At 36.0% G+C, this 142,771-nt stretch overlaps 11 protein-coding genes and 1 pseudogene across 16 annotated transcripts; 6 read left to right on the top strand and 6 right to left on the bottom strand.

Annotated features, from left to right (window-relative positions):
* Positions 1-2,899: 2,899 nt before the first annotated feature.
* On the top strand, positions 2,900-4,896 carry LOC147532311 (G-type lectin S-receptor-like serine/threonine-protein kinase At1g34300 pseudogene; annotated as a pseudogene).
* A 2,291-nt stretch (positions 4,897-7,187) lies between these two features.
* Positions 7,188-11,208, top strand: LOC147532310 (G-type lectin S-receptor-like serine/threonine-protein kinase At1g34300). 2 transcript variants are annotated; one of them, XM_086650679.1, is made up of 2 exons: positions 7,188-9,805; positions 10,619-11,208. In XM_086650679.1, exon 1 carries the CDS (start codon positions 7,330-7,332, stop codon positions 9,769-9,771), a length of 2,442 nt encoding a protein of 813 aa, XP_086506805.1. In that variant the 5' UTR covers positions 7,188-7,329; the 3' UTR covers positions 9,772-9,805; positions 10,619-11,208. The 2 variants fall into 2 exon arrangements, with proteins under 2 accessions (XP_086506805.1, XP_086506807.1); XM_086650681.1 differs by having other exon boundaries at positions 9,974-11,208.
* Positions 11,209-11,318: 110 nt separating this feature from the next.
* Positions 11,319-14,116, bottom strand: LOC147532309 (glyoxylase I 4-like). The gene is made up of 3 exons (XM_086650682.1): positions 13,754-14,116; positions 12,167-12,519; positions 11,319-11,672 (listed from the first exon to the last, which is right to left on the bottom strand). The coding sequence occupies exons 1-3, from the start codon at positions 13,957-13,959 to the stop codon at positions 11,587-11,589; spliced, it is 645 nt and encodes a 214-aa protein (XP_086506808.1). The 5' UTR covers positions 13,960-14,116; the 3' UTR covers positions 11,319-11,586.
* A 19,275-nt stretch (positions 14,117-33,391) lies between these two features.
* Positions 33,392-40,272, bottom strand: LOC147532308 (putative magnesium transporter NIPA6). 2 transcript variants are annotated; one of them, XR_015227558.1, is made up of 9 exons: positions 39,742-40,253; positions 39,588-39,644; positions 39,396-39,486; positions 39,123-39,283; positions 38,896-39,023; positions 38,437-38,574; positions 36,535-36,627; positions 35,299-35,582; positions 33,392-35,248 (listed from the first exon to the last, which is right to left on the bottom strand). XR_015227558.1 is itself a non-coding variant. In XM_086647496.1 (9 exons), the coding sequence occupies exons 1-9, from the start codon at positions 39,917-39,919 to the stop codon at positions 33,881-33,883; spliced, it is 1,095 nt and encodes a 364-aa protein (XP_086503622.1). In that variant the 5' UTR covers positions 39,920-40,272; the 3' UTR covers positions 33,392-33,880. The 2 variants fall into 2 exon arrangements, 1 of the variants encoding a protein (XP_086503622.1); XM_086647496.1 differs by having other exon boundaries at positions 33,392-34,011; positions 35,465-35,582; positions 39,742-40,272.
* A 5,344-nt stretch (positions 40,273-45,616) lies between these two features.
* On the bottom strand, positions 45,617-49,067 carry LOC147532307 (Ubiquitin carboxyl-terminal hydrolase family protein). Of its 2 annotated transcripts, none has more exons than XM_086650551.1 (3): positions 47,245-49,067; positions 46,754-47,069; positions 45,617-46,498 (listed from the first exon to the last, which is right to left on the bottom strand). In XM_086650551.1, the coding sequence occupies exon 1, from the start codon at positions 48,939-48,941 to the stop codon at positions 47,328-47,330; it is 1,614 nt and encodes a 537-aa protein (XP_086506677.1). In that variant the 5' UTR covers positions 48,942-49,067; the 3' UTR covers positions 45,617-46,498; positions 46,754-47,069; positions 47,245-47,327. The 2 variants fall into 2 exon arrangements, with proteins under 2 accessions (XP_086506677.1, XP_086506676.1); XM_086650550.1 differs by having other exon boundaries at positions 46,985-47,069.
* A 6,377-nt stretch (positions 49,068-55,444) lies between these two features.
* On the top strand, positions 55,445-63,835 carry LOC147532306 (alpha/beta-Hydrolases superfamily protein). Its single transcript, XM_086646549.1, has 14 exons — positions 55,445-55,893; positions 56,257-56,346; positions 57,173-57,234; positions 58,005-58,102; positions 59,270-59,359; positions 59,573-59,695; positions 60,295-60,372; positions 61,026-61,111; positions 61,303-61,351; positions 61,764-61,820; positions 61,913-62,043; positions 62,120-62,203; positions 62,379-62,448; positions 63,169-63,835. Exons 1-14 carry the CDS (start codon positions 55,655-55,657, stop codon positions 63,628-63,630), a joined length of 1,719 nt encoding a protein of 572 aa, XP_086502675.1. The 5' UTR covers positions 55,445-55,654; the 3' UTR covers positions 63,631-63,835.
* Positions 63,836-64,999: 1,164 nt separating this feature from the next.
* Positions 65,000-70,223, bottom strand: LOC147532305 (RNA-binding KH domain-containing protein). 2 transcript variants are annotated; one of them, XM_086650677.1, is made up of 10 exons: positions 69,900-70,223; positions 68,954-69,276; positions 68,492-68,611; positions 68,360-68,405; positions 68,191-68,273; positions 67,499-67,576; positions 67,313-67,366; positions 67,021-67,155; positions 65,459-66,809; positions 65,000-65,351 (listed from the first exon to the last, which is right to left on the bottom strand). In XM_086650677.1, the coding sequence occupies exons 2-10, from the start codon at positions 69,257-69,259 to the stop codon at positions 65,344-65,346; spliced, it is 2,181 nt and encodes a 726-aa protein (XP_086506803.1). In that variant the 5' UTR covers positions 69,260-69,276; positions 69,900-70,223; the 3' UTR covers positions 65,000-65,343. The 2 variants fall into 2 exon arrangements, with proteins under 2 accessions (XP_086506803.1, XP_086506804.1); XM_086650678.1 differs by having other exon boundaries at positions 68,360-68,399; positions 69,900-70,041.
* A 2,618-nt stretch (positions 70,224-72,841) lies between these two features.
* Positions 72,842-75,502, top strand: LOC147532304 (Tmem18). Its single transcript, XM_086650672.1, has 4 exons — positions 72,842-73,153; positions 74,069-74,174; positions 74,942-75,090; positions 75,191-75,502. Exons 1-4 carry the CDS (start codon positions 73,013-73,015, stop codon positions 75,284-75,286), a joined length of 492 nt encoding a protein of 163 aa, XP_086506798.1. The 5' UTR covers positions 72,842-73,012; the 3' UTR covers positions 75,287-75,502.
* A 463-nt stretch (positions 75,503-75,965) lies between these two features.
* On the bottom strand, positions 75,966-79,474 carry KOM (Rhomboid-related intramembrane serine protease family protein). Its single transcript, XM_086648113.1, has 7 exons — positions 79,437-79,474; positions 78,406-78,981; positions 77,378-77,538; positions 77,103-77,266; positions 76,737-77,002; positions 76,505-76,634; positions 75,966-76,306 (listed from the first exon to the last, which is right to left on the bottom strand). The coding sequence occupies exons 2-7, from the start codon at positions 78,729-78,731 to the stop codon at positions 76,181-76,183; spliced, it is 1,173 nt and encodes a 390-aa protein (XP_086504239.1). The 5' UTR covers positions 78,732-78,981; positions 79,437-79,474; the 3' UTR covers positions 75,966-76,180.
* A 3,219-nt stretch (positions 79,475-82,693) lies between these two features.
* Positions 82,694-83,705, top strand: LOC147532302 (uncharacterized). Its single transcript, XM_086648114.1, has one exon. The coding sequence runs from the start codon at positions 82,841-82,843 to the stop codon at positions 83,531-83,533; it is 693 nt and encodes a 230-aa protein (XP_086504240.1). The 5' UTR covers positions 82,694-82,840; the 3' UTR covers positions 83,534-83,705.
* Positions 83,706-92,070: 8,365 nt separating this feature from the next.
* On the top strand, positions 92,071-98,085 carry LOC147532301 (uncharacterized). 2 transcript variants are annotated; one of them, XM_086645725.1, is made up of 6 exons: positions 92,071-92,292; positions 92,381-92,453; positions 93,312-95,287; positions 96,173-96,293; positions 96,652-96,711; positions 96,823-98,085. In XM_086645725.1, the coding sequence occupies exons 3-6, from the start codon at positions 93,417-93,419 to the stop codon at positions 97,942-97,944; spliced, it is 3,174 nt and encodes a 1,057-aa protein (XP_086501851.1). In that variant the 5' UTR covers positions 92,071-92,292; positions 92,381-92,453; positions 93,312-93,416; the 3' UTR covers positions 97,945-98,085. The 2 variants fall into 2 exon arrangements, with proteins under 2 accessions (XP_086501851.1, XP_086501852.1); XM_086645726.1 differs by lacking the exon at positions 92,381-92,453 and having other exon boundaries at positions 92,073-92,292.
* An 8,536-nt stretch (positions 98,086-106,621) lies between these two features.
* On the bottom strand, positions 106,622-115,075 carry FAB1D (FORMS APLOID AND BINUCLEATE CELLS 1A). Its single transcript, XM_086646453.1, has 13 exons — positions 114,659-115,075; positions 113,621-113,894; positions 113,461-113,494; positions 112,751-113,374; positions 112,365-112,509; positions 111,937-112,284; positions 110,880-111,848; positions 110,426-110,730; positions 110,204-110,330; positions 109,961-110,122; positions 107,934-109,508; positions 107,273-107,539; positions 106,622-107,180 (listed from the first exon to the last, which is right to left on the bottom strand). The coding sequence occupies exons 2-13, from the start codon at positions 113,862-113,864 to the stop codon at positions 106,890-106,892; spliced, it is 5,091 nt and encodes a 1,696-aa protein (XP_086502579.1). The 5' UTR covers positions 113,865-113,894; positions 114,659-115,075; the 3' UTR covers positions 106,622-106,889.
* Positions 115,076-142,771: the final 27,696 nt, after the last annotated feature.

Raw genomic sequence — 142,771 nt, 5'->3', positions numbered from 1 at the left:
GCCGTTAAAGACCTGTAATACCAAACCTAATAACTCTTTTACTTACAATAGTTATAATTAAGTACATCAGAACCCATTCAAACTAGTCTGCTCCCATTCATCTTACGCCACATCGAACCTTAACCCAGACATATCTAACGACGGATATCACTCAATTATTTCTATTAGTAAGTCCAACTCAACATATACCCCACGTGTCATTAAGTAACAGTTGAAGCAATTTAAGTTCAATTTTTCTATTTAGAGCAAGTCCAGCCCCTGCCCGGTTGAGGCCATAATTTTGAAATTATGGCCTCCGCCACCCGCTCCAAGCCCAGCCACTTGGAGCGGAGGCTGGGGCTCCTCCTTCAGTCGCCCCTAATGTTAGGGGCGACTGAAGGCTCCCCAACATGACCGTTGGGGAGTTCCAACGGTCATGTTGGGGTGATCCTAGCCGTTGGATGAAACCCAACGGCTAGGATCTTCTCCAATTTTTTTTTTAATGTAAATAATAATTTTGTAATTTTAATTAGTTTTAATTCTTTTAAAAATTCTAGAAAAACTTAAATATTAATAATTAAAATATATCCCACCAAATAACGGTCCCCCAATAATTTTTCAACCTTGGAAAAAAAAAATTTATTTCGAAAATAGTTCAAACACGTGTTTTATATATACATAAAATCACACACTTTCTTCGCACACCAACTAAAAGTTCACACACGCGTTTCCCACATGAACAAATTTTTCGGCCTCAAGAGAGACTGGGGCTGGAGCTGAATTTTAGAGGCTGAGCTGAGGCCAATAATTTTAGGTGAAAAAATGGTTTTTTCGGCCTAAGACAGGCTGGGATTGGACTTGCTCTTACATCAAAGCATGACTTTTGCCTTCGTCCAAGTCGTCTCTGTTTTTTATTCTTCATCTCAACTCTCCTCTGCTCTGTTCTGTTCTCATTCCATTAGAAATGGAAGATTGAGTTTTAGAGAGAGAAAGAAGAAGAACACTTACTTTCAGAGAGAGAAATTCTAGAGAGAGAGAGAGAGTTGTAGATGTTGATCCCTTCGATATCATCACTCTCAATCTCCATTTTGTTGTATTTTCTTCTCATAGAAGTTACTTATGGAGATATCCAGTTAGGTTCAACTCTTAACCCTAATTCAAACAACAACTGGAACTCACCAAAAAACTCTTTCTCTTTAGGTTTTATTCCCATTGGATCATCTTTACTGCCGCCATTACCTTCTCCGGCATCCCAATCTAAAAAGCCGGTGGTGATTCCGGCCTAGTCGACCCAAATTCCCGCTTCGAATTCCTTCGTGATGGTAATCTTCGACTCACCAACGGTTCAAACGCGGTCGTATGGGAATCAAATACCGCGAATCGTGGCGTTACAATAGCAACCCTCGATGACTCAGGTAATTTTGTCCTAAAAACTGATTCAGCTACCCTTTGGTCTACTTTTGATAACCCTACTGATACAATCGTAACAACCCAAAGTTTCACTACTAATAAAGGTGGCCAATACGCGGACAACCATTTTTCTTATACGGACAACTATTTTCGGGCCCGATGCGAGTCAACTATGCTTGACTTAGTTGACTTTGATTTAATAAGGGGACAACTCCATAAAGTTTTAAATACTAATAATTAGTAACTTGTGGACTACTAACAAAAATAATAGTTAAAGATTGAAAACCTAAACTGTCTTCTTCTTCTTCATCTTCTTCATCTTCTTCCTTCTTCTTAGTCTTATTCTTCTTTCTTCACTTCTACTGAAAGTAAACTGTAGTTTCTACCATTTTTTTTTATCAAACCCTAGATGAATGAAGAAGACAAAATCTCTTCTTAGTCTTATTCTTCTTTCTTCACTTCTACTAAAAGTAAACTGTAGTTTCTACCATTTTTTTATCAAATCCTAGAAGGATGAAGAAGACAAAATCTCTTCTTAGTCTTATTCTTCTTTCTTCACTACTAAAAGTAAACTGTAGTTTCTACCATTTTTTTTTATCAAATCCTAGATGGATGAAGAAGACAAAATCCCTCAATCTGCACCTGAAGAAGTTTTTCCGAGCATTTCTATAATAGGCATTAATGACATTGATGAGGTAAAACAGAATATAACTTGCGACGAAAATCTGGCAAAATCGGACAATTTTCCAGATTTTCGTAGCAACTTAGCTTCTGTTATGCTGTATTTTCGGAGAAAACCGACGAAAATATTGCATAACAGAAGCTAAGTTGTGACGAAAATCTGGTAAGTTTTCTGATTATGCCAGATTTTCGTTGCAAGTGATGTTCTGTTATGCCATATTTTTGCACAACCCGAATTACCAGATTCATCTTCCTCTTCACCAGGGCCGTGCCTGAGAATCAGGGGGCCCTGTGCGAAATTTGAACATGGGCCCTTCGTGTAATAAAAAATTACAAAAAAGATAAACAAATACAAGATAATTCATTAGTCGTAGATGAAATCATAAATGAAAACAATAGCATTTTGAAGAGAGTAGTCGTAAGAGAAAAAAATTATTTTAAAGTTTCTTTTTCTATTAGAAATCTAGTCTAAGAATTCACAATCACCGATCAGTAGACAGATTTATTTATTCTATCTTGATTACGTATCAATGCACCTAATTATTATAGAGTCCCTTTCCCTTATAGTTGTTTAAGGCGCCCAATTATAGAGAGAATTTTCAATTTTGTACCCAAATCGGTGTCAAACACAATAGCAAGGGCCTATAGATCCTAACCACTAACCAAGAAAACAAATAAAAATGGGAGCTTGATTAGCCCAATTACAAAGAGAATGCCGAACACAGTTTAAGGCGCCCAATTACAGAGAGAATTTTCAATTTTTTACTCAAATTGGTGCCAAACACAATGGCAAGGGGCCTATAGATCCTAACCAAGAAAACAAATAAAAATGGGAGGTGTGGTCTGTGGGAGTCGAACCCGCGTCTACCACATGAAACGCCCCTCCACTAACCAATTATGCTAGCTGTTTGTTTTGTTTAGACTAGATATCTGTCGTTTCTTATACTAGTAGCATCTATAAGAAATAAAAAGTGGGCCCTTTGTGTTTGGGGGCCCAGTGCGGGCCCCCTGCCCGCACGGCCCTGCTCTTCACCATCGTTTTCAGAGTCGGAACCAACAGATACATCTTCGTCTTCCACATCTTCTCTAATTTTCTCTGCCATCAGTACCATCTTCTTCTTAATGGTTGGTTTTAGAGTTTTAGGGTTCTAACCTTTGTCTTTGGGGAGATTCTACAACAACTCCCTTGCCTTTGTTTGATGCCATAACCACCAATGCTTCTCCAAGGAGTTTCTCTCTCTAGAAATTTGGGTGATGATGAAGAACAAGTAATAGAAGAGATGAAGACTAAACTAACCTAGGGTTTATGGAGAAAGAGAGAGGTCATCAAATAATACATCTGATTCTAAGAGGACTTGAGTGAAAATAATAGAGAGTCGTCCCTTAGAAACTGATGTCCATATAAAAATTTAATTTTTTTGCGTTGTCCACATAAGATAGTTGTCCATATAAGAAAAACGGTTGTCCGCGTATTGGCCACCCTAATAAAACCCTAAAATCTGGACCTTACTCTTTCAATCTACTTGGGTCTGGTAATTTAACTCTTAAATGGAACAATACCATAGTTTATTGGAATCAAGGACTCAATTCATCGATAAAGTCTGACCTAAATTCCCCAAGTTTAGGTCTTACTCAAACTGGAATCTTACAACTTAATGATCTTAATCTTTCTTCACCTGCTATTATAGCTTATAGTAATGATTTTGGAGATGTTAATGGTATTAGATTTGTAAGACTTGATTCTGATGGCAATTTAAGAATATATAGTTCTGTTAAAGATAGTGGAAATTCTACAGAAAGATGGGCAGCTGTTCAAGATCAATGTTTAGTTTATGGGTATTGTGGAAACATGGGTATTTGTAGTTATAATGATAAAAACCCTATTTGTGATTGCCCGTCTCAGAATTTCGAATTCATCGATCCAAATGACAGAAGAAAAGGGTGTAAGACAAAAGTAGATATTGGAACTTGTCCTGGTAATTTAACAATGTTGCAATTAGACAGTACTAGACTCCTCGCATACCCACCTGAAACTTCAACTCAGATCTTTTATGTTGGATCCCAAGGTTGTTTATCGAATTGCTTTGGCGATCCTAGTTGCAATGCTTCCACCTCTCTCTCCGACGGGTCAGGATTATGTTCATATAAAACATCGAATTATGTTAGCGGCTATCATTCGCCTGCCTTGGCTAGTAGTGCTACTTATATTAAGGTTTGTGGACCTATTATTCCTAATCCATCATCATTCGATCCAAATATGGTACCAAGTCGTAAAAGGTTTAATTTACGCAGATTGGTGATAGCTTATGTTGTTTTTATTGTTTTCCTATGTTTTGTTTTAACGAGTGGTGTTATCTGGTTATGGTACTATAAAAAAGCCGCAACTATGTTGGATTATCAAGGCAATACGCGTTAGTGGAGTATGCTTCTGTGGCTCCAATTCAATTTACGTATAAAAAACTCGAAGTTGGACTAAGGGATTCACAGAGAAGATTGAGTCAGGAGGTTTTGGTTCGGTCTACCGAGGGGTTCTTGCTAATAGGACAGTAGTTGCAGTGAAGCAACTTGAAGAGATTGAACAAGGAGAAAAAATGTTCAGAATGGAAGTATTACGGGTGAAAGGGAACGGAGAGACCTGACCCAGCCACAACGGCCATCCGGTCGTTGGGCCCCATAGAGTGATCACAAGATTTTTCTCCATGAGGTAGTAGTCACAAGATTTTTCTCCATGAGGTAGTAGTCACAAGATTGTATGTTAATTTCTTACTGTTCGTATAGACACGTGGTAAACCATATTTAATCAATATAAAAGACACCATTTTATTATCGCGTCTTGCGTGAAGCAAGGGTGGAGTCCCTTAGCTGATCCTGGCCGACCTTCCAGTTTTGGACGTAGGTGGCGTAGCGTTGCGGGTTCAATAGTCTTGTTGCCTTAAGCCGGGTTGACCTGTTGGACTTCAAGTCTACTCTTGACCTATTGACGTTAGTCAACGACTCAACATTTTATACATCATCAGTTACCAAAGGATTAATGTCGAAAACGCTTGATCAGAAGATCAAATCTGTGCTGTCAGAAAATCAGACGAAGAGACTGAAACTTACTCTCCAAGATAAAGAGGTTAATATATATCACGCGTGAATCGCCACACGGTCAAACTCTACAAAATCAATCAACAAAGGCCATTTCTGACGATAAACGGCCTAGCATAACACTGCCCTGCGAACAAGCCTTGACAAACATAACACTGCCCTGCGAACAAGCCTTGACAAATAACGGTCCGAAAATTTAAATACTCAAAAGACTCTCGGGCTTCACTCGCAGCCCTGGTGAAGGTAAATTCAAACCTTCAAGATTTATTTGATTATTGCATTACATGTAGACTACTCGCATACGATTATGAAGAATAGACTTCTACGTACTACTATTCTTTAGTTTCACTTCTTATAACTAAAGAGTGGTGAGACTTGTGATAATTCAAATGTTTTTTGTGCATTCGATAGCAACCCATCTAAAGACCAAAAATGGGAAAAGTAATACAACTGTTAGAAGGGATTCCTCTGCATCATCTTCATCTGCAAGCTTGAAGAGGTCTGTCATCATTTCCTTCTTAAACTAGATGTGAACTATGATTGCAGGTAAGAGTTAAGAACTAGCTAGGTATGGTTTTATAATTCTAATACAATTTGAACTAGAAATGGGGGTTTAGTACCAATAATTAGATAATATAGTTTGTAAATTGAGTTTAATGATGTGTTATAGTATTTAATGAAAACCTTTGAATTGTTCTAAATTCTCATCTTGTCTCCTTTCTAATTGGTCAACCAATGACTGAATAATTAAAAATTAGTTTTAAGATAACACAAAATATTTTCTTATCTTAATCATTGATAAAAATGTTTGGGTTATTTCCCTAATGGCCCCCAACTTTGTGACCAGCTTCCCGCTTGACCCCCTACTTTACGAGAAATACCCATACGGCCCCCTTCCGTTATAACACCGTCACTCTCTCTCCTCCATCATGTTTTCTCTCTCTGCCAACTCACGCCACATCATCTGTTACGCCACCTCATCACCTTCTCCAGCAGAGGTCGCCGGCCGGCCAAATTTCCGGCCGGCGACCTTCAAACTAATTTTTTTTTCTCTCTCTCTTTAAAAAATAAAAAAAAAAATTCATTTCTCTCTCTCTCTAGAACAGATCTGGAGAGAGAGAAGATTCATCACAAACAGATCTGTTCGTGATGAACAGATGTCCGTGATGAATCTTCTCTCTCTAGATCTGTTCTAGAGAAAGAGAAATGAAAATTTTCTTTTTTTTTTTTTGAAAGAGAGAGAGAAATTTTTTTTTTATAATTTGAAGGTCGCCGGCCGGAAATTTGACCGGCCAGCGACCTCTACCGGAGAAGTTGATGAGGTGGCGTAACAGATGATGTGGCGTGAGTTGGCAGAGAGAGAAAACATGATGGAGGAGAGAGACCGACGGTGTTATAACGGAAGGGGGCCGTATGGGTATTTCTCGTAAAATAGGGGGCCAGGCGGGAAGCTGGTCACAAAGTTGGGGGCATTAGGGAAGTAACCCAAAATGTTTAAACTTTTTAATTAATGATCAATTTACTTCATTTTACAACTATTTCAACGGACTTCTTTCGGTGAAACACTTATACACTACTAATAAGTTGAGAGTGTGAACGGTTAGCCCCCAATCTTGATTGGTTACCCCTCAGGTTGATCGACCCATCCCAGCTAGCTAATGAGCAATCCAGAATAAGTTTTAAAATAATCACAAAAAAGTCAAGAAAGAAAGGTGGAATTTAGAATTAGAAGAATAAAAGATCTTCCTCATTTATGCCGTGAAAGACCTGTAATACCAAACCTAATTACTTACAATAGTTATAATTCAGTACATCAGAACTCACTGAAACTATTCTGCTCCCAATCATCTTATCCCACATCGAACTTAAATCCACGCCTATCTAACGGTGGATATCGCTCAACGTACGATCCAATTATTTCTAAGTTAGAACATATACCCCACGTGTCATTAATTAACAGTTGAAGCAATTTAAGTTCAATTATCCCTTTCTACATTAAAGCATGACTTTTGCCTTCTTCCAAGTCTTCTCTGTTTTTTTTCTTCTTCTCATTTCTCCTCTGTTCTGTTATCATTCCATTAAAAATGGAAGAGTGAGTTTTAGAGAGAGAAAGAAGAAGAACACTTACTGACAAAGAGAGAGAGATTCTAGAGAGAGAAAGAGTTGTAGATGTTGATCCCTTCGATATCATCACTCTCAATCTCCATTTTGTTGTATTTTCTTCTCATAGAAGTTGCTTACGGAGATATCCAGTTAGGTTCAACTCTTAACCCTAATTCAAACAACAACTGGAACTCACCAAACAACTCTTTTTCTCTAGGTTTTATTCCCGTTGGATCATCTTTCACTGCCGCCATTACCTTTTCGGGCATCCCAATCTGGAAAGCCGGTGGTGATTCCGGTCTAGTCGACTCAAATTCCCGCTTCGAATTCCTTCGTGATGGTAATCTTCGACTGACCAACGGTTCAAACGCCGTCGTATGGCAATCAAACACCACCAATCGCGGCGTTACAATAGCAACCCTCGATGACTCAGGTAATTTAGCCCTAAAAAATGATTCAGCTACCCTTTGGTCTACTTTTGATAACCCTACTGATACAATCGTAGCAAACCAAAGTTTCACTACTAATAAAACCCTAAATTCTGGACTGTACTCTTTCAATCTACTTGGGTCTGGTAATTTAACTCTTAAATGGAACAATATCATAGTTTATTGGAATCAAGGACTCAATTCATCTATAACTTCTGACCTAAATTCCCCAAGTTTAAGTCTTACTCAAACTGGAATCTTACAACTTAATGATCTTAATCTTTCTTCACCTGCTATTTTAGCTTATAGTAGTGATTTTGGAGACACTGGTTTTAGATTTTTAAGACTTGATTCTGATGGGAATTTAAGAATATATAGTTCTGTTAGCGGTAGTGGAAATTCTACAGAAAGATGGGGAGCTGTTTCAGATCAATGTTTAGTTTATGGGTATTGTGGAAACATGGGTATTTGTAGTTATAATAATACAAACCCTATTTGTGATTGCCCGTCTCAGAATTTCGAATTCATCGATCCAAATGACAGAAGAAAAGGGTGTAAGAGAAAAGTAAATATTGGATCTTGTCCTGGTAGTTTAACAATGTTGCAATTAGACAGCACTAGATTCCTCACATACCCACCTGAAACTTCAACTCAGATCTTTTATGTTGGAACCCAAGGTTGCAGAACAAATTGCCTCGGTGATCCTAGTTGCAATGCTTCCACCTCTCTCTCTGATGGGTCAGGATTATGTTCATATAAAACGTCGAATTATGCTAGCGCATATAACTCGCCTGCTATCCTTAGTACGTCTTATGTGAAAGTTTGTGGGCCTATATTACCTAATTCACCCCCACCTGCGCCTGGTAATAAACCGTTTAAACTGCGTGGTTGGGTAATTGTCGTTGTCGTTTTAGTAACTCTTGTTTGTGTCGGGTTGGCGGAGGCTGGGCTTTGGATATGGTGTTGTAAGAATAGGCCTGAGTTTAATGGACTAACAGCGCAATATGCCTTACTGGAATACGCTTCGGGTGCTCCTGTTCAGTTTTCATATAAGGAACTTCAGAGTTCAACTGATGGGTTCAAGGAGAAGCTCGGCTCTGGGGGGTTTGGGACTGTTTATAAAGGAATTCTTGCTAATAAAACAGTAGCAGCAGTGAAACAACTTGAAGGGATTGAACAAGGAGAGAAACAGTTTAGAATGGAAGTTGCAACTATAAGTAGTACCCACCATTTAAATTTGGTTAGGTTAATCGGGTTTTGTTCCGAAGGTCGTCACAGGCTTCTAGTTTACGAGTTCATGAAGAACGGTTCTTTAGATAGTTTCCTTTTTGCCGACGAAGGAAATTCCAATAAAATGTTGAATTGGGAGACACGATTCAACATTGCCCTAGGAACTGCAAAGGGCATAACATACTTGCACGAAGAATGTCGAGACTGTATCGTCCATTGTGATATTAAGCCAGAAAACATACTTTTGGACGAAAATCACAAAGCCAAAGTCTCAGATTTCGGCCTCTCAAAGCTAATTAATCCAAAAGATCACCGACACCGAACCCTAACTAGTGTTAGAGGAACAAGAGGATACCTAGCTCCAGAATGGGTAGCTAATCTTCCAGTCACTTCGAAATCCGATGTTTATAGTTACGGCATGGTCTTATTGGAGATAGTAAGTGGGAGACGAAACTTCGATGTTTCAGAAGAAACAGGTTGGAAGAAATTCTGGGTATGGGCTTATGAAGAGTTCGAGAAAGGCGATGTTTTTAACATTGTTGACAAAAAACTTGATGAGCAAGATATTGAAATGGAACAAGTCTTGAGAGCAGTTGCGGTTAGCTTCTGGTGCATCCAAGAACAGCCATCTCAGAGACCGAAGATGGGGAAAGTTGTTCAGATGCTTGAAGGAATTACCGAAATTCAGAAGCCGCCCTTCCCAAAGGCCACGATTGAAAGTTCTGTTAGTGGCTCAAGTGTGACTGTTAGTGATAGTGTATTTCCTTTCACATCTAGTGCTGCTTCAGTTCCTGCTCCTACCTCATCTTCATCGTCTTTTCGAGCATCAAGGGGAATATCGTCTCTGTAAGACTCGAATCAAGAATCAATGATCAATAATCGAGGTACGGTTATGTTTATAGTATGTATTGTTTGTCCGATATAGTTACCGATCAAATAAAAACATATATGTTGTATGTAAGTTTGTGTACTAGTTAGAGTTGAGCATTTCTCACCCTGGACCCCCTCATTTATCTATGAATTGACTACATTAATTAAGCCACCAAATGGAGGCCAGACCAGTCCAATTACACCAAAAAGCATCTAGGACAATTATAAGAGGACTTCTACTTTGATTTGGCTTGGTCAACTCAATTCGACCAAGTCTTTACTAAATCCAACAACCAATAACGGAAAAAAAGGTACAAAGAAAGAGAAGAACAAGAAGATGAAGATGAACATGAGAAAGATACAAATACATAGAGAAAAATCAAAACTCATAGGTGTGATGCGCTCGCATGAGGGTTGTTCGTATAACTTCACAAGCATTTTAGAGACTAAATCTGTAATCCGTGCATCATACATTTGTCTAGTCTCGTTTTAATTGCCCAAAGCTATATGGGAGTCTCATTAAGATTTTATTTAAGAAGAGCTGTTAAATCAATTCAATAAACTAGTTAGACAAGTCGCTACTGAAGAAAGTTTCACTAAGATTTAGACCGTTCGTATTGGATTGATCATTGATGTTCTAAATAAACATTTCAGATATAAATTTACCTAACTAGTGGGTTGAATTGTTGGGTTGCCCAGCATTTCCCGTTATTAGAACAATGTTTTCCATATTTTTCAAGTTCTCTTCCTAACAAAGTAGGATGGTCAATTCATGGACAAGAAATTCATTTTCTCTACCAAATACTCCAACTATTGTACTCCAATAGAGGTCAGCTTGGGCAGTGACCAAGATAGAAGAGTATGGCAGCAAGAGGAAAAGGAGAAGCTGTCAGTGAAGCATTGCTATGCGCTATTGGATACAGGCGACCAAATCATGCATCCAACACCAGTTAAAGTTCTCAGGAGACAGTCTATCCCTCGGAGAGTTGGATTTATGCTTTGGGCCACCTTTATCGATAGGATTCCCACGGTGGATTCTATGAGACGCAGGGGGTTCCTGATCATCAACCGATGTATTCTTTGTAAGGAGGATGAGGAGTCAAGCAGTCATATTTTTCTTCATTGTAAGGTTGCGCAGGCATCTGGGCATACTTCCTCTATTCTCTAAAGATCGCTTGGTGCATGCCATCCTCGGTTGCTCAACTGTTCGAACAGTGGGTGAGTATCCCAAAGCCAAGAGCTAGAAAGGAGATTTGGGACTTAATCCCTCCGGCGATAGTTTGGAGCATTTGGAAGGACCGGAACAATAAGATTTTCAAAGATGCAAATGCAAAGACTGGGCTAGATGTGGATGATGTAAAAGCTGTTATTTTTGGTTTGGCTAAATGTTTGCCTAAGTTTAGTCACACTTCTTTCTTAGATATTGTGAGAAATTGGGAAGCATGGATATAGTGAAATATCCATTGCTTCTACCCTCTTTGTATAGTTTCTTTCCTTTTTAATACTAATTCAAATTTTCAAAAAAAAAAAAAAAAAAATAGACCATCTTTATTCTCCCATTAAACACCAAAATAACAAAGAGTAATAATATCACAAAGGCAGCACTAATTAACTACAAATCTCACACAATATATATATATATATATATATCATAAAAAAAAAAAAAACTAGGGAAGCTAGAAAATAAAGACCATATTCTCTTTCTACTTGCTCCACATTTTTTTACATCTCACACATAAATGTAAAGGAAAAGGCATGACATAATAGAGTAGTACAATTCCATTGGTAGTTGAATTTAGAAGGAAATGTCAATCATGTCTGAGAAAAGGGCCTCCATCATTCTATCTTCTACTTCAATGGCACAACCCTTCATTCTCTTACCTGCACACAAAATGTTTTTTCTAATGTCATTTTTCATAAGAAAGATAAATATTTAGTTTTTTTTTTTTATGAAGGGAGATAAATATTTAGTTAGAACCTGAAAATTGAGTAATTCTATTTCCCTCTTTAGAAAGCTAACTCATTCGACATAAAAGCACGTGTTAACAGTTTCTATAACGTCAAATCAATATTTATATTTAACTTTTACACCAAACTTTTGAATAGCTCATAGCCTCATATAACGGGTCTCTATTCATGTGGCGCAGATGGCACTCTAGAAGTTTATTGAAATCAAACCAACAAATCACATCTTAGATAAGAAATCCAACGGATGATATGTAGCCACGACTAAGTGACGTAATCGTATATGGGTTGAATAAGATCAAAGAGTGACATATATACTCTCCCCAAATATTTCAGAAATTACGGAACTACTTATTTAATGTTAATTAATATTCAAAAAAAGGAGCAGAAAAAATGTAAAAGATAATCACCGGAGGGGACAGAGATGTCATCAAGGTTGTTGTTTTTGGAGTCAGGGGGGAATTTCGTCTTGATGGGACATGAAGAAAGAGGAAGAACTGGGAGATTATCGCAGTTACAAATTTCGATCATATAACCATCTGGGTCATGGAAAAAGAGTTGATCAACTTTAATACCACCTTCTTCAACCACTGCTGTCACATATTCAATGCCCAATTCTTCCAATTTTCTCATTACTAACTTCATGTCTGAGCATTGGAAAGATATGTGATTGTCCTTAGGGTTTATCACAGCTTTCTTTCCAGGGATGTCTTCCAATGACTTGCACTGTAACAAATGGATTCCAATTCCATAGTTGAACAACCTTCAACAAAAAATAAAATACATGTTTAATACTAATTTTAATAGTATTAACACAATAAATGACAAGTTAAACAACATATTTCACAAAAGATTAAGAAACAACACACACTGGAATTCTAACTTTACATAAGAAGGAAAAATATTGGTTTAGTTCAACAAAAAAAAAAAAGGAAAAATATTGGTTTTTTACTACTACAATATTAAAAATATGACTATTATTTTATAGAAGATTATTTTTGAGCTTATCAACTCACTAAAAGTAGCTACCAAGTCTAACATTACTTTCTTTCAGCCTTTAATGACAACTTTTTGTAAGGATAAGAATGATTCTTGATGTGATTAGGTCATCTTAGAATGAAATTATCCAAAAAAAAAGGCAAACTAGTGTAAACTAAAATAATAATTTCTTTCTTCTAGTAATTTAATGACATCTCTTGGTAATTTTGTAATCAAATTGTATTTATTTGGACAATTAATTTAGATTCTCAAATTAATTGTGGTAATCAAACTATAATTGTGATACTGTCCGCTTTGATGCGTAAATATAATTATTTTGTATACTCTTATTTCAAGATCTTGTAACAAGTATTTGTAGTCAATGTATATATTTTCAGCTTATACAATAAATTTGAATTTTATTCAAAAAAGTTGTTTTAAACACACATAAATACTCAAATTATACATATAAATTACACATATACTGATTTATTACATAATTAAACTTGGAAAAAGCCCTGTGGTTTTTTGGTTATTCTTAGGAAGATCTTTTTTTTTTTTAGATTAGATTCGAAGAGTCGTTACATTTCAATGACATTGATAAATATGAATGCATATGTTATACATCATGAATTTGGATAAACACTATAACTGTCAATTAAGTCATCTTGGACCCTAAAGGTCATATAAATACTATTAGGGCCATCCTACGGGGTCTGAAAATCCATCTACTTCTACCTTCACTTTATTTATTTCTTAAATTACATGTGATGATTCTTGATGGCAAACTGTTTCTACCGAAACTCGATCCCACGATCTCATGGGCTTAAGAGGGAGCGTACAACCACTGCACCAAAGAGTGGCGGACATTCTTGGGGAAGATTTTAATAAGATCTTAATAATTGGTTGATTGGCATTAAAATAAACAAGAAAAGAGTGTAATTAGCAACATACTTGTATTAAAATGGTGAGGGAAAAAATAGAATAAAATAAAGTAAAGAAGAAGGTTAATTAGTTACCAAGCTCCTTGGAAATTGAAGGAAGAAGGTCTTTTAATAAGTACAAATCCTAAAATTTCCACATAGAATCTAACTGATTCACTCACTGATTTACATAAAAATGAAACATGATTCAATGAAAGAAGAGGAAGTGTTGATGATTTTATTATATTGTTCATAATTTTCTCCTCATCTTCTCTCACTATCTCTGATACTGATCTACCCATTCTCTCCCTCTATAAACTCTCCCTCTATCTCTCTCTAGAAAACTCTCTCTCTCTCTCTCTCTCTCTATCTAAGTAGTGACTTAGTATGCAATTATACACCAATAGGCCTAACATATGACCATATTATATAAGAAAAGAATATAGAAGGAAACAAAGTGATGGTGGTGATAACCAGGATGAAGTATCAAGACTTCAAGAATCCAACATCAATAGGCCCACCTCTACTGGACCCGTACACAACATTACCATGTGATCCATCTGTATTTCGGTCCACACCTTTTAATTCCTCCTACTAATCCATCAATGAATTTCAAACACAATAAATTCCATTGATGCAACCTTTTCTTTTTAATATCAAACATATATGATCACTTGTACCACCGACCATTCTAGTTAAACGATCAATAATACATATTCTTTTGGGTGGTGCTATTTGGGTTAGTCTAAGGCCAACACATTTCGGTTTTAATTTCGTCAATCTAACCGGTCAATTGGATTGGTTGATCAGTCGTTCGCTATTTTAGATGTTTTGCAAAACGGGTAACCTAGTGTTCCAAATAATGAATTTGGAAATTTTTTGAACTTGAAAAGTTAGACTAAATTTATTTTACTATTTGTTTGATTATTTTAATCTATTATTATACTCATATATTTTTGATATAATATCACGATTCAACATAATATTGCTTCAATCAATTTGCGAGAGTTTGTTGTTTGACATTAGGGTCCAACAAATTAAATTAAAAAAAAAATACTGAAATTTGAAAAATGAAAAGGCAAGATATTTTTTTAATTTTTAATTGTTAATTGTTAATGAATTTTTTCTAATTTTTAGTTTTTACTTTTTTATTTTAAGCTTTGACTTCTATTCTACAATTTTTACTTTTAGAAGAAATATAGTAACTAATTTTTTTAGTTGAAAGAATATAGTAACTAATTACCGCTCTAGAAAACAAAATTTTGAAAAATTACACGAGTGAGTCCTTACCAAAGCAAAATTTCTAGAACTATCCTACAAAGAGACGATAAAAAATTGGGTGCAACAAAATAAAAATAAAAATAAAAATAGTTGAACGGAGGTTCCTCTCTATATGCTCCATGTTTATCTCTTTCGTTTTCAATATATCAGCCACGTAACAAAGCACCATTTCTAGAACCATCTTACTAAAAGATAATAAAAAATTATAGTGTTGCTTTCAATGCATTACAAACCAGAATATTGTAGGGTCATGAGGCCCATGGACATATTATTTGTTTTTAAGATAAAATATAGCATCTATTGATAGGAATAATGAGCATGGATGTTATGACGAGATAGAGAGCAATTAGGAATACAATTGGTTATACATAGATCATTTCCTAGTGCTACTTGCGTCTGAGTTCGCAATACAGGTAGCCTTTCTATTTACATAAGCAAAAGTACGTTTATCAAAAGATGAGGAGAGATTTTTAATGTTTTTCATAACATGTTTTGCCGTCCAATGTATGGTATTTGGCAATCCATTCAAAAAGTTTGTAACGTTTACTGAATCTCCTTCCAAGATGAGTTGCTTTACTCCATGCTTAACAGCCCATAGAACTCCTTGCAGAGCTGCCTTTCCTTCCCCTTCATATACTGACATGGCTGTGGTGAGGATGGACTCCTTGGTTTATGAGGTTCTTGTATAATCCGAAACAACAAATGTCGGGGATGATGTAAGAGTTTTAGAGATGAAAGAAACATCATAATTGATCTTAATGAAGCCTTCAGGGGGGCAGTCTAATGTTGTATATTTGAGTTGCGATGGAGGGGGTACATTCTAATCAGAGATGAATAAGATTGGTTGTGCCTCTGAATTTTGTGGATCATGGCTGTAATGTTGAGTTGAATGTCTTTGAAAACTATTTCATATCTGTGCTTCCAAATGTGCCACATAATGGTGGCCAAGAAATCCAAAGGATTTAAAGCATTTATATTATCTCCATCTGAGTCGAGATTCCACAGTAATCTAAACCAATCAGCAAAGGTTGTAATGGGGTTAGCATTGATGTTCACATTGGTCAAGACTCTAATTACTTCTTGAACTACTGGACAGGTCTGAAGAAAGTGCTTTTGAGTTTCTTCCTCTTTGGAACATAAGGGGCAGATTGAGGGGAGATGAGGTATAGTTCTAGATAGAAGAGAGTCAAAAGGAAGGATATCATGAGCTAGTTTCCAACAGAAGAGTAGAATCCTGGGGTGAATTTTAAGGTTCCAAAGACTTTTCCATTCACTGAAAGTGGTGGGAATGATGGTTTCATGTATAAGGTGTTTGTAAAGGGAAGTAACAGAATAGTCTGCAAAGGTTAACAATACCCATTTTAACTGATCATGTTGAGACTCTAGAGGTATTGATTGAATTTTGTTTTGGATATCAGGTGAGAATGGGAGGGATAACGAAGTATGATTCCATGTATGGTCAGGGTTAGTGAGTTGTGATACTTTGGAAAAGCCCTGTTGAGAGGTAGGTTGTCCTAGTTTTTCAATACCTGGGATCCAATAATCTTCCCAGATGTTTATATTTGATCCATCTCCAATGTCCCAGAGATGTTTTGATCCACTGATGGTTGATTCTTTTGGATAGATTTCCAGAGCCATGAAGAAGTAGAAGGGTTTTGTCTAGAAGATGGGGGGTATTTGGCTTTCATTTGATAGACCCAGGTGGTGGATGGTTTAACTCTGATAATCCAGTTGAGTTTGCTTCTAAGGGCTAGGTTATCTTTCTTTATGTTTCTAAATCCCAGTCCACCTTGAGTCTTGGGTTTACATATAGAGTTCCAATTTTTGAAGTAAATTTTATTTTTGTTGTTTAATTTTCCCCACCAATATTCCCTCTGCAGGGAAGTAATGGACTTTTTGGTCTTGCAAGGTAGATCAAAGATGGCCATTTGGTATCTAGGACAACAGCCAAAGAGAATTTGATTAGTTCTCATCTTCGTGCCTAAGATAGTAGATTTCTCTTCCATAAGATGTGTTTATGTTGTATCTTATTCAATGTAGGTAGAAAAGACTTGATTTGGACATATTATTTAACATTCATTTCTCTAAAAATATGACATTATTTTTAAAGTTTAGCTTCTAAGTGGTTTAATCCAGGCGACCTGTCAGTATTCGTCCATTTCTATCTTAATCCTCATTTTGATTTTTGCATTTAGAGTGCAGGAAATGAAAAACCAAGGTGTGTTAATTATATCGTAATCTTAGTTTATTAAGATAATTCATGAATACGAAACCTACTTAATGAGATTACTGGCAATCTCAATCACATCATATTTTGTTTACAAATGTTAGTGTCTCTCTTCGATCGAAGAATGTGTTCAAAATATTACATATTAGATTTGAAGGGAGCATTTGTGAAAATTAAAAGAAATATTGTTTCTAATTTGATCGAAGAGACAATTCAAAGAAATAAGAAATGCGCTACTAAATAACGACACAAAAATGAATCTATCGGTGTTAAGTTAATCCAAACAGTCTCAAATATAACCGAACGAAATTAAGAGTTACGTTAATTTGTGACCAGAAACACGAAAGATATTGAAAGCAGACCCTTCTGCATTACCTTTTCTTTTTGTTGAATTACCCTTCTGCATTACCTAGAATACATAAACCGAAACAACCTAACATGGACTACACAAACTTGGACATCAAAAGAAAAATTAAAATGTCAAACTAAGTATCAAGACTACAATATATGGATATATGGAAGATTTTGTGTATAAAAAAGGTTATTTTCCAAATAGCCCCCAACTTTATGACCAGTTTTCTGCTTAGCCCCTACTTTATCAAAAATACCCAGATGACCCCCTTTTTTCGGTTACCGTTATAAGTCCGTTAACTAGTCGACCTCTCTCTCCTCCATCTCATCACCTCTCTCTGCCACCTCATCATCTCGCCACCTCATCATCTCGCCACCTCATCGTCTTCACCGATGAAGGTCGGCGACCGGGCAATTTTCCGGCCGTCGACCTTCAAACATAAATCTCTCTCTCCTCTTCTTCTTCCTCTCTCCTGTTCTCTCTCTCTCTAACTAATCTCTCTATCCAATCTCTCACTAACTAATCTCTCTTCAAGAAATTCAATCTCAGATCTACAAGTTTTTGCATCTTTAATCCCGAAATCATCCACAAAAACAGTCCTAAGATCAATGCCACAAGGAAGACGCCCATTCCTAAATTCATCAAGAAACCCAAAAAGTCGAACCCTTATCGTTTCATCTCGAGGTTCAATGAAGAACTTGGATTTCCTAGATTGATTTTGCAAAAGCTCAAATTGTTCTCAAGTATCATGATTCAGACCCAATTCCCTTAATATTAAAACATAAACAAGAGTTGAAACTTCCTGATTTAGGTCATGAAAAATACGAAAGAGAAGAATTTTGCGAAAGTAACCAGACTCTACTAGATTGAGAACATACCATCAAGAAGGATTTTAGATCTACAAATTAAGATATAAAACTCTCTAAAACAAAGAATTGCGGTAGAAGAAAGCCATAACTCCATTTTTCCTAAGAAATTCAAAGAGAACAAGAAAGATTTCAATCTCTCTCTCTCTAACTAATCTCTCTCTCTCTCCATTAGAATTCCAATTGCCTTTAGGATTTTGAAATTGCTATTCTTAAAGTTTGATTTTTATTCAGATATGGATTCCAATTGAACCTAATAATAATAACTCCAATCCAGTTTCTTCGGTGAAAGCTAGGTTGAATCAAGCACTCAAACTAAAAAAAAGATTCTATTAGAAATGGAGATGTTCTTACTCAGATATGGATTCTTGTTAAGAGAGGAGGCAAGCAATTTCTTATTACTACTGACCAATCATTCACGAGCAGTAAGAGGCTTGAGTGTTACAGAAATGCCTTTATGAGAAGGAACATGAGAGAGGAAGAAGAAGAGGAGGGAGAAGTTTTTATTTTACTTTTTTAATGTTTGAAGGTCGCCAACCGGAAAATTGGTCGGTCGGCGACCTTCGCCGGTGAAGACGATGAGGTGGCGAGATGATGAGGTGGCAGAGAAAGGTGATGAGATGGAGGAGAGAGAGGTGATGACTAGTTAACGGATTTATAACGATAACTGAAAAAGGGAGTCATCTGAGTATTTTTTATAAAGTAAGGGGTTAGGCAGGAAGCTGGTCATAAAGTTGGGGGTTATGTGGGAAATGACCCTATAAAAAACTAGTGTCATTGGGAAAAATGTCCAAAAAATAGGGGTAATAAGGGAAAAGTCGTTCACCACCTTTTGATGCAGTGGTTGGGCATTCCCTCTTAAGCCCATAAGGTCGTGGAATCGAGTCTCGGCGGAAGCAGATTGCTATCAAGATTTATCTCATGTAATTTAGACAATAAATAAAGTAAAGGTAGAAGTAGATGGGCTTTTCGGGCCCTTAGGATGGCCCTAAGGGTCTTTATATGGGTTTTAGGGTCCAAGATGTCTTAATTGGCGGTTATAGTGCTTATCCAATTTCAAGATGTATTACATATTATGTTCATGATGTATCAAGACAGGAAATTTGATTTGTCTTTTTAACAAAACAAAACAGGAAATTGGGCCTCCGGCCCAATTTCCTGATGTATCAATGCATTGAAATGTAATGACTCTTGGAGTTCGATCTCACAAAAAACAAAGGAAAGTCCTAGTAAAAAAAAATAATGGGTAGGTCCAAAAATTCAATTTTGACTGACCAAAAAATGGGACGTCGTCGATTTTCTGCGCCACAAAAAGTTGTTTGTGGTGGTGCATAAAAAAGTTGTACAATATATTTCCCCTTGTACACCACATAGTAACAGTATAACGTCATATTTCTCCAATGCTCATTACGATTTCAAATGTCTTTTTCTCCGTATGGTATTATGCACAATGCATAAATCTGTGCATTGTACATTTCTAAAGGCCTCCCCTTCATCTTGTATTTTGGGCAGTACATAAATATGTGGACTCAAAACTAAGTCGAACCAGTTAGTTGAACGGGTCTGACATCAAAAGTCAGACAAAACACAAATCTTATAGAATCTGACTTGGAACAATTCAGATATGAAGAAGACAAACACCACACAAATTCTACAAATTGGACCCACTCAGCTAGCAGGAGATCACATGTTTAATGTTTTAAATATTGTAAGGTTGTTTCACTTAGATTATCTAGTTTTGAGATATTGGAATCAATTTGTTTGGTGGTTGGTTGATGGAATGAATGTTAGGTGGTAAGTGGTTTACACTTCAATTGGATGTCCCCTTCCTCAATGGGACAAAAAGTACAAGTACTTATCCTCCCTCTCTCCCACTTTTTCTCTCACATTTTCTCGCATGTGCGAAATTATCAGTTTATGGCCAGACATTATGTGAAAATTTTGGAACTTTTTTTTCTTATTTTTTGGTTGAAAAACAGATTTGCTAATTAGGAAGTTAAAAAAACGAATTGGGCGAATTGGTTATATATGGGGTCGAATGAGAACTAATCCTTATGGTTAATTTGGTTTTTATGGTGGTTATGATGATCATAATACCCCTGTTACCCCTTATCTCTTTAGGAGATAGTAATTAACAAATAAATAATTATCTAATTACATAATAAAAAAATATTAAAATAGGAAAGTGACGTTCCTTCAAGATTCAGTTAAATTTTGGATGGATGACAGATTAGTTAAGTTACGGTTTTGTTAGCCCCTAGAGTAAAAACGGTTGCGAGGACATGTTATTTGACATATTTGAATGGGTACCTATTACTAATAGTCTGGGTTTTATATGTAAAATAAACGAACAAACCCCATACAAAAAAAATGGTTTGGTTTTATATGTATTTCGATCTGGTTTTTCGATTTAAGCCTAATTTAAACACGATTTAATCAAATATCGACAATCAAAAGATTACTTTGAGCCTAATATTGAGCGCAATAGATCAAATGAATATGACCCAACGATAATAGCAATATATGCTAATAGTTTCTTCACTTAATGTATTGAAAGAAGAATAAGAATAAGAGCAATTCCATTATTAAAAATAATACTCATTTATCTATTAATATTTTACCGTTAATTGAATGGATAATATGTATGGCATTTAATCTGGTATGATTCGGGACTCATGGACCTGTTAGAAAAATGACCGAACCGGACCTAAAGACCAATTCGATAAAAAATGACTGACCATTTTAAACTGGCATTTTCGTCCGATTTAATTTGGTTTTCATCGATCTTTTGGTCTTCGAGATCTTCAGTTTCGCCCCTATTAACACCTAAAACTTACATTCTTACCCATTCAAAAACAAATTAGATTTTGGTTGGATACACCTTTAAGAACAATTTATTACATTATATATCTTATTTAAAAATCGACTACCTTAATCATCTCACATTCTCACTTGCCGAAAACAAAAGAGCCACTGGTTTATCTTGGAAAGTATAACCCATGATATCTACTCCTGAATGGACAAACAATGTGGACGATGTGCACAATTTAAAGAAATAAATATCTGTAATTCTGCTATAATCTCATGTGGACCGTCTTGAAAGGATGGTAGATAATTGACATGACAATTAAAAGTGGGTAATTACAATTTATAAGTCATTGTCTTCCCACGAAAACAAACAGAAGATTGTTACTCTTCTTAACCGTCATTAAATAAATTTTCATTTTTTAAGAGAAACTAAATTGTAACTACTGTTTTTTTTTATGAAATTTTTTACATTTTTTACAATTACTCTCAAAAAAGACTTATTTGACTATTTTTGTCAGTATTCCAATATAAAAAAAAAAAAAACAAATTGTGGATATCCAACTTATCCTAGCTCAAACAAAAGCAAATCGTCCTCTTACATCTCTTGATATTGTAGACGAGTTTCTCATCATAATGTTTATTATCTATTGCAGACAAAGATCTGTTTCGAAAAGAAGAGAACTGTAGGATCGTCTATCATTACACTGTCTTTTCTACCATAAAGTATGACAAGGACGCTGACACTTTTGAACTTTGTGGTGAGTCTGAGGTGGTATGGCCATGAGCCCATGACAAATGGTCCTAAGGGCAACAAGGTGTAGAGGAGTTTTTTTTTTCCTTTCATATTAGGTATTAGATTTCTGCCATAATATCCCAGAGATAATCTTGTTGGTCATTGCTTGTTTTTCTTAATAGATTCCAACCCATAGTCTCATATCCTCCCAATTCTTAAAAGATTAAGATTTTGTAGATTTTGTGACTTTGTTGAGGTGAATCTTGATTCTTGATAGACATGAACAAAACAAATAAGAATGGTTGGACAAGAATATTTAGTAATTGTGATGTCAGATCAATGGAATTGTTGAAATCTACATTTCCATTCACATGTCTCATTTAGATCACTTGACTTTTATGAAGAAGCTGAAATCTACATTTTAATGGAAACCTAGAAGAACATATAACTTTTATAAGTAGAATATGTCACATCTATTTAACATTGAAGTTTTATGTAAAATTACACTCCATTTTCATTGAAGTTTTAAGATCTACAAAAGCCAATTATTTAAACTTAAAATTGTTCCACTAAACTAGACCGAATTTTACTTTTTAAGTCTTCATTTTCACAAGAGAAGTACTACGATCCAAAATTCTATTTGGATGTGGTAAATTGGCCTGGGCGCCCATAATCAAGCTATCATTTGTGGACTAATCGTCATTTCAGTGAACAATAATTGGAAATGAAAACCTAATCACCGAAGTCTAAAACATGTGCTATCAAAATTTTTATGTTTTGTGATACATCGATTAAAAAGTCAAATTTCAACTTTTCAATATTGTCTTTTTGTCTTTTTTTTTCCTTATTGTTTTCCCCCTCGTGCTCTATCTAAATTAACTCCATTATTTTAAACAACAAAAATTACCTAAATCAAAGGAACTGAAGCACTTAATTAGAGGAGATTATATGCACAAACGTAAAATTCACTTAACCTCTATAACACTCGTTAGCATTGTTTGCATAACCTAATTGTCCTTACAGCAACGGGTTACACTTACTTTTTAATGAATGTTTGATATGACATATTTTAGTGAAGAAGTTCATATGTAATATTAACTTTTAAAATACATAATAAAAAACACAAACAGTAAATTAGAAAAAAAGAACACATAATTATATGTATTTATGACATAGTTTTTTTTTTGTTGAACTAAATATTTATGAGATAGTTGATAGATAAATAAATGTGAATTGCTCGCAACCTATATATGTTTAGATCCTTTTGGGATATTGTACTTTTAAATGTTTGATAATTTAAAACACAAGAACACAATGTAAAGGCTTGCAAAATATGAAGATAAAACAAGTTAGTATGAATCGGCGTAATACAATACTATTGTTCATTATCCGTTATACATAAAAAAAAGTTAAAGAGAAAACCAATACAATTTTCGATCAATATGAGTCTTCACATGCCAAAAGATGACGGGCAGTAAAAAACCATGGGCTTCGTAACAGACGTGGACCTTCTGCTAATGCCATTTTGTATGTATATTTTAGGCCCGTTTTGAGATCCTAGATGGATTTTAGCTTTAATTTTTGAACTCATAGTCCAAAAATCTACACCTAAACACACATTTAGTCCACCCTGATATTAATATAAGGTTTTAATCCAAAATAATAATTATAATGAATATTTGGTCCAAATTGACCCATCTCTATAAAAAAACAGACCCCTATGATTTCTATTTAATCATAATACCTATTATAACCTTTTATATAAGAAAAAAAAATCTACTTTTGAAAACCAAACTCCAAAATTCTCTTTCCTTTTTTTCCTCAGATTTTTTCGATTGATTTCAAACTTACTATATATTTTGCAATATACACGTTATTTAGTATCAGTTACGTATATTCCATACAACATAACACATTTAGTATAGTTAAGGTATGTCTAGATGTCAAAGTTACAGTGTTTTCTGTTTATTGATTCTTGTTTTGTTTCATAAATAACGTGTTATTTATTATTAAAGTTTCATACTTTATTTCATTTTTGTATGTGTCATACATAACACATTATGTATTAACAATGTTACTTTGAAAAGGGAATGGACTAAAATTCCTTTTTCGGAAAAGATTGGACCCTAATCTCTTTTTCGTGGAAGATTGGACTCTAATTCCTTTTTGAATTTTATTATGAGTCTAAAACCCGTAGACCCTTTTAGCTTTATCCTCGTGTACATAAAATGATTAAAATTAATACGGATAACCAACCGTAATACGGTGTAAAGTGGATGTATTAATATTTTGATTGAAAATGATTGATAAGGAGTAGTAAGTTTGTAGTTTAGAGAGGACATGAAGCATTTACTATGTGGTCCAAAATCTTATGTATGGTCACAAAAACGTGTTTAAATTTAAAAAATATTAATAATAAATTGAGTTATTTCGTTTTTGGCCTCTTACTTTGTGACCAGTTTCTTTTTTGACACTCCTTTTTTTCGTAAATACAAAATTGACATCTCTTTGTTAACACGATTAACTTTAAAATTAGTTTTTTTGTTTCCATAATTGTCTTTCTTATTAAATGATTTGTAAATTCAAAATTGACCATCTTGTAAATCTGAGTTACTTGCAAAAAAATTTCAATATTTGTAGAGTTAACTTGGGGGCTAAAATGGAATTCATTTTCAAACAGTTTAAAAATATTAAAGACACCTTATATCCCCTCTATTTCATCACCTCTATCCTCCACATCATCTCTCTCACCACCTTATCATCTTCTTCGATGAAGGTCGCCAACCGCCCAAATTTTTCAGCGATCTTCAAACTTAAAAAAAAACTTCTTCTTCCATCTCCTCACTTCTTCTTACTTCTTTTCTCTTCTTCTTCCTTCTTCGTACTCTTCTTTCTTCTCTGTACTTTCTCTCTCTCTAAAAATATCTCCGGCGAAGGGGTTGTAGGGTTTTACATATATCTAATACATATCTAACTAGTGTTGTTAGCGGAATCTCATACATCTAATGTTTAACATTAAGTTATCCAGGATCTATACATGAACTAACTATGAACTAGAAGGAAGAAAAATACCTTTAATCGCTTTCTCACGAACTAAATTCCGACCAGTATTCGGAAGATAAAGAGTTTCAAGTGGAGCTCCTCTACTTGAGACACCGAATTGTATAACTCGAACTCCCTTCTTTCAGTCAACTAGGACTTCTTGAAGGTTGAGATGAAGAACTGCTTCTTCTAGACTTGATAGATAGAATGGGAACTTTTTCTCTAAAATCTTCTCTCTCTAATAGTTGTGTGAAGAGAATGATTTTCTTCAGAGAAAATTCCACATCTTTTCTGAAATCATAATGGGGTTTTATATAGACATTACCTTAGTAGAGCCCCACTCAAATAAGGAATCCTAAAAGTCCCTCAGAAAAGATAAGCACAAGTTAGTGTTTAAACTAACTGGGACTCTTAATATGGGGAAAACCATAATTAGGGTTTTCCCATGGTGTGGCCGGCCAGAGTAGCCCTTAATGGGCTTACTCTGCCCGGTCCACCCCATAATAAGGTTGGTTAGGGATCTCCCCTAAAGGGAATCCCTTGTTGCCCCCTTAAAGTGGGTTTTTGCCTTTTCAGACTTCTCTTTCGAGCCCGATTCTTTCTATCTCTTAGACTGGATCATATCCATCTATATACTAGTTCTCATTAGTCTATTCTCACTGTTCAAGTTACCAATTCTTATGTGTAACCCGTTGTAGGATCCGGTCTATGTTAGCCGCGGATAACCGAAGTGATCCGACAATCGTAAGCGGCTTCTAGCTAAGCATTACGACTCCTAATTGAACCGGATTGATTGATCTTCCAATAAAGTCATCATTATCCTATGAGCCAAATCGTACGCATTGCCATCTTGGTCGAAGGATATACCTTCAGACTCCAAGGACATATATCCTTCAGTCTCCCACTTGTACTTAGAACAAGTGCAATGCTCGATTCCCATGTCTTTCATATCTCATATGATACGTCATACTTTATCCGACTTTCTTGATCGGGAGGACAAACTGTCAAATCAAATGATTAACTTTTAATCCATTTGAGCACGGCCATGCATTTCCAGTTGTCACTCCTCAAGTGGCCTAGAGATACTTTATCCTAACTCTCGTTAGGAAGACATATTCCATTCTTGTACTCCCACTCAGCTTCATGTCTATCCCGTTTCACCTGGCCTCTGTTTTTATAACCTCCTGTTACAACGCGACATTTAACAGGACCAATGCTTGACATTCCTTACATAAGATGAGTGAGTACTCATGTTTTGAGGAATCTCTTTGATTTGCTAAATGAGAGTTATGATGTTCATATCTTCAACTTCTTGAAGTACTCTCACTTGGTGGGTTCCAGTGTATCTTTATACACTCATGAAGTTTGACTTGAATTCTCTAATTCATATAGCCCAAGAAACAGTGATATCTTGTCAATCACTCATGCTAGTCTTCTTAAGTCATCGTTGTCCAATCGATGTCCTGGACTAGGGTTATTTTATATAATGGAATGCTTCCGTGTTCACTCAGCAGGGTTTCTTTCATTAGATCACGTATCTAATAAACCTGCCTGGAACTTTCCATTGTTTTTGGACTGTCGTCTAAATTCTAAACCACAATTTAGATGACGAAATAAATTTAATTTATTTCGGATAACAAGAGTTTGTAAAAGTGAGTTTCCCACGTAAACTCGTTTGCGTGCCCAGTTTTACAAGTCTCTTAGGGCAGTCTTTCATGACCCTAACTCCTTAGATTCATACATCTCCCATGTTTGATCTAAGGTGACAGTTTAGTTTTGTGGATTCAATCTACTATTCGTTTTCATTTTTCTTATTATTATTATGCTGAGGAACGCCTTCGTCAGCTTTTAGAATAATGTCAGTTTTCTTAAAATGAAACTAACACTTCCTAAGTCCTAATTGTACTTTCTTTACTAGTAGAGTTTGCAACGACTCCCACTGTGAAAAAATTCTTTTTCACCTGGTTGTCCTTTTTAAAAGATTCCTATATTTATTTTCGGAAGATTGCTTTTATGACTTTTTTTCAACTTTTACTTTCAGAGACACTTTCTTAGATACTCCAAGTATCCTAGGAACTTCTCTGTTGTTTATGGGCGACGACATCAAATACTTATGTATTTTTAGATGTGCGGGTAAACATCGATCATCTTCATAATCGATCTCATGTCTCGCGACATTAGAATTTTCCTCATGCGTGCTTTTGCTCATCAGGACTTCCAAATTATGATTTCTTGCTTAGCAGTGATCCATGAGAGATGGGTAAAATCTCTCTCTAAGAGTATTTCTAGTTAGACTTTTCAAAACCTCTTTTGAACGAGTCTTATCATCTGTTAATATATAACTCTATAGATTTCTATGTCCAATTTATTTATTTCTTTATTTATTTACCCTCGTCAGGTGTCCTATTGAGTCAGTTCCTTAACTGTTTTTCAATTCTAGTATGTCTCACATACAGGACGTGAAACTAACTTGTTTCACTCCCACTTACCCTCTTGTCAAACAAGAATCTAATCATTCTTTTCAGAAAATCAACTCTTGAATTTCTTTTATGAATGTTTAGATACAAACTCTTACTTTTGATCCTATTGACTTTCAACCCCCTTAAAGTAAGTTTTTGCCTTTTCGGACTTCTCTTTCGAGCCCAATTCTTTCTATCTCTTAGACTGGATCATATCCATCTATGTACTACTTCCCATTAGTCTATTCCCACTGTTCAAGTTACCAATCCTTATGTGTAACCCGTTGTACGATCCGGTCTATGTTAGTCGCGGATAACCGAAGTGATCTGACAATCGTAAGCGGCTTCTAGCTAAGCACTACGACTCCTAATTGAACCGGATTGATTGATCTTCCAATAAAGTCATCATTATCCTATGAGTCAAATCGTACGTATTGCCATCTTGATCGAAGGACATTCCTTCGGAAGGATATACCTTCAGACTCCAAGGACATATATCCTTCAGGGGTCCTTCGCCAGAGATATTTTGAGAGAGAGTGAAAGAGAGAAAAAAAGGGAAGAAGAAGAAAGAAGAATGAAGAAGAAAAGAGAGAAAGAAGAAGATTTTTTTAAATTTGAAGGTCACTGGAAAATTTAGTCGGTCAGCGACCTTTATCGGATAAGGTGATGGGGTAACGAGAAACTAATGTGGAGTAGAGAGGTGATGAAATGGATGAGAGAGAGGGAGAGAGATGAGGTGTCTTTAATGTTTGAACATGATTCCATTTTGACCCCCAAGTTAACTAAAAAAGTTTGAATTTGAAATTGACCCAAATTTAAAAGGGCGACAATTTTGAATCTACAAATCATTTTTATAAGAAGGAAAATTGTAGAAACAAAAGAATTAATCGTTAAAGTTAACAGATGGTGTTAACAAAAGGGAGTCGATTTTGAATTTTCGAAAAACAGGATGCAAATAAGAAGTTAGTTATAATGTAGGGGACAAAAAAGAAATAACTATAATAAATTTCGATCAAAATTATTTTTAGATGGGTAGATAGTTATGCTTTGGACAGAAGAAAGTACTACAAGAAATATTAGATTGAAGAGAAGGAGGTGAACACTGAATCAAACTATTCCTCAAATTGAAAGAATGTGCACACAATTGATAGTGTCATTGATATCTACAACGTCAAAACAACATCTGACAACACCAAATTAACTCTAATGGCATAGAAAATGTCAGTCGAAATAATTATGTTAAATAATGAACCAAAGTGCAAAAATCATAAAATGAAAAATAGAAGAAAAAAATAAGAAATAAATGTGTGACCTTTCGCCAACCTAAAAACTATATATGTGATCAGAATACAAAATATCTCTCCCCATTATATAGAAGAAAAACGACCTCATGTGAATAGACATCAGAGAAAGGAAAAGAAAGATAAGGAAGAATAACAAAGACAAGAAAAATGTTAACCAGGGACAGAGGCGGAGTCAGGGTTTGGAGTAGGGACGAGCTCAAAGTCGATGTCTAGAATAATCACCTATTACATTTAGAATTTAAAAAAAAAAACAAAATGAAAATTCTTTTTGACATTAATTAAAAATAGACACATGTGGTCATGATTCCAACAAAATTACGAAATCATTCAAATTAGACAACACCAACAAAGATATTAGGTAGTTGTCGTTGTTGGAAGTATCGTGATCTACAGGTCTTCATAGTAAGAGAAATTTTAAAATTTTGTAGAAGAAAAATTGAAGTATAGAATTTTTTTTTCTTGAAAACAACATTTTAGTGTAACTAAAATTCATATAAGGGTCCGTTTGATATGTGGGAAAGTACGTGGGTGTGAAAACCAAACTTTTCTAATGGGAAAGAGAGTGACTTTCTTTCATATATGAAAGTCCAATTCTAGGGTTTGTTTGATAACATGGGAAAATGGGGCTGAGAAAGTCGTTTTCTCAAGAAAAACGATTTTCTGCTGTTTGGTAAGACCAAAGAGCGAGAAAGTCGATTTTTCATGATGAAAAACGTTGGAAAAAAAGACCCCCAAATTTTCTCACAAAAAATGGGAAATCTCATTTCCCACTCTTGCGAAAAAAGAAACACGCTCTCTCTCATGTTTATCTCTCTCTCTCTCTCTACCTCGTCTTTTTTTCTCTCTCATACCCAATTTTTTTCTCAATCTCAAGTCTGCCTCTCACTCTCTCTCTCTCTCCCAATCTCTAGTCTTCCTCTCAATATCTGTAATGTCCATGAAAGAAGTGAAAAGGAGCTTTGAAGAATCAAGAATTATAAAAGACTTGCAGTCAATGATAATTATATAATTCAGTTAGTTAAGGAGACATTAATGATAATTTGACATAATATCAAGAACTATAAAAGACCTCTCCCTCTCAATCCTCCATGTCCTTCTTAATAGAGATTCATTAACTAACAACTGTCCATTACACCTGCTCAATGCCTGAAAACAAAACATATATATATATATATATAATGGAAAGAAGAAATCTAACTAGTTTAATCCAATTAGAATTCGATCTGTAACCAATCAAAACCGAATTAGAGAAAAAGAGAGAAATTTGTGTAGAATTCGAGTTGAAAAAAAATGAAATCCAACTTGTGCCCAAAACCCTGAAATCATTCAGTTGAACCCTAAATCCAACTTTTAAGACTTACTCTCTACCAATATGCACTCTATCGATCCGCATTTTCTCTCTCTCTCTCTCTCTCTCTTTCTTTCTTTCTCTACCTATATATCTATCGATCTGCACTTCGCCCTTTCTCTCTCTATGTTTATCTATCTGCTTTCTCTCCTTGTGGATTTGGGGTGAAAAGATGAGAATCAAGGCATAAACTATATAGGCACCACCTAAAAGCCCAACTAGTTGTCATTTTCTAAAGGCACTTTTATTTTCTTACAACCGAACCAAACAGTTTTATTTGACTTTCTCATGTGAAGGCAATTGGTTTTCTTATCCATCAGAAAAGAAATGGTTTTCTTACTCAGACTTTCTAACGTATCAAACGAACCCTAAATAGTGTTTGATGTGTGCGAAAAGAAGAATCAGCTACGGAAAGATTCTTGTTAGTTTAAAATAAAACTTGTTTTCTAAGAGAATATATATATATAAATATGCATATATGTATTCATTCAAGTATCCAAACCATCCGAAGGATACGTGATTCGAATTCGAGCAGAGAGTACGTACGAGATCTTCGATTTCCGCGGACTCTCCTTCACTTTTGAAGGAGAGTCCCCCTATTTTAGTGCTAATATATTTTTCCTTTGTTTTTACATCTTTCTTCGTCTTTTAGCTGATGAGGAAGGGGGAAAGAGGTAGTTGGGATGATGACAGTTCTTCGATCTTCAGGGGGTTCTTTTTCTTCCATTTCACCACATTGAAGATGTCTTATAGAAAGGAAATAGAGATGACCATCATAGAACAACGTTAATTTATTTTTAAATGAAGATTCGTTGATTTATTTTAAATGAAGATTCGTTCAAGAAGATAAAAGTTATGAAATAACTCAATCTTCATCTTTAAAATCAAATGTCAATGTTTCCAGTGATATTCATAATTCTCCTCCAAGAAACTTGGTGGTATTCTTGATGCAACCGTCATTCGTCTCTACTTGGTTCATCCTTCTTAGTTTAGTATAATAACGTTCACGATCTTTAGGGTCTTCTCATTCGTAATCTTTGAGATTTTTTTATTTGTGACTTTTTGGATCTTTTATATTTATAATATTGTACTCCTTTTCTTTCATGTTGTCTTTACTTTTGTAAGTTTTATATTGTAATTTACTTTAGTAAATTCATGTTGTACTCAAAAGAGTCCAAAATCTCAAACCATGTAATGTATTGGATTGAATTCCTATGAATGAACGAAAATTCTGGTTTACTTAAAAAAAAAAAAAGTATCCAAACCATACACTCCCTTAGTATTAAGTTCCTTAATAGAAAAATAAAGAGGGAAGAGGTGGAGTTGAACTTGCAACCAGCAGCCCACCACAACACTAACCTAAAATCTTACAACAGGGCCAAAATCACATCTCAAGTGAATAGACCCATAGAAGAAAAATAGGACAAAAGATAAGGAAGAAATAATAAAGACAAGAAAGATGTTAACGTGGGAAATACTCTCCATACACTTGTTTGTTGTTTCTTTAGGTTAGGCTAAAACATTGTTTAATGTTATGAACCACACAAGTATTGGAGATAAAAGAAGATACTACCTTTTTTTGAAGGACAAAAAAGAAGATACCTAATGGTCAACTAATGGATTTGATATTTACCGGGTGAACCAGCCTTATCCGTGGTACGCCACTAATCTTTACATGTGGAATGATTGTGTGCACTGATACAAAGTCTTTTTAAAGGTACATACAGGGGTGCATAAGTGCATGTAATGCTTGTACACATATCAACACTTGTTACTTGATAATAGTCATTAACCATTGATAATATTGACGTATATTCTAAAATCTTGAAAGTCTTAGCTTCACAGACTAGAATACATTGTTACTGAATTTGAGTTATTAAACATAATAATTATTATTCGTCGGATTTTAGACCTTTTTAGTATGTCGTTGAGTTTTAAGTCCCTTTCGTTCGTAGTTAAACTTAGGCAGTTATGTGATTATTACATTTTGATGTTGTACCTGTTAGAATATAGCAGTTTTGCTATTATGTAAAGTTTTTAATTATTGTAATATTCATGAATAGGGAAGTTTCCCTATTCATGAATATTACAATAATTAACAACTTTACATAATAGCAAAACTGCTATATTCTAACAGTACCAATGCTATGTAATGACTAACGTAGATCGTAGTCCATCTTCAAAAAAGAAAACGCTTATAAACCATGTGTTTACACTCCAAAACCTATTAATATGAAGATCATGTTCACACAAATTGAAATGGGTGAAAAAGATTTGCTAATCAAGAGTTAGAGAGGGAAAAAAGCCGCGAGCTTGGATTTGCCCACGAACCACACAAGCCCGATTTGTTTGCGGGCGTCCAATGTCCGAGACGAACCCTACCCGTCCGGACTGTCAAGTTTAGTCTGGCGGGCATGGGCAAAAGGCTCTAACCGGTATTCCATCCAAATCCGACAGATAAATCTGACCAGTTGATATTTTCATCATACTTAAACATTTTTTATTGTATATATGTGGTTATGATCCATTAATAACATTAGCATTTAGATTGCATATTTACATCTATATAATAATATTCATACGTTTCTTATATAAAGTTTTGTCACTCTTTCATCTCAAAGAGTTTACGACGTGAGACATTGTGATCACTACAAAATAAATTTTGTTCTCTATATTTTAATCCCACATCACTAGTGATAAAGAAAAAAATTATTGGAATTTCTTATAAAGGAGTTGAGAAAATGACTGTAATTTCTTATAAAGGAGTTGAGAAACATAAACTCTTGCTTGGGCTACTACGATTATAGGCTTTGCTCGAATGAAATCTTAATAGGCATCTTTTATAAACACTAGAACAAAAGAAAATTGTGCCCGATGTTGAATGCTCGGACCAAAAGTAAGTGATTGTGGATTGCATATCGGCCGTTCCCCACCCCTACTTGAAAAGATGTCACTTGAAGAGACTACATAGTTACAACAAAAAGCTATAGAAGAAAACTACGAGTTGATGGTGTCATAATGGGGATCTAACTCTCCTTCAAAACGGGACTTCCAAGAAAAAGGTTGCCAAAGATTTATCTACTTCATAAAATTACCTCAACAGATGGCTAAGGTTACGAAATATGTCTCTAAAACACCAGCTCTTATACCATGTGAGAGCCAATCTAGGCCTAACTCTCCTCATAACCTAGCTTGAAAGGGTACGATTGCGTGAAACTTGTCTAATTTAGAAATTCTAATGCGCACCGGCGTGTTAAATATGAGAAAATGATCTTCAAATTTAAGCACACAGTACAACAAAAGAAACTCAGTTATCAACTTCATAAATTTATAATGATCTACCTGAAATAAATAAATTTTCCTCGCCAAAAAAAAAGGTTACACAATTGTTACAATCGCCGAAGAGGAAAAAGAAAAAGACATAAATTTTACAAAAGAAAGAAAGACGGTATAACACAGTTTAACCAATACAAATAATAGAACAAACATCGAAAATGGGGGAGATAGCTGTATAAGCCCAGAGCAGAAGCTGCTGATGTGCACCGATGATGAGAAGAAAACAGGAAATACAACTCTGGACTCTGCTACTTCGAAAGAAACTGAAGAAATTGGGCTACACAAGAATTACGGGTCTCAATCTGTAACAGTGGAGCTCCTAGAGAAGCCCGAAATCATATCGACTGTTTCTCCATTTCATCTCCAAGTATTTACAACAACAACAACAACAATGCAGATCTTTCATAACCACTGCAGGGATCAAGTTCTTTAATACATGGATATTCATCATAGTATACAGTATTCCTCTATGAGAAGTAATCTTGTCGAATAATTGTAACAAAATCAGCAGACAACCCATCTTCGTTCTTTTGTTTCAATGCTTCTCCATTTTCTAGGATATGCCATGATATTTTCGGAGAAAGTGGTGCATATAAATCTGCATATATAGATATGTAATTAGATTTTCTTTGTTAACACAGTGGACGTACGACGTTATATTTGAGTCAACGTAACGAGGCGGAAACGGCAGAAGCAAATAAGGTGCTTCAGAGCTCACAAAACAGACATCATATAGGTTTTTTTTATGAGATTAAAAGGTCTTATGGTGTCATTTAAATTACAGAAGGGCATGCCTGAAATTTTGCATCTTTTCCTAGCATGCGATATTACTTTTAAGTAAACTGGCATGTGGTTGGAAAATGGGCGGTGTGGGAGTAGATGTACATTTCTATAAACCTAGATCCTAAACAATTGTGGGGCTAAACCAAACCACTGTTAGTTCAATAATCCCAAGAAACAAAGTTTAGACTTGTGGAGATGGGTGGTTGAGGTGCCACCACAATAGTATGTAACTAGATGCATGGACGGAGTCAGGATTTCAAGTCACGGGGAGTTAGCCTAATTTGGAGAGGAAGATGGTTCCGGTTAGGATCTTAATTTAGGGAAGGGTCATTTTTTCATTGAGGCACACATGTATCTCACACGATTACTTCTTCACCAAAACCCTTGGTCCGAGGGGTTCATGAATCCTCTTAATTCAATTTGCATTTTACTCAAAATATGATTCAAAATCAAGAATTTGGTATTTTAACCAGTCAGTCGCGGATGTCTAAGAGATAAGAATACCACGCGTATAACCAAATTTCAATTGAAATGAAATTTAGTAAGAGAATTTAGAAGTATATATAACTATAGAACTTCTAACAGAATGAACGTCACTTCGCCTAACAAGTGAACCAAATTGAATTTCATCAATGGGGTAAACTTAATTACCAATTAGGCTAGGGTAACATAAAAAAAGTCTACAAATTCCAGGCCTCAGCTTTAGCCAGGGCTGTGGTCTATTTGGATCTGTCCTCAACTAGATGGTGCAGATCTGACAGCTTGTACGTACATATGGGTTTTTGTTGGAACTCGAAACTTCTACACAGTACGAATTCCAATATGTCAGTTTCTTTTTTGCCAGTTATAAAAGCATGAAAAATTAATTTTCTTTTTACCATAACATTTAGTTATGGCTGGAAACTGACCTGTTTTTTTTTTTTTGAGAATGCGAATACGATCTACGTTAGTCGTTACAAGGCATTGATACATCATGAAGATGTGATGAGCACGATAACTGCCTAATTTAAACCATAATGATAGAGGCCTAAAGCCCGACTAATAAAAGAGGCCTAAAGCCCGACTAATAAAAGAGGCCTAAAGCCCGGCTAATAAAAGAGGCCTAAAGCCCGACAAAATTATTATATTATTTACTTTATATATTGGCTAAATTACATGGGATAAATCTTGATGGCAAACTGCTTCCCACCGAGACTCGATCCCACGACCTCATGGGCTTAAGAGGGGTGTCCAACCCCTGCACCAAAGGGTGGTGGACGGAAACTGACCTGTTATTGGTGGTGGATCGGGGTCTTTTGTGCTATGCAAAACTGCAGTTCCAGAAAGTACAGTGATGAAACCACATAGTTCTGATGCTATACTGCTTGCACTCTGACCAGCGTAATCCTATAAATGGATCAAAAAACTGCAAGTTATAACATGATAATACACATTCCTCTTGAAAAAAAGCATGGAAGTATGTAAATAGCGAATATTTGAGGAACATGATCTTATCCTCCTTGAAAACAAAAAAAAAAAAGACTTTTGGATTTCTCACGGTCTCGCCCTATGTCAACCACATTGAAGGAATATAATGAGGAACTGGGTATTTTCTTTAAGAGCATACTAATGGTAAGAATGATCTCGTCGTGGAGACGATCAATAAAAACAAGGAAACTCCGTAACACCACTACCAGAATCTAAATTTACAAGTCAACATTTTGAGCACTCCTTACACCAAAAACAGTCAGACATCGTGTGCAATCTAAGTTTCGAAACTAGCATGGATTAATTGATCTCAAAAAACCTAGCCTCCATTGGCAACAAAAAGTAACCATTGATGAGAATCGTCGAATATATTCTAGTAGCACTAGCAAAAGTTATTGTCAATAAAGACAAACAGCATAAATTAGTCCAATCCAACCTATATATACACAGGGTCAGGATATTAGTTCTATGGTATGGTCATCGCCTCATCGGGCACAACGATACTAGATCAAGGGCCGGCTGTGGTAAAAATGACTCTTTATCATGGAGAAAATCTAAGCAAGCATCTGCTAGTTCTGAAGCCTGCAGAGTTGGACTGCCAAATCTAAAACACCCACTTCACTGTTAGACCAAGGGATACTTCTTATTTTAATGATGTTTATGATGAGTAGACAGGTAGTTAATGATCGTAAAAGTTATCTTGGTGGATATCCATGTAGTGAAACAATTCCTACATACATAGAGGTCATGTTGGTCCAATGGAACATCACGACCCGACATGGTAAATCAGAAAGGGACCTGTAGTTAACCATTCATTGATTCATCAACTTGTAAACAAACAAGAATGCAGTATATATTATTGTAGAGATACCTTAAACATAATGGCACTAGCGAAAATTGTGAGAGATGTAAACATGGCATAATAGATAGGAGAAACAAGTGCCGTGTTGAAAGTATCCAATGCCTGGAAACAAGTCAAACCCAGTGATTAGTTAACCACACGATCTCATATCAAATTGAAAGCACGAGTTTAAAAGAAGTCAAGTACAAGATGAAAATTAAAAAGAAAAAATACAACTTGAAAAAGGAAAAAAGGATAATACATGAAGGTTATTGCTATAAGCACATTCTCAGACAAAAATAATGAATGATTACAAGAAGATGCTATAATATGAAATTGAAACACAATCTCAAAGATCTAAGTTACATTACAGATCACTGCCTTTGACATGTTCAAAGGATGAGCGGGTATGTTTCATAAATTTATTATTAGGGTCACCCAATTTAATCTTGGGATTCATTTTTTGTAAATCATGGAATGAACTTGTAAAGGAAAAGCAATGACTCCTATTTGGATATTCACTACTTTTCTTGCTTTTACCTGTATTAAATTATTGATACTATCATGATTGTGAGAAGGTAATTAGTACCAACTTTTGACCGGCATAACCACATCGGTGTCATGTTCTCTTGCATGAAAATCATCACAAGTTTCTAAGTAGGTGGAGCAAGAATTCTACGCTTATAAATAGTCACATCTTGCACGCACACACAGGTATAAGCTCCCTATAAGTGCCGCCAACCAACAAGCACCACCATACCAAAATGATTACCGCCATACTCAATACCACTATCACACCATAACCACATCGGCGTCACCTAATTCTAAACCTATGGGAATGACTTATTTATTTCTGTTACAATGCGTAGTTGGATAAAAAATGGTCCAAGAGCTGAACTGCTGAAGACTCCATCTGATAGAAAATACATACTTAGATACTATGTTACTAGCTATAGCCTGTACTAATTTCGATCCCGTTGTATAACCTTAGCATATGATAGTAGTTTACTGAGGTACTCTGAAACATGTATGCTGTAATTCATGACAAAATTTTGTGGAGTATATAGTTACCAAGTTAGAACTTACTCAACTTAGAAGTACTTATAGTTTTGGTTCCATAACACCCTTGTAATACATGGCATTAAATACATCCATGTTCAATTGGATTAGCATCTCTTTTCCAGAATCACTGGCTTGGCACTTTCTACTGCTACAGTGTTAATATAAGTTTCAGATTAACTTTACCCATTTGTTTTAGTAAAGAGTTAAGATACATTGTGAATCTAGAAGTGCATATCAAACAGAAATCAGGAACTGTGGTCATAATACAAAGATATTCAACATAGAAGTCCTAAATGCAGATGATCTTAAAACTTTTATGAGAAATACAGAAGACTTGCACTCAAGCATTTCATCCATCACATGGAGTGGATCTATTTTGACATATTGTAGCTAACTTCTCTTAAAAGGGATGCCCTTACCTAAACTCACAAAAATGAAAGTTCTCAACCAGTCATGTTATGTAATTATACTGGCTTCTATTTTGAAGGTAATTACCATTACGAACACGCATGGTAAAGTTGGATCGAACTACACTTTCTGCATTTCTTATGTACTTGAAATATTCCACCACAACAGCATATGTGTTTATGCAAGTTACTTTCAAGTTTTAGACCTTTTAAATCAATAAATCAAATACACTAATGTCTTAATCCTTCCTCAATTCTTCAAATGCCATCGACCAGGTATCATTATATATCATAATACTGGTGTTGTGTTAGTCAAATTAAACTTAGCTGACATCTCTGAGAACTTCTGCGTGTATGAAAAAAGGCAATCCAAAAAGGTCTCAACATTCTATGTTGTAATATTGTATTCCAGTCAACACCAAAACACGTCTCAAGCACAAAATAATATAAGGAGAATTGTTACCTTGTTCAGATAATTCAACTGAGTAATAATGCAGGTTACTGCAACCGTTGCAAAAACCCATGTCTGGAAGTATCCAACCTGGCTTATGCCCTCCAGTGTAAGTTTAATTGCTACACCTATCGCCTTTATACTCATAACCTGCAAGAAGAGAAAGCCTTTTTCGTGATAGTTTCCTATTTATGCGAAGAAGGTGCCACTTGATGTTTAGAATCTAACTTATTTGTAAAAAGAGCACTTAGTAATAGTTTCAATTCCCCGAAAGCAAGACTAATATCCGTTTCAAACCCTTGCAAGACGTCAGTGAAGTTTTTGTATTAGATACAGTCATTAAAATAACAATATTAATGGTTTACAAGTTAATAGTTGACATAAATTCATTTGATAACCGTTTTCATAAGAAGTTTCAAATAAATAGCTACGTTATTCATGTAATGAAGAAGTGCTATAGTAGTGACATACCGTCAACGATCCAAAAACGGAGCATATGCCAATGTAAACCATTATGTTTGTTTGACCATAACGTGGAGCACAATGCAACATCAGTATGAGAACAGTAGCTACCGCTGACACCATATACACTAGAAAAGCTGGACAAATCACATCAAATTCATTGCAATTCAAAATCTATATCAAATTAATCAAGAGAAATGAAAACAATATCACTAATCAAGTTTACATAAAATTACCTGGCTGTATAGCTAAATCCCAAATTTCTTCTACCGATTTCAGAGGATGTTCATCAGGCGCATGAAGCACAATTATCGTAGACCCAACAATGCAGAGAACACATCCCAATAAACCCATCTTCTGTAACTTCTCCTTCAGTATGAAGTGTGCTAGAACAGCACTAACCCATTTTCATGAAAGAAACACCAAAACTTATCAAACTTCTTAGAACAAGTTTTAATTTTGGAATTAAAAGAAACCCATTTCCATGAACAAAATAAGTTCAATTTTACCTAACAATAATACTCAATGCACCAAGTGGGGTAACAAGAACAGCAGGAGCAAAAATATAAGCTATAAAGTTTGCAATCTCTCCAACAATCACTGAAATAAAGTTCACAACTTTATCAATCTAAACAAAAAGTTCAAAAAATCATAACAAATAAAGAGAGAGAAACTTCAATTTTTAGAGAGAGAAGACTTACTGGTAAGCATACCAATCCACCAAAGAGGCTCCAACAAATAACCATACCCACCAGAACCTAAATTTGAAATCAAATCAAATACAAAAAAGTCAAGTGAGTTCCAAAAAGGGTTTTAGAAGAAGAAATCAGAAGAACAAGGGAAAATGAAACTTACTAGCACGAGCACCAGAATAACCAGCTCGTTTAAGACCTTTCTTCTTGATAATAAAACTTGATCCAATAAAAGCACTTGAAATTACAGCAAGAAGAAACCCTTTTAAATTATTTTCATACAAGATCGAACCTTCATTAACCGTTGAAGAAGACGAAGAAGAAGAAGTAATAATATCCATAATTGACAATTTTGATGTTCATCAATTGCTCAATTCAATTCAAAATCTTCTTCATTTAAAATAAGTGATTGGAGAGAGAAAGAAGACCCAAATTGAATTGTTGACAAATTCGGTAAAATTGAAACCCTAGATTTTGACATAAGAAAAGGCATTCGTACTGTTTCCTTCAAATAAGCCGGTACGAAAAAAAAAAATACTATTAGAATTAAAAAAAAGTCGTTTTTTAAGTTTGAAAAAAAAAACAGAAAACAAACAGGGCATAGAGATGAGAGAGAGAGGACAAGATTTTCTTCTCTCATCTCACCTGCCAGTCCAAATAAGAAGGAGACGATCCAATTGTTATTAAAAGATTTGAGTAATACTAGATACACCCCAAATGTAAACTCCATTTCTTCAACAAAAAAAAAAAAAAAAAAAATGTAAACTCCATTTAGGGCTTATTCCCATTAGCCCTCTAGTTTATGGCTAGCATCTCTTTTGGTCCTTATTTCTTGCAAGATCCGTGTTCGGCCGTTTTTTTTTCAAGAATTTTGGTACTTAAGCGTTTACTTTTTACAAGCTTAATCGTTATGCATTATCTAAAAGAAACATTTCAATGTTTTTTGCGAAACAAATCTATAGTTTTACTTTTTAGTGAATCATTGGATTGTTATGACGAAAGCAAGTAAACTAAGAAAAGCAATGAGAAATAAAGATCACATAGAACACAAGAGATTTACGTGGTTCGGTTGGTGAGACCTACTCTACAGCGACAACGGCGCGATGATTTCCACTATGATAAGCAACACAAGTTACACAAGAGATTCGCAACAATTCGACACAGATATCTCCTAGGGTTTTAGTTTATATAGCCACTAAAACCCTAATTCCACCGACCCACCGTCTCACCGACTCTCTCTTTCTAAATAAGAAATATGCATAGATACGCTAACACTAATAACCGACATAAGTTCTGCTTTGCATTCTAGCTCTGTCTCGGAGCTCAGTTCTGTTTCAGAGCCTTGCACTGTCTCGGAACCCTGCTTCACATACCAGCTTTGCCTCGGTGATCAGTAAGCGGGTTGACAGGTCGTAAACCGGGTCAGATATCAGCCCATATTCAAGACACTTTCAACACTAATCGTAATGTAAGTGAGTAGAACACTAATATCTGTCAGGCGTGGAGAGAAACATAAGTGCTCGAATTAAGGGTTGATTTGATGTCTTATAAGTCATATATTTTATAGTTTTTTTTTGTTGAAATGAAAACACTTTTAATGACGAAGAGTTACAATGTTAAATTATACTAGTAAATTAAGACTTCACTTTTATTAATTATAAGATTCATAACATGATCTTACACTATATAGCACAACCATACACAAGATGTAATAAGCTCCCTATATACCATAAAGGACATATAAGGCAACTATATATGCCATCAAGAGTACTTTTACTTTATTCACGCATGTAACATAAAATACATGAGATACTTAAAAAAAGGTTGCGGCTTTGGGGCATAAAGAACAATTTCGGGGAATAAATTTTTTAGGAAATCCGTATTTTTCTAGACATTTTCGAGGAAATATTATTTTTTAACACAAAAGTTAACTTGATCAAACATTGCCCCCTAATCTTCATCTTCTCTAGCACCATTACCACCACAACTTCCCACCACCATCATTTTGACCACCATTGCCTCCTCTTCTCTCTCTTCTCTTCTCTCACTTACTGTTACCCTCTCTCTCTCTCACTACCTTTCTCTATTGTTCTCATTATCTGTTTCTCTCTCCATCTCTCATTGTTTCTCTCTCCATCTTTCATTATTTCTTGATCGATCTCTCATTGTTTTTTTCTCTCTCACAGACACACAAACACTGTTCCAGCGAAGGTAAGTGTTCCCTTCGCCAAAATCGGACTTCGATGAGGGTTTTTGGCGAAATCCTTCGAGGATTTCATGGCCACAAAACATTTTGTGTCCATAGAACGTTTTGTGGCCCTGACCATTTCGTCGCCACAAAACGTTTTGTGGCTGCAAAACGTTTCGTGGGCATAAACTCTATGATTTCCACAACGAGATCTATACATGCCGCAAGAAAGAGAGAGAGGGAGAGAGAAAAAAAAAGGTGAGATAGAGACTGCAAGAAAGAGAGAACTGCCAGGAAAAAAACTAATCTACAGAGAGATATGTCTGCAACGAGAGAGATGAGAGTGATCTACACTGAAAGAGAGAGAGATCTAGAGTGAGAACGACAAAGAATAGTCAGTGAGAGCGAAAGAGATAGTGAGAGAGGGAGAGAACGAGAGACAAAGAGAGAGAGTGAGAGAGAGAAGATGGAGATTAGGGGGCAATGTTTGATCAAGTCAATTTTTGGATTAAAAGAATAATACGCCCTCTAAATCAATTTGTTATCAACTAATTCTTTATTCCCCAGAGATTTTTCTTTATTCCCCAAAGTCGCGGTCTTAAGAAAGTATGTCACAATTAGGAAAAATGAATCAAGTAACATATTAATATTTTCAACAAAAAAAAAAGTAACATATTAATATTTTCTTTTTTTGAAATAAACTAGAATTTCATTCATAGAAGGAATACATTCCAACAAACTACATGGTTTTGATGATTTTGACTCTTTTGAGTACAACATGGATTTATTGAAGTATATAACAAAATGAAACTTACAAAAGTATAGATAACATGAAGGAAAATGAAGTACAAGATTGCAAAAATAAAATAAAAAGACCCTAAAGGTCACACATAAAAGATCATAAAGATCACGAAGGAGACCCTAAAGGTCGTGAATTATAATACTTAATTATATGTAATCAGGATGGACCAAGTAGAGACGAATTACGGTTTCATCAAGAGCACCACCAAGTTTCTCGGAGATGAATTATTATACTTGATTTCGAAGATGAAGGTTGAGTGATTTCATAACTTTATCTTCTTGTTATTTATGTATAATCTTTCCTCCTCCATTGATATTTTCTTCTTATCATCAACATCCAGAAACCCAGATCGATGAGAAAGAGAAGGAAATTTGAATATGAAAAATACCTTCTAGTTTCTTCTCCTTCTTTTCTGTTTCCTTGAAAATCTCTCAAATCTAGAACAGAAAATTGAATCTCTACTCCAAAAATATTACTATAGATTAAAAGAAAAATATATGCATAACAATAGGAAATTCCGGAGAAGGAAACCCTCCCCCAGAATAATTGAAGATCTAGGAAACTGATTTAGAGAGAATTGAGGAGAACATATTGATATTTTAGAAAGACGTAGTAGTTCAATTTCAAACCTTACATGTTTTCTTTTTGAGAAAGTAAATGCTATTAATACAAATAAAGTTACAAAATAGTCCAGAAAAACCAATACAACGTAATGTAACTAAAATATAACTAACCTTAACCGCTATGGACTGAATATCATTCTTGGACTTTATTGGGGGAAACCCGAAGTTGCAAGGACATGAGCGTCCTTGTTGTTGAGGCGGCTTACAATACAGCAACTCCACTTGACGTTGGTTGACCCTCGATCTAAGTCCATTGATTTCGTTAATCACCCGCCACGACCCTTCGAATCCCTAGCTATTGCAGCGCACAATGCTCTCTCCTCTTTATAGGAACCATCAAAATTTATTTTTACTTCTCCTTGAGGTGGAGGACAGTAGCTAAATTCTTATGTAACAGTGTTAAAATAATGAGGAAGTGTTAGATCTGATACATACCTTAAAGCCTCTGTTGTATTCCACAAACATCTAGCAAGATCTGACTCCTTTTGTTGAAAGTGGAGACCACAACATTGTTTCCACCATTCCCACATCAGGTAAGTCATTGTATACCAATTTTTGTTTCCCATTTCACCTTGTAATAGTATGTTCTTCAATGTTTTGACCGGATCTAAATCTTGTTGTTGTAGATCTTGTATTCCTGCTCGGTGAAGCAGATCTATAAACTTTGGGCATCTTCCAAACAGGTGATGTATTGTTTCTGTTTCCTCTTGTCCACACATTAAACAATCTTGATTTATATGATGTACTTTACTACCAATATTGCTAAGGGTCGATAATCCTCCATGAATCATTTTCCAAATGAAATTTTGTAGCTTAGGATTCATCGATTTTTTCTCCTAAAATTGTTTCCAATGGAAGTTTATTGCATCTTCTTTCATGTTTGTAGGAGTTTTGATTTCAGTATAAAATGATTTTGTGGTAAATTTGCCACTTTCAGTAGGACACCAAATGAGTCTGTCACTTCGATTTTTACCAAGTAATTGGATGCTTGCTATGTTCTGAACAGTTGCGTGATCAAAATAACAAGTACAAAATGTGAAACAAAAATTGGTATACAATGTCTAACCTGATGAAAACGTTAGGATGTTATTGTCGTGATGACAATGGTATAATAACAAGTACAAAAGAATTTACAGCCCTTTCTCTCCAACAATCGTTTTCTTCTCTTACAGAGAGTTATCTAGGTTTTGTAGTTTTCCTTTGGTTTATCTTATAGATATACTATTTGATACTCCACTCAGAAATCCTAATTTTCACTAACATCCTCTCTACAAATCCTTATTTTCATTCACTGTGTGTGATTCCTTTTCCTTTCAGTTTCCTCTAATGTTATCAAAGATTAGAGTTAGTATTAGTTTCATTTATATATGTTGGAAGAAGAAATTAAAACTGAAGCGGAAAAAAAGGAATATAAGATGTGTGTAAAGATCGAGGAGGAGGAGGTGTTGGATCGAAGTCTCAGATTGCTTCGCTTGATGGTAATCGGATCAATGATGCCATAGACAAAAATTTGTGAAATCATCACCATCCACCTCAAAGGGAGCAGTTACTGACGATCTCTCGTTACTTCAACACTCTGCGGCTTTATCAAGGATGATCAATCTACTACATCGATAGAAGTCGAGAGGGATGTAAATTAGTATTTTCAATATAGTAGTATAATAAAATTTTATATTGTCGACCTTTAAGGTCTTTCCATTCTCGATTTTAAGCATCTCTTTTGTCGACCTTTAGGGTTTTTTGTCTGAGTTTGTGTCTTGTCAATTCCTTTCCCTTCATGAGACATTTTACATTAGTTACTCCGAGGAATAAGAATGATCTACCACGTAATTTTGTGATCGTTATCACTTATAAATGATATTATAGTTTTACTCAAAGAAAAAAACAAGTACAAAATGTGTTAGAAGAATTTTCTAGGCACTCATTGGCATAAAAGATAGAGGTGGGGTGCATTGAAAATAACCCTAGATTTTGATGTTTATATAATTATTGAGGAATATTATATTAGGTTGCAACAACGTGCCAAATTTTAAAACACAGAATGGGGTCAAGGGGAAGGTAGGAACACGTGAAAAAAGAAACGGATGAGGCGCAGTACGCACCTTTCTTGTGGTTGTTGCTAAAATGTGCTTCTCTCTCTCTCATTCTTTTCTCACAAAAGGATAGGTAAGCTGCTATATCATCCGGTATGGTTGCAACTTGAATGGTTTGGACCGTTTGGTCTAATAAAAAATGTACACTATTCCTATAGTTTGAGTATTTAAATCTCAAAATAAGTCTTCTACTTAAATTCAGACCACTTATTTTGAAAGCTGAAAATATATGCGAACAACTAAAACTACATGTGTAGTCATTTCGATCTCAAATCTACAGAAAACCAAACTACAGCTAAATTTGAAGTAATTCCCGGAGAATCCCAAACCTAGAAAGGTGGATGACGACACTATTTCTTTTCTACTGAAATCGTCTAATATAAGATGAAATCAAGTGCCAACAACACTTGGTTGGAGTGGTAAGAAGTATAATCTTCCACTTAAAGGTCAAGGGTTCGAGGCACACGCTGAACAATTCAAAAAAAAAAAAAGATGAAATCAATCTCTATCTATTTTATTTTTGACTAAACCAAACATACACTAAAGTATTGGTAGTACCAAATCCCCCCGTGGGTTAGGAGCAACAGTTGGGCAGCTAGGACACAAAGAAGGAAGTTTGAAACTCTGTACGTGTGATAGGCCACATTGTTAGGAGGAACACTATCACACTGATTGTTGGGGACTAGGTCATCACAGAGGGTAAGAAAGCCGAGAGCAGCATATCTGTAAGGGCGGGTGAACGTTATAGTTCAACATCGCTTAGATGAGCCTTCTAAGCTTGGACTGTATGTGCAACATCAGTAACTTGAGATGTGTGGGAGGGAAGGCTTTTTTTGGGCAGACCTCACGGCCAGGAAAAGACCTCTGGCCCAGGTGGTGAATCTGGAAAAGAATCCCATATTTCACACGGAGTGCTAGAAGATGGACTGCTTTCTGAGAGAACTTGGGTTGGACCTGGTACTCTATTGCCCTGTTAAAGTTGATTTACCTTGGTTAGCTTTTTAGTTGCCAATGGTGGAAGGGGAGCTGGTCGTGGATTGTGCAGTAGAATGATTCAGTTTCAAACAGATGTCAATGTTGTCGAACCACACCCACTGGAGCTCTGTTCACGAGAAAGGGACATAGAGAGTTTTTGGACCCCTTTTAAGAGAAGCAGTTGGTTTGGGACTCCGACCTGCTTGAATGAGTCGGAGTCATTATGCTGAAAACTTGACCTGTGATGTACATTTTCACAAAGATATACAAATACACATATGTATAAACAACAAAGAACATGATGAAAAAATAAAGGATTAAAGAAAACAACGGGTGTTGGTTGATCGAAACTCAACAGAGTTTCTGGATGGGTTTGGGGAGTTTCTGTATGGGACTTTGTTATGCCCCGAGCTTTTGAGAGTTAGTAGTGAGCTCGACCACTTAGCTTCTAAGAACCAATTGTTCCAACCTAAAGAGCTGGCCATAATTTTCACCTTGAACAAACAATGTTTTCCCTCGCCTGAGAGTTCTCAACTTCGGTCAACCAGTGTCCCTTGTCCACATTGGAAACAAATTGGAGAGAAATGTATATAGGTTTCACATTTCAGGCATTTATTAGACAGTTGAGTTGAAATATTTAAACTTTCTAACTGAATCAATACTTTGAAATCTCTACCCAAATAAAGAAAATTACTAGAAATGGAACGGGTTCAAAAATGGCGTACCTGTTGTGATACAAAAAATGGCAGGAATTGTAACTTTCTATTTGATAACTGATAATGGGGAGATCCAAGTTTTTATTCATTTAAGCTTTAAGGTAAGAAACAAAAATCGTCAATTTTGCAGAAATCATGTTTCCTTTTATAATTAAATATGAAATAGTAAACAAATAGATATTGCAGATACATTTAATCAACTCAAATGTCGAAGTACAACAGTTATAAGCACTCTAATTGCTAGCAGAGAAGAATAAGGTTTGACTCACCTAATTTGAACAAATTCCGCAAGAGAGGAGACTCAAAATTCTCATGCAATTTAATGTTTCGGAGAAGAGAACTTGAATTGCGACTAACCGGATGCGCCTTTTCTTTCCGTCAACAACTTACCCTCACCTCTAGGATAACGCGATCTAACTTGTGGTCTACTTGATGATCTACCATTCCCATTTCTTCCTCTACGATGATCTTCTCTAACCGGTGTTGGAACCCTATCACCTACCATATTAGGTTGTTTTCTATTTGAGCTGTCTTGAACAGAAGATCTTGAAGACTGGTGGTTCATCTCAGATCGTGGTAGTGAACTTCTTCCCGTCCTTCCTCTACCAACCATACCGTTGCGGCGATTATCCATCATATCCTCATCATCCTCATCACCATCTTCTTCATCATCTTCATCTTCGTCTTCATCTTCATCTTCAAAATCAGACTCATCATCACTAGCATCTTCAGCATCAGAACCAGAAAACTCATCTAAGTCCTCATCTTCTTCTTCCCCTTCATTAGCAGAAGAACTAGTTGCTTTTTTCCTAGAACTAGTCTCCTGAGAAGTTCCAATTGGTTTAACCGAATCCTTCCCTTTATTCATCAAATGAATATATTGATACCTCATACCCATTAACGGATGCTTCTGAAGCAATAAATTCCTCTTATAAGCTTCCCTGAGAACTACAGTATGTGTTCTAATCTTATTCGAAACATAGAAAATACCCGGGTGATTAATCAAAGCTCGCTTAAATCTCGATCTTAATCCAAGATAATCAGCCAAACATAATATATTTTCTTTATCAGTTTTCTTAGAAATCAAAAGATTAAGTAATTCATGTAAAATAGCAACAGTCCATTTCTCAGCTTGATCACTTTTTGATTGTAAATGATAAGCATTTTCGTAAGGAGAAATATAAGGTAATTTCTGCCAATCATCTAACCATTTCTTAACCTTTTTCTCTAATTCAAAACCTCTAGAAAATTGAAGAGGAAAAGAAAGTGGATTACCTTTTGTATAAGCCCTAGCTTTCTTCTCCATTACTGAAACAGCAAAATCATCACTCCAACAAACTAATTCCAAAGCAAGAACTGGTTTTTTACTAGTATTATTATAACTTGAAGATTCAGATTTGATTGAAGTAACTTGAAAGTAATCAGGATAATCAGATAAAAGGGTACGAACATAATCATGGGGTAACCCTAAATCCCATTGAAATCGATCAATTACATGTAAAGGAAGTTTATTAACCCTAGTTAACATTAGAAGTTTCAATAATCGATCAGCAATATCATTTCTATGAGTTGGGTTACTATAAATCAATTGTTCTTCATCATCAAGATGAAGAATTTCAGGAGTTAATCGAACATGAGGACGAGCAGGAGAACCACCAGGAGGAATAAATTCTTGGAAAACAGATGGGTAATCTCTAATGAATTCAATAGTTCGAGTTGGAAGAGAGAGTTGGGTTTTTTGTTCAGAAGCAACTGAAATAGGAAGGGATTTAGAAGGTTCAGATTTGATTAGGTTTTTTAGGGCAAGCATTGGACGAAGATGTTTTTCTTTCTCGACTGCGTGATCAAGGCCTCTGTCTCGAACCCATTGAACTCTTGCTTCGACGAATGTTCGATAGATTTGGTTCTGATAATGATTTTGTTTAGGGCGTCGAAGATTTAGGGTTTTGATGAAGAAGGAAGTCATGGTGAAAAGAGAAGAGACGGAGAAGAGAGAAATGTGAGCGAGGGTTTTAGTAGCACTAGCAGGGAAGGGTTTTAGTAGCAGGAAAGGGTTTTTGGTTTAGAAGAAGAGTAGGGCAGGAAATGATTTGGAGGCGGGAGGGGCTAAAAGCACCCGCATGAGGCGCTGGTAGGGGCACCCGGCAAAACGGCTATTAGCCGTCGTCTGGTTAGTTGACTCGGCAAAATGAAAATTGACCCTACTACTCTCTTAGAGCATCCCCAATGGTTAGCACCAAATTAGACACCAAAAAGGAATCTTCACCAAATTATTTGGTGTTTTCAAATTCTTGAACCCAAAGGCAAACACCAAAACTCCCACCAAATCACTATTCATCACACTAGATTTCATTTTTATCATTTTTAATACTCATTTTTGTTTAAATAAAATATGAGGACAAATAATTTCTTAGAATAGTAATTAAAATTATAAGATTTAAATTACAAATTAAGATCATTACGACATTTTATTGTTATATGGGACCAAACAAAAATATTTTATGGGACCAAATACAAACATTAAAATAAATAAAGGGACTAAATAGAAAACAATAATTCAAAAAGGATGATTTATATATTAAAAATTATGGGGCCCACTTTATCACCAATTTGATGAAAGGTGAACAGTAGCCGGCCAGATATGGCCGGCTACTGTTCATGGCACGGGAGATCTTTGGTGATCTCCCGTGCCATTGGGTGCAATATGCCCTGGAGATCACCAAAATTTTGTGATCTCCAGGGCCATTGGGGATGCTCTTAGGCCATGTTTGGCGCTCGCTAATGGCGTGGGAAAGGAATGTGATCATTGTTTGGCTCGTGGGAATGGCGTGGGCTCAGGAGTGGCGTGGGCTCGAGAATGTGATTCCCTCAAAAACGGATAATAGCAAACCCAAGGGGAGGTGGGTTTGTGATTCCCATTCCCCGGAATCACATATATTAATATTTATTGACAAATATATCCTTAACAAAATATTGAATTACCGTGTGATATATAAAGGGATATTTAGCGTTTGGGTCAAGGATAAGTACCGGCTTTAGCGTTTAGGTCACAAGTTTGTCCGTTATAGCCTTTGGGTCACGGACTAACAGTTGACCGCGTTGACCGTCGACGAAACTAACTACCGTTTCATTTCAAAAACGCTAACGGCGTGACGCTGACGAGTTAGCGGTCGTCTGCTGACGTCATGTGACCGTTTTTTGAAATTGATCTGGATCGTCGAAATGAACGATCCAGATTACCCACAAATCTAACCGTTCTTTCTCAAAATCTTTTAAATACTCTTCTTCCCACTTTCATACCTCAATCTCATCATTTACTTTCAATAAGTAAATTGTGATTTTTTTTCTTCAAGTTAGGAGTCTGCTAACATCAACATCAACATCAACATCAACATCAACATCAATTGGAGTTAAGAGAGAAATAACCAATATGGAATCAAAGAAGCAATTGGTAAGTTTTATTTTTTCTGCCATTTTTGACTCAAATACTAACATTATGCACAAACAGATGTACCGATGCCTAATTTATACTTAATTTTCAGATATGTCAATTGTGTGATCAAGCTTCACATTCTGCAATTTCCTGTTGTTAGATGTACTCTAAGTGCTCCAAGAGAGGATGTCTTGGTATTAGAATGTTATTGCAATTTGAAGGAACACTTGTTAAGGGAAAAAAAATACCTAAAATGTCAATTTCCTTCATGTGATGGATTCCAATGGTTAGATGAAGCTCTTGCAAATGCAAATGGGTCATCTTCATTCTCAAAATGCTACTATTGTGGTGATGATGATCATAAAGCAAGAGACTGCCCATGGGATGTCACATTCACATGAAAATGAAGGGAAAAAGTTTGTGAGATGTGAAAAGTGTGAAAAGTTTGAGTGGTTGGCAGATGCAATTGCCAAACATGAGGCAACCACCAAGCAACAATCCTTGTTGAGAGGGAAAGGCATGCAAACACCAAGTCTACATATGGATGAATTATGTGAGGAATTTATGAACAAGTCAAAGATGCCCAAGTGCTGCTATTGTAACTCATTTGAACATCATGGAAGTAATTGTCATATTTTGCTTACTAGATGTGTTAGAAATTCATGTAATGCAGAAATAAAACTAGGAACTAGTGGCAGAGCTCATAGCTATGGAAAGAAGTCTTTTTCATGCACTAAACCATCATGCTCAGGATTTATGTGGCTTGAAGATGTATTGAAAAATCAAAACAAATGAATATGTTATGAACTACTAGTATAGCAATATCCAACCAAAGTTCTAACATCAATATCCATTCAAAAGTTCTAACATCAATATCCATTCAAAAGTTATAACATCAATATCAAAATGCATTCAAAAGTTCTAACATCAACATCCATTCAAAATACTAACATGAAAGAAACCATTGTGACCATAGTGACATAACATCCCATTTCAAAACAGTAACATCAAGAAACCATTAACTACACAAAATACTTAGGCAAGTTTTGGAGTACATACCCATTTAGTCAGAGTCAATGACAAATGTCTTCCCATTCAGAGCAGGATTACTTCTGAAACCAATTCTTCCACTTCTGCGCACAGGAGTCAACTTTTGCTTTTTGTGTTGATTCCCTTGTGATATTTGTGATTGTTGTGTGATCTGAGACTCTTGAGTTGTCTAGGTGAAGGTTTGAGATGGTTCAACTGAATCAATAGCATTACCTCTACCAACTGAACCACTGCCCCTACTCAAACCAACTGAACCAACTCCCCTTCCTCTACTCAAACCAACTGAACCAACTCCCCTTCCTTGAACCACTCCCCTTCCTCTACTCAATCCAACTGAACCACTGCCCCTACTCAGAGCTCCTGGAACCACTCCCCTTCCTCTACTCAAACACACTAAACCACTGCCCCTACCAATCTCAACTAGACCACTGCCCCAACCCATCTCAACTGGACCACTGCCCCTACCCATCTCAACTAGACCACTGCCCCTACCCATCTCAAATGGACCACTGCCCCTACCAATCCCAAATGAACCACTGCCCCTACCAATCCCAACTGAACCAATGCCTCTACTCAAACCTCTGCCACTGCCCCTACTCAAACCTCTACCACTGCCCCTTCCTCTGCCACTAGATTCACCATTAACTTGTATAGTCTGATTCCTTATATGTGGGCCTTCATATGGACCAGTTCCAGCAGCTGAAACTGTATTAGCTGGTGCACCTTTGCAAGTACTCCTGTTGTGACCATATTCTTTACACTTTCCACACATTTTCCTATCTCTTACAACTCCATTTTTGCTCAACTCCATTTTGCTCATCTCGGTTGAATTGAAACGGTAGTTAGTTTTCGTCGACGGTCAACGCGGTCAACTGTTAGTCCGTGACCCAAAGGCTATAACGGACAAACTTGTGACCTAAACGCTAAAGTCGGTACTTATCCTTGACCCAAACACTAAATACCCCATATATAAATCATGATTAAACTAGGGTTTATGAACAAAATTTAAATTTAGATAAATTTCAATTTAGGTTTACTAACATAATTTTATTTTAGATAAATTTTTATTAAGACCTTTATTTATTATCTTTAAATTCTATTACTTTGGTGTATCGTGTTATTATTTCATATCTACGAATTTGAATAAATAATACTGATTTTAATATATAACAAAGTTGATGTGTATTTTATGTAGTTTAAGTAAGGGTAAAAGTGAACTTTTACAAATATTTACATTCCTATTCTTACACGAACCAAACGCCTAATTAGGAATATGTCAGGAATCAAATTTCCATTCCTGGGAATCACATTCCATTCTCACACACCAAACATGGCTTTAGGAGTTTTTTTTGTTGACAGACTACTCTCTCAGGAGAATCGACCCGACTACTCTCTTAGGAGTTAGGACCCAAATTTGATGCCAGAAAAGAGTGGATTTGGGCAAAATGCGATTGTGGGCGACCCAAAAGGAAAAAAAAACACCAAAAAACTCCACTGCCTACACCACTGATTATCTTCTCTCTTTAGGATTAAATGAAGGCATGAGGTTTTAGTCGATTCTAGAGAGTGAGAGAGAAGGAGAGATAAATAGTGGTGAGAGGCGGTGGATGTGATAGTCAACCAGTGGTTGTGGTATTTCAACAACAAAAAAAAACCCAGTGGTTGTGGTGGTAGAAAAGAAGAAGAAAGAGATGGTCGGATGTCTGAGAGAAAAAATTGAAAAAAACCCCGCTAAAAGTCATTCAACAGGTGCTTTCAAATGCACCCATGTTTTTCGTAGAAAAGTGATTGAAAATTATGTTTTTTTTTATTTTTATTTTTGTTGAAGGGAAGGATGTACTTTGGTGTATGAGAAATGGTTAAGTGAGACGGCTATTTATTTTATTTAAATTTCGACAGTCCGCGTAAGTTGAATGACACTTTTATATGGTGTGTGCTTTTGATTTTTTTTTTTTTTTTGGAAATCAAACTTCATTTAAAGGCCAAAAGGCTAATGAGAATTACATCATGAAGTTTAAAATAACAAAAACACAACCAAAATCGGACAAACAAGACAAGTTATGCCCACTTGGGGTGGTGCCTCAAGAGCTGCCTGATCTAGCTGGTGGGCTTCATCTGGTACTACCACCACTAACCATCTAAGGGTAGTTTTATAACCAATGCTTCTTTCACCTTCTTCTCTTCTCGCCGTCAAACCGTGGCGTGCAGATCTCCTGTTAGCGCCTCTAATTCCGGTACATCGGTAGAGAGAGTTGTAAGTTGATGAAGAAACTCCTAATCGCGGTCTATGATCAAAACACTCGACCTTGAAAAGACGAAAATAACAAAAGGTCCTAAAGACCAACAAAACAGGGCCTAAACAAACATAACAGACCCTAATGACCAACAAAGAAACATAACCTTTATTATACTAAGTAAATAGACAACTAGGAACTCTTTCTTCTCTGCATCACTCACTGGATCGATCTTTGATTCCTTAATACCACCATATGAATGAACCAGTTATTACCCTGTAATTAAGAACAACTTTCACCAAGAGCACCACCGACGCCACCACTAGAATCCGACGATCGCCCAAAAATCAACGCCACCCACTGGAGATGACCATCTGATGGAAAATGTTTATTTGGTCAAAACGACCATAACAGGATGTTACCCAATTTTGGAGAGACCTTGCAAACAAATCTTCAATATCTAATTCAATTAAAGGGAATTTAATTCCTTGCTCATGACTCGAATTTGTAGGTCTTAATTCTTGAGTTCTAGAGGGATAAACTTGAGATCCAGAATTCTTAACACTATAGTAGTAGATCAGACGATTTTTCAATTTTACCACAACTGAATGGCTCTTCTGACCCAATTGAAACTGTGTTATTGATAAACTGAATTAAGTTTTGTGCCATTCTCCAATAATCAAATAAACATATATTGCCAAAAGTACTTACCCACAAGTGATGTAGTAAGCGCTATTGGTGGGAGTATTAAGAATTAATAATGGTGAAGAACACATCTGTAATGGCGAAGCACACATCAACCATGTAAAGAAATCTCCACAACTTTTCCCCTTCTGAAAATATAGGTATATCTAATCAATTGACTTGATCCTATTCTGCCCAAATAATGGTATTATCCTAATTTTGGTCTGACTATTATATATCAACTAAGACGTTATTGGAATTGAATCCTATGTTTAACTCAGATTAGTGACCATACAACTGTTTTTGCTCTTTTTTGTGTATTTCAAGTTCGTAGTATAACATGGCAAAACAACTTTCCAATCAATCTTCGAGGAACATATTGAATATAAGATTTTGTTGCTTCCCTTATGTCATGACTCATGACTACGGTGATCCTATTCATATATTTTCAGCAAAGATGGTCCTTTAGGATGTTCTTTATCATGAAATAAACAATCTCACTGAACGAGTCTTTTGAAACTGTTATCTTTATAGGTGAGAAGAAATCGATAAAATCATACAAACATTGTTCGAAAGCCCAATAGCTCAACCACGATATCTTTAACCCTAATTTTGAAAGAGATTCAACTCATGGATCGAGACATATTAGGTTAGACCTATTAGTATTCAAGGAGCCACTGTACTTGTAAGTTGTCTAGAACATATTGTATGTACAACTCTCACATAACACAGAAATTGTTCAAGTTCTTACAAAAATTTGTTCATAGATTATACTGATATGGGAAAGGGTGCGTCTATAGGCGTCCCTCTTTTTCTTACTCTCCGGCATTCCTCACTCTTAGTGCCCCACGACAGTCTGATGGCATTCAGACTGGACTTTAATCCGTAATGAGTTTGAACAACACGTACTCACCTCAACCCGAATGTCGTCCCAAATCGACGATCCTCGGATTGAGCAGTCCAAGATCCCCTTGGAGTGCCTAAAGAAAGGTGGGGTAACAGCAAAAGGACAGAGTGTCTTTAGAGCCACCCTATGGGTAAAGGATGGCAAATCAAATTCTTTTTTTTGTCCAAAGATGGCAAATCAATTTGCCCCACAAATTTGGGGCCATTTGGATCACCTTTTCTGAGCGCTCTGTAACAACATAGATAAACACAATATTCAATGATTGGCAAGTTCACCTATACAACAAATCTTCAACGAAAAAATCGGGAAAACTATTTCCCAAATCATAAAGTAAATTAGGGTTTCTTACTTCAATTAAGATCATTAAGGTTATGGAGTCTCTTGATTCACCTTATGAACTTCTTTACAAAGCAATATTGCTTATACCTATTTCCCATTATCTCATTGGAATCTTATTGACTTTTATAATTATTCTTTATAACTTTCTTGAGATTCATTTCTTTCAAGATCTATTTACTGGATTTAAAGGTAATTCAGTATCTTTGACGTTCAATTCTTGTTCTGAGATCTACTCTGGTGTTGTATCTAAGTGCCGAACTCTTCATGGAAGGTATAAGAATATTTTCTTACTCACTCTTTGATTCTTTTAATTTTAGGGTTCAATTTCTTAGCTGAAATTCTTTTATGGGTTGTTTGTTATTTTGTATCTAATTCTTAGAACTGATAAATATTGTTATCTGATTATGATTGATATTATGTAGTTAATAAGGAACCATAGAGCCAATTAACTTCATTAAGATTAAGTATTATGCACTATAACTTGATTAAATTGCTTTCATTTTTATTTGTTTAATGATTTAGAAGAGTGTGAAAGAGAATTGGTAGAATCTATTTTGTGACCAATATGAAGTGCATTGTGATTCATAATTAACCGTTAACCAGGAGGATTAATCCCATTTTTTGTTCATGGCAGTTATTTGCCGACAACTTGGCTTTCGAGTCCTCATATACAGACTGCTTTTCTGAATTTTTTCGGGAGGCCTCCTGCTTTTAGCTATCGAAGGTGAGTCTTTTATTTATTTCAGAAAACAAATGATTGAAAACTATAATTTCTACATCTTGTTTTTCCTCTCCAGTCATTATCTGGTTAATTCGTTTCTGGACTGCTAGTGTTTGGTGTGATGTCCGAGTTGTTTTTATTTGGATCAATTTAAGTTTTTAACACTTCAAAAGGCCTCTATGACACTTATAATTTTCCTCTACCTAACAGAACACTGGAACAGCACCATTTCATATGCCCAATGAGAATAGGACCATGTTGCATATTTTTGTCGTACCTAATCTTATTTTTAGACCAGATCATTTAAGATGCATTGAGGTCAGACATAGTCATAACTCATAACTGCGCGAACGTGATAAATATCCCTATCGAAGATTACTTGATTTTACTTACAAACTCTGTAAGATAACTTGTCAATTACTAAGCAGGGTTAAGCTTTTCTTACCCAAAAATTCTTCAGAAGCAAGATCCTACTAGGTAACCTGCACCTTTAAGTTGGAAGAACAAGATGGTGGTATGGATTAGTTTGGGTTAACAGAAACTCTTCAGTTAAAAGAAGCTAATTCAGCACTCAGAAGTCTGGTGCTGAAGTAAACTCTCATGGTAGAAAAGTTCAGGTTCTTGCGGCCATGAGAGTCAGAGAGTCAGTTTACGATCGAACATAGCGTGTATGATTATATTCACCTTTTCTTCGTGGGTAGATATCGAGGATCTCATTCCATCTGAAGTAACTCCTCTTGAGTAACTTATGGTATATCATGCTTGTTGTATGATAATGTCGCGGGTTTGTATGTGTTGTTGTTACTAAATGAGTATTTATGTTGTTCAGGCAACTATTCCGCACTCCTGATGGTGGAACAATCGCTTTGGACTGGCTGATGGCATCTGACGGTAAAAGTTTGTACATTTAAAGCAATGTGTTTTTTTTAAAGTACCTTTCATAGGTTACCTGAAACGCAAAATGCTCGGGGTATGCTAGTTAGACGTTTCCGATTCGCTTGGGGCATGATTATTCGAAAATTTATGCAATAAATATATATATATATATATATATATATATGATGGAAAATTAAATTTTTAATCATAAATTATTCATTTCAGAAGTCAAACCGATGAAATATAGATCTCAATCTCTAATAACTCAAATCAAATAACTAAATCATCTTTCATTAAAAATTTATAATATCATGTTTTCATCTTTTTTTTGTCTTGCAAATGGGTACGCCAGATTTAGCGATCTGATTCGCACCAGATCGGAGATCGCTCTCCAGATGACCGAATCTGGTAACTATACTGGAGACTATATGACATAGGAGGAAACTTCCATTAATTTTGCTGTTTATATATGTTTACATTATTAGGTAGTTCCATAACTGGCTTAATGCAATGAAGGTTTTCTCCCTTTAGCCAATTCAAGTTATCAATTGTCAGATTAGTATTGTCACTGCCTCCTGATTCCCACATAAAAATATGTGGGAAAATGATTTGTACCGAACAAAGATATGCCCTCAAAATCCTTTGGTCTGGGCTAATTGTTTGCGCTAGTTATTAGCAAGTTTAGTGGATCAGTTATTTACCTTTCTTCTATTCTTAATTTTACTTGACTCGGTATTCCAAATTGCAGAACTTTACTGAAGAATATTGGTTCTCTTATTCTACAGTTTCCAGAAATACTCATGTGAATAATACAATTCTCAAAGATGACACGACTCCGATTGTGGTAGTGATCCCTGGGTTAACAAGTGATTCTTCTGCTTCTGTAAGTCCTAATTTTCTATTCCAGCGCTAGTTTTGGTAGGTTTCAAACAAACTGCCTTTGCCTTAAGTAATTTATGTGTCATAAGATGAAAACTTCTATGAGTACTTAAGGAATTGGCATGCCAAATTGAAAAAACTGAAAGTCTTTCTCTTGTCTTTCTGTTTCTTTTCTGACAAAAAGATATAACTAAGATAATAATAGAATTTTGAAGGAAAAGAGAGTACAGATTGGAAGAAAAATATTTAGAGAGCGGGTCTATATGTAACTAATACTCCTAACAAATAGATAACTACTACATGCACCTAAAAAGCGACTTCCTGACTTAACCTGTCTGCTGTCACTGCATAAAGACCACAGTTGACGACTATTCTAAAACATAGAGGTAAGAGTAAACCACCAAAATAACCTTCATAGTGACTGTCCCGTATAACCCTTTGGTGTTCTACTGTTCTCCATTACTCACAGTAACGGAGACACGTCTTACAGGATGAATAATCTAAGAAGAGAAAAAATAGGAAAGAAAAGTCAAATGTAAAAGTAAACCTTCTTAATCTTTAAGGAGGATTATAGCACTTAAATGTGGACAGGATCAAGATTTAAGCGTAAGCTCTTCCAGCCCGAGATTGAAGCTCGAGTTCTTTACCTTTGTCACAGAAGCACTACCACATGTTGTGGCCTTTTCCATCAAAGCATTTCTAATTTTCTCATTTCTGGATGCCTAGTCGAGATCCTTAGTTGAAACGAATTTGTTAATGTAACATCTATTGAGTTGGTATACATTTTTAATTTCATGACTAGAATTAAGGGATCTACAATGAATTTAGGTGGCATGGTGCGAGATATCACTGTCACGGGAAATGTAAACTAGGTATTTTTGTTGTACTTGTAGCATGGCGTGTTACTTTGTCTGGCCTCTGTTGCCTACTATTAATATAGGTTGAGGTTGGGACAAGTTTTCCTTTAAATATACAAAACGTAAAAAGATGTCTATGTGGTTTAAGATATTGAGGTTTTCAACTTGTCTGTAGCATTCCTTGTGCTTTGCTCTCTTTGTACAGGCAGACGTTGCTTATTCATATCAGAAAGCCTTGCTTTGTTGATGCAGTCAAACATAAAAATGAACATAAAATAATTCTACTTTTTGCTTACGTTGTAGCTTTATTGCAGTATATAAAGCATCTTGTCTTCAAGATTGCAAAGAGCGGGTGGAATGTTGTCGTCAGTAACCACCGAGGATTGGGCGGAATTTCAATAACAGTAAGTTAGTTTAGAAAATTTATTCCTATACTAAATTAACCTTGGAGTAGTAATATCAAATGCTTTTCTCAAAGTAAAACAAAACTAAATAACCTTTCTTTATACATTATTACATTTTAATCATATTTTCTTAAACTAAAGCTTTATATGCTTCAAATTTTTTCATCTCATATCATTTTATTTCATATGTTATCTCTTCACAATTTTGGCTAGTCGGACTGTTTTTACAATGCGGGATGGACAGATGATCTACGAAAAGTTGTTGACTATCTTCATCAAGATTACCCAAATGCTACTCTTTTTGCTGTAGGGACAAGCATTGGTGCCAATGTTCTGGTAAGTAAAACTCTCGCCATTTCCAATCGATTTGTGAAGCACATTTTGGTTTTGATTTAAATTTTAACCTGTCATGAAACAAAAATATTTCGTGGGAGTATTTTTGCTATTGTGGAAATAATGACAAGTTAAGAGAAGTGGTACAATTATCATACAAGTGACACATATAGTATCTCAGTTTTTGTCAGGATGATCCACTTAAATAGAAGATCATCTCCCTAAAAAATACTTTTTGTACCCATAAATTAACCAAAATTGATTTTTAGGAGGCTGGTCTTCTTCATAAGTGCATTGCCCTCGCTGAAAATGAGATACTTCTATTATATGCATAGTATTTCATAACTTGTTACTCTTCCCAACTAACTCGAATATTTAGCAGAACTATCTGTCTTTTTAGTAAAACCAAATTTTAATATGAAACCACCATGTGAAGCACGTAAATGTGTCAGTGGAGTTTTAGGTGAATGAATGGTAACTCGTCAAATGGGGGCTGCGACTACTGGTCTACCATACAAAATTATGTTTATTTCTCATATAACTCCTTGCATCACATCATTTACTACAGCATTTGAGATGCTCAATTGGATGACTATTTTCAGGTCAAGTATCTCGGAGAGGATGGTGATCATACTTATTTTGCTGGTGCTGCAGCCATATGTTCTCCTTATGACCTTTTGGTTAGTGTCCAACTTTATATTTTGTACATCCATTAGCATTAGTTTGGTACTTCTTTTGTATGTTCCTACTGACATTGATGCATAGCTCAATCAGATCATTGATTTTCGTTGATGTATCTAGTTATTAGTACCATATTCATTAGTTAGGCTAGTACTTATTTCAATCGGGTGGCACCTATTTGTATCCTTAGGTCCTTTTGGTAGTACCCAAAAAGCGGTGGAAGGAATCTTGTCGGGGGTTGGCCATCTTGAGTGGGGTGGGTGGTGGTAGTGTATCTGATGACATTGGTACGAACTTCTATATGTCTATCGTTTTGACTGGCGCTTTTATATATTATTGCTCCAAAGCAAAGCATATCCCTGTAATTCTGTAGCCTCGAGTGATTAGAGTTGCCAAAGCTCTTTCACTTGAGGGTGCTACTAACCTCGTTAAGCTATTTTATTAAAGCTTTGTGGCCTAATATACTATAAAAATTTGAAATTCTATATTGCAAGCCACTTATGTTGATTTGTTGCAAGACCCTGGATAAGCTATCTACAATGTGGGTAGTCACCACAAACATAGTAGATATTGGCCATACTACATTTATTGCTAATTTTTAATGTGTAACCTTCTCATCAACGGTTAGCATGCATTTTGACAAATATTACAGATCGGTGATAGGTTCATCTCGCGCAAGCTTGTGCAAAGGTTCTATGATAGAGTTTTGGCAATTGGTCTTCAAGGTTATGCAGCACAGTATGTCAATGCAACTCTAGCTCTTGAGAAGTTGGAAATGGAATTTACAATTAGCCTCAAGAGTGTGATTTCAATTTATTTGCAATTCATATCAGTTTCGGATGATTCCAACTGTTCTAATTTAAGCATGATTTTGTCTTTTTATAGGTCTCCTTTTTTCCATAATGCAACTTTGATTTTTTTTTCTGCAGACACCAGTCTATATATTCTCGGCTAGCTGATTGGGAAGGCATTCAAAAGGTTTTCTTCTCTCCATTTGTTCTTCTGAAACTTAGTGATAAGTTCATAGACTAGTAGGACATTGAACAACATATCTGCAGTTGGTTTGAGATTGAATGTTTTGGTTTTGCTTCTGATGCTGGAACTCGTATATTTCGTTAATGTTCGATTTATTGCAGTTAAACTAAGCAAACCTTCTCAATAGAGAATATCCGATATATGATATACTGAAGTTACTGAACCTCAAATGTTGGCTTAATTCTCCCTAAATCAATAATAGGACTGTTGTATTCTGCATTTTATAGATCTTATCAGTTTCATACTTAGCTTTTTTTTTTTGGGTTCTAAATACGTAATCAATGTTACCTTAATAGTTATATCATGATAGTACCATAATTTATTTGGCTTCTTACGTTTTGTTTATCATTAACAGTCACGATCTGTTCGCGATTTCGATAACTATGCAACTCGCCTTGTTGGGAAATTTGAGGTATCAACAAAGTCTTACCTACTGCGCTCATTGTTCGTGCTTTTTTCTTCTCTCTCGTGTGCTGAGTATCTAAAAGTGTGTCTTGTTCTTAGACTGTGGACACATACTACCGACGTAGTAGCAGTTCTACTTATGTGGGAAATGTATCGATCCCACTTTTATGCATCAGCGCTTTAGATGATCCAGTCTGTACAAGGGAAGCCATTCCTTGGGATGAATGCAGGTAAAGCAACCTTGTTGTTCCGTTATCTGCTCTGCAACTTTGAAATGTGAATTAACTGATGTTTGCTTCATATTAGGGCAAACAAAAATGTTGTCCTTGCTACTACACAACATGGGGGCCATCTTGCATTTTTCGAAGGCATAACTGCACGTCGCCTATGGTAACTTAAGAGCCAGTCTTTCAAGAGCTTTTTATTCTCAGAAGTTAGAAATTGTTTCTTCCAATTAATCTAGTTATGCTCGAAAGCTTAAAAATATATGCGAAGTTGATCTTTTTGTGGCCTATTTATGAATTGAACATTGACCGACATAGAGCATTATTTGTTTTCCTTGCAGGTGGGTAGGGGCTGTTGATGAATTCCTGAGTGTCCTATATTCTAGCTCTTATATGCATAAACCAACAAAAGTATAATTTTTTATTCCTGTTTACTCATTAGATATTTAACCCCCGAAACTTTCTTGCAAGGGAAAGATACCCTTGATCACCATTTACACATCACTGACCCATATCTTAATGGTAACACTAACCATGCTCTGAACTCGATGTTCGCTATGGCTTTCACTCTGTGTGTATGTCCGCCTTTGACGCGTCGCCTTTCGAAAAGGCACAATTTTTGTTTTGGTACTTCGGTGTTTGGTCATTCATTTAAGTACACTCTGTATATCTAATACATCATTTAGTTGAATCGAGGAGCCTCACCCCACCACTTCGCCACACCCGCCCTCCCCTAATTTCAGCCTTCTTCAAGCTGCCGCGCCTTTCACCCCTAACAACATAATTATGGGTTCTGGTAGAATCTATCAAGTGCTCTGGAGTGACTAACACTATGACCCAGCTAGCCTTCTGTATGACAGGAACCACCAAACTATTGCTCAAAAAAGAATGCTATTGTGCCTAAAGGAAAACCCGAGGTAGGCGGGAGCCACTGACGTGGCTCGGCCGCGTTGGCGCTTGCCATGGACACTGGACTTGGAAAAGTATTGGGCTAAAATAAGTTTTAGGGTGCCTAAGACTCTAAGAGTTCATCTCCGCACGACCCATTCCTTACTTAGTCGATGTGTGATATTTCCATTCATTTTCCAAGTTCCAGTTCCTAAAAATTTCAATTTTTGTTTTATATCACAGGGAGACGAAACTACCCAGCACTCTCTGTTGGAAACTTCAATTGATCAGGGCCCATATGTTAGCGTCACGGAAGACGGTATGGTGTCAGCAGTGGGCAACGAACCTAAACATAACCATATTGCGGAAGATGTACCTACAGAAGAGAGGATCCAAGAAACAGAAACAAGAGAAATGGTAGTAGATACAAATGAAAAGAACGCCAAACCAAAATTAGATTCAATAAATGAAACCAATGACCCTTGTCAACAAGATGCACCATCTGGTACAGACGCTAATCTTCGTGATTTATCAGCTCCTCTCAAGAGATCCATACGCCAGCTTTCCAAACAGAATAAAACGTCGATATGGTTACTTGCATATGTTGCGATAATGACGACATGGCCCTTACTGGGTCCAGCTCTCTTCCTAGTTTTCAAAAGGAAGGTTAAAAGTTTCTTACCAGCAGCATGGCTGAAGAAGTAGAATTTCTAGTTCCCTAAATTATAGGTGATTTTGTATCATTAATTCATTGTTCAATATGACAGAATATGTTAGTTTTTACTGCTAACATATACTCGTTAAACGGAGGAAGAGATGTCATTTGATGAGTTCATTGTGAAAATAAAAGGGGAAATAGGAGAATATTGTTAAAAGAAATTGTTGTTAACGAAGTTGGAAGAAACTACTATATATTGTCAATCTTCAGTTCAGGTTTAATGCTTATTAGGTACATTAGAGAAAGCTTGCCCATGGTGGGAAACTATGTTAGCATTTTGTTCTTCTCTTTATAAAGGAACGCAATTGAGTTTTAATTTTGTTAAGAGAATGAATAAATTGGAGATCCTCGTACTACAAGGCCGTGTTGGCGCACTATAAAGAAATGAGATTACCAGGAATAAACGATCTTAATAAAACAACTCACCCCTTCTCGTGTTGGGATACGTCATATGGAATCATATTTTGTCGAAATTGCTATTCGTGATGCATCCGCGTTCCAAACACTACTAAACACAATTCCTAATAATATCAATCCATTCCCACACGCCAAATATGACCTAATTGAATAAGTATATGTAAGACTACTTGGTTTAGCATTGCTGTGGATTTTTCCGTAGTAACTTCCTAGTCTATAATCTTTTAAATAAAACATCTCTTGAAATCCAACTTGGAAGGCAGTTGTTGAAGAGAAAGAATAGTTGTCTCTATAGGTGCCCTACTTTTTTGCTCTATGCCCGCCATTACGCAGGCGCCCCAATCACTCTTTGTCTATTGTCATTTCATTTTTTCTTCCATAATCTTCATCAAAACCCTTACAGTTTCTTCCTATTTTGTGAAAGGTATCATTTGTAGTTCATTTATTGAAGAAAAAAACTAAAGAAAGAATTCAAACGATCTTATTAAAAACCCTTTATTTTTTGATGAATTTATACTGTACTCTAGTATTTAAATAAAATTCGAAGTGGTGGAATTTATACTGTACTCTAGTATTTAAAAAAATTTCGAAGTGGTTACAGCCTTGAAAAGTGTTTATCGTAAGTTTTGGATTTATTCAAATGATTTTAGCGCGAGTACCAGTGTGCGAGAGTATAATTGCTCTCCCCAACTAGACAGTGCCTACACAGTTTTGCAGTCAAATTGAATTTACTGGAGTCAATGACTGCAACAGAGAGCGCACAATAAAAATGAAATATTGTAGTGACAAGCTCAGAGATAGTTTTTCCTCAACCGTCTCATAAGGCAACCAATAGGTATGTTGTGCTTTAATCCTTTCCTGATCAAGTATTGGTCCAGAGGCTCTCGGCCTGAATTACTACTTCCTGACGTGAAAAAAAGAGGACGGAAAAACCGAAGAGAAATTGAACGCTTTAATGCTATTCAAATTCCAAGCTACAAAAACTGCTCAGATTCTATTTCATTGTAATAATTCTTAGTTATCCTGAGACCAGCATAAATCAAACCTATAATGGCAAGTCAATGAGTACATTTACCTACTCTGATTAGAAGTATTTGACTGGCAAGAAGGAACCTTAATCAATCTCAAACGCCAGACGGAGCAAGTGTCTTCTACCGGTTCTCACTAAATATCAGTAAAACAACATAGTTTTATAACTGCAGGAGTATCAGTTTGATCGTCTCGCTCCCACTGACACGATCAGGTTCTCCTACTCTGGGTTGTTCTCCTGTTTCTTTGCTGAATCATCTCCCTGTTTATGTGCAGAAGAAGATATTGAAGTGGGGGAGAAAGGATCATAGACTTGGTTTCCTCCAGGACTAAAACCTTGCTTACTAGATAAAAAGGTGAGATTATTACCGAATTGTTGGTTTGGAACAAACATGCTGCCTGGTCGAGTTGGTGGAGTGAACTGGTTCTGCTGCAGTTGAAGAGGATTAACCGGACGAGGGGGAACTGGAGGAGACCTGAGCAGTACATGATTTGAATTTGGAAATGGTGGAAGCCTTGGTGCAGGCTGGATGGGAGATGGATAGACAGAACGAGGTGAAATACCAGAACCCGGAGAAGGTATTGGAAGTGGAACCATAACTGAATTATTCATGGCGGGGCGGAAAGATGGTGCTAGTGGAGGCGGTGGAGGCTGTGCCGAGGTTGGTCTAGTGGGCATATGAAGAGCATTTTGAGGTACCATTGATTGATTGATTGGCCCTGGACTTGTTTGAGAAGCTGGAAGTTGAGGCCTAATAGGTTGAAAAGTGAAATCACCAGAATTTGGACGTTGTGGTCTTGGAGTTGTAACTGGAGGAACAGGTCCAGGTCCTCGGGGAACTGCTGGCGACATAGGTGACATTGGTGAAGTTTGGGCTGCGGGTATTGGACCTGCCATGAGAAGTGGGCCACTGTGAGGTGGCCGGGAAGCAAAAGCCAATCCACTTGATGTATTGTTGACCATCAGGTGAGGAGGCTGAGATGGAGTAGATGGTTGAGCCATTGGTGAACCAGACCATCCACCAGCAGTTTGAGGCCTACCAGGGAGCGACCCCATTACTGTGGCAGGGAGAGGTTGAGACACTGGAAATACCATTTGCCCTCCGCCTGGTGCTCGTCCCATTGGTTGATTAACACTATTCTGATGTGATGCACCGGGATTAGTTTGGGGCGGCATGGAAGGGTATAGATTAGGGTTCTGTTGATTTGGCATGAGATGGTTCGTTAATTGGAAAGCCTGAGTCGGCGGTCGCATATCAGGCGTGTAAGGCCGCTGCAAACCTTGCATCGGTTGCTGTGGTCTGGGAGAAAAAGGAGATTGGTTTCTTGGAATAGTACCAAAACCAGTAGAAGTGGGCTGCTGAGGCTGTCCACTGAAAAAAGGACCGGTGTTTAGATTATTGACAGGTGATGGTGGAAACTGTACGGAATTGTTGGCTATCGGTGCTGAATTGGGAGATGTCATGAAGCCAGAGGGCTGGAGGATTGCAGTTTGAGTTGGACCTGGTGGAAACCAAGGACCACGATAGGGCTGAAACTGAACTTGGACTGAACCAGGCTGTGAAGGTGCCAACATTGGTTGCATCGAGCTCTGATTAACGGCACCAATAGGCATCATGAAACTAGCAGCAGTAGCAGTATCCTTCTGACCCGGATCAGACAAGGCAACTGTGTCTCCAGTAACTGTTGATGGAGTAGTTGAAGCAACTGCCGAATTCCCCTAAAAAACAAGAGAAGAATATAAATATATAATAGAAGATTAGGTTTATGAATTTTTGGACCTTTTGGATGAAAAGACTGCTACAACAATCTTGTCAACAACCCTTGGTTGGAGTGGTAAGAGGTATAATCTTCCCCTTAGAGGTCAAGGGATCGAGACACGCTGACCTATAAAAGAAAAAAAACAATCTTCACTCTGTTATCAAACTTACTGATAATGGGGCAACCAATAGTTCAATTAAGGCAACTGCGGCATCAACTTTCTCAAATGTGTTGGCTGATACATGAACAAAGAGCTCGTCGTAAGGACTCTGAACTTCACTTCCATCTGATGAAGTTACCTCAACCTGGAATTAAAATAAATTACATTATGGGCAAATGCCGAAGCTGCATATGTGCATTTGCTGGCAGTAAATTTACTTTATAATGCCAGATATTTACAGAAAGGAAGAGAAATGTGGAGTCTGTACTACTCTTTTGCTTTCAACTGGAAAATTATATTACCTTCTCTCCTGTACCCGCTTTAGTACCATGAATTCGTATTTTAGCTCCAGTTTCCTGATTTTTAATCAGACAATTGTAACGACTTAAAGGAAAAGTCTCATGTGAAATTCCGTATCTGAGAAGTACAGGTAAGATGAAGATGGCTAGGCATAACTTGAAAATAAAAACGAAGAAACATTAGCTCACCTCTTCTAGTCGCTTTCGAGTATCACTTCCGGATCCCAATATTACACCGATAAAATTGTATCCAGGGAAACGAGTAAGCTGCAAAATGAAATTGTCTATAAGAAGCTGACAGATATCAACTGTCTCCACTAATAAATATAATTGATGGTTTAGTTATTCTGGACTCTAATGTGCATAAACTCTTTTCTTCGCTAAACTATTCCTCTCATCTTTACCTAATCATTTAACATTTCATCCAAACGTTACCTAGAATGTGGATTGCTCGGATACATGGTACGGGCATGCGATACACTATAATTGAGTATCCTCTACACTAGGGTATAGTGTACCTCTTCAGTACTCTATTTTCGGTTCTGACACGTTGTGGACTATTTTCCTAAATAAAACATACTCTCTACGATGCATATATACTAGATATACCTACTGTCAAGCACTCTATCTTTAAAAAGCTTGAAATCTTAAGTAGTTGACTGAAAAATCTCGTAGCTAACTATTCAACTTGTTGAGCTAATATTTACAAGGAAATTGGGTTAATTGAAGTTGAAGATTCGGGCATGCCAAATTTGGGGTATTGGATAGCGAACCCACCCAAACTTGAAAGTTTACCTGGTTACAACTGATTACTTACCTCAAAAAGCCAAGAAACAATAATATATAGAACATCTAAAATGCGTAAATGATCATAAACTTACGGGAATAGGAATGGTGGCCTCTTTCAGCAATGGTTTGTAATCAGAAGGGACCTTGTAACTTGGATCTAACTTTAGAATTTCTCCTGAAAGAAAAATATAAGTTTCACCCTTTTATCAGTTTATGCAGAAAAAATAGTCAAATGAGATCTTAGGAATGCTTCCAACTTACCAATAGCCTCCCGTTTCTCCAATTCCAACCCTTCCAATTTCTGCAACTGCATGTATTGGAATAAATAATTTGGGATGTCATGAATGACTTGTAGTGAAAATAAAGGAACTCACTTATCATCCAAATAGTCACCTGATCATGTCTCTGAGGCCTGGAAGATTCTGGTTCTTCAGTTTGTGATTCAGATTGTTTTTCATCGACCATCTCAAGCACCTCCGATTTCAACTGTTGTGCGATTTGCTCCACTCGAGTCTGCTCAAAATTTGTACCACCACACAGGCAGTAATATTACTTAATGCCACCTGGACTATCAAGCTTCCATGTGAGACATCACAAGGAAGATGGCGATATTTTAGCACCCATTGAGGGAACAAAATTATTCAATTGCCAGTTTGCCACAAGTGGAGCTAAAATTATCGCTAACCATTTCTAGACGTTCCAATCAAAATCTAACTAGTAAAAGGGAAGCTAAATTGAAAACATAAGAAATTTGACGACAAAACAATCTCTCTCAAAAACTGAAGAACAGTTTGTCCAAAGGAAATTATATGTAATAAATTCTTGTATAAAGATCATGCAACTACAAACAAGTACCTGATATGCCAAGGCTCTTCCTTTCTGAACATCAGCATCTTGAGTGAGATCATTACCCCATTTTGTTTTTCTCTTGACCTGTTTACTACCTTCTTCTTTTGTATCACGGTTTTCTGTCTTTCCAGCAGCTCGGAAAGCAGGAACCAAAGAACCAGATAATTTATTTTTGGGTATGACAAACCCAGACTTCTTTGCAAACATGGAAACTTTTGGGCCACTAGTTGATGCTACAGGTGGGGAAGTCATTGCACTGGTCCGGCCAACAAGAGGTTCAACAGAAGATGCTTGGTCAACTTTCGTTGCCATTCTCTTCTATGAAAAACCTAAATAATTTTCTCAGTTGGTATCAACTCCAAAGATATGAAACTAGAAAGATAAATAGAAGATAAAAGATGGCACAAATCCAAAAACAAACAGTAGATAGATTGTTGATGGGTGAAAGTTAACTATTAGGTATTTCCCTTATGATTGTAAGATGTCATTGTTTGGTATTCGGAAATGATTGTGAATTTGGTAATGGGGAATCATGGGTTCAACAGATATATAACTCTCAAAACTTGGGCAGTATAGTCTAGCTCATTTCCTCCTGTTAGGCTATTAAAACCCTAGATATGTATAATATGCATTATTAGTTCTCTCCTACCACTAACAAGTAACAACTATGGGATTTCAAGCTAAAACAATGTCAACCAAAATGTTGTTCCAGAATTTTTTTTTTTTCTCAGTGTGGTTATGCCTTATGCAACTATTCAATAACTTCATCTACATCGAAAAAGAAATCCCAATGTTGTTATCCACCAATTTCATGATCAAGAACATGGGTATATCAAACCTATTAACAACCCTAAACTTGATTCAGCAGAAGAGTTCATACCCACCCAAAATCAAACTAAAAATCAATCTACTCAAATTTAGAGAGAGAGAAAGAGAGAGAGAGGAGACTGACCAGTTGAGTGGAGTCGGGAGAAGGAAGGTCTGAAGTTTGGGAATAGCTCCAATAGAAGAGAGTCGTTCGGGGTTGGTAAGGGTGGATTTTTCAGTCGAAAGTCGAAGAAACTCTTGCCCTCGGTAGACAAAGGGAGAGTTATAAGGATTTTTCAACAGTCGAAAGAATTTGATAAACAAGGCCATGTTTGGTAACAAACAATGATGCGATTACTTCGACTCACATTCCCATATAGCAATGTTTGATGTACGGAAATGTATCGAGGATCACATCTTAAGTCCATGAGGTCTTAGAATCGAGTCTCGATAAAAATAGTTTATCACCAAGATTTATTCAATGTAATTTAGGCAATAAATAAAGCAGATCTAGGAATAGATGGACTTTCAGGTCTCCTACAATGGTCCTAAGGATCTTTACATGGCCTTTAAAACCCAAGATGTTTTAATATGATGGTTATAGTGCTCATCTAAATTCATGATGTATTACCTATTATATTCATGATGTATTAATGTCATCCATATGTAGTGACTCTTGGATTCTAATATCAAAAAAAATGAAGGGGGAATTCCAAACTAAACAATATAGTTAGATATTGCGCAGCAACAAAGAATTACATTGCGGAGATTTCTATTGTTGATAATGACATTTTTTTTTCTCGCTTGCCAAACATAGCCTAAAGGAGAAGATGCACACAATCTCCGTCTTGAAGAGATCTCTTTTTTTTAAGATATGAGATCCCTAGTTTTTTTTTTCTTCTAAAGAGAGTTCAATAGATTGTATAAAAAAATCCCCGTCTATAATAAGAGACCCTAATTAATATAATTTAAAAAGGTTCAATAGATTATCTGTATTTATAATATCTTTCTTGACAAAGACACATACTAAGATGTCTTTAATTTTCTTTCAACCACTAAAAAAAAAGTTTCAATCTCTAAAAGAAAAGTACTAAAATTGAGAAACAGAGTCCAACCTTATGGTAAATGTGTTAACAGGGACGGATCTACATGCAGGTCAAAGGGGGTCATGGCCCCCTTGACTTGCTGCAAATTGATTTAGAAATGTTGATTGCCGTCTGGTTTATCACATAAATAATGTTCAAGTCACACTCATGATACATATGTAGCGTGGTTGAGATGGTAGAGGTGGGAGTTGTGGACGTGAGAGACCCGATTTCGAGCACTGGTAGGTTTAGATTTTTCAATTTTTATAAGGTTTTTGGTTGGCCCCCCTTGATTTCTACTCCTAGATTCGTCCCTGTGTGTTAAGACACTCAAATTTAAACATGTTGAGTAGTTGAATCTTTAGGAGTGCTCATGTATTTTAAAATCTCAAATTGAAAATCTTTATTAACAGATTCATCGATCATTTTGGAATGGAACATACATCACACATCCTGGATCAAGTAAAGACTCTGGGTTTCCGGCAAACCACTGCTACATCCATTTCATTAGGAATTGATGGTCTTTTAACAATACCTTCTGAGGGATGGCTAGTCCAAGACGCTGAACAACAAAGTTTGGTTTTGAAAAACCATTATGGAAACGTACACGCGATAGAAAAAATTTCTCCGCTATCTGTTGCAGGAAAGGGATATTGTGCAACTTTGAGTTGTCAGTTATATCCTTTATAAAAATGGAAAACCAATTCGAGGAATTTCTCACACAAGTATTCAATTAGTTCGAACTTGTTTAATATTAAATTAGGACCAACGGTTGCTGGGTTATTTGTCAAAGAAAAATAGAATACGTTATAAAGAATTGATTGCTTAGTTGAGTATTCGGGAGCCAAAAATTTGTTAAGTTAATTTGAAGATTCATTTTTTATTATTTTATTAGATCTTGAATTTTGATGAACTTCATTTCGTTTACAGCAATTCATGGAATAATGAATCGGGGAAAAAACATATGACTGTACCAGTTACAAGAAAAAACCAAAAAATCTTGGATAAACCAACCCATTCTTCAATCTTGGTGGGTGAATTACATAGGAATTTTTCATGTTTTTCTATCCACGATCAAAGAGTTAGTGATATTCATTTTCTTTGGCTTTGGTATACCTAATCCAAAGTGAATTTTTGAAGTCAAATTGATGCCGCGAGCCCCAACTAAAAACTCTAACCCAATAGATTTTCGCTTATTGACTCCCATCAGAAGGAGATTCACTTGATTAACATAAATTCGGCATAGATCCAAGATATTTCATCGAATCATGTGATGAAGCGAATCTTTTTTCTCTTACATGGACTACAAGAGTTATTACAAGACATTGATACATCACGAAGAAATAATACACATAACATCAAGATTAATGAATTGAATAAACACTATAATAACCTTTCTCTTAAGACATCATGAGCTCTTAAAGGCCATCCTAAGAGGCCTAAAACTCATCTAATATGCATTTACTTTATTGATAAACAGGTTTAATAAATCTTGAATTTCTACTTCCCTGGACTCAAACTTGAGATCTCCGAATTGCGGAGCGGGCGTCTAGCCATTACACAAGACAAAGAGTTGTTGGACATCTCTTACCGTTCTAAATAATGAAAAGTGAGATGATTCAAAAGATGAAATATCTATAAAGGCACTTTGCTTTTTTAGTTGTCGGCGCTCTTTATAGCCAAAATTTGGAGTGCCATTATTTCTCGGTGTAAAAAGTGTCAAAATCAATAATATCATAAAGATGTATATACATATATCGGAATCAAGCGACTTGGACGGGTAGTATGGCCTCCAAAAGTCTTATTAAAATCGTAACGACAGTTATGAGCATATTCCACCATTTGATGTACATTAAAGGGATGAACGAGTACCATCCCATTACTATGAATGGAATGTCGTAAATGTAATCATGTTATTTCAAAAAAAATGGAACGTGTCTGTCTAGGTAGCTAGCGGGCCAAAAGCGGCATGCATAATAATGGGCCGTATCGGATCTTTCCCGTCCAACACGGCCCATTGAGAAACTAGCGTAGTATTATTAGTAGCGTCGCTCCCGAACATTCAACCGTCCTTTATACCGCGCCATCGTTAGCTTTCTCTCTCTCTCTCTCTAAAATCTTTCTCCCTCTCTCTCTCTAAAATCTCTCTCTCTCTCTCTCTGTCTTGGTAGACATGGAAGACCTAAAATCAGTAATGAACGAACACATGGAGTTAATGTCAGATCTCGTCGAGAAATTCAGTTCAGAACTTCGTACTGGGTTTCAACCAGCTGTTGATAATTTCATTGGTTTCTTCCATGCCATCGATTGGAAGGTATATATAACTTACTTTATCACTTCATCTCAAAACCCTGGATTTAGTTTGAAGTTCTACTCAATTATGAGCTCTTTTAAGTTTAATATGAGATCTTAAAATTGTTCAGATTTACTTTTAAATCGTTTTCTAGTGATATTTTGCCCCAAATCTATACGCAATTATCAGTCTTTAATCCGAATTAAACCCTAATCAGCATGTTATTTATAATTAATTACTAGGATTGAGAAAAAATTGGAAAGATTGAACATTTGGGTATGAGTTGTTTCTGACCCTTTTAGAGAGGGGATTTTGGTGCTTATGAGGTAAAGGTAGTTTCTTTCTAAGTATCATCAACAAATTATATGATCTCAATGTATTTGTTTGTTCAAAGCTATGAAAGGTTGCAATTTTTAACCTACAACCTTTGTTAATGTGTTTGAAAGATTTGTTTACCCATGAAAAATTAGGTTAATTGCTAGTTGTCGTATTTTTCGTGACATGGGGTAGACAGTTACCGATATATTCTAGTAAGAAAGCGTGTAGGTAATAGCTATGCTTTCATGTTCACGTCTTCAATACCATTATAGTCGTGTATGTTTTTTAAATTATTCATTTTGTTAACAAAATCATGGTATACTCATGTTAGAAATAAATTCTTTACATAGATTTGTGATACATCTTTGTTTTGTGGGTCTACTCGACTACTCGGTTAATTTTGCGGATGTATTACCTCCCACAGACATCTCGTTATTTGCCTATGCTGCTTTTGTTGAATTCTTTGGTTTCAAACAGACAGTCATATCTAGTTATATATTTCCCAAGTATGTAACGTGTAATCCTTGTATTATTTCTGAGAACTATATGCGTTTCTTTCTACTTTCTAGGTCATCTGTTTTTTAATATTTTCTCATTTTTTTCTCTTTGGTATCGCAGGAACCTTGGTTGATAGGCTTAATATCGTTTCATGTTGCTTTGCTTCTAATAACCATTATTTCAAGAAGGAATATCAATTTTCAGATGTTCTTGTTCCTTATGACATGTAAGTCTCCACCCACTGAACTTCTTTTGTTTCTCAACATATTTATTGTAATGTATAAATAATTAATAGTTCATGTTCTCAGGATCAAAGAGTTTATCATCTTGGATATTTTTCTACTAGACATTCACGAACTAAAAACTGCGCGTCGTTGGTGTTCAAAAATAACTTAATCTTTTAGTTTCTTGAGATTTTTAGATATTCCAAGTTGAAATTATTTTTTTAATTGACAAATTATTTATGCTGCTATGTAATAACTTCTATCTTGTAATTGCCTTGTGTTCGTAATGTCTTCCATGTTTCAATACTTTATGCGCATTGCGACATTGAGGGTCTACCTTCTTAACATGAGGGAGTACAGTTTATACTTTATTTAGGTCAAGGATGTCATCTAATCCTTCCATCTGCTCCATTGTGAGGAGTTTCTCTTGTTCTTAATCTATACCATAACTGGTAACGAACTCTTTGACACGATGTTTAGGAGTATTGCTTACCCAACCCTGAATGCCTAGCTCTATCCTTCGGTTTTTTTTTTGGAAAAGGCATGTTAATTATGTGATTCAAGATCTTAGGTTAGTTCGAATTCTATTTCTCTTGTACTGGTTACATTAGTCTGAGGAGTTGCCGGTCATATGATGATGGGAGAATGTTTTTTCTGGGTTTTTTTTAAATAAAATAGTTTGTTTGAAGTGTTTTAGAGAAATTAAGTACGAACTGTTAAACTGTAAAGAGTTCTTATACAAGTCTGAATATGTTGTGATTATCTGCAGTGGCAGGAGTATACTTCGCCGAAAATCTGAATAAAATTCTGGCGAGCAACTGGAAAAGCTTTGCAACACAAAATTATTTTGACCCACACGGTATTTTTCTATCAGCACTTTGGTCTGGACCTCTTCTATTACTCTCAGTAATTATCTTGGTAAGTAGTTCTGAATTCAGAACCTATTGTTTCCTATTTCATAACCAGGCTATAGTTGTTGTCTTCGAGTTATCTAAAAACGGGAAGTTCTTATATGCAGGTAAACACCCTCTTTTCCTTATGCCATCTAATGGTCAGATGGAAAAAGGCTGAGCTCAGACATCGGGCAAGGCTTGCGCAGAACAAGCAGGATTGATTTTCCTCTAGTATAACTTATTTTCAATCAGATGGCGTCTTCCTTTTCAGATAGACAATTTTGTATGTCGAAAACGTTTGTTTTTTTTTTTCAATTTGAGTGGAAAGTTTTCTTATATTATCAATTTTAGCCTGTTCCTTTGGTTGAAAATGCTTCCCCCTATGATGTGTTAGTGTTGAATGATTCTCATTTTATAGATATAGTCACTCGATAAAACCTCCCACTTACTTTTTACTATGCTTTCCTCTAAGCACTTGAACTCCGAGTTTTCATCTCTATTTCAAGTAAGCTTTGATATATTTTCGATGAATTTTATGTGGGCTCTCATTTGAACAATGTCGAAGTTGCTTTTATGTGGGTCGCATCTTAATAAGAAGTCTTCCGATTAAGTGCATGTCTTTTAGTTTCCAGACAGAGACTGATGAGTTGATTTTATTAGAGAAATAAATGCTTGTAAAACTTATGCTAAAGAATACACATAAATCATATCGGGATTTCAGATCCATGGAAGCGCAACCTTTGAATATGGAATATCTGTGATCCAAATTAGAATTAGAACTCTATAAAGGAGCATGATAAAGGGATAAATGAATAGCAGTTTTTTTCTCAGGCATCTTTTGGTTTCATCAGCAATCAGGAGAATGTTCATAGATCTTCAATTTTAAAGATTTTAGTCCTCTACTTCAATGTTATTCTATTAAACATGTTGTAGTCTCAAAGCAATTGTTGTATTTCAAGGTTTTACAAGAAACAAAACAAATATCACAAAGAAATAAGAAATTTCGAAGAAGTGATTGTCAGTTGAAGAATGGCTCTCTCCCTCTCTCTTTCTCTTAATACCTTTATGACTTTGTTGGCAACCCACAATTCTTGAAACCAAGATCATCAAAGATTTTACAAGCAAATCCGACTGCACAAGTCTTTTGTCCTTGCTTTTGATAGATTGGTGAAAGTGTAATTCTTTATATTTCCGTCAGTTTTACAAGTCAGAATCGTTCGATGACCAGTAGTTACCGAGACCTGCAAATTATGTAACAAAGAATATATCTTACAAACAAATCCAATCAACACTATCAATTGGGAAATTTTCTGCGTTTTTTCGGAGAAGTAAGCAGGACTAAGGGTTCAATACATATACATATATATATATATATATATATATATATATATATATATGTTTATGGATAGATTGTAGCTAAGTGATATGTAAATGCTTACCACACATGGTGCCGATACTTTGCCGTTGCAGCTCCATCTTTCAGAAGGAATGCAATTAACATAATGACACCAGCTGCAGTACTTATTGCCATTCACTCCATGAAGAACTGCCACTAGACCCCCGGCAAGACTAGCAAAAAAATAAGTGATCAACAGATAAGAACAATCTCTGCTCGCACGATCTGATACAAAACTATTAAAGATAACATCCTTTAGAGTGAAGAAAACTTACATGAGAGAGAAGAAAATGAGGGAAATACTCCGAAGCACTGGCTTATCAAACATATGCTTGAAGTTAACTGTACTTTTCTCCTTGTATTCAAATATGCCTTTTTTATTTTGAAAAACTTGCCCGAGACGAAGGTTGAAGAAGAGTACAAAACCAAGAAGAAATCCAGACAGGAATCCTCCAATGCTTGAAAAATTGTTGGTGTGGGGTAATAAACCAATACAAAAACTTGTACCTGTGATGAAGCACAACACAACTAGAACTGCAAACTGCAATTTCACATTCAAGAGAACACACAAAAGTGAAATGGAGAAGAAAGAGAGAGAGGGAGAATAAAATTATGTCAAGCATGAGAGTAGAGACAAGGACCTTATCACTGTAAACTTTCCAGTTCCTCATAAGCCCTGAAAGGGTGGCACCAAGTAATCCAAATAGAGAACCGGAGGAAGTAACTGCTGGGCTACTCTGAACGAAAAGTGAAGACGTCAAGCTACCAGTGAAAGCTGAAAGTAGGTAGATTATCCCAATCCTCACTGCCAAACATCAAAAACAACATCTCTGCATAAACACTTGGTCATTTGAAAACTAGCCTAGTTATAAGCGACAACTAATTTGTAAACGATATAGCTAAAATATGAGCTTACGAGGTCCAAACTCTTGTTCCAAGTGGATGCCTATGAAGATAATACCGGCGAGGTTTATGACTAGGTCAATGAGCCCTGCGTGCAGGAACGGTGATGTTATAAGGCGCCAAATTTGGTGTTTTGCCAACATGTTTCGCTGAAGAGAACCTACTCTGACAAGCCTGGAAGAAGAAATCCGAGAAAGATGTGGTTTTAATGAAAGAACGAGAAAACCAAAATTGAGAACAATGATGCACTGTTTAAAATCATTTCTAACATTTCATAGTCCTGAAAAACTTTAATTAGGGTCCTGTTTGAACAATGTTCGTCGTTTCGTACTCATTATTCTAGCATTGTAAGACAATGAAATCCGAATAAACAAGCATAATACGGTTAAACCATTGTGGATTATTAGAAAGATAATTTTAGACTCAATCCATGATATTTGTACTTTGTGACCATTCGCCACTTCTCCTATATCAAATAAAGTTGCTAGCTTGATCTTTCTAAGTAGGTAAGTTCGTTACAAGATCAGCACAATTTCACTTTTATGTAATCTTCTCAGATGCATTCTCGCTGATTATATACATAATGAATTACTAGAACATTTTCTCGTACCTATCAAATTATAAGATGAAAGGGGAGGTAATACTATCCAGTTTTGTTCGGTTCATGATCTAAATAAACAAGAGATTAGAACACACAGAACAGTTTTTCATGTAAAACTCAAATGCCAATTTCGATGTTCAATTTCGTTGGGGTCGGTTGAAATTCAGATACATGAAGAGATAAAGATCCACAGAAATGATTGAACAATTATCACATAAGTATGTACTATGCATAGATATCTTCTTGCGGAAACTGAAGAACAAGATTAAGATGTAACAGATAAACCCTAAGTCATAAACCCTAATGACCTAGAAAAGGGTTTTATTGAGTAAAACCCTAAAGTTTAAAATCAACTACAAACAAGAATTCATTGGTTCCGCAATTGATACAAAGAAACTGAAACAAGAATTCTATAAGTGAAAGTAAAGTAGAATACTTACGTAGAAGATGAAGGACCAAGAAGGGGATTTTCAGAGAGAGGTTGAAAAGAAACCCTACCAATTACTCGAAAAACACAATGTCCATTAGAGTTAGATGGACAATCATTAATTACCATAGTAGCAGCGAAAGCTACTAAATGAAGAACAACAAAGAGGGAAATGATCCATGTATTTGCTTTCTTTCTCCTAGACCGAGAACCAAAGAAGGTTATGGTTTGTTCTTGAAAGGATTCATCCCAGTTCTTGGATGTTGAAATTGATTTGAGATTTGGAGACTTGATTTCAACAGTTAGGTGATCTTTCGTGGTTGATTCTGTTTCTGCCATTTGCGGTTCTTACAAGAAAATGGAGGTAGTGGATATCACTGCCATTTTCTAGAGAGAGAGAGAGAGAGAAGACCAGATGGAAGAAAGTTGGAGCTAGAAGAGTTCGTTTGGAAGTTTTAACTGAATTCTGGAGAGAGAGGAGAGGAAGTAGTTGGGTAATTGGTTTGGGCGGGAAGCTCTTTAGGGTTTTTAGGCTCTGTTTGATTTGGGCATATGAGCAGGAAAAAAAAAAATCAAATTTCAGGTTAAACTAATGGTGTGTTTGATTGCAGGATTCCTAAGTAGGATTCCTATCAAAAGTGGAATTTGGTAGGAATCATGAATCCTTGGTCTGTTTGGCTACCAAGAATCCTAGGACTCTTGAATCCTAAGGATTCCTAATTCCAAAATTTGTATTGGACCAAAATCCCACCCTGACCCCTAGGATTTGCTAGGATTTTGGATTAATGAACCTAAATTTCAAACTTAAAATCAACAAAAAAATATTTCCTTCTACAATATCATTATTTTTTTTAAAAAAATTATTATTTTTTTCAAAACTCATATTTTTTCTAAAGACGTTTAAAGATACTCAAATAATAATAAATCATAGGATTCTTAGTTGCCAAACAAGCCAACAAATATTACTTGGATTCATGAATCCGTGGAATCATGAATCCCAAGGGCTCATGAATCCGCGGATTCATGATTCCGCCATCCAAACACTGCATAACTTTCTTCTTAAAAAAGAACAATATCCACACGTATAATAGTGATTCACACACTCTCTCTAAAAATTCTCCCAGTAACCGTTTTCAAAAACCAAGTTTCACAGAGTAACCTTGCGTGATCATCGCTTCTTCCGTAGGGAGGGGTCCCTTCGTCGGTATCCCCTCTAATTGCAAAGGGGAAAACCCGTTTTAAGTTTTTTTTTTTTTATTTAGTTTTACATCTAACGTTAGTAATTCGGAGTAAATCAGAGAAGAAGGGAAGAGGAGGGAGTAAGTTGATTTGGGTAATGGTGTCTTTCGATTGAGGATTCATCTTCTTCTCCTTCGCCGGATCAAACGAATTTTCTCTTAGATTTACTTGTTGATCTTCTGTCCGGACATTATGAGTTTGCATAGTCGATTATCTTCATGTAAGAGGGAAAGAATTAGAGTGGTTGCGATGGAGATAGAATCAACGCTTAGATTTTTGCTTTCGGGACTACCTCTGGTTCAGCCGATATATTCTAAAGAATCAAGAGAGGACATCATCAATTCAATCATAGGAACAACACCATCTTTTTCCATCATCAATCTCTGCTCGGTTCATTCTTCATACATTATATAGTATAATTAATATAATAAATTTCACGACCTTTAGGGTCCTTTTATTTTCGACCTTTATGATCTTTTCATTTTACGACCTTTAGGGTCTTTCTTCTAGTTGTCTTGTTATTCCTTTCCCTTCATGAGACACTTTACATTCGAAAGTTCTGTGTAGTACTTTATTTATGTAACTCTCATGTAGTTCTCAGAGGAATTATTATTCTCATACCATGTAATGTTGTGGATCGATTTCACTTATGAATGTAATTCTGGTTTTACTAAAAAAAGAACTTTCTTCATCATGTATCTTGGACCTTTGACAACTCTTGTGGCACACAGGGGCGGAACTATGTGGAGACTAGGCTAGGCAGTTACACGACCGATCTCCACATATATAAGCCAAGCTACAACTAACGACACCTTACTTTAGCTCTAGTGTTGGAGTTTATATACTTCCAACCCAAAGACAAGGGTTCAAATCCTTTTGCATGCCTCAACTCTTGTTTTAGTTTTCATTTGGTTTCAAATACCCCAAATTAAGTGACCAATTGTTAGAGAAAATTTTATTTTTGCTTGGGTATACTCTTGCCTATGTAATTTTTTAAACGTCAAGTGTCATTGAATAGTAATAACACGGAGACCTTAGATTAATGATTAATAAAATTATGGTCCTCTTTTGTTTCTTTAAGATGTAGAACAATTGATAAAGATATATCGACATTTTGGTACTCAATTGAGTTATCCAATGTTACATTAATTTGTAAATTCAAGTTAAAAGATTACTTCTACATTTTTTTTTAGATTTTTTTTTTGTTAAAAGATACATTTTATTTAGATTATTAAGATAAATGTAAAAATCATGATATGCAAGGATGTTCTTAAAAAAAATTTGATTTCTATTCTATCTTGTAAGGCCATACATTTTATATGTAGAAGTTTACTTTATCTCTTTAGGCTTGCCCTGTCTAGTATAAAATCTTGGTTTCGCCCCTAGTGGCACATGAAATTGGAGAAAGGAGAAAATCTGATGACTAAACAAAATATGTCAAAACCTACCATTTTCTGACTTATGAAGGAACATATCCAAACTTCCTCGAACACGGAAGGAGCAAACTAGTCAAAGAAGACAACTAACAACGTATCACATAACGGCTGACTATGTGGATAAAAATACAGACAATGAAATCTCCACCAAATACCTATATATTCCACACGGTAACTAAAAAGTTCCAAGGTACTCCACAAAAAGTTCTCTAAAAAAAGAAGTCATGCCCCCAAAGTCTTATAAAGTAAGACGAAAAAGAGAGACTTGGTTATTATGGCCGCTGACAAAGACTAAATACTCATACAAAACTAAGCAACGAAAATAACATAAATAAATTGAAACGAATAATGGAGTGAGGTTGAGTCAGAAGAACGATAAACGTAAAAAGTATAGGTATGAAGATGTCGTGGAACTCTATAAAGCCAAAGGAACATGGAATGAGGGGGAAGATTTCAACTTTCAAACATAGATACCTTTATAGGCTCTCTTTTTTTAGCAATTATAGGTTCTTGAAAGATGTTAAAATGTCTTTGAATGAGTCCATATTGACCCAATTTGCAACTTGAGAAATCGCTTTCAATTTTTTCCCCGACCTATCTTGCTTATGTTTGCTCTAGTATTATTGAGGTTGTATCAATGTAACGAGTATCCATGGATTTTCGTAGTTAGAAAGAGAGGAAGTAAGGTGGCGAGATTAAGGTTTAGCTATATAAATTGAACTCTAGAGATATCTTTGTTACTTATTTTTCATTCATAGTCCAAATGATCGCACTATTGTAAACTGTGAAGTAGGTCTTATCAACCGAACCACGCGAATCTCTCTCTTGCACTCTTTCTACTCTCTGTGATGAAAGAGATTACGCAAGTGGTTGAAACAGATAAGAAAAATAGAAGAAAAAAAAAAGACTTCGGGAATCGTCGTCCAATCTTCCGCTAACAATCAATTTGGAAATAGAAAAATTACATAGTGTAGATAGATGGAGAAATATAATGTTAAAAACAAAGATCAAACGAGAAATCAAGAAAGAAAGATAGGGGGATAAAACCTTTTGGTCTATAAAGTGAAGCTGAATTTTTTTTTTCGAGAAATGGGTTACAAGTTACTATTAGAAAGACATTGACACTACAATAGTATATCAAGATTTATGAAAATACAATACAATAGTATATCAAGATTTATGAAAATACAGTTAAAAAATATATATTGTTGTAAAGCAATCCCACGTTGGTGGGAGACTGGAGTGTGGTGCTCCTCTTAAGAGGTTAAGCAACCTTCCCTAGTGAGGCATCTTAAAACCGTGAAGCCCAGGTGTGCGAAAGCGGACAGTATCACTAGCAGCCCCGAAGGCTGGTCTGCACCATCCTATAACATATAGGTATATATACATATATCTTTAAAGGTCACCTAAAAGAGCCTATAATCCATATAATCTTCTTGTACTTCGAAACGACGGAACAAGAGACTTCCATTTTGTAAAATGGCTGAGTTGGTGTCCAACTACTACCGAAACCAAACCAAACAAAACCAAAGAAGTTGATGGCCAAAGTAGAATCCCTCCGAATTGAGAAAAATGAGATCGGGTTTGGGGTCCGTTTAATTACTGATAGTTGACCCTAATCTGGGTCCGTGGGCCGTGATTATAGCTGTCAAAGTTTGGACTCTATCTCTCCCCATCTTTTTCTTCCTTCTTTACTCTCTTTGGCATCTCATCTACTTTCTCTCTCTACCCGTTCTCGCGCAAACAAGCCAACTCTCTCTCTCTCTCTCTCTAATGGCGTCTCACCGTCTTCTCTTCTCCTCTCTCCTCTTCCTCCTTCTCGCCATTGGAGCAACTGCAAGACCAGGCATTCACTTTCACCCTTGTAAAACCCTATTCATCTCTTCCTTCACTATCTCTTCATCCTCTCTCGATTCCCGTAACCCTAACTCCATCGGTTTCCAAGTCATTCAAAACCCTAACGAACAAAATCCTCCTCGTTTCTTTACCGTTTTCAGAGAGATCCGTGGTTTTCGTTTCAGACAACAACCACAACAACAACCACTAGAACAATCATTCGAGATTATTCACCCTGATTTCAATACATTTTCCAGATCTGATTTCCAATTTCCTATTCGCCCACGAATCCCTCTCCGTTACTCTGACAAAACTGAGATCCGAAACCCTAATAACGATCATCTTGGATCATTTGGTATTAGCTCTCTTCGTGAACGAACCAAAGATATTCTCAGCGTTGTAGTCGCGCTTCTGTTCGGAGCTGGTTGTGGTGCTTTAACCTCTGCTACTATGTACTTGGCTTGGTCTCTCATCACCGACAGGAATGAATTCCATGGATCTGAATATGACAATGATAGTGAATCTGATGATGACGTAAGCCCTAAGAAGATGGGGTATGTAAAAATCCCTTCTGTTACACCTCCTGCTGCTGCTGTTGCTGTCCCTGTTCAACCCAAAGAAGTGGAATGAAGATGGGAAATTTAGGGTAAGATTTCTCACAATATATGGGGTTGTAGATATTAGTGATATGATAAAATACAATATATGAATCTGGAACTGAATTTCATAATAATTCTAAGTGTTTGTATGATGTTTCTGCGATTATAATCTGACTTCTAGTAATGCTATATGAATTCTACTATGTTATTGACGTTTCTTATAACCTAAAATTGTTGATTCCCTGACTTCCATTTTCACAATGTTATGTTGTGATTCTGAATTTCTGATTGCTGTTCCATTTTACTGAATGCCTTATTCAGTATGGGTATTTGGCTTTGATTTTATTTCATTGGGTATATTGCTTGTTTGAAGTTGAACCGCTATAACTTGAACTCTTTGATCTTAGTTTATGTGATAATGGGTGCTAATCAATAGGCATCGTAAAGAAAAACCTTGTCTTGCTAGATTATTGGAGTTTCGATTGGGTGAAGTAGTTTAGTTAGATCAATGGTAAAATATAGGACATATCGTTTTTTTTGCTTTGTCACATGTGGGGTGATCAAAGCCCCAAATCTCAAACGACAAACTTAAGAAAAGTTGGGGGTTCCTCAGACTTGCCTGCCCTGTCACAGCATTGGCATCCCAGCCATGCCAACGGGCTATGTTTGTGGCTGACCCTTAGGGGTCTAGGCACGGTATGGTTTGTTAAGTTGTGCTCGAATGGTTGTGGAGTGTTAGACTGTTAGCTAGGTGGCTTGTGGATTGTCCAACACGGCAGCATAACCTGTTAGGGGATGACGGTTATGGTCCATGGGAGGAGCTATAAAAGCAGAATCTGGACTCTAGACTAGAGCGACTGTAGACAGGTTGGAGATAAAAAAGCTAAATGACCTGTGAAAATCAATTAGGGTTAGTGAGAAAATGTGTTGGTTTTGGAGGCATGGCTTTTAGAAATTGTGTCAGGTTGATGCTTGGTGAGAATTGGATTGTCTATGAACTGGGTAGGAATGGCATTTTGGTGGGTTCGGGTTGCACGGAAACGCTCTCCTTTTGCATTTTCTCGGGCTTCACACAACCACATTTTCGTACTTAATATGTGATTCAGTGTTAGTACAAAGTGTATAGGAAGAGTCTGATAAGAGAGAGACTCTGCTGCTATAGGTAAGAGTCTTACTCAGTAGAACGAAAATGCTGAGGGTCAACACTTACGAAAACAACTGAGGTGTAAGCCGACAAATGGGCTCTGGTGGAAGGACAACAAATTCTAACTGTCAGATTGGCACATGACAAACAAAATATATACCTAGTCCATGAAACTATATAGTTAGTTCATAAATTGAAGAAATTAACACTGTTTGTGTGGAATCTTTGGGGACTAACTACAAAGAAAAATCACACTCATAGCTAAAGCCCACACACACTATTGTACTCACCACAATACGAAGGAAGAAGAAGAAGAGAATGACAAGTGGTGAAGAAGCTTCTTCTTTCACTGCCACTGACATTGCCACCACCATCATCATCAACCACCACTACCGGCACCTCCATTGGTCTCCTTCCCCTCTATGTCATCTATCCGATCTTTATCTGAATAATCAAGGACTACTAGAGAGAAATACAATTGAGTCTTCCTTCTTGCGTTTATTAGCAAGTGTTAGAAGCTTTACAAACAGGACACCAATTTCGAATTTACAAAATTACAAATAGGAAAACAAAAAAATTAACAATAAAACTTGGCCAGTATTTTGAGGAAACAAGCAAAGTCTCCGGGGCAATAATTTTTGGGTGGAAACAAATTTTTTGTTTCCTCCAAACACTACCCTCTTCTCATGTTGTCTTTGATTTTCTTCTTCCACCATCTTCCTTCTCACCAACATCAACTCCGACGACCATTATTTCCGGCGACAACAACTCCGGTCATCCATCTCCCTCGCTCTCTCTTCATCCCTCTCTTTTATCTTCTATCTCTTTCCTATCTTTTTTTTTCCTCAAAATTCCGGCGAAGAGGAGTCCCCTTCGCCGGAACCCTCGTCTGAAAAACCAGACGAAGAGTTCCGCTGAAGGACCATTCCCTTCGCCGGAACTTAGAGAGAGAGAGAGGGAGAAGAGAGATGCAGAGAAGGGAGAGAGAAGAAGGAGAGGGGATAGAGAAGAGAGAGAGGAGAGAGAGATAGAGAGAGAGACCGTCAGCCGGCCGCCGGTGGCCGAAGAAGAGAGAGTTGAGAGATAAGGTGCGTTTGCATCGTATTTTTTTGGTTTTTCACTGTTTTTTCCGGAAATTTTTTTGCTTTCCCCAAAGCGGTGGCCTAAGACTGCCTGAGGGTAATAAGAAAGTGGTGTCCAATTCGAATTTACTAAAACCATGGGACTAAAAAGAAAGCTAGTCACAAAGTAGGGGATAAAAAAGAAAAAACTCTTTAATATCTTTATGTAATTTTCTTAACCAAATCTTTTTGTTATTTAAATACTTCTTATCAAACATTTAATGTAATCACATCACTCAAAGATCAATTTAATTATGTTTTTCAGATATTTCTATAGCTACGTTAAATAACATTTGAATTTTTTTTTAACTAAATAAGTTATGGAAATAATATAGGCATACACACTGTTGGACAAAAAAATTGTTTTTTGAGTGTATAGCCAAAAAAACGGGTCCTAATAGGAGATATAGTCCTATAATCCTATGAAGGGTTTCAAAACCAAAATAATAATATAAATGGATATCTAGTCCATTTGGTCTCATCTAGAGAGAAAACACAAATCCCTAGAATACCAAATAAATCATAATTCCTAATCTAACCTTCCTCATATATTATAACTGATTTATCTTCAAAATCCATAAAGATCTTCTTTCATTTTTATCTCCCACATTCTCTCTCCAATTACGTTTCTAAACAAAGAAACGTGATTCATTATTTTCAGTAACCGAAACCTCTTTATTCTCTCTCTCTAAATCCGATTCACATAACAAAACCTCCATTAAACTCAGAAATCTTGTTTCATCTTCATTAAATTGTTTTTCAAACATTCGTCTTCTAATCCAATACACAAGCTCAGAACTCCATTTTCATTTATATCTCTTCATATCAAGTTTATTTTCAAGATCTACAATTTCATCTTATTATAAGGTAAGAAACCATCTTTCAAATTTATGTTTTCGCTTAACATCTTCTAACATTTATATGATTTTGTTTATAAATAGTTGTAATCACTTTATCATTGAATCATCATATCATATTTCATTAGATTTAGTTTTCCTACTGATAATAAATCGTTTTAATTATTTTGTTTATAAACCAGATTTTGATCTCTTTCTAAAACCGAAACATCTTTCATTCTCTTTTTCATACAAAAGATTTCAGATTTGTAATTTAGATTTTTGATTTTCTGATATTAGGTTTTTGATTTTCTGACATTTCTTCACATTAGAACATTGCATCCGTACAATTTTTTATCTAGATATTATTCCGTACGGTTTCTCTTAACAGAATGTACATTATAAGTAATTCGTATTAAATTTTTCATACTTTAAAGTACATTACGCCAATTTCGGCCGTACTGTAACTGTATAACAGAATGTAAAATATATGTAATCTGTTAACAGTTATACATACTTTAGCAGCCTTATTTAAAAAGAATGTTTAATTATTCATAAAGTACGTATAATTGCGTAATATCTGAAACAGTACATGTAATTTATAGCAAATTACACATATTTGTGTTATATTACAGTGTCAATGTGATTCAAACTAAAATACTATTTATCTCCAACACATGTTGAAGTTTATCAAACATTATGGCTAATTTATTCATTGTTTAATGTCGTTTATGATAAATTATAAGTTTTTCTAACTAATGTACATGTTTTTTTTTCTTGTAGTAACCAGCACTGATGGAATTTCCTACAGAATCATCACATAAACTATAGAAGTATAAATTACGATGAAGAAGATTGTTGCTATGATCCTGTTTGGATAACGGAGTTTTATGTGAAGACTTACAAGGAACATATAAGTCCTGCCCTAACTTTGATGAACCACGTACATTTAATGAAGAGTCAAAAACACGACCATGTTTGATTCGCCGTAGACCTGGAAGACCAAAGACAGTAAGGATCGAGAGCTCGGACAACATTCCAAAGGAGTTTGTTTTTAAGTTACCTAGTCTACTATGTTATTTTCATTTACAATAAAACACAGATTATTGTTCAATAAAATTTCATTCCAGTTGTACAAAGGTTGTGTTATTTACTATACAGTATACATAATTTATGATAAATCACATACTTTATAACAAAAAAAATGATCTCAGATTTACATTTCCTAACATGTTACCATAATTTATGGGACATAATGGACATGTACGCGTAAAAAACAAGTAATTTAGGTCAGAAAATAATCTAAGTATTCAATGGTATATAATGGACATGCCACACATACATATGATAAATTACGTTGTATACATGACAAATGATGGTTTCTTCGTCATAAATAACACATAATTTACGAACTTGTTTCATAATTTGTATTCGATGTGTGTTTATGTATGAGTAAAAAACGAAAGTTAAGTGAGAGAAAGTTGATATATATGTTTTAAATATTAACCCACAATTCACGCTAATTGATCTCAGAAAATATACTCTTTCCAAATCTGAAAGTTAAGTGAGAGAAAGTGATATATATATATATTTGGTTTCCAAATCTGAAAGGATGAGAGAGAAAATCTGTTTTGGAAAATATCCTTGATCCGTTACTTCCTATAAAAACCCCCAAATCACGTCCAAATCTTGCCTTTCCAGATTCTTTCTGCCCCCAAATTAAAAACCCGTGAAAATGAAGGAGGGACATTGACGGGACTATGTTTTAGAAAGTGAGGGTTTTATGTCTATATGGTAAAAGGACTAAAAAACCATTTTTTGGGAAGATTGGATCCTAAACCCTTTTTGAACATTATTTTGGACTATATACCCATGGACTCTAAAAAAGTTATGTGATGTAGTTTTTTATGTCTTAACGAGTTACATATGTTGCACCGAACACCCAAACTTTAACCCCGAAGGGAGCCCAACCTCTGCGATCCCCGATCGAGTAGAAGAGTGAGGGAATTTCCAATTTTTGAATTTGGAAATCCAACTCCTCAATGTTGGACTTGCTCTAATAACAAGTCATAATTCACTTCGATGAGACCTTGATAATCCCACTTCTCTCCTTTTAAGGGTAGGCACTTGGAAGAATAGTAGGCATGCCAAATTAACCATTTTCACTTACTACAAAGAGAAGAAATCGTATTCAATGAACCATCTCAGTTTGATAAAGTATTCAACTTTTTTCTTTGATTGTTCAGTTAACTATGTAACACGCTAAAATATAAGAGGTCATGGATTTGGTTCTTGAGGGTGTGATACCTCTCCTGTAAAAACTCTATATCTATTATATTAAAACATATCAGTCGGTTATTCAGGGGATAAGTCTGGCCGTACATTTTATTTTAGAGATTTAGTCGGGATCACATCCGACAGATAATATAATTTTTTTATGTAAATACACTAAAAAAAGAAGGGTATCTATGTAAATCAGTCAAAATTAGTTAGAATAACTACCCACATATTTCTTTCCCTATTTTTTTTCCTCCCACGGGTTACATCTTAGAAACTACCAACTTTACAGTAGAAAATAGTGGGAGAGATCTAAATAACTAACCTACTCTCCCATATCTTCCTAATTTCTCTCTCAACCGCCTGACTATTTGACTTAAAATTTAAATTAAATCTCCCAATTTTTTTTATCAAATCTTTTCTGTTAGTGATATTTCTTCCATAAATACAGTTTTCGCTATCACCTATTTAAACTCACGGTTATCTCTCCTCTACTGATTTTGGAATATGATTTATAAATTAAGGGAAGTTAATGTAATTTATGTTGTAATTTAAATTTATTTTTCTCTTCCTCAAAGGCGTTAGCCAAGAGGGATCTTCCCCGTCCGTAAGACGGGGAGGAAACCTAGTGTTTATAGTGTAAGTAAATTGAAAACCCTTCCAAAGTCTTGTTATGCGGTGTAGCAATTGAATTAACAACGTCTTGTAATTGCTCCTAACAGTATTGTATGATCTTTAAAAATGCAAGTATCAATGTAGTTCATGTTATACTTTACTTGGGTAATCTAATCTAATGACGTAATCAAGTCATGTCATGATGTTTGGATTTACCAAATTCATTCAAGCAAAGTAAAGATTTTCAGTTTTTTTTGTTTGTTTGGAAATTGACCATGATCTACGATAGTCATTACATTGGCATTGATACATAAAAGATGTGATAAGCACGAAACTGTCGAATTAAAACTGTCACAATCATATATTTAGTTAGATTGGACGAAATAACATATAGGTTTATGCCATATTTTAGAAAACTAATATAAAAAAAGTCATTATAATTGATTCAATCATATATTTTCCAAATCTTTTTCATTAAGTGTGACTTAATCATAAAAACACATCAAACGGCACACCCTCAAGATAATAGATGACATAGCAACCGATTGTAAATACTAAATTCTCTAGACTTCTAGTTTGGAGTTGTGTTTATTACATATGCTGTATGGAAGGTTTCTTAATTTCCACCAGTTGGAGGGAGGTGATTTTGTGGGAGAGGAAAGAATTGTATCCAGTAAATCAAAACAAAAACCAAAATTGCAACCCAACACCCAAAACTAATGTATTTATGATGTAGACTATCAAACACGACCTTAAGTCTATGAGGTCTTGGGATCGACTCTCAGTAGAAGTAATTTGTCATCGATATTTAGGTGGGGACTTCGGAACATAGTTTTTTTTAAGGTTACAAAGACATAGTCAACCAAGATTGATTTAGGGAGCACAATTATTGTTTGGCCCAAAAGTTTTCTAACTTGTCTCTTGGAGTCTTGCCCCTAGTCTCCATCTTCATCCTGCCCTCACCTCAACCTCATAAATTCCAGCCATCATTTTCATCCTCATCTTTTTCTCCTTCTATTTATCTGTCTAAAAACTATCTCCTTCAACTCTGATTTTTCTAAATTGAAGAAGATGAAGGGGCAGGGAGGAGGAGGAGAAGAAGAAGAATTAGGAGGAGGTTGCCAGAATTGTGGAAGGTTGTCGGAATTTGTAGTGGTCGGAATTATTAGCGGGAGTTTGTGGGGTTGAGGTATGGCAAAGATGAAGATTAGGGGCAAGACAGAAATTAGTAAGTTTTCGGGTCAAAAAAATAAGCATGCCACCTCGACTAGGGTTTTATTCTCCCTAGGTTTTTCTTTATGCTCTAAAGCCGCGACTAAGATTTATTCCATGTGATATACACAATAAATAAAGTAGAAATAGGAATAGACGTATTTTCAGGCCTTTATATGGGATTTAGGGCTAAAGCTATTTTAATCGGCGGCTACAGTCTTATCCAAATTTATAAAAGATTGCATATTATATTCATGATATACAATGTCATTCAACTGTAATGACTATTTGAGTCCAATCTCAAAATGATAATAAAAAACGCACCGTGGTAATAAAACCAGTAAAATTAGGTATCTCAAATTTAATAGACTGAACTCATTGCCAACACTTGGTTGCCCAAGTCGTTGAAAGTGTTGACATAAACTCCAAAAACCTAGAGGTCCCAAGTTCGATTCTCACAGAAAGTGGAATCCATAGTTATTGAACTTGAATTATTAAATGTATAAATAAGGGTTATTTCTCGAAATGCCCCCTCCTTTGTGACCAACTTCTCGCGTAGCTCCCCACTTTATCAAAAATACCAGATGGTCCCCTTTTTCTCGTTAAATGTCCGTTAACTCTTTATCCTCCATTTCATCACCTCTCTCTGCCACGTCATCTCTTTTGCCACCTCATCATCTTAAGGTCGTCGACCTTAATCCTTAAATTTTTTTGTCTCCGACGACCTTCAAACACCAAAAAAAAATCTCCCTCTCTCTCTCTCTAAACACTCCAACGAAGGAGTTTCCCTTCGTCGGAGGTCTGCTTCGCCAAATCTAGGCCCGTTCGACAGATTTTCTTGAGTATTTAGAGAGATAAAGAGAGAAGAGAATTTTTTTTTTTGTTTTTTTAAGGATGAAGGTCGTCGGAAATTTTGGCCGACTGGCGACCTTATCGGAGAAGGTGATGAGTTGGCGTGATAGATTACGTGGCAGAGAGAGGTGATGAGATGGAGGAGAGAGAGCTAACAGACATTTAACGGTAACGGGAAAAGGGGGCCATCTGAGTATTTTTTATAAAGTAGGGAGCTACGCGGGAAGCTGGTCACAAAACTGAGTATTTTTGAGTTTTAGGTCTCTTTATTATGTTGTCGGGCTTTAGGCCCTCATTCGAGTCATCAGGTGACAGGTGTATGTAAAATCGAGTTGATGTAGCGGGTATCAATTCGTTGGGCTGAGCCCACTAGATCTGCTGCGGTTGGGCCCAAGGTTGGTCACGAATCACGTGGGCCGTGGCACAAAGCCACAAACCAACGAACCATTTAGATGGCAGTACAGGCTGGGCCAGCCCAACTATAAAACGACGGGCCAGTCCTGGTCCGAGCTTGGGTAGCCCGTTAATCAGTTGACACCACCACCAGGTCCACAAGCGGATGACACCCCTCCGACTCTAACCTACTTCGTGGATAAAACCTCACACACAAGGCCACCACAGCTTTAATAGATCTTTCTAGGGTTTCAGACTTCGTAATAGGGTTTCTTTCTTCTTCTTTGTGCGAGAAAGATCAGAAAAATTAAAAGGGATCCATCGATTTCTCCTCTTTCAGGTTCGTATTTTTCCTCTCTTCCTAAATCACGATACTGTCATTACTCTTGAATAATTTGTCATTCGATTTAGTTTCTCTCTCTAATCAGATGCTTCGAATTGAGCTAACCAGTCGAATTAATTTTTGACATGGAAGATTGGCTTTTTCAAGAATCTAAGCATGTAACAATCTCTCTCTCTCTCTCCATTTATCTCTTTTTGTGTGTTTACTTTAGGGTTGGAGTTATATTGATAAGTTTAGAGTAATCGATTTCGATATATTTTTCATTAAGGTATTATATTTAAGATTTTATTGAATTGAAGCTTCACCTGTTGTTGCTAGAATGAGAATCTTCTCTAATTAAGGATGCGATTCTCGATCAGATTCCCCATAATATATCATCCGTGCTAGTTCGTAAACATAGAAGTTCTTTTAATTATGAGTGGGGAGTAGGATTTGTGATTTAGGGTTTCAATTTGATTATGGGCTTATGTTAATCTGAGGTAAACTGGATATAGATAGATTAATTAGCCGATGGGTATCAAGTATTGACGGCCAGCATGTGAATCTTAGTTAAGTTTGAGTATTTTATTTTAGAGAGTATTTCTACCATTGACCAAGAACGACAAAATGAAGCTCCAAATCTTTCTTGCAGCAAATTTGGGCGTAAATAACTACTTCTGATGGATTATGACTATCTATGTATTCTGCGTATTAGATTTGTGGGCTTCTGGCAGATAATGCTTTCCCGTTGCTTTAGATGTCACTATGACTTCATGTATTATTTGGCTTTGAAAGTAATCATCGTTCATTGTTCTTATTAGCATTTATGGTTATATACTTTAGCAGAGAGAAGTGCGTCATGGCTTAAAATTGTTTGTTAAACAATTGGTCCTTGTACTGTAAAGGTTGTTGTGCTTTGACACTTATACTTTATTTGTTCGGTTTCTCTGTGCTATAATTCTTTTGGCATCAATATTTGCATTGCTATTTCTTGAAGAGTAACATATTAACAGAAATATGAATTCTTCTGCATGCAGGTTTTCATGGGTTATTTTTATCTGAAAAGCCGGATGTACTGATTCATTGTAGTTGAAGCTACCATAAGCTACTGAATCGTGTGATATTTGTAGGTGAGTAGTTCTATGTTTTCAACTGGTGACTTTGCAATGTCTAACAATCTTGGAACCAGCAATATGGGGTCTAGTAGTCTTGGACAACAACATTTAGCAGTTCCAAATAATAGACCAGTACAAAATACACCTATTTCCAGTTTACAGCATACATCTGTTTCAAACAATCTTGGGCCACAGCATTTAACAGTTCCAAACAGTAGACCGTTACAAATTGCACCTATTTCTAGTTTACAACATACATCTGTTTCAAACAAGCGGACAATACAGATGATATCTACACCACCAACTAAGCCAGGTTCACAGAAAGCATCCGCATCGAACAAGCGAGGAACCAAAGTAGAGCCCACACCCAATAATGGTGCGAGTTCACAGAAATTGTCAATGACAAGCAAGCGGTCAACACAAATGGAACCATCTCCGAAGGCAAAATCTGAGTCGTTTGAATCAGTCAGGGCCAAAATGAGGGAATCGTTAGCTTCTGCTCTTGCTTTGGTTTCTGAAGAGCCAAACAAAACTGTGGAAAAGGATGCTAAGACTGATGTGCCAAGCACTGCTAGTCCCTCCACCGAGGTTTCTCAACCATCTGGATCCAATTCTGCTATTGTAGATGTTTCTTCAAGTGAATTACCTGAAAAGCCTGTAGAGCAATTACCTATAGATGTTGATGATTATGCTGAGAATATCAATGATGGGCAAGTTCTATCAGATGATATCTTCTCCATTAAAAATGAAACTGATGTCATACGAGCCCCATTTGGTGGGCAAGAATTTCAATTTAATTATGTCTTGCATGACGAAGATCTTTCGTTCAGCAACAACTTCTTTGCGAAGGATGATCTCTTGCAAGGTAATGGGTTGTGCTGGGCATCAGATCTGGATTTAGAGATTCTTGGAGAGAAGGATGTAAATGAAGCCAAAAGACCCAAGTTAGGACAAGAAGTTAAGAAAGAAACAGAAGTATCTGCACCTCAAAGCCCAAAAATTCTGGCAACTAAAATTGAAGCTGAGCTTTTCAAAGTTTTTGGAGGTGTTAACAAGAAGTACAAGGAGAAGGGAAGGTCTCTATTGTTCAATTTGAAAGATCCTAGTAATCCTGAACTGAGGGAGAGAGTAGTTTCTGGTGAAATTTCGCCAGAACGTCTATGTTCTATGACGGCAGAGGAGCTTGCTTCAAAGGAGCTCTCAGAGTGGAGGATAGCAAAAGCAGAGGAGCTTGCTCAGATGGTGGTCTTGCCAGATTCAGAAGTTGATATTAGACGTTTGGTGAGGAAAACACATAAAGGTGAGTTTCAAGTAGAATTTGAACAAGATGATAGTGCTTCGGTGGAAGTTACTATAGGGGTAAGTTCTCTTTCTCAATTTCAACCCAAAACTAAAAAATCAGAAGCTCAAAATTCGAAGAATCCCGATGAAAATGGAAAAGCTGAAAAATCGGAAATTACTACTGGAGAGAAGGTTAACTTAGATGATACTGTATCAAGTGATGTAACTGATCCTATGCAAGGGCTCATGGTGGATGAAATGAAGGATGCAGAATTTCTTCCTCCAATAGTTTCACTGGACGAGTTTATGGAGTCGCTTGATTCTGAGCCTCCATTTGAGAACTTGCAGAGGGGTATGGGGGCATCTGAAGAAAAAAAGAGCTCTCTCGTGGACTCCAAATCTGGGTCCCCTGATCGAACTTCAGTAGTTCCTGCTGCAACGACCACAGAGAAATCTGATAAAATGGAGGGAAAACATACTAGGACCAATAGTAACTTGGAATCCAATGAGATTCATGCCAAATCTGAAATTCCAATAGATAAGGGTGAACATGTATGGGAAGGCACCCTTCAGTTGAATATCTCATCCGCTGTCACTGTCGGTGGCTACTTTAAAAGGTTTGTTTCTGATAAGCTTAACTTCTTACGCTGGTTGATATCCCTAGTTATTCAGCCTTTCAGTTTTTTATTCGTTCCAGAAATCAATTATGTTTAACACCACAATCATAACTCTGTAAGATACTATACTGCACAACAAACCAACGGTAAATAAAACAAATGTTGTAAAATTGCAAGTTTCTTACGATTAATAATAATTTTATTTGAATTTAGATTACTAATAATAGTTATAGTATTTTTATAATCGAGAGCTAGAAAATCAAACAGTTAATTTGGCTTTCTACAATATGCCCCATTGTCAAATTGCAAAATGATCGATTGAACTTTCTTGTATAAAACACTGAAAAGCCGCTTTTGTAAAAGCCAGATGCTTCAAAGACGGCATTCTGATCTGTGACTGCAGTGGCTGGATAAGTATTCGTTCTGGATCTAACCTGCTATATGACCATTTTAGTTATGGAGGAATGAGTTGATATTAAGCTGGATTGATCACTTTCACGAAGTACATTTTAATATTTTGTAATTTGCACTATAATTAATTACGTTCATCCTAAATGGCTGTCAGGAAAGTCATATTGTGCCTTCCGACCAGAGCCTAGTGCTCGGTAAGATGATATAAGCTAAAACAAGCCTCACGTGGTTTACAGATAGGCTCCTTGTGACTGCTATTTTCTATATAAAGAGTTCCGATAGTCTCTGACTTTAGATCAACCTTTTTCGTGACTGGTTTTTGCCTACTACCACAATCATAGTTTCCTGCAACAAATGATGTAGACTTTTCGTGTTGAAAATGAAAAATTGGAGACTGCCTAAGTTTTAACATCCACATTCCGATCTCTGCACACACTTGCCGAATTTCTTATTTGTCTCCTTTGCTGTCTACAGTGGTGAAAAAACGTCCACGAAAGATTGGCTCAACTCACTTGACATTAAGGGAAGAGTCCGGCTTGACGCGTTTGAGAAGTTCCTCCAGGAGCTGCGTATGTCTCGAAGTCGTGGAATCATGGTATTTCATATTATTATCTCACATTAATATTGGATGTATACATCTGTTTACTCAATTAGTGTTCTTTTTTCCATTTGATATGATAATTCGATCTTTAGTTGCGACCTGTGTGTTTAACCCCTGTTGAATAATGGCAAGTAAAGAGTGTTCTCCATGATTACAGAGCACTTATACCTGTTCATTTTCGTGACTGACACTGTACAAGTTAGTTATTTTAGGCGTAAGAGTGTTGGGGTATCACCCATTCACCTGTACATCATTTAGCAAAATGAAACATTGACTATTGTATTATTCGTGTTTGGAACGTTAAAATTGCTGTTAGGGTTACTGTATTTATAAAGTCCGTTATCTTTTGCAGGTCGTACATTTATGCTTGATGGATGACTCCTCTGAGAGTGCACGAGAAAGTCTTCGCGAGGTAAATATCGCATCTTTTGTTAATTTCTAGAGTCAGATCCTGTTTTCTCGGTAGCTTGATTTCGTTTTATTGTTCGTGCGTTGATTGCCTCATTCCTATTGTCCTCTGTAGGTGGTGGAATCTTATATTTCCGATGAACGAGTAGGGTTTGCAGAGCCTGCGCCGGCAATGGAACTATACTTATGTCCACCTCACATTAGAACAATAGAAATGCTTGGAAAAAATCTTCCAAAAGACCAAATAGAAAAACTAAATGCGATAGATAAAGGCTTGATTGGCATTGTTATTTGGAGAAAGGTTCATGTTAGTTCAACAATTTCACCCAATTCTTCATCTCATCACCATAAACATAGTAGCTCCAAAAAACAGCAGAATTTGAAGAAACAAACTCAAGAAAAAGAAACCAAAACCAATGCCAATCCTCCAAACACATCATCAATCTTAGGTCCACCTCCAGGCCGAAACCCTAATCATTCAGTACGTGATGAACCCATTGATGATATTCCACCGGGCTTTGGTCCGTCATTTGGTAAAGATGACGACGATCTTCCTGAGTTTGAGTTCGCCGGAGGTTCAAACGCAAACCCACCCATATCTCAATCGTCAGCTCCCAAAGTGCCTCAGCAAACGACATTTGCTGCTACTGGGCAGATGAGAGAATTGATACAAAAGTATGGAAATAATGAAATGAGTTCTAATAACAATAGATTGAATTGGCAGCAGAGTAGAAGTTTAGGTATTGAAGTTGAACCTTGGAATGACGATGACGATATTCCAGAATGGCAACCTCAACAGCAGATTACTCCACCTCCGCTACAGCAAACCATAACCCTACCACCACCTCCACCCCCACCTGCAATGCAGCAAGCATTGCATTTAGGGTTTCAGCAGCAAATGCTGCCATTACCTCATGGTCCGTTAATGGCCCAACAATTCACACAGCAAACACCTATGAATATGATGCAAATTGGGGGAAGCCACCAAAATATGGCTTCTACCTGGCAAGCTGGGGGAAATTGGCCCCAACAAACCGGTCAACCCTTGGCCATCCAACAGCAGCAGCCATACATGAATACTAATCATAACGGTCAGCCTTTTGATGGCCAATTCTATGGGAACCATCCTCCCCCTCAACCACCTCTTGGTGGGGGTGGTGGTGGTGGATATGGTAGGGGAAACAAGAGAAGATCATCAGATCATGGGTATCCAAGGAATGGTGGGAAAAGGAGATAGTTGTGTAAATAGTTGGTGAATGGTTAGAGAAAAGGGATGTGTTAGTTTTTACATGTAATTATTTATCTTTAGAATCATATTCCCTTCTCTTTTGTACTTGGATGTTGTTATTTTGGTAGGCAAATTTTGTTTTCAGGATCATTTTATCTTTGTTTTTTTTGGTTTTGGTACTGAAGAATGGATGGATCATTTTATCTAGCTTGAATAACTTCAAAAACTATCTTTGTTTTGGAAAAAAAATTCTTGGAAAATGAATAATTCTTGTTAGGAAGTTTCTTGTAGGATTCATTCTTTAAGAGATGTCATATATTTTTTTTTTGTTAAGATACACTTTTTTTTTGTTAAGAAGAGATGTCATATTTGAAGTAAGGTGTTGAATAGCTATTCGTTTTATTTCTACTATAGTATGTTTATGCATTAGAGTGAATAAATCTAAGGACATGCTTAGTATAACCTTGACAAAATATAATGTTGAAATGGAAGAGTAAAATATGCTTTGTCTTCATGTCAATGTTTACATTTTGTTTAGGCAAGTTTAATGTAACATGTTTAGTTGTTAAGAGGCCTTTCCTATTCTTATTAGGTTGTATTAGCCTAAATATCTTTAGGGAGATTTTATAGGGCCCCCTCATTTTTGTTATAAGGCCTCCCCTCAATGATAATTTAACAAGTAAAATGGTTCATGGGGAGGTCTTTTAACAAAATTGGGGAGGCCTTATAAAACTTCCCATATCTTTATATCTCTTCAACACATTTTTTTTTTTTTTTCATTTTTCTACATTAGAGCATCTTCAATGCAACGTTCTATCTCCAAAACTTTGAGTGCCACATAGGATGTTCAGAATTTTTTCTTAAAAACTCTCTCAAGTATTGGACCTCTAAGATGCTGTGGATGTAATTAAATAGAGATACACTCTAGAGAAGAGTGTCCTCTTGAGATGTCTTTAATTGTCCAACCTCATGGATATTTGAATTTCAAACTAATAGAAAATAAATCTTCGTATATTCCCAAAATAACTAAATAATTTTTACAAAAATAACCATGTCACATGAGAGCATCTTCGTAATACTCCATTTGAGAAACTCTAAGTGCCTCCTAAGTTTTATTGAGTTTATAGAAAAAAAAAAACTCTCTCCAATGAAACACTTAATTAGGATTTCAAATGATGTGACATCTTTAATGTTGAGATATCTCGAAAAAAAACTTAATATTTGAGTTTTCTTTTGACTATCTCAATTGTCTTGGTCAACCTACTTTAAGTTTTGAACTAATAGCAAATTTTTTTCATATTCAATTCTATTTTTATGTGTATCAACTAGAGTTTTTTAGATCTTCATTGGAGATATACAAAGTTCAAAGAAACCCAATTTAGCCACGTAGAAAAGAAAATGTCAATTGAAACTTGGCACATAAGACTAATTGAGTTTTGCATTGGACGCGTTTTAAGTAAATAAAACGAGTTCAGAGTTTTGCAGTAAAGATATAAAAGGATTGGGGATCTTTATGTTTGCTATCTAGGAATGAGAATCTCAATTAGCATTTGACACATAAGATGAATAAAGTGTTTTTTGAGTTTTGTATTGGAGCATCTCCAATGAGACACTCTAACAAAACTCTAAAGTCCTAGTTGTGCTAATGAAGATTCTCTTTTGTAAGTGGCAAAAATAGAGAACTCTAAACTTTCTTCTTTTATCTTTAGTGGAGATCTCTAAACTACCTCTACTTAGAGCATCTCCAATGGGACACTCAATCTCTAACAATAAGAGTGTCATAAATGACTTTTTGGGTTTTTGTTAAAAAAACATCTCCAATGAGACACTTTGTTGGACACTTTGTTAGACACTCTACCATAAGGTGGACACATTTATTATAGAGTATCTAGAGAGAGAAACTATAAAATTAGAGTGTATCTTTGAGACTCTCTAAGCGTCACTTTAAAATTTAAACCAATAGAAACATTTGCTTTTCAACTACTTTTTTCATATTCAATTTAGTTGACTACTTTTTTGGTCTCTAAATTAAGTAGAGAGATTTTGAAGATCTCTATTAGAGACCAAAAAAATTTAGAGTGTCTATATATTGACACTTAGGAAAGAGAATTTTTATTTGACACTGGACAACTACACTTTAGAGTTTTTTTAGAGTGTCCCATTGGAGATATCTTAACACACATGTCTCTTGAGAATAAATGCATCCACCTCATAAGAGCATCTCCAATGGGACACTCTAATAAACACTCTAAAAGTCTAGTTGTCAAGTGTCAAATAAAGATTCTCTTTCCTAGTGTCAATATAGAGACACTCTAAATTTGTTTGGTCTCCAATGGAGATCTCTAAAATCTATGAATACACATGTCACTTTTAAATTGAATATGAAAAAAGTAGTTAAAAAGAAAAGGTTTCTATTGGTTTAAATATTGAGTGACACTTAGAGAGTCTCAAAGAGACACTCTAGTTTTAGAGTTTCTCTCTCTAAACACTCTATAATAAATTTGTCCACCTCATAATAGAGCGTCTAACAAAGTGTTCCATTGGAGATGAGTTTTTAACAAAAACTCTAAAAAATCATATATGGCACCTTAAGTGTTAGAGATTGAGTGTCCCATTGGAGATGCTCTAATATAGTGTTGAACAAAGTATCTCATTAGAGAAGTTTTTTTTTAACAAAAACTCTAAAAAGTCATATGTGACGCTCTAAGAGTTAGAGTATCCTTTGGAGATGCTCTTAGCAGGTCTTAGAGCTACTCCAAGGTATATGGGACTGGACTCCTAAATTCAAATTTGGGAGCCAAATCCTTCTAACCGGGGAGCCCACAGGCTGGGAGCCCCACCGTCTCAGGCTCCCATTTTTTAACCCGGACTGAGGGGCTTTCCGTCCCATTATATTATCGTTGGGAGTCCTCTACGGCTTGTTGGGGCTCCCAACACTAAAGTGGGGTGGATCCTCATTATACATATTATTTTATTTTGTTTTTGTAATACGTAAATTTTTAAATGTAAAGTTTATTGGAATGTGTTTTTTTCTTGTCAATTAATTATTCGAAATTGGAAGTGATCATAATGTCTATTTCATAGAAAAATAATATTTTTTTTTCATTTTTATTCTTGTCAATTTATCATTCAAAATTGGAAGTGATCAAAATTTTAACTTAGAGCCAATCATTTCATAGTTGAAATTGAAACTAAAATCCGACACACATACATCACGTACGTACATAATTTGGATTTGGAGCCTGATATTGGAGTTGAAAAAAATTTCGAGACTCCCGAATTGGAGGTTGAAACGCTACAATGGATTTGCTCTTAGGAACTATATTCCAGGGCCGTGCGTGAGAATTTCGGGACCCTGTGCGAAATTTGATTGTAGACATTTCGAACAACAAAAAATTACAACTAAAAATCGAACAAAATGCAAGATAATCTTTTAAAGAAAACTATAGATGAATCCAAATTTCATTATGGAACGTATACCAGTAAATAGATAAAAACTGTAGATGAATCCAAATGCATTTTGAAGAAAATAGTCGTAAGAAAAAAAATCTATTATTTGATATCATTTTTATAAGAGATTTGGGAACGAAAGATACTCTTTATTCTATCTGAAATTATACTTATAATTACATTTAATATAATGAAATTTCTAAATTTTCATAAAATGTTGGATCATAACTTTATAAAAAAGTTTAAGATTTTTATCGCTTAAGATCACATTAGATAATACAATAGTTAAGAAAAAGTGTAACAGAGCAAAAATAAAGGTTAATTTAACGATATTAGTCTTGATCCCATAAAGCCAAAAAAGAAATGAAAAAAACACAAATGATGGCAATGTGATTCTTACCTGTGTCATTTGGGTGTTAACTCACGAAGCTTAGCAGCTGAGCTGATGGACGTTTTGTGTTAGAAGCGTTGCCTTCTACCGAAATAAACAATTTGGCTTGAGCTTTTTTAGAAGTGGGCCTTTTGGTGGTGGGGGCCCAGTACGGGCGCCCTGTCCGCACCTCCCACCGCACGACCTGCTATATTCATTAACCATAAATATAGGCCAGTGGTTCGGGACATCTGGTTCAAGTTTGGGGGTATGAAAGCGGGTCGATGCAATTTGACGTGATTAGATTGATCAACATCATATGAAGACTAAAATGGTAAACATTTATTTTTACTGCGTCATCTTCATTTTGACCACTACCTCCGACCACTACCACCGCCTCATCTGTCCACCTCTTTTTTCACTCATCTCTCTCTAACTCTTTATGTATGTATGTTTGTTGAGTCAGGGGCGGCCCGGGCCCAATGCCACCAAAGCGGTCGCTGTGGGCCCCATGTTTTGAAAGGGCCTAATGTGCTAAGAGTATGATTATGTAAATGGCAGTTCTATGTTTAAACATAAATAGTGCAAGCCCAATGGTTTAGTGATTGAATATTGTCCCACTAGACCCGACTTTAAGTCCTACACCACTCTCCATCTTCTATTTTTGCAACAAACATTTTAAAATGATGTAATAAAATCCAAAAAGGGGATAGGGTCCTATCTTAAAAAAAAGGATTTTAGTCCTTTTCCTTTTTGGACACTATTACCCTATTATGTGATAAACATCTTCCATACAACTCCCACCTAATTTCCCGCCTAAAAATTCAAGAGGTCGCACGTCAGATAATTACAACCCAACAAAATCCGTAATTTAACTTTCAAAATGGAAAAGATCTTTTTCACTTTCTCTCTCTAATCCAAAAAACAATAATTTTTTACTCTCTTTCTCTCTCCAAAAAACTGAACGTCTCTAACCCTCTCCATAAAACCCTAAAATCTCGTCCATCAAAATTTTTAAAGACTTTTAAGTTTGGTTCTAGATTTTGGTGAAATACTAAAAGATTTTTATAGTTATTTTGGGTCTTTTAGTGTTTTTCGGTTTAAGATTTATGTTCGTCAACCGATTTTTTTTTTCTAAACAAAAACTTGTTATGTATGATAGAAGTTACTTTTTAGGGTTTTTGGATCTAAGATTTCTGTTTTGATTTTTCGTATATTATTTGAAAAATTAAAAGTTTATATACCAAAATGGGTTTCTAATTCACATACAGTGAATATAATACTGAAATACGTGTAATTCATAAAAAAATTCTTAAAATTCTAACATTTGAAGTAGTTTGTGTATGTGAAGGAGATTAAGAATGTCCTGTAAGTCGAAAATCACTTCCAAAGCTACAAAGTTATCTACACCAACGAGAAAAGTCCTATCAAAAGAAAAAACAGCGTTCAGAAGGAAGTACAAAAGAAGAAAGTAAAGAGCAAATCACCCTCGATTCAAGAGGTAATATATGTGAAAAGGGTACATATTTATTTGTCAATGGTACATTATCACTTAGTAAAAATAGATAAAATGTGGATTACCAACTTCTTTGTTTGCTTAGAACAGATCCAGAGCTTTTTTTGTACAATAAACTATATTAAATTTTCAATACATTACTCATTATTTCAAAAAGGGTTAATGCCGTTTTGACCTCCGATTTGTGACCAACTCATCGTTTTGGCCCCAATTTCCTGTTTGGCCCCCACATTTTTTTATAAGCTTCACCATTATATCCTTATGGCAATTCCGTAACTTAAATGTGTTTTTTTCTCTTTGTCCACCTCACCAAGCAATTTCACGTCACATTTGTCCAAATAAGATCGCCGGAATATGTCGCCGGAAGGCATCTTTTTCAGGCGACCTCCATTTTTTTTAATCTTCTTCTTCTCCAATCATCTCCTCCACCTCCATTCTCTCTCTTTCTCTTTCATGTCTCTCTCTCTCTCTTCCTCTTTTTTTTTCTCTATCTCCTTCCTCTTCTCTCTCTCTCCCCCTCTTCTTTCTCCATTCTCTCTTTTTCTCTTTCATGTCTCTCTCTCTCTCTCTCAAAATCTGGGAGATGATGAAGAAGATGAAGAAAAAAATTGATGAAAAAAAAGTTAAAAAAAAATCTTTACTAAAGACTGATAGATAATGAAAATAAACTAAAAACTGAGAGATGATGAAGGAGGAATCGAAGATGAAAGGAGAAACGAATCTACAGATGATGAAGACACAAATGATGCATTTTAGAGAGAGAAAATCAATGATAATGAAGATATATCTGATTAAAATCGTAAGAGGAAGAAGACGATGCCGATTAAAATGTGAGAATGAAGATGTTTCAAGATGATGATGAAGAAACACTTTAAGTTGGGACGAATTCGACTTCTCTAAGCAGCAGGAGTTCCTTTCAGAGATACAATAATGTAGACTTGATGATGGAGAACCAATAAAGGATAAACGATGGTGGTTTCCGGAGGTGGAATAGGGTTGAAGCAGAGTCGGAGATTCAGTAATGGAGAATCGATGGTGGTTTCAGTTATGATATAGGGTTTCCGATTTAGAGAGAAAATAAAGGATTTCAGTTACGGTTAGGAGATTGGAGAGAGAAAATGTGAGATTAAATAGGAAAGATAATTTGGGGATTGATTTTCAAAAGAGTTGTAATTTTAAAATGTGAAAACGACTACGTAGATTTTTTTCCAATGGGGCCCCTATTTTGTCCGTCGCTTTGGGCCTCTTAGCAACTAGGGTCGGCCTTGTGTGGAGTTCCCTTTTGCTGAAACACGGAGAGGGAGAGACAAGGAGACAGAGACAGAGAAAAAGAGACACAAAAAAAGGAGAGAGAAAGAGAGAGAGAGAGTAATGGCGGTGGTACAAAGAGAAAGATACACAAAAAATAGAAGAGAGAGAGAGAGTGAGAGAGTAGAGGTTGTGGTTAAGAATGAACTTCAACTTCTTTGTTCTTTTTCTTTAGGATCCTAAAGATCACGGATTAAAAGGCCCTAAAGGTCAACAAAAATGAAAATAACCAAACAATAATAAAATTACATCAATAATAATTAAAGTAATAAAAGTGAAATCTTGATTGGCCTTTTCTCTTGTTTTGTAAATTCATCTTCAATCTTCTTGAGATGTTCATCGTAGAAATCAGCAACATTAACTCTTCTTTTCTCATGACCTCTATATCCATTCTTCCATTCTATAACCATATAAAATCACCAAAAAGTGGATTATATCCTTCATCCAAATTTAATTGTTGTAAGGCGATCCATGTAGGAGAGAGAAGACCAAGAAGAATACAAGAAGAAGATAGAATTCACGATCTTGAAAATGATATTACTAGAGTTAAGAGAGAAAGAGAAACATTGTGTAAGATGGATTTAGATTCCATATTTTCTCTCTCTAAAAACCTACAAGATCTTATTATAGATCTAACATATAAACTAAAAGAGGAAGATGCGGAGGAGGGATCCCTCCTCCAGAGAAAACCAAGATCTGGAAAAAAGGTTGAGAGAGAGAGAAGAGAGAAAATGGTTTATTTTTTTTTTTTGTTAGACTGTAATTGTTTGACGACACAGTTTCGAGGATGGGCGGGGGACCTTCATGGGTAACAACTCACACCTTGAAGAGCTCAACAATGTACACACAAACCCCAATTGAAGATGAAATATCAATCCCGAAGGAGGCATCAATACGTGGGAATGCGTGCAATGTGCCACTCGGACATATCCTAAGCCAGCTATAGGGGTTGCGTCTTAGAGTATTGCTCACTTTCGTGTACACTTGCTAAGATAGACGAGCACCCATCCTACAAAAGTATTGACATATGCGCAAGGCCCACGTAGGAAGAGAGACCACCCCTTCTAAATATGCGAAGTTCTCGTCATTTCCATAGAGAAACATAATGCTTACAAGTTACAACCCAGACTTTTGTTTTTCTTATAAATGACATCAACGTTTTGTTCCAGAAATGAATGCAACGACCTCTACCATCACATGTCATCCGAGACTCAAAGGCCTTTATGATCCGGTGTTGGCCCATTGAAATCAACGTATTTGTCGTCCTAACACAACGTCACGACATAAGCTTCACCAAGCTAAGAGGTCATGAAACTGGGCCTATAGGTGTGTGGTCAAACTTAGTAAGTCTTGAAGCATTTTGAATGGATTTAGAGGTCCACCGTCAAGAACAAAACCACGTACATGATTAGCTTGAACATGAGCGCCATAAGCAAGAGAATATATATAACTGCTAGTGCTTCGGCACCACATCTACCCCTATTTCTCAAAGTCTTTGGGCTAAAAATCAACACTAGGAGTTTGTACTATTCTCTCTAACCGAATTTCTCAGCTAAGAAACAGTTCAAAATTATAAAAAAAAAAAGAAGTGGTTTTATGTTGAAAAAACAAGAAGTCTTCTTGAGAAATAATGAATAAGCAGCTAATAAGTAAAATTTGGGTCTTCTTTGGGAGGCTTAAGCATAAGATACAATACTGAAAGACAATAGGTATTGAGTACTAAAACATTTGCAAATTCAAGTATATTTTTACAAATGAAAATAAGGTTGTAAGATCTTATACTAAGGCAGTTAAGTTGATTTAAAACCTAGAAAAATATTTTGTTACTAGAAAAAAAAAAGTGGATCCTGCAATCTGAGAAATTTCAACCCAGGCCAAAGACCCAATTCCAGTTGGTCTTGCTTAAAAGATACCTCAGTGTTTCTTTGACTACGCCCTCGTACTAGTTTTCTTCTGCAATGCAATCTCATTTTAATGGTTTTCGCATCGAAGAAGGAAGAAAATAATTACAGATGGGAAATATGATCATAAACATGGCAACCTTTAAATTCAAGTAATTGCTTATATTATTGATTATAATCATCTTTCTACACTCAGACTCAATAGTTCATATACTTTTAGAAGAATCAAACCTCGATAAAACGAATCAAACCCCAAAAATCAGCTTAAAATGCGAAAAGTTGGGGGTTTATAAAATTGCGATTGTCATCTAGTTTCATTTGCATCTATATACAGTAAACTAACAAAAGGTATGGTTTGTATAAACTTGACTAAGAACAAAGAGTATAGGAGTTCATATGCTTTCTAGTTTTAATCGAGAAGAGAAGAAACAGCCTCTTTGCTTAATGAATCATCTGAAGATCTATTATCTGGAAGGCTAAAGAAATAGCTAGACATGAACTTTCTGAATCTTTTCTTGTATTCCTTTGGGGAGATAACGGTAGGTGTCTCGTTTTTAGGGACAACGAGGGAAGCCTTTACCCATGTTTCGAGATGTTTATCCCAAGTATATTGCCTTAGATAGTCAATAATACCACATACGAGTTCTTTTTTCTCTGTGTCGACACCCACAAGTAAAGAGTAATCCATCACATTAATCGACTGCAAACATAAAGAATAAGAATATATTTAGTTGCGAAATCTAATTTTTTATATATAGTATAATGATGAGAAGCTTTTGGCTTTATACTCACAGTGAGGAAACAAGTATCGTTCCAAATAGCTCGTTGCAAGTTGTGCTTAGTTTTTCCGCTGATAAATAGAGGAGATGCCGTCATATCTTCAGCAAAGTTTCCATCTAAAAATACTTTTCCTTTGCCATCAGTATGTTTAGTGTATCGAGCATGTTGCGTGCCTTTAAGATCATATAGGCGAGTAATATTTCGCCCGTACACAACATTCTCCATGACCATTAGGTCATATTTCATTTCCTTTCCGTTTTTACCCTGCCTTATGGTAACCTACGAGATATAAGCAAAAAATTAGAGAAGAAAAGGGAAATGACAGCAACACGAGGTTGTCAAGGGAAGACTGGAGTCTGAAACTAGAGGGTGAGCGCACCCGTAATATGATATACGTGAATATACATAATGCACAGTGAATTAGTCAATTAAACCAAGAAATAAGCAATAATGGTATCTATCAGGTAAGTATATAGTTAATTGAATGGCTAAACACTAAGGTTTAGGTCATTGGGGGAGGATAAAAAAATTAGAATGATGGGGCACCAAAAATATGAAAATACAGAGTGAAGAATTTTATAGTCGTTTTGGAGGTGCGGGTAGGGACTTTGAAAATATCACATCAGAATTCCAGTGAATTAAAAACATAAAACAAAGGATAAGTGAAACTAACCTGATAGATCCCTAGTATTTTTGCAAGGCACGTCTGGCTCCCTGAGGTAATAGAATCCTCAACATACTTGAAATAGTCTGGGGCAAACTTCCAAAATGAATCAATTTCTGTTTTCTTGATTTGCTTTACAATAAATCGGTCATCTTGTGTCTTTATAAACAAAGATCCACTCTTTCCACCTTGAGCATCCCAGTTCTTACAACGGCTAAGAGAAGAGATATAATCGAGCTCATCTGGACAGCACTTTTTACGAAGAGCACGGAACTGTTCTTCATATAGACAAACTACAGAAAATTTACTTTTGCCAGAAAGCTTTCCAGTCCCTAGATGAATCTCTGGATGCAATGCCTCTGCGGATGACAGAATATCACTCACTTTTGACCCATCAAAAAGTGAGGGAAAATCTACTGATGAAACACTTTCTACTGAAGATATTCCCGAATCTGCAGAACTAGTTGAAGACCAATTTGACAACACTGCAGAGCCTTCAGAAGCCAAATACTGTGGATAATATATTGCCTTGTTATGATGTTCTCTCTCTTTTCTTTGCTCAATCAAATGTTCAGTTGAACCATGTTGATTTTGCAAAATAGCTAGAGCACAGGCAATTATGCTTGTGGGTTCATCTTCGTAAAGTGCCACAACATTGCCATCAGAGCCAACTGGAATGTACAATCTGGATCCTTCCTCAACAATCAGTCGATTCGCTAATCGCAGAAATTCAGTAGCATAGGTTGTAATGAATTCAAATTTCTGGGGGTTACCCCTGCGAATATCTTCCCAGAATGTCTTACAGATTTTTGAAAAGGGGGTCCAGATCCATCCCTCACCACCATCTAAGTTGGATGTTAGCATTTGAGATATAATCATGTCTGTTTCCAGTAGCTTAACCCCAGGCTTTGATGATATACCACCCACAACTGAACCAAGATCTAAGTTGGTAACAGCGTCAGAACTGGCCAATGTCTCCTCTTGGCAATTTTCAAAATGTGGAGGGGTAGAGGGTCGTGATAGTTCCGTACTGGAGTCTTGACCTAGAACGCAATCATTCAACATTTCGGTAGTTGAGGCAGTTAAGCTTCCCGTGGGACTATAATTATCCCCAGTAACAGAACTATCTAATGCGGTGTTTGGATCATATTCCAAAGTGTGATTCTCATCGTGCAATTCTGAATCTTGCAATTCATTAACAGAGTTGCCCTTTCCTATGGTATGTACTTCACTAAGATTTATTTCTATATCAGCCTTATCATAGCCACTATTTGTAATGACATCATTATCAGACACAATATCAGTCATGGTATCAACAGGAGTAGTGCTTGTTCCATCAGAAATTTCCTTACCATATTCCAGAGTATTTATTCTTTCTTCAGTTCTTCCACCAGCAGTGGCGTCTTTTTCCAGAATATTACCATTGTTAAGTATTCCAGTATCAGAAGACTGAAGAAAATGCAAGCGCCTGTCCCAAATATATGATTCAAGTACAAGCTCCTGTAACAGACGATTCAATAACAGAATCGCATGCGTATTCGTACCCAAAGCTTCCTTCTCACCATGAACCTTCTGAATCTGAGCCTGATATGTTAGAAAATCAGAAAAAAGAACATGATTTCAGCAACAAGAAAGCTGCTAAATTGAACTGGAGAAAGTGATAGAACAAAACATCTAGAAACATTAAAGACACGAGGAATTTAAGATTGTGATGTCACTACTACTACTTGAACAAATTTAGAATTCCTGAATACAAGTAAAGGTGAGACAAGGAAAAACAAGGCAGAACATGAGCTTGTATTGATAGAGAAATGCACAAGGTTGCTTGGTTCTTCACAATTCTATCATAGGGAAAATCATTATCATCCTTTTCCGAATAAAGAGTATAATGGCCAACATAATAAGGCACACTATTGCTTAGAAGCTCTTTTTTTTAGATTGTGCCCCAAGTTACTAGTACAAGAATGTAAAAGAGAATAAAAAGGCAAATCTAAAGCAGGACGAACAGAAGAAGTTAATACAAGCAAACTGCTAACCTCAAAATGGGATTTCTCTTGCTTTAGCATCTCCTTATATTCTGAGAGTTGTTTGACTGGGCCTGAACTATTTGATGATGAGTGTGAAAGAGAATTGTAATGCTCTTTCTTCTGCAAAGCCATTCCAACCTCAGTAAACAGTAAGCTTGCCTTTTTTAGCACCTTGAGAAAGTTAAAGAAATGGTCAGTTGCAATGAAGCGGCAAAAGAGAAGTTATCGATGAATCGTTTATAGCATACATACCATGTTTACTTCTTCCTTCATCCAATCTTGTCCATTCTGATTATTAAACTTCAAAACAGACGGTGGCATAGACACATTGTATATGTCCACCAAAGAGTATCTGAATATGGAAACCATGGGTCCCAATCTGCACATATATAAGACGGATAAATATGGTTAAAACTCTATTTATGAAATTATAATGCCTCTACAAACAGATGAAAGTCAGAACATTAGACGTACCCATAAAACCAGAGATAATCCCTGTGCTGCCCACAACATGATAACTTATTAGAAATCGAATGACTTAAGAAGCTAAGTTCCAGGAATTTCCCAAATGACAGACAACGGGCTGCAGTGGACATCACTACTCTCCGACTAGATCTCTCACATCTTAAACATCGGCTCCACATCCAAAGTTCTCCTTCAGCTTCACCAGGCAAATTTTTAGACAGCTTTTTAACCCGTATTTCAAGCTTCCCATCTTGATGCATATAATGGTAAAAATGAACTCCTGGGGGTTCACCACATGCAGAGCATCGATGCATCTTCCAGTAAAAGAAAAGTTTGTCAGTACACACTACAAACTTCATGTTAAAGGCACAAAATTTGAAATAAGAGCTACAAATAGCTAAACAGATTACTGCGAGGACAAATAAATAGAATAATGAAAATGAAATAAAGAATTTCGACAAACCTGATTCAGTAAGCCATTGCACAAGAACTGTTCGAGGGACACATCAAAATTCCTGTAGTACTGAATACGAGAAATATGGATTTGCTCGCAGATAGTTCCTTTTAATAGGTTCCGACTTGACATTAAAAACAATATGTTCTGGGCATCTAACACTGTAATGATGTCATTATTAAGCTGGACTTGGTTTTCATTATTAACATCACATTTGCTTTGTTCTGATAGTGCACCATTGACACCTGACGATGACTTAGCTTGTTCACCATTCGGCAACTGTAGGCTATCTTCTTTATCTTTAGCTTCAACCTCGCAAGATGGGTGTACTTCAATAGATGTGAAGATGGGCAAGTCAACTGCACTTTGTGAACCTGATTCCTTTTCCTTCAAGCCAGAGTATTTAGAAAAGGATCCTAGAGAGGCAGAGGAAATGAGAGGTAAGCTGTCTTCGATAACCTTCTTAAGAGAGGTTGAGATCAACGATAACAACTGTCCCTGCAGAATGGTTGGTCCAATTGGTGCATGAGATATCTTTGGTCTGTTTGCAAAAGCATGATAGTGAATATTGATGCCGTCAGCATCATTCTCATGTGACATCATATCAGGACTCAAGCCAGATAGCGAAGAACTTCCATCTAACTCTGAGGTCAAACTGCAGTTGCTTACTTCAGAAGCAAAATTTTCTAAAAGACCATCAGAAATTGGAATATCTATATAACATGAAGATGTATTTTCAACAAAGGGAGCCTTCACAGGATAATCGTTTGCATTAGCCAAAGTACCAAAACCAACATTTGGTAGTTGTTTATCTTTAGAAAAAACATCAACCTCGGTAGGCTGAATGGTCGAGAATATCGCCCTCTCGTCTACAAGAAAAGAAGTCTCAAGAATTAAATGATAGGCTACGATAACTGCAGAAGGCATCAGATGCTTAACCTTCTTTAATTCATCAGTATGAGCTCCCATCAGTAAAACCTGCAATACGAAAACTGTTAAAATCTTCACTCCATAACACAAACTGCAAACAACCGAAGCGATTATGACATGTATAGAGTGAACTCACTGTACAACAGGAAGATCTCGGACAGCCCTCAAGAAACATCAAAGTCTTAATTGGCTTCTTACCACCATCCTTGGAAATGTTGTGTTCCTCTACAAACTTTTCAAAATGGAAGACATCGCATTGCTTGAGCTTCTGGTTTAGCAAACTATTAGCAGATGAGAAAATCTCTGAACCAGTACAACGAGCGATCCTTTCTAAGCGATGGGGCTTCATGTCAATGACCAGAGTTATTCCTTTATCAATGAGAGACTCTTGCATCTCACGGGGAACTGATTTCTCCATTAGAACAACATTTGGATGGGACATATTTATCATGTCACTGACATTCTTAAGATTATCCTTCTCTTGCTATGACACCAAAGAAAATGCATTAGTTTATTGAAAAAGGTACATATATGCATGACTACTAGAACTGCAAAACATTTTACCTGTTCCATTGAATTAAATGACGATAACCCACTTGAGCTCTCCCCAAGCTTCCACTCAATCAACAAAAGTCTGGGGTTCTTGTGCTTGGTCTGCATGCGTTTGTGTATAGTATTCTTTTTAAAAACCATACCCTTGATCAAATGACTGCAAAATAACATGATTTATCTCAAATCCGAGGTGGCACAATATTTTCGCTACTATCCACTCAATGGCTTATTAAACACCTAATAGGCGCCTTATGGTACCAAAACATTCCAAATGAGTGGCTTATCAAGATTGAGTATAAAAAAGAGTAAACAACTCCATACGAAGTGCAAACAAAATTTCAAACTGTTTCAGTCTGGTGTTCTTAATATGTATGTGTGACCATCGATTTAATATTTACCTGTCGCTAGGAGAACCAGTTGCAATGCATTTAACTTTAACAAAGCCCTCTGGATTCATTGTTCTCCGCCCGACAGCTTCACCCTTAACAAGTAATGCCGCTTCCCAAGCTAAAGAAGTAATAATGTCCGCCCAATTTTCACCAGAATTTGCTGATAAGGAAATGCATGCTGATGTAAGAAGTCGAGAAATGTAGCTCTTGAATACCCCATTCCTTGCCTCTTCCATTGTCCTCCAACGCTGCTCTTTAAACATGAAGCTATCACTAGGTTCTTCACACAACTCACTAAGTGAACTGGGTTTTTCTCGTGTTGTAACTTCAACATCCTCTTTATCGTCATCATTATTAACAACACTGCCCTCCATGTTATCTTCAGGAGGTGACCAGATAGAAGGATCTGAATCAATTTCGGAAAGAGATCGTTTCATTTCGCCCTCAAACAACGATAGCAATTCTCTATTTTTAGCAGTGTTCTCCTTTCCTTCTATTGATCTGCTCATATTATTAATAAGGTTATCTTCAATTAATTCAACCGCTACAGTATCCGATTCATCAGTTTCCTTTGCTAGACTCAGAAAGCTAGTCTTGAGATCCTCTTGCCCAGTATCCGCGTTTAGATCATTACTACGAAACAAGAACAGAAGATGGGTAATTAATGAGAGCTTAAAAATTGTCCATAAACTGAACTAGGGTTGCAAATTATAACTCACTTGTCTGCGACATCTAATTCACCATAAAGGTCACCTAAACAAATACATTAGAAGAAAGAGTTAGAACTGCGGCGCTCTTTGAGGGAACAAGAACAATATTATGTAATATAAATTGATCAAGAGAAATCACTCTGAAATAGAGCAAGATTAGAGAAATTACTGCAGCTTGAGACAAAGCTATCGTTGCTTTTCACGGAAATACAAGGACTAATCAATGGTGTTTGGTAAGGAGTCAATCCGTCCTCTCCTGGTGATGCTTCAATGTACTTCTCCTCCTTGCAGCATTTATAGGGAAACGAGAGACCTTCGGAATCCAAACCCGAATACGTTTCTTTATTGCTGCCCTCTTCGCCACTATCCAACTTAGCGAATTGGGCGCGGCAAGTATAACACATCGAGTACATCGGATTCTATAGAAATCCAACCTGGAATGCCTAATAAATAACGCCCCAAAATTAGGGTTTAAGAATCATTAACTCTTGGATATTTAGCTTTACAATTCGAAAAAACTAGCACTTAATAACTTTCATAAATACTATATCTTCAAAACTCAAAAACCAGAAAAAAAACCCTAAAACCACCAAAATTGTCAGATGAAAAAGTAAGTCTATCTGGTTTTGGTCAATCAGGACAAGAGAAGTTTAGATTTGAAAAATTACAAGAATTTTAACCAGAACTAGTTTTTTTTTTTTTTTTTTTGAAAAATAACAGAATCTAACTAGGGAAATGATAGAATCAGTCCAATTCAATAACTTCAAATTAGACCAAGTTAGAGAAGAATATGACTCTGAATCGGTCAAAAAACAACTTGAAAACTTCTCTCTAGAAAATCAGATGATCAAACAGTAAAAATCTTTCGATTATACGAATAACACAAAAATATCAAATCAAGATTAGTATATCAGAGGATCGAAGAAATACTGATAAACCCTAATAAAGAGAGAGACAGAGAGGTTTATATGCTGATTAACAGTAACTACTCAAAGGAACGGATAAAATATACCATAAATGAAGATTACTAAAATCAGAAGAAGAAGAAGAAGATTTATACAGAATCAAGTAATATATCATCCAACATTAAGAAAGTATATCCAAAATCGATTAAAACAGAAACAAATAAAGAAACACAAAACTGAAGAATTCTTAATAAATTTGAAAAGAAGGAAAGAATCAAACAAGGAATAAGTATTAAACTTACAAATTGAAGTAATGAACGGCTATGATTATATTTTCTTGAAAAAAATATCTAAATTTGTTAGTAGATGAGGTTTCTTCTTAGTTCTTGTGAAGCAAGCAAGAAAATAATAATTTCTGACTTTCTCTCTCTAAAAATATACTCTCTTTCTCTCTCTACAGAAACGAATGAAGAAATGAATTGAGGAAGGAAGGGAGAGAAAAAAAAAGGGAAAGAAGGAAAAATTAAAAGAGAAAAGCGTTTGGTGGGGCCGCTTACTCTACCTATATTAATTTTGATTTGATACTTATTTTTGTATGTAAAGAAAAGGGGAAAAATGTATTTTTGGGAGTTTATGCAAAACTTTCTTGATACTTATTTTTGGATGTAAAGAAAGCGGGGAGATAGTTTAGCATTATTATTGTTTTAGACGCTATCTCTAAACATGTCGCCCGACTTTTTATACTCCATTTATTATTGTTGTATTCTGGATACCTTAAGTTTTTGATATTATTTTCTTTTGTTTCCTTTAGCTTAAATTAGCTATTATTTTATTGAGAGAGATGGAGATTTTAATTTCTTTTTTTAACTCTTGAAATTTCTTTTATTTCATTTTTTCTTAAATTAATTTTTTTTCTTCTAATGACACGATTTTTTTTTTCTTTATATAAGTTGTTTTATTTCTAAGAAGGACTACATTTTAAATTTTAGGAATGGCTTCTAGACAATATCCTTTATTAAAAAAGGATGTTTGTCCCAGTCAGCGTTTCCCTTCTGTTTTATTATATAGATAATTTATGTTTATATTATCAATATAAACAGTGTTTCAATCATATTTTTCATCTTTGTTAATGACTCTTCCACGAACTGAGGAATCGTTGTTTTATTTGTTTGTTTATCTAAATCGAACAAGTTGAGCTATTAGTATGCTCATTTTTCGAAGTCATCATCGCGAAAGTATAACATTTTTATTCTTATGTCGAGATGTCTAATCTTGCTAGACTTGATTTTACAGCAACAGACATAACGAGAAAGAATTACATAAATGGATCATGAAAGCAAGATTAACTCCAAGATATAAAGGATTTCTGAATCCTATTATTATTGAAGGGAATAATGTAGACGATATGTCATACTTTAAGTTCCTAACCATGTCACATACACAATGACCTGAAGTCAAAATATTTGTATGTGGAAGAACTAACCGTTAATCTTATGGGATATCTTGAAGATAGGTATGATCACATGTAGATGATCCTCCTTCCAAACACCCGAAATGTTTTAAAAATCTCCGGCTACAAGATTTTACTTTTGTTTCTACATATAATTTTGGTCTTTGTAAAACTATCTCAAGACTAAAAGTAAGTGAACATCATTAGTAATGAACAAATGATCGATAAAACGTTGAGTGTTTCATGCTTCAGATTTAGTCCTGCAGTCACAATACCGAGAGCGACGTTTCTCTAAATATTCTTAATTACTCACCTCTTTTTGGTCACTGAACAAAACAATCAGTTGCTGTTACAAAATCATGAATCTCAACCTATTGGGTCTGCACCTGTGCCTGAGGCACATTCAGTGTTGTCTGATGATCATGGAAGAAAACAAGATTTAAAAAAAAATATTTCTAGAAGAACCCACCAACGTGCATCCCACATGAACAAATGAGACAGAAATAATAGACAAACTCCTTACCACTGAAAGTGGAAAAAGGGAGAAAAATCGAAAAGTAATGCAGTAAGAAAACCTGGTCAAGTAAAGGTAAGACGCGTATCCTCCCGAAATTCGTAAAGAAATACGTTATTGCCGTGGCATAGAAGGTTATTAGTCTCGTATCTATCATACAGAGAAACACTTGGCTGACCTATATCAAACATCTTTAAAGTCTAAAGCTGCCACAAAGATGAATCATATAGAACTTGATTTACCACTGGAGATTATCTATCTGAAGGAGTCAATCAACTAATGATATATTTAACTTTTCTGACTACTGAATTAAGTCATCTAACAATTATACTGTTTTAATGTAATATGTAAAATAACTTGTATTTGTAAGATATTAGATAATAGTTTATGCATAGTTGTAATAGTTATGTTCACATTATTAATATAAATAGTGTTAGAATTAATTCTCTTCATCTTCGTTAATTAAATTTCTTCCCGGACAAATTGATTAGAAACATATTTTTTGTTTTTAAAATTGGAATTTATATACTAATTCTAAAGATAAAGGTTATTAATCTCACACTAGAATGATATATTTTTCTGTCAAATAATTATAAGAATTTGATTGATGGTGATGACATAAACTCCAAAACACTGATGGTCCCAGGTTCGATTTTCGGAGGAGGATGAATCTATGGTTATTAAATTTGAGTTATTAAAGGTATAAATATGTAATAAGTTTGTCGGACTTTAGGCCTCTTTCATGTTGTTGGGTTTTATGCCTCTTTCATGGTTGGTTTCACTTAGACAATTATTGTGCTTATCACATCTTCATGATGTATCAATGCTTGTAACGACTAACGTTGATTGTAGTCAACTTTTCAAAAAAAAAAAAAAAAAAAAATTATAGGAATTTTTGAATAATTTTATTTTATTTCAAAATAGCTTATGTTATTGATTTAGCACCAAAAATTATAAATTTATCTATATTGTTGAATGCTTCTGTAGAAAGTCTATCTGTTTTACATCCCGACTATGTAATACTCTTAGAGCATCTCCAATGCAACACTCAACTTGAAAAAATCAAAGTGACACATAGGATCACTTGAGTTTTTAGCAAAACACTCTCCAATGCCACACTCAACTTGAATCTTAATATGATGTGGCAACAATAAATGTTGAGATACTCAAAAGAAAACTCAACAAATGGGGTTTCCTTTGAGTATCTCAATTGACCCACATCATTTTATATATTGAAATAAAAATGAAGAGTAAATCTAAAGTAAGTGTTTGGGTTTTGAGTGTTACATTGGAGAAGTATTTTGAGTCGGGAATCTCAATAGTGCCAACTCTGAAAGAGAATCTCAATTCATACTTGACACATTATGTTAATTGAGATTTTGTTGAGGGTTGCATTGGAGGTGCTCTTATAATTAAGAATAGGGTTATTTCCCAAATAGCCCCCAAATTTATGACCAACTTCCTGTCTAGCCTCCCACTTTATCAAAAATGCCCAGATGACCCCCCTTTTCAGTTACAGTTATAGTTAACTAGTCATCACCTCTCTCCTCCATCTCATCACTTCTCTTTGCTATCTCATCTTCTCGCCACCTCATCATCTTCACCGGCAAAGGTCACCAACCGACTAATTTTCCGGCCGACGACCTTCAAACATTAAAAAAAGTCAACTCTCCTCTCTCTCTCTCTCTCTAAAAAAAAAGCTTTTCTTTTATTTCATATCTCCTCTCTCCACAAAAAAAAAAAATAGTATAATAACTCCATTAACCGAGAATCCCACCGGTATATAACCAAGAATTCATCATCAAGACAAAAAGAAAACCTCTTATACGAAATTATCAGGAAGTAATCCCATCAATGTGCAAGAAAAATATCAAATGAACAACAAAATGATCAATGAGACCTATCTGTGACTCAACAAAACCCTATTTTGTGTAATACTCTAGAAGATTAGAATCAAAATCAAACACTGAACTTTCACAAAATTAAAGCCCCAAATTTCTCCGAATAACAATGAGGAAATCAAGTTGAATTAGAAGCTATAATCAAACCCTAGAAAAGAAAAAAAGATATTCATTTATTTAAACAGAGATTTCGTATAAAGAACTAACCAAGAGGAGATTGGAAGCACTGATCGAACAACCTTACGAGCTCGTTTAGAGATCTTCCTGAAAACATTTTGAACAAATCGAATTAATAAATCCAAACTTCGATCTTCATCTTCTTCATCGTCATCGTCCTCTGTCGAAGGTTAGTGCAACTTGCACAAATGTCCACATCAGCAATTAGGTCATAATTTCTAGCAATTTAGTTTATCCATTCCTTTGTGGGTCTATGTCTATTTAGTGGAGTCATGAGTGCCAGTCAAGTTTTAGAGTAGTTGAGTAGTGGCTAATATTAGCGGAGAAAGTAACTAAGTGGGGGCAAATTCAGTTGAGTTTTCTTCTCTATTTAAAGGAGTCTAGTTGTTTAGTTTATGCACTGAAACTAACTCTGAAATTTGAGTTATCAGTCAAGATTGTGAGTAAGAATTCTTCCTTGAAACTAATTAGTCTTCTATAACTATTAGTTCAATTTTTGTTACATGGTATCAGAGCCACGTAGGAAGCAGTGAAGTTTTCTTTTAACATTCAGTTTGAAGGTTGAGTAGAACCTGTTTGAGAAAAGTTCTAAGAGAAAATTTCCAATTATTTTTCTGGTGTGTTATGATGGACACGAATGGTGCTGGAAATGATTCGACCCAATTCGGTGTGGAGAAGCTTACAACCTCAAATTACAAGTATTGGAAGCTATGCACGCAACCATATCTCCAAGGTCAAGATCTTTGAGATCTTGTTTCAGGTGTTGATTCTGATGTTCCCGATGAAACTCCAGAGAATTCAGAACTACGACGAAAATGGAAGATCAAATGTGGGAAAACACTATTTGCTTTAAGGGAGTCCATCAGGAAAGACATGATTGATCATGTTCGTGATATTGATTCAACAAAACAAATCTGGGAGACGCTTGAAAGATTATTTGCTAGAAAGAACACAGCAAGGTTGCAACTACTGGAAAATGAATTTGCAATCCTGAATCAAGGTAATATGACAATTTCAGAGTATTTTCTTAAAATGAAGAATGTCTCTCAGAAATTTCAGAGTTAGATATGGATAAGCCAGTGAGTGGAGCTCGACTACGACGAAGTCTTATTCGAGGCTTGAGGAAGGAGTATATTCCGTTCATCACCTCTTTACAAGGATGGACAAGTCAACCCACCATTATCGAACTAGAAAATCTGCTAACTAACCAAAAAGCTTTGGTTAAACAAATGTCAGAAAAATTCATGTCTTATAATGATGATGTTTTGTTTACCAAAGGGAAGGAAAAGAAACAAGGAGGAGCTGATACAAATTCTGCAACACACACACATATAGAGAAGAAAGCAGGAAGTGGTCCTAAATCTTTCAGATGCTATAGATGCGGTAAGCTTGGCCACATCAAAAGAAATTATCGTGTGAAACTGATGGATGGGAATATAAGCCAAACTTATGATAATGAAGACACAAACCTAAAGGAGTGGGATAATTGTTTTGCTTCAATGTTAATTGAAAAGCAAAGTGATGTTGCTACTAGCTCTTGTTCAAATGGAGGTTCAATTATTCCAAATACCTCAATTGATTACGAGGGTGATTGGATTATTGATTCAGGTTGCTCACACAATTTAACTGGAAACGTCTCATTATTTTCTAATCATCGTAAATATGACGGAGACCGGTTAATTTTCACAGCAGATGATTTTGTCCACCTTGTGGAGAAGGAAGTAGTGTCAAGGTCAAAGTAAACGACTCAAGAATCGGAGAGGTCACTTTAAACAGCGTGTACCATGTACCTGGTGTGAACAAGAACCTAGTTTCAGTTTCCCAGATTACGAAATCTGGGAAATATGTTCTATTCGGTCCAGCTGATGTGAAGGTATTCGAAAATCTGAAGCATGTGGAAGGTGATGTACTCTTTCAAGGGGGTAAAGAAACACTCCTTGTTTCTGATGTCAGCAAGTGAAGCCTACATAGAAAAAACAAGTGAAAACGACAATGCAGCTATTTGGCACGGCAGGTTAAGTCATGTTGGTTACAAGTTGTTAAAAGAAATCTCCTCGAAAAAGCTTATCGATGGTGTTCCTTCGCTGAAAGACATAAATGAAGCAGTCATTTGCCAAGGTTGTTAGTATGGCAAATCCCATCATCTGCCATTTGAAAGGTCGCAAAATCGAAGATCAGTGCCATTTGAGTTAATCCACTCAGATGTGATGGGACCAACAAAAACAACAAGCTACAGTGGTTTTCGCTACATACTAGTGATCGTAGATGACTTTTCCAGGTACACATGGCTTTACTTTATGAAAGACAAAAGTGAAGTTCTTTCCTGTTTTATTGAATGTAAAGAAATGGTAGAAAAGGAGCACGGTATGAAACTTAAATGTTTAAGGATTGATAATGGCAGTGAGTACATGTCAGATGACTTCTTTGAATTTTGTCATAAGCATGGCATTCAACGACAAATGACATGTCCAAATACGCCACAACAAAATGGTGTTGCAGAAAGAAAGCTAACTCATCTTGCTGGAATGAATATGTGTTGGATACATGAAAAAAAATCTTCCTCGTGAACTATGGGTGGAGGAGATGCGATGCGCCTGCCATGTGATAAATCGACTACCTCCATGGAACGGTGAGTATAATTCTCCATTTGAATGTTTACACAAAGTTAAACCAAATGCAAATTACTTTCGGGTATTTGGTTCTATTTGCTATGTTCATGTTCCTAAAAGCACTAGAACCAAACTAGACCCAAAAGCTAGAAAATGCATTTTTATTGGTTATAATACATTTCGAAAGGGATGGAGGTGTATGGATCCTGAGACGAACAAATATATTACTTCTAGAGATGTCGTATTTGATGAGGTATCGTCACATTACATAGTTCCAAAATTCAACGCTAACAATAATCTTGAAGAAGATGACGTTCTAGTTGCAGATAAGGAAGCTTGGAAGAAACACAAACAACAACTAAAATTAGTGCATCGTCCATTAGAGTGCCTAGAGACAAGGGGAGGGATCATCCCTCACCAGAAACGCTACTTCCCAGAAATTCAGATAATGGTGATGATGAAATGCTGAGAAATTCAACAAGGAAGAAGAAGCAACTTGAGTTTCTAAAAGATTATAAAGTCGATTTAAATCATTGTACAGTGGCTTCTTGTTTCCTTGCTGGACCACTAGACAATGAACCAACATGATATGATGAAGCAAAAGGTATTCCAGAATGGGAAGAAGCCATGTTCGAGGAAATGAAAGCACTGCAGAAAAGCGAGACATGGGAATTAGTTCCAAGGCCTCAAGGAATTCACCGGTAACTTGCAAATGGGTCTACAAATTAAAGAGAAAATCAGATGGGTCAATTGAAAATTTTAAAGCTCGTTTAGTAGCACGGGGATTTACTCAAGGATATAGATTGGATTACGAAGAAACATTCAGCCCGGTTGCCAAAATGGTTACAGTCAGAACCATAATATCTTTAGCTGCTTGTAAAAGATGGAATCTATGGCAATTCGATATACGTAATGCTTTCCTTTATGGAGAAATTGATCGAGATGTGTTTATGAACCAGCCACATGGTTTCACGTCTAAGGAGTTTCCAGATCACGTATGACGACTAAAAAAGGCGCTATATGGACTTAAACAAGCCCCGCGAGCCTGGTACAGTAAAATTGTTGAATGTCTTGTATTTTGTGGTTTCCAAGTTTCAAATTCAGATTCTAGTTTGTTTGTTTGTTAAAAGACACTTGGGAATCAATGTGGTAGTTCTTTTGTATGTAGACGACATGATCATTACGGGTGATAATGCAACTGAAGTTTCATCACTATGTGATGATTTATTTGTTCGTTTTGAGATGAAAAATCTTGGTGAAGCTAGATGCTTTCTTGGCTTAGAAATCGAAAAGGCAAGTGATGGATATTTCTTATCTCAAAAGAGATATGCAAATAGCTTAGTGCATTGTTTTGGCATGGAAGAAGCAAAATCAGCAAGTACCCCAATGGAGCCTTATCTCAAACTAAGAAAAGATGTTGGTGCTGAAGTGAAAAACATGTTACAACTCAGGCAGATTGTGGGTAGTTTAATTTATCTAACTATCACAAGACCTGATATTATCTATTCAGTAGGTGTTGTTTCTCAATTCATGGCAAACCCATGAATCCCTCACTTAGATGCTGCAAAAAGAATCTTACGGTATGTGAAAAACACTGTTGAGGTTGGATTGTTGTATAAAAGGAATGCTGAATTTCTGTTAAGTGGATTCACAGACGCAGATTGGGCTGGTGATTTAGAAGATCGAAGATCAACTACGAGATACTGTTTTAACACAGGATCTGTAGAAGTTTCATGGTGCAGTAAAAAACAATCAACTGTAGCCTTTTCCAGCACAGAGGCGGAGTATAATGCTGCATCTATGGCGACTCAAGAATGTATTTGGTTGAAACGGTTGGCAAATGAAATCTACACTAAAGTGGACTATGCAATAGTTGTATATTGTGACAATGAAAGTGCCATCAAGTTAGCGTCAAATCCAGTATTTCATGCCCGTACTAAGCACATTGAAGTTCATCATTATTTTATTCGTGAAAAAAATACTCAGTCAAGAAATTAAATTAGAGAAGGTTCGAACCAAAGGTCAAGTGGCAAATATCTTCACCAAGGCACTTGGGAGATCGCAGTTTGAACTCTTAAGTAAGATCGCAGTTTAAACTCCACTAAATAAAACAGAAACTTACAGAGACGCATTAGGTTTGATTGATCGCAAGCTTGCACTAAGGGGGAGTGTCGAAGGTTAGTACAACTTGCACAAATGTCCACATCAACAATTAGTTCCAAATTTCTAGCAATTTAGTTTAGCTATTCCTTTGTGGGTCTATGTAAGTTTCTATTTTATTTAGTGGAGTCATGAGTGTCAGTCAAGTTTTAGAGTAGTTGAGTAGTGGCTAATATTAGTGGAGAAAGTGACTAAGTGGGGGCAAATTCAGTTGAGTTTTCTTCTCTAGTTAAAGGAGTCTAGTTGTTTGGTTTATGTACTGAGTTTTATTTGGTTATCAATAGAATTTGAGTTCTCAGTCAAGATTGTGAGCAAGAATTCTTCCTTCAAACTAATTAGTCTTCTATAACTATTAGTTCAATTTCTGTTACATCCTCCTCATCTAGGTCGTCATTTCCATCAAAATTAAAGTTTTCGATACTAGCACCGCTCCAATTCTGAGTATCTCCGCTCCAATTTCGAACCATAACCCTAGACGTTGCCGTGAAGTGTTTTCAAGGTCGTCTTTCGCCTCCGAGCTTGTTAGAGAAATTTGGAGGATTAGAATATTTATCTATTGCTAACGTTCGGGTTTCATCTCTTGAGAGATTTCCTCGTCTTCCAAATCGTTAGAAACTTATTCTTTCTGATAATCGAATCGCTGGTGGTTTAGAGTTTCTTGTTGAGGCAGGTTTGGATTCATTACAAGACCTTAATTTTATCTTGTTACCAGATCCAAATTATTGAAGATTTATCGCCTTTAGCACAGTTGAAACTTGTATCTTTGGATCTATACGAGTGTCCTGTTAGGATAAAAGATTATCGATCTAGGGTTTTTGGTATGATAAGATCGCTTAAGTACTTGGATATGATGGATGCGGATGAAACTGAACCACTAGACACTGTCTTTAGCTTGCTTATGGATTTCTCTTTTTCTCGATTTCTTCAAAGATGTTAATGAACTTAAACTAGTAGTTTAATCAACTGATGATTTTCCATTAATGTAATCAAATGCTTCATTCATGAAAACATTTTCTTTGTTGATTTGAAGAGAAAGTCTACTTGGATCAAAATCTGATCTTCTAGCTGATGAACCTCTTGTTGGTGTACCGGGGAAAGATCTTGATTTTGTACTATTATCATTTACCCTGAAATGGAATAATACCCATTACCCCAAAACCTGAAATTGAAGAATACCCATTACCCAAAACTCAGAGTTTCATCAAAGATGGAGAGAGAAATTAGAGGGAGAGATGAAAATTACCATTGTTTGGAAGATTGAGTACTGGAACTTGTGTTAGGAATATTTTCTTTTCTCCTCTCTCTAGATCTGATTAGAGAGAGAAAGGAGAGAAGGAAAAAATATTTTTTTAGAGAGAGAGGAGAGAGAAAAAGATAATTTCTTTTTTATGCTTAATGGTCGTTTGCCGAAAAATTGGTCGGCCGATGACTTTCGCCGGTGAAGTGGTGAGAAGATGAGGTGGCAGAGAGAGACAATCAGATGAAGAAGAAAGAAGTGATGACTAGTTAACGGAGTTATAACAGTGACTGAAAAGGAAGCCATCTGGACATTTTTGATTAAGTATGGGGCTAGGTATAAGGGTGGTCACAAAGTTGGGGTCTATAACCCTTAATCAACAATAAATAATTGGGTTCATATAGACAATTTTAGCATGTAGCTCAAAATGTCCTTGAACATATTTTCTTTTCTTGGAATTGGCGATGGTTCTACTTAACTAGGGGTGGGAATTGGGCGGGTATGGGCGTCCATGGGCACTTGAAGCATCGGGCTGGGCGGGTCGGGCACAAAATTTTCAATGGCTATTAGGGTAAGCGGATTAATTGGGCGGGCAATTTTGAAATTCGCCTTGCTCATTACCCGCCCAATCCCATTAAGAAGTTCGGGTAATTCGGGTATGGGCGGGCGGGTAGCGGGTAATCTCATGACTTGAAAAAAAAAATCACTTTTCATCTTTTTTTATAAAATCTGGAAACACCTTTCCTGATTCTAAAGAGACAATGTGAGATTAAAACTAGACGTTATTTGTGTTGTTCCTTTTAGGAATTTAATCTCACATTGAAAACTAATGAAGAATTCTCATGAGATATAATATAAACTTACCCCACTCTTATTCCCCTCAAAGCCAAAGACTACTTCAGTATTCTACTAAAAATTCTCTTGGGCCATTGCAAAGCAATATATTGGGTTCGTGTGATTTCCCTTAAGCATATTGTTTACCATCTTAACTAAGCCTAGCAACGTAGACAGCTGGGGCTTCATCAACCCATAAAGTTGATGTAATTTGGTTGGTTATCATTGGGTGAGGTTAAGTGGGTGCGGGCATGGGCGGGTGCGCGGGTAGAGGTTTTAAACCATGCCCGCGCACTAAAATTTGGCGGACTGGGCGGGTTGTGCCCGAGACGGGCGCGAGCGTCCATGGTCATCGTTGGGCTCGGGTGCCCGTGGGCGGGTTCGGGCTCATGGGCAAAATTCCCACCCCTATACTTAACACTCTTTGTTGCAATTATCCTCATATAATCATTTAAGAGCAACTAGTTTATTGCATTGTTTTCAACAAAAGAAAAATCTAGACTATTGCATTGAAGGTCTTTTTTTTTTTTTTTTTTTTTGTTAAGGGTCATTGAAGGTGATTTGTGTTATTTATTATTAAATTTTCTAAAAGTAAGTGTGTGTTTTAATGATGCCTATTTGTATCTATAGCATAAAACATACTTTGACATCTCCTACTTTGACATCTCCTACTGCTTGAAAGAAACCACATTTAAGATTAGAAATCACAATTATTTTCCACGACAATCTATGCGAGATTTCTTTGAAATAATTAAGTTTCCCGATAGAAAAAAAAATATGTACGTATCGGTCTCATTTAATGCGTATATGTAAGTTTGTATAAGTTGCAATTTATAAAAATAGCTAGAAACACCAAATTTATTTATTTTCAACAAAAAAACTCTAGGTTGTGCAATGTCTATTGGCACCCCCGTCATCAATTTAACACATCAGTAGTGCTAGATTCAGGGAAATTCCAGACAGATTTAAGAGAGAATTTCATCTTAGATCTTCTTAATTTATGATACAAATCACGAGGAAGTTGATTGATAATTTCCAGCCGTTAATTTGGAATCCCTCTCAAATCTCTCTAAGATTTCCTTGGCTAGATCACTTAATACATTTATGGAAGAAGTCATATAATCTCTCCCTATGTTATTTCCGACTCAAATGGTATTACACAGGGTAACTTCTATTTAGCACAAATGAATTTTGTAAGATAGTGTGTGAGTATTAATAATCTAAATAACAAATTACATATTTTAATATTCATGGTTCTCAAGTTCAAAATATTCTTACACAAACTCTAATGAAATTTTGAATCAGGATACCTTATGATTTTTTCCAGAAGTGTTATATTTTCCTTATAAAAATTACAAAGGGTTTCTTCAAGTTCTTAAAAAATTAACACAAAGAAAAACCTATCATAATTTAGGCGAGGACTTGATTTAATATACATTTGAATTAGTTTATTTTTTTTATGAATTTTTATCTTTTAAGGCCTAACACTCCCACAATATTAAGTCAAATTTCTATGGAATAAATTTAAACTTTAAAACAAAACTTCAATTAAAAAAAACAATAATGGTGTATTCGGATGAAGGATCATGAATCTAAGGATTCATGAGTCAAATATATTTTTTTTTTTTGATTTGTCTGGTAACTAATAAGATTTATAATTATTTAATTTTCTTAAATGCTTCTTTAAGAAATGAATTTTAAAGAAACTATTTTTTTCATAACTATCATTTTCGTTTTTCAAAAACCGTTTTTCTTCAAAATCATTTTTGGAAACAGAATTTTCCCAAATTGCTCTTTTTCTGGAAAATTGTTTTTCCTGAAAACCGTTTTATTTTTCGAATACTGATTTATTTCAAAACCAGTTTTTTCTGAAACCGTTTCTTTTTGGGAAAAAAAATGATTTATGAAAAGAAAAAACGAATTTCGAAAAAACAAATACGGTTTCTGAAAAAAAAACGGTTTGTGGAAGAACGATTTAAAAAAAATAGTTTATGGATAAAAAAGTGTTTGAAAAAAATATATATTTAAAGTAATTATTTTGTAGAGCAAATATGTTCTTAAAAAAAATTTGGTTGATTTTAAGGTTGAAATTTAATTTATATAATGCGATATTTAGCGTTTGGGTCAAGGATAAGTACCGGCTTTAGCGTTTGGGTCACAAGTTTGTACGTTATAGGGTCTGGGTCACGGACTAACCATTGACCCCGTTGACTGTCGACGAAAGTTAACTACTGTTTGAATTCAAAAACGTTAACGGCGTGACGATGACGATTTAACGGTCGTCTGCTGACGTCATTTGATCGTTTTTTGAAATAGATCTGGATCGTCCAAATGAACGACCGAGATTACTTCGAAATCATACTGAGGAACAATATCGATAATCTTTAAGACTTGAGTCGTTACAGGTGGTAACCAAGTCGCGAACAGCCGATCTTAAAAAGTGAGGGATGTAATAGTCCCACATCACTCATGGAACATCTTTAATTTTACCTAGAAAAACGAGCTCAAACTTAGCAAGTATCGAAATCTTGTGGGTGGTTTAGATACCTACAAAGAACATAACTCCACATACGTGGGAGGCTGTTTGAAACGAAAACTACACTTCCTTTATTTCTTACCTCTAATTTTTGAGAGAAAAATGACTTTTATTAGCTAGGTGTATTTTTGGAATGAATTTTATCGGGGAGAGATAATAAAGCTATTCAACAACTAAACCCAAAAATAGTAAGAATAGTCAATACTTTTCTTTTTTTGTTGCTGTAATACTCTGATGATGACCGAGATTTTGGGGAATAAAGAAAATTCACCGGGAAATAATAAAATTTTTCTTTAAAATTAGTAACTAAGATTGGCTTTCTTTTTTTCTTTCTATTTGGTTCTACAGGGCTTCCAATTTAAACTTTTGGTAGATCCCATAAAAGAATTTAGAATGAACTTTTATTAACTTAAACAAAATCTTTTTAGGGATTTAAATCCTAAACTCCTTCCAAATGTTTCTTCTTTTCTTCATCTTCTCCAAAATTCTGTTTTTTTCTAATCACCAAACCCTAAAAACATGGAGAACAACCCTAATATGTTTAGAAGTGATGAAAATATGTTTTAGGCCCAAACTTAACTGATTAATTTCTAGGATTTATAATGTGTTTATGAGAAAAGAGGGAGTATATTTTACTTGGATTGTTGAGAATTTGGATGGGTGAGGGTAAAATGGTGAAATAATGGAGTTTGTGGGCTAGAAAATGGAGACAATATTGACTAAACATATTTTGTGGTCAATTAAAAAAAATATGTTGTGGGCACTTCATACGTAACAGTAGGGCCCATACATGAAGGAAGCTCACATTTGGGCCGTGGGGAGGGGGGGCATGACCCTATGTGACCTCGTGCCTGATATTAAGAGATTTTGTTTGATGATTTCTAGAGGTTGGAGATTTGGAGAAGATAAGTAAGAGAAGTGATTGAGAAGGAAGAACAAAAAGTTTGGCTAGAAGTTATGGAGGAGATGAAATGACTACAGTTTTTTCTAGAAAAAAAGGGAAAAAAAACTTTTAAGAAAAATTAAGTTTTTTTATTTTTACTTACAATTAGTTTTGTAAATTACAGTATAAATTTTTTCTGCATTCCCCATAAAAAGATATGTCCTTGAGATTTTACAGAGAAACATAGATTTCCACAAAATTTTTCTTTATTCTCCAAAATTATGACATCTTAATACATTCTTTTTTTTTTGAATTGTTCAGCGTGTGCCTCGAATCCTTGACCTCTAGGTGGAAGATTATACCTCTTAATACATTCTTTACTTTATGTACCAGCTTAAAATCGTTTCATCTTTAACAAAAAAAAAAAAAAAAGCTTAAAATCGTTTCAACAAGAAAAAATCAACTGAAAGTCAATTTATGATTTAAAGTCAAAGCTAAATAAAACAGTGACCAAGACTTGTTGTGTGATAAGGTCCACTAAAATTATGGAAGAAGAGATCAAGTAAACACAGACCATTTCAGATGGTTCCAAGTGGATACCGACAAATAAATAAAAGGTCTCTTTAGTTTTTAGTCCTATTTTATAAGTAAAATATTCAAATCAATGTCCCACTTTTAACTATTCTTTTTGTTGAATTTATTTGTTTGTTTCTTGAAACTATTCTAACTGGTGTCCCAAACAGTAGAAAATATGTTATAATACAGCCAGCTTTATAAAGCAATCTTCTTTTTTTTTTTGTTGAAATGATATTATATTGAACTAAGGGTGTGTCTATAGGCGCCTCTCCAAAATGCTGTAGGGGCCTCCTTCTATAGGCGCACCCTGTACGGACATGTTTTTTATTTTAGGCGCCTCTAAGCGCCCCCCTCTCCTTGACCATTATTAGGGCATCAGAGATAGGTAGGCATCCCTTGTTTTGAAAACGAATTGGGGGAAAAAGGGGAAACAGGTTTAGGGTACACAACTTCTCTCTCTCCTAGGGCACGGTTGGTTCCATCTAGGGCACACAAGATCAGCAACATCAACACTTCCTCTCTTCATCTTAGGTAACTTCTTAACTATTGTTTGTCCTTGAAAGAACTCCATGAATGTGTTAAGGTTTTTCTTTTGAAATCTTGTTCATTTTTAATGTTTTTCGTTTTAATGTGGTAATGGTAGCCATGGTAGTTATTATAATGAATATTTGTTACTTCGATTGATAGTATATTGTATTTTACTTAGATTTTTGGAGAGAAACTGGTCGGATGAAATTCTGCCACTATTCGGACTCGAACCAGTCCGAAATAATTCGGCGTAGACAGTCTGAAAAGTTTCGGCGTAGACAGTCCGAAAAGTTTCGGCGTAGACAGTCCGAACATTCGTGGACAGTCCTTATGTGAAGCACAATCTAGTAAACCAGAAATAAAAAACTTAGTTATCTAATTAACATGAGTAATTGATCATCTTTCTTAGTTTGACAATCAATTTGACAAATCTACATGATTAAATTTCATAAAGTATTTGATTACTGAATAATATTTCTTATTTCCTTCGATTTTACCTTTTATTTTATAAGAGGTTATCTTATTTCTTAATAGCTCGTCTTAATTTTATCATGGCTGAACGTGTGCATCCTACCGGGAGTGTTAGGGCTCGTAGAGTTCAAAGTCGAATGGCGGTCGATGAAACCCAAGAACCAGTTGATGCAGATCCTTCAGACCTTATTCAGGGGGTCCGTCTGATCGATCCTTGTTGAAAGGATTCAAGAAACACATAGCATTCCAAATATGGAATAAATCGGTAAGTGTGGTGTTGAATTAACTTTGTGATTAAATATTCTTGTTATGTTTGATTTTTTTTTATTTTCAGGAGAGAGCGTTGCTGAAACTACACAATCACGCTCCTGCTGTTCTTACTGGGTCTCTTTCGGTCCAAGAAATTTATGATGAAAAAAAAACACAAATATGGGACTTGGATCGGGAGTGGTCTTTTGTTCAAGAATTGGTTAAGAGCATCGGACTGGCTCACATTGCCAAGTACTCGTACCAGAAGTTGGATCGGATTATAATTTCTGCATTTGTTGCGAGGTGGTACGAGGATACAAACAGTTTCCATATGCCGTTTGGAGAGATGACGATCACACTAGACGATGTAAATCGTATTTGTTCACTTCCGATTGAAGGTCGTGTGGTCGCTGTAGAAGAAGAGGATGAAACAGAAGACTTAAATTTGGTTTCTTGGACTTCAGTACGAGGTTGCCGAAGAAGAAATGGGTTCCTCGAGAAGTATCCGGTTGAGATGGTTGAGAGAAAACCTCAGCGGTTCGAAAGACGATGACACTGAAGAAAGAAAGATCTGTTGTGCACGAGGATACTTACTGCATTTGTTAGGGTCAACACTGTTCGCTGATAAAAGTGGTTCCAAGGTCCCAGTTATTTCCTACAGTACTTGAGGCACCTGCATGAGACTCCTAAATTCTCTTGGGGTACCGCTGTGCTTGCCTTTCTTTATAGCAACTTGGGTTAGCCTCGACAAATGGTGCTCATCAGATGGCAGGTTACCTGACACTTTTGCAGGTAATACTTGATTTATATTGATTATTTATAGATTTGTTTAGTTTTAGTTAAAATATTCATGTCTAAGACATTAATTTTTTTTTGTAGGCTTGGATAGATGATCATTTTAATCTTGGTTTATCCGTTCTGAACCATTCATATGTGGCTAGCCCTAACATTCCCCGTATGCATAAATGGGAGGAGCACATTATGAAAGGAACCCAAAAGAGTGCATTATACAACCTCCGAGAGCAGTTAGACGATCTAACGGAGAGAGATGTAAGTATATTTAAATCTTCTTTTATTTTCTTTTCCTTTTTTGTTCGTATCTTTCATATTTATATGTATCATGTAGGTGATTTGGGATCCATATCGGCCCATGGAGTCCGTAGATGTAATAGATACACCCGAGTACTCATACTACACGGGATGTCTTGTGGTTAACGACATCGCCGAGTCGTATAACCCAGATAGGGCTTTAAGGCAATTGGGGTTGGTTCAGACAATTCCTAAGGCGCCGATTAGACCGAAGAAGGTATTGAAGAAAGGTGAAGTAAAAAATTACGGTAACTTGGTATTGGAAGCGTTGGGAGGATCACCTACTCCACCCCGAAGATAGATCAAAAATTTGTCACCTGGCTCAATGGGAATCCGTACCCAATTATTTAGAGTGGTTCACCAGAGTCTCGCACCCCAGGGTCCAAATACTCGTTTTTGAAAATCTGGTGAAAAACAATACTTGGGATCAGTGACATACTTTGTAAGTTTTTTACCAAATGTTCTTATATTATCTTCTTCGATTATCATGAGTTTGATTTTTTCCATGTGTGTCTGTTTTCAGTTGGATGGAGCGAAGAGGTGCCTTGCGGCACTAAATCGGACCGACTATACAACAGTTCGTGAAACTTTAGAGATGGTCATCGCTCAACAACCGCTTCCCGATATTCCAACATCCTCTCAAGCTGAACCCTCTCAAGCTGAACCCTCTCAAGCTGAACCCTCTCATCCTTCCCATCTAGTGGACGGACCTAGAAGGAAACCCGCTGTAAAAAAGAGGCCATGAAAAAATGCATGACAACGGGTGGATATGGAAAAAAACATTTTGGATATTGAATCCTTTTGAATGTTATGAATCTTTTTTGAATGTTATGAAAGTTTTTGGATATTATTAATGTAGATGTGATGAACTTGTTCGGTTTGTTTTGGATATTATTAATGTGGAATGTAATAAACTTTTTGGGTTCGTACAAATGTTCATGTTTATAAACTATTTGAATTTGAGTTGATAACAAGAAGGAAAAAAACAGTACTCTGCTCGGAGAGGACGGTCCGTCCAGTGAGACAAGGTCCCGGAGGTCGTCCAGTCCGAACATAAACCCGGGGCTAAAATTTAGTCCCGGGTTAACCCATCCGTCCTGAAACGGACAGGACAGTCCGTCTTGTGAGACAAGGTCCCGGAGGTCGTCACAGTTCGAACATAAACCCGGGGCTAAAATTTAGTCCCGGGTTAACCCATCCGTTATGAAAAGGACATGACAGTCCGTCTTGTGAGACAAGGTGCCGGAGGTCGTCACAGTCCGAACATAAACCCGGGGCTAAAATTTAGTCCCGGGTTAACCCATCCGTCCTGAAACGGACAGGACAGTCCGTCTTGTGACACAAGGTGCCGGAGGTCGTCACAGTCTGAACATAAACCCGGGGCTAAAATTTAGCCCCGGGTTAACCCATCCGTCCTGAAACGGACAGGACGGTCCGGACAGTAAGTTTTTCTCTTTTCTCTCTTCTCTCTCTCTCTCTCTCTCTCTGTTAGTTATATCAAAAATTACTTTAAATTACTCTAATATAATTAAAAATTAAACATCAAAACAATATTACTTTAAATTACTCTAATATAATCTCAAAAATTTCTAATTAAAAATTTTACTTCAAAACAATCTCATATATCTTTTTCAATCGTCAAGATTAACTACGAACTCTGAAGGTTCATTTGACTCGCTACGTGGAGGGTAGATAGCGCCTTCGTTGTCAATTCTGTCTCCAACAAGATCGAACCAACCTCGGGCCTCATTAGTTGCATATCTCTGCCATTGTAATGCAAGTGGAGGAAGTATAACATTTCTCCCAAGTTTAATAGAAACAAAATGACAGTCGTTGACATACCCAATGCATATCATTTCATAATTTTGAGACAAGTTACATGACTATGAAACTGAGGGACCATTACGCAAGGGTAAGAAAGTTGTTGAACCTGCTAAAGTGAGATGAACCAATACACAGTTGTAATGAGTGGAGACGACATAATTAGTATAAGGGTGACTGTAGTACCAATCTCTGTCAACACCTGGATCAAAGTTGTTAGTTGCCGCTAAGGTGGAATAATAGTCATCATTAAACATCTCTTCCCAAAAATCTTGTGATTATGAAGATCTTCGATGACGATCTTCCGAATCTCTTTCCAACCAGTACTTAGAGGAAAGCCAAGTCCTTGAGCTACGACATGGTACCCACAATGACCATCGCCCGACACGTCATTTATAGCATTTATAAATGGATAAATAATAACCGACATTTGATCTAAATAACAGTCTCCACTCCCTCGGGTAGCCCGAGTATTACGTGTACGTACGATGGGAGGTGATGGAAGATCTTCATCAATGCGTTTGGCATATTCGAAAGCGGATAAGTTTCTTTTCGTTGATTTTGCGGCTTCCTTCTCTTTTTTGCTCATTTTGTTCTTCTTTGGAGCACCTTAAGTTATGGTCTTTTGTAATGGCTCAGACAAGTTGGTCGTAAGCGGCGAGACAACGTCCCTCAACCTTTCATGTATTGCTTTCCTCTCAGGACCGGTCGACCTACCCCACAACATATGAAGTAGTTCCATTTCATGTGATGAGTCAAGATCATTGTACTCCTCCGGAGTGGGATTAATTGATAATTGAGTCCATTGATGGTGAATGATATCTAATGGAAATACCTTTTGTTGTTTCATTAAATCAATCATCTCGTGTGCATAAGGAAGCCCATAAACAGATCGAAGAACACATCCACAATTTTTGACGTTAATGGTAATACCATCTGCACGGTGTATCTCATCTACCATTAGGTCTAAGGCAGCATGCGAAACATACCCTCTAAGATCTCTCATAAACTTGCTTTGGTGAGGGCCCTTCACCTTTGTACGACTATACTCAAATGAAGCTTTGATCTCTCGAATAGCTATCTCGTTCATGGCATGTATAGATTCCCAACATGTAACATAGTTGCCTTCGGAGTTGCCTAAATGTTTTTTCAACTTTGCATGAGCCCCCTCGACACGATTGGTTGTATTATTACCCATATGCATCACCTGATTCGTCCATGCCGTGACAAATGTATCTTTAAGTATCAACCAAGTCTTCTGGACATAGGTTACATCGTTCAGATTTGACCGTGACCATGTCCTCACAAATTCTTCCACTGCTTGATTATAGTCAGATACGGTCTCTGCATACATAATCATGCGAAACATTGACATGAAATTTTTGAACTCTTTATATTTGAAGTTACCTTTTACTTTTGCTACCACACACTTGTCAATATGCCACGTACACAACAATCGGTTGGTATGTGGAAATACTTCACCAATGGCATTAATGAGAGCAAGTTCACGGTCGGTTACAAACACTTTTGGCATTGAGTCAGGAGGAAACAATGTTCTCAGACGATTAAGAGCCCACGCGTATTGATTTGTCACCTTTCCATCCATAAAAACAAGCGCCGCTGTGAAAGTTTTCATAGTAGATGTAATCCCAACAATCTGAAGCAACGGCTTCTTAAAACGGTTTGTTTTGTAGGTACAGTCAAGCATCAATACAGTATGGAAGCATTTCAATATGTTGATTGAGTCGGGGTGTGCCCAAAATAGGTTAGTGACTTCATCCGTCTCTTCATTTTTCGAGAAATGGTAAACATAGTTGCTTTCCACTAACAACTTCATCAATTGTTGCATTGGACTTCTTCCTTCTTGATTCAAACTGCGTATCTTCGCCTTTGCATTGTATATGGTTTTCATTGTGGAAGTATTATCATTAAATGTGGCACACACTTGTGAAAGTATATCACGCGGTTTTGTACCAATTTTCAATAACTTATCAACTAAATCTTGTTCTTTGTAACTCAACCTATTAGCATATGCATGACCAAGAAGACTTACAGTTAATTCGTGGTTATGAATTCCAGACACAACTTCCACCTTCCATGTATCACCATCACCCGAAATCCCTTTGAGATAGAATGGACAGTTTCACTTTTTTGTGCTAGTTTTCCTTTTCTTTTCAGGAGGAGGATTTGTTTTTGGAACCAAATCTTTCTTCGTATGTGATCGATTCTCGCCGCTTCTTTCACATTTTAGATGTAACTTTGGTTTCTTCCCACCAATTCTATTTTGTGATTTGCCTATCAAAATCACGAAATTAAGCTTTCTTCCAATTTCCTTAGCCCATTCGACTAGCTTGTCTCGAGTTTCAAACACATCTTCGGTCACAAAATGTTCACCAACATCAATACTAATTTTTGCCTCTCTTTTGAATCTACGTTATCATTTGAGTGTACATTGTCACTTGAATCATTTTGTTTGCGGTTGTTCTCCTCCGTGGTTCGAGATGAGCCTTCGTTTAAAAAATATGGGAATGTACCCTCTACTTCCGCATGCCACTCGTCCTCCCTATGGGGACCTCCGAAATCCCAATGGTCTAAAGAACATGGTGAAAGACACGGACTTTTATTTAAATCAAAGACCTGAAACACAATAAAGTGGGGAAATCAGAAATATTTAACTTCCGGTTTGGATGATTCGACCCGTAACGGACTGGTAACACCGAACAGTTTCGGTGGGGTTGATCTGTTAAAAATCGGACTGGTTAGGTCCGACCCAATCGAGCTTTCTCTGAAAAAATAATGGATGTAAAAAACAAATTGGAAATTCATTAAATGGGTATAGAAAAGCTTATATACCTCTTTTTCGATTAATCCATGCTCAGAAATAGGTGGAGAAGTCCCACTACATATATGCCCAAATTTTTTGGAGTTTCCTTCTTCAACCATGTTATTTTCAACTTTCAAGATGATTCCCACAATGTAGGATGATAAAGATGGTGGTCGGTGAAGGTACACGGAACACGTCGGTGCCGGAATATCAAGGGGTTGCCGATGAGTCTCCCGGTGAAATCTTGGATGAGTTTTGTGATCCCTAGGTTTTTTTTCCATATAAAAAACTAAGTTTTGGTATCCTCTAGGGTTTGTAAATCGGAAGAAGAAGGAGGCGCCTCTTTAAATTTCTGTAGGCGCCTCCAAATATATGTGAAGAGAGGCGCCTATAGGTGTCGGGGTTGACCACGAAATTGACTATAGTCAATCCCTCCCGGGAGGCCCCTACAGCATTTTGGAGAGGCGCCCTTGAACTAAACAACAAGAGTTCTATTACAGTACATGCGAGAAATAAAGTAAAGAATGTTCTTCCATGTATGCGTCATATTCCTTTTCCTTACCCATTTTGCCAGCCTGTCTGCCGCTTGATTGAATTTCTTATTCGTATACGAGAATTTAACTATTTCTAACCTTTGCTTTATAAAGTAATCTGACAAGAGTTCCAGCCGTTCTCTCAGCAGTTGCTATTCACAAAGTTAGTAAGAGTAATTTTGAGAACTAATATTTTAGGGTGTCACTTTTTATATTATAAGGTATAACTCGTGTTCGCGGGATACGGACAGTTCTATCAAAGGCGTCGCGTCAGATTGGCTTTAAGATGATTGTGACTTAACTCAAAGTCTCTATAACTGAATACAAACATACGAAAGATATACCATCAATTCAAAGATCAATTAAAACTCGAAGATAAATTGAAACTTAATGAAGTAGCAAACCCTAACTGCTAAGAAATAGTAGAGAAATTGGCAATCACTCCTTGCTGCTTCCAAAGCTACACTTGCTTCCTTCCTTCATAAGCTAATAAGAACTTGAAGCTAAATTGAAGTCGTAAATCACCACTAATCGTCATCAACCATCAACCTAAATGACATAAAGGAACAAATATCTCACACGCACCATCACTTTGATTTTTCATATTTAGGGTCAACTGAAATTGGTCTATGGGTAGCCTAAACATTATAGGATCAAGAAAATTGCAACTCAAAACATCTTCAAATTTATTTTCCAAAGTAATATTACGAATACAAACCGTTCCAGACGTCATTTTAGTTTGAACAAAAACCAAAATGAAAACTACAAAGTTTTGACTATATCCATTGAAGGGGTGGCAACTACGATGGTACCTAAAATAGAGAACAAGTTATGTGTGTGAAAGAGACTGGCAGAGAGCAGTAAAGCCCTAACTCGATTTTGTGACTGAGTGTGCGTGTGTGAGAGAGAGTGAGAGACAGCGAGAGAGAGAGAAAGAGAGGTCTGCAATGAGAGGGGGTTGCTTGAGAGAGGCAGAGGGTGTTGAGAGGGGATGCGGTTTTGACCAAAACAATCACAGATGAAGGGGAGAGTCAGAGAAGGGGCGTGAGAAAGAAGAATTGACCAGGAGGAGGGGAAATGAGATGTCTGGGGCAATGGGCCTGAGAAAGAAAGAGGTTGATCTATACGCTCCCCACATTGCAGCTATAGGCGCCCCTCAAAGGCTAAAGTTTTAAGGGATCCATATGCAAATGGGGTGACTACAACAATAATATGGGTTTAAGTCTTCTCAAAGGAAAATGTAATCTTTGAGAAGATGCTCTTTCTTATATAATCTCAACTCATGGATGAATTTTAATCAAATATGAACCCTCAAACTTTGAGAGAGTAAACCCCAATCATTAGAGACAACACAGAAGAGCAAATCTTGACCATTGGGAAGAGGGGGAATGATACACTCATCCCTTATTATATAGACAAATATCATTTACTTTGTAATTTAAAACTATTTTGTAACAAGTAAAGACTTAGATTTAGAGAGAAATTCCTCCAAATAACCTATTTGATAAAACCTAAACCTAGAACAATATTAGCTAAACCATTGAAATTCCCCACTGAATTCAGAGTAAAAAGCTTTTGGTTAAGTTTCCAATGAAAATATATTGTGTCGTAAGTTGTTTTTTAATTATATTGATTAGGCCTTGAAACTAGAGTGGAATTTTTACCTGCCCACACGTCCATCATTGATACCAAAACAACTTAAAGAAGGCAAAATTAAGACTATAGTGGAAGGAATCAAATGGGCGATAATCCACAAAATCGAGTACCTTCACAGTGAAAGTGATAATCAAGCTATAATCAATCATCTAACGACCCGAAATATAAAATCCACTGGTAACCCAAGGCGTACGTCTCATCAATCAAGCACCTGCTTATGCAATTTCAGCCACGATCTTCTCGCAGTTACCCGCAAAGGCAATGATCTATCTAACTCTCTGGCTAAATGGAGTAGGACGACTAATAGTATTAGTAAGTGGGAGGCTATTCCTGTTGGGGTCCCTCTTTATAATAAAATGACTCCTAGTTAAAATAGGATTTCTGTTATTCTGTATTTGGGGAAAAAAATAAAAACTTCTATTTTTTCAAGCCTAAAATAGAATTCCTATTTCTATTGGAATACCTCCTTATTTATCATTATAAATAGGGAACGAAAGGGAAGAAATTATTCGTACTTTCAGATTAAAGAGTATCATACTTTCCATTCAAAAAGTATCCTCCCAGTTGGGAGAGTTACCAGAGAATTCTTTCAGATCATATCCTCTCAGATTAGAGAGATAAAGATCAGAGAGATGAGAACAGAAAGAGGTAAGAGAAAGAGAGATTTCTGAAGTGGTTCTTTCAGGAGAGATTGAAAGAGAAGAACATTGATTTGAAGAAAAGAAGATTATTAATCTTGTGAAGCAATTTAGGTTGTGGTTATCTTCTTCAGGATTTGTGGTAATCTAAGATTTGTTTAAATCGCAAGGAGTAAGAAATTTTTATAGTCCCTTTCTTGTTTGGTCTATCCACCATAGGTTTGATAAAGAATTGGTTAGTCCTCTATTTGTTTAGGGAAGAATTGTTATCTAAGAGTGTTTTTACACATCTTAAACAGTTGGTTTATCCACCATAGGTTTGGTGAAGAATTGTGTAACCCATTATTTAATTGTAGTGAAAGATTTCTGGACTAGGTCCCGTGGTTTTTTACCTTCCATGTTGGAGGGGTTTTTTGCCACATTAAATAATCTTGGTGTCTCTGCTTTTACTTTCACATCGTTTATCTTCATATTCTTGAACAAGTTAATTAGGTTATTTTTCCTAACAAGTGGTATCAGAGCTAAGGGTGGATTTATCGTTCAGAAATATGGAAGGGAAACAGTAGTGTAATTTACACATGATTCAACTGAATTCATGAATAAAAGTTGAATGTAGTTGGAATGTGAAAATCAGTGGATCCAAGACGTCCTTGAAGAAGAAGGTGTTGAAGATCAAGAAAATCCATATAGAAGACAATATTTTAGATATGGTGGGTCCTTTTCATAAGTCGGGAGGGGGAGTTTGTTGGGATCCCTCCTTATAATAAAAGGACTCTTAGTTGAAATATGATTTCCCTTATTATTTATTTGGGTAAAAAAATAGAAACTTCTATTTTTAAGCCTAAAAAGGAATTCTTATTTCTATTGGAATACCTCCTAATTTATCATTATAAATAGGGAATGAAAGGGAAGAAATCATTCATACTTTCAGGTTAGAGAGTATTATACTTTAAAGTCAGAAAGTATCCTCCCAGTTGGGAGAGTTACCAGATAATCCTTTCAGATGAGAACAGAAAGAGGTCAGAGAAAGAGAGATTTTTGAAGTGGTTCTTTCAAGAGAGATTGAAAGAGAAGGACATTGGTTTGAAGAAAAGAAGATTATCAATCTTGTGAAGCAATTTAGGTTGTGGTTATCTTCTTCAGGCTTTGTGGTAATCTATGATTTGTTCAAATCCTAAGGAGTAAGAAATCTTTATAGTTCCTTTCTTGTTTGGTTAATCCACTATAGGTTTGGTGAAGAATTAGATAGGGAATGAAAGGGAAGAAATCATTCATACTTTCAGGTTAAAGAGTATCATACTTTCAAGTCAGAAAGTATCCTCCCAGTTGGGAGAGTTACCAGAGAATCCTTTCAGATCATATCCTCTTAGATTAGAGAGATAGAGATCGGAGAGATGAGAACAAAAAGAGGTCAGAGAAAGAGAGATTTCTGAAGTGTTTCTTTCAAGAGAGATTGAAAGAGAAGGACATTGGTTTGAAGAAAAGAAGATTATCAATCTTGTGAAGCAATTTAGGTTGTGGTTATCTTCTTCAGGCTTTGTGGTAATCTATGATTTGTTCAAATCCTAAGGAGTAAGAAATCTTTATAGTTCCTTTCTTGTTTGGTTAATCCACTATAGGTTTGGTGAAGAATTAGTTAATCCTCTATTTATTTAGGAAAGAATGGTTATCCAAGAGTGTTTCTACACATCTTGAACAATTAGTTTATCCACCATAGGTTTGGTGAAGAATTGTGTAACCCATTATTTAATCATAGTGAAAGATTTCTGGACTAGGTCCTGTGATTTGTTACCTTCTATCTTGGAGGGGTTTTTTGTCACGTTAAATAATCTCGGTGTCTCTGCTTTTACTTTCACATCGTTTATCCATATTCCTGAACGAGTTAATTAGATTATTTTTCCTAACAGTTCCCACTATTATTAGACATAGATATTGTAATAAATCTTTTGTCTATTAATCTAATTTCCTTTGCAACAAAAAAAAGGGAACAGGCTTTAAAAACTGTTATGTGAGTATTATTGTTGGTTTGATTACAATATGAGTTTTGATTAACTCTCTCTAGAATTCTTGAATCGATCAATACAAATCGAACTAGGATTTCTATATAGGTAGGATTATGTTGGTTTTGGTGACAGCTTTGTAGAGCTTTGAACAATAATTTGAGGAAAGTGCTATATTTCGATAGATACACAATGTAGAAGATGATATTTTCGGCATATTCTGCCGAAAATCAATCTTTTTATTGTTGCCGTATGTTGTTTTTTTTCATTATTTTCTTTTCGTAAATTATGAAGGCATTCATCTTTTTTTACTCTATTAATTTGTGTACAGGGACGATACTTCCGAATCACCTGAAATTTCATCATTTTCTCTTCATTACTTTGTTATTCATTCTTTTTCACTACTAAAAGTTTTGGATGAAAAATGGCCGATAATGTTTATAGTTTAGACCAAATACTAGTAAAAAATTTAGGTCGCTGAAAAAGTAAGAAAACGAATTTGTTCTTGAAGTCGGATTTTTTTTAATAATAACCATAAAAGAGCTTATCTTACTTCAAAACATAAAGAAGCCTTAACTTAAAGTATTGTGATGGAAGTTTAAGGATTTTTTGTAGTTGGATTCATGAATATTAATCTCGTTCATTAATTAAGTTTATTCAATGTCAATCTCCATAATATAAATGCAACTTCATGAATGGTTGAATGTCGACTCTCTATTAATGTAACAAAAATAAACTTCCTCAGTGGTGCTTTAGCTTTGGTGGTGGGTCGTGGATTGTGGTAGTAAGGTATTCGTGGTAGAGTTTTTAGACGAAGAACAATAAAATATCTTTTAGATCTACAGAACAAAGTATAATGCATATTACCAATTTGGTTCCTTAAAAAGTTCTATCTTAGTCCTTAAGAGATCTGCAAATATCAAAATTTTATTTGAAGAAATCGGATAAAGAAGAGTTAATTCCTATATGGCCCCCTACTTTGTGACCAGCTTCCTTTATGGCCCCCTTTTTTTCGTAAATTCAAATATGACCCCCTTTTTTGAGGTAAATGTCCTGAATACCCTTCTTATCAATATTTTTTCAACATATAAAAAAAAAAAAACTTGAATTCCACCTCACTTCCTACTCCCCCACACATATCTCTCCACATCATCTCTCTCTCCAACTCACCTCTTTCTCTCTCTCCAACTCATCTCTCTCTCTCTCTCCAAGTCACTCCTTCTTCTCCGACGGAGGTCGCCGGCCGGAAAATTTTCCGGCCGGCGACCTTAAAAAAAAAAAAAAAATTTTTTTACCTCTTTTCTCTCTCTCTCTCTCTCTCTAGAAACTCCGGCGAAGGGGAAACCCCTTCGCCGGAGAAGGTCTGTTCTTGAACAGACCTTCGTGGTCTGTTCAAGAACAGACCTTCGTGGTCTGTTCAAGAACAGACCTTCCATGGTCTGTTCAAGAACAGACCTTCCATGGTCTGTTCAAGAACAGACCTTCCATGGTCTGTTCAAGAACAGACCTTCCATGGTCTGTTCAAACGAACAGACATCAAGATCTGTTAAAAAACGAACAGACCAGATCTGTTTGTGAACAGATCTTCAAGATCTGTTCACGAACAGATCTGGTCTGTTCGTGAACAGACCTTCAAGGTCTGTTCTCCGGCGAAGGGGAAACCCCTTCGCCGGAGTTTCTAGAGAGAGAGAGAGAAGAGGTAAATTTTTTTTTTTTTTTTTTTAAGGTC

The sequence above is a fragment of the Eschscholzia californica genome, unplaced genomic scaffold (assembly GCF_041429995.1).
Source record: "Eschscholzia californica isolate CP2 unplaced genomic scaffold, dmEscCali1.0.p SCAF_6, whole genome shotgun sequence".
Taxonomy (NCBI): Eukaryota; Viridiplantae; Streptophyta; class Magnoliopsida; order Ranunculales; family Papaveraceae; genus Eschscholzia; species Eschscholzia californica.
Note: the sequence above shows the minus strand (reverse complement) of the source record. Positions and strands in the feature narration are given on the sequence as shown.

What these genes read in the sequence shown, in the direction of transcription:
- LOC147532310 (XM_086650679.1), top strand. Translation starts at nt 7,330, where the DNA reads ATGTTGATCCCTTCGATATCATCACTCTCAATCTCCATTTTGTTGTAT.
- LOC147532309 (XM_086650682.1), bottom strand. Translation starts at nt 13,959, where the DNA reads ATGGGTAGATCAGTATCAGAGATAGTGAGAGAAGATGAGGAGAAAATT. An exon ending in TTCAATTTCCAAGGAGCTTG is followed by an intron (nt 12,520 to 13,753) that starts GTAACTAATTAA and finishes TTTTTGTTGAAG; the next exon opens with GTTGTTCAACTATGGAATTG. An exon ending in TGACATCTCTGTCCCCTCCG is followed by an intron (nt 11,673 to 12,166) that starts GTGATTATCTTT and finishes TTTTGTGTGCAG; the next exon opens with GTAAGAGAATGAAGGGTTGT.
- LOC147532308 (XM_086647496.1), bottom strand. Translation starts at nt 39,919, where the DNA reads ATGGATATTATTACTTCTTCTTCTTCGTCTTCTTCAACGGTTAATGAA. An exon ending in GGATTTAGCTATACAGCCAG is followed by an intron (nt 39,024 to 39,122) that starts GTAATTTTATGT and finishes TGATTTGTCCAG; the next exon opens with CTTTTCTAGTGTATATGGTG. An exon ending in AGTTGAATTATCTGAACAAG is followed by an intron (nt 36,628 to 38,436) that starts GTAACAATTCTC and finishes ACTTGTTTCCAG; the next exon opens with GCATTGGATACTTTCAACAC.
- LOC147532307 (XM_086650551.1), bottom strand. Translation starts at nt 48,941, where the DNA reads ATGACTTCCTTCTTCATCAAAACCCTAAATCTTCGACGCCCTAAACAA.
- LOC147532306 (XM_086646549.1), top strand. Translation starts at nt 55,655, where the DNA reads ATGGAGTCTCTTGATTCACCTTATGAACTTCTTTACAAAGCAATATTG. An exon ending in TGCCGAACTCTTCATGGAAG is followed by an intron (nt 55,894 to 56,256) that starts GTATAAGAATAT and finishes TGTTCATGGCAG; the next exon opens with TTATTTGCCGACAACTTGGC. An exon ending in ATTGGGAAGGCATTCAAAAG is followed by an intron (nt 61,352 to 61,763) that starts GTTTTCTTCTCT and finishes TATCATTAACAG; the next exon opens with TCACGATCTGTTCGCGATTT.
- LOC147532305 (XM_086650677.1), bottom strand. Translation starts at nt 69,259, where the DNA reads ATGGCAACGAAAGTTGACCAAGCATCTTCTGTTGAACCTCTTGTTGGC. An exon ending in AAGCGGGTACAGGAGAGAAG is followed by an intron (nt 67,156 to 67,312) that starts GTAATATAATTT and finishes TTTTAATTCCAG; the next exon opens with GTTGAGGTAACTTCATCAGA. An exon ending in TATTGGTTGCCCCATTATCA is followed by an intron (nt 66,810 to 67,020) that starts GTAAGTTTGATA and finishes CTTGTTTTTTAG; the next exon opens with GGGAATTCGGCAGTTGCTTC.
- LOC147532304 (XM_086650672.1), top strand. Translation starts at nt 73,013, where the DNA reads ATGGAAGACCTAAAATCAGTAATGAACGAACACATGGAGTTAATGTCA. An exon ending in GTTCTTGTTCCTTATGACAT is followed by an intron (nt 74,175 to 74,941) that starts GTAAGTCTCCAC and finishes GATTATCTGCAG; the next exon opens with TGGCAGGAGTATACTTCGCC. An exon ending in TACTCTCAGTAATTATCTTG is followed by an intron (nt 75,091 to 75,190) that starts GTAAGTAGTTCT and finishes TCTTATATGCAG; the next exon opens with GTAAACACCCTCTTTTCCTT.
- KOM (XM_086648113.1), bottom strand. Translation starts at nt 78,731, where the DNA reads ATGGCAGAAACAGAATCAACCACGAAAGATCACCTAACTGTTGAAATC. An exon ending in GGAACAAGAGTTTGGACCTC is followed by an intron (nt 77,267 to 77,377) that starts GTAAGCTCATAT and finishes GATGTTTGGCAG; the next exon opens with TGAGGATTGGGATAATCTAC. An exon ending in CTCATTTTCTTCTCTCTCAT is followed by an intron (nt 76,635 to 76,736) that starts GTAAGTTTTCTT and finishes TTTTTTTGCTAG; the next exon opens with TCTTGCCGGGGGTCTAGTGG.
- LOC147532302 (XM_086648114.1), top strand. Translation starts at nt 82,841, where the DNA reads ATGGCGTCTCACCGTCTTCTCTTCTCCTCTCTCCTCTTCCTCCTTCTC.
- LOC147532301 (XM_086645725.1), top strand. Translation starts at nt 93,417, where the DNA reads ATGTTTTCAACTGGTGACTTTGCAATGTCTAACAATCTTGGAACCAGC. An exon ending in GTCGGTGGCTACTTTAAAAG is followed by an intron (nt 95,288 to 96,172) that starts GTTTGTTTCTGA and finishes TGCTGTCTACAG; the next exon opens with TGGTGAAAAAACGTCCACGA. An exon ending in CACGAGAAAGTCTTCGCGAG is followed by an intron (nt 96,712 to 96,822) that starts GTAAATATCGCA and finishes TGTCCTCTGTAG; the next exon opens with GTGGTGGAATCTTATATTTC.
- FAB1D (XM_086646453.1), bottom strand. Translation starts at nt 113,864, where the DNA reads ATGTACTCGATGTGTTATACTTGCCGCGCCCAATTCGCTAAGTTGGAT. An exon ending in AAGAGAAATCCCATTTTGAG is followed by an intron (nt 109,509 to 109,960) that starts GTTAGCAGTTTG and finishes CTAACATATCAG; the next exon opens with GCTCAGATTCAGAAGGTTCA. An exon ending in AAATACTAGGGATCTATCAG is followed by an intron (nt 107,540 to 107,933) that starts GTTAGTTTCACT and finishes TATATCTCGTAG; the next exon opens with GTTACCATAAGGCAGGGTAA.